This window comes from Mya arenaria, chromosome 8 (assembly GCF_026914265.1).
Source record: "Mya arenaria isolate MELC-2E11 chromosome 8, ASM2691426v1".
Taxonomy (NCBI): Eukaryota; Metazoa; Mollusca; class Bivalvia; order Myida; family Myidae; genus Mya; species Mya arenaria.
Window position 1 is genome coordinate 63,126,142 of NC_069129.1, and position 122,992 is coordinate 63,249,133.

Consider the following 122,992-nt stretch of genomic DNA (forward strand, 5'->3'; position numbering starts at 1 on the left):
ATACATGTAGATCGACTCAGCGTTCATGCATGAACGGAAGAAAAAATGTGTTAATTCTTTAATGGCCGTTAACTGAACTCGATGATGATGATGATGATGATGATGATGACGATGATGATGATAGGATCTTATTCTTAACAAGTGTGTGAATAATGTGATAAAGGAAAAAAAATCTTTATCGGTCATATCTGCATATGTTTTGAATTAACTCCAATACCAAATATCTCATCCATTAAACATAAGAGCGGCAAACGAATTCCAGTAAGTGTTCGAAACTGTATTTTGTCTAATGGAATGGAAGTATTTTCATATACTACATAGTATTACATTTTCTCATTAAACCGATTATTTTGGCACTTTTTAACTATTACATAAAGGTGTATCGGAGCGTTAAGTATGTTTAATATGGTAGTACCTAAAGTGGTTTTGCAGCTGAAAATTAAAACAAAAGCAGATTGCTTTCCATGATGTACAGTTAGGTTGTTATTTGAACCCAAGAAAATGGCTCGAACACACGTTTATTTTTGTGCTCTGTTCATCAGTACCTTTTCTTCTGTGGTACTAGCTTTGGAGCCGGTGTGTCCAGTATGCTCAAAGTATGATTACGAAGAGAAACTTTTAGAGAGGGTGATACGAATGGAGTTCACAGTGGAAAAAATTGTGAAAGACAACAAAGCCGCCGTCAGCGATCAAATTAATGAAGGATTGGACATTGTCAGGAGGGAAAACGCTCAACTGAGGGAGTTGATAAGTGAGATGTCAACTAATCATACCGATTATGAAAGGCAACAGTCCAACAAGGTCGAGGAGTCTCTAAGCAGCGCTCGTGCGTCCCTGGACGATGCGATTCAGCTGACCAAAGGTAAGATCAGTGATAGTGGTCATAGTTGTGCTTGTTGTAACCCTTGTATTTATTCTTTGGGTCGTATTTATAATGCTTCTTTGTGATAAATTCAGACATGGACTTAGAAATAATGATTTGATTTTAAGTAGGATTTAATAATAGCTAACAATGATTTTACACCAAAAATATGACAATAAGCAAGGAACATGTCCAAATAATAAAGGGACACGATTAAATTTAACATCAAATAAAGGATATTGAAAATATTCGTTGCTAAAAACTTAAACGTTTCACTTAGTTGATTTTTTTCTTTATGAAGCTTTATCAGTACGGCTCCTCGTCTTAATGGAAATTGTTAGTCGAGGTTCCTTTTACTAAACTAACGGCTACCGAAACCCCATTCAGATTATAAATGCATGATGTGGTATCACAAAACAATGCTTGTATTTAAAACAGAATCTTAACGACAAAGAAAACGATGCAAACTGGCAATTTCCACAAATGTAAAAATCCATCCAAGTGTGATTAAACTCTAAATATCCTTTGTTGGTTTTGCAGCCAAAGAAACACCGTTTGTGCTTTTCCACGCTAGTAATCCGAAAGACCGAAGTCCCGCCACAGGAGACACAATCGTGTTCTCGGACATTCAAACGAACGAAGGATTGGGGTACGATGACGTCACCGGGAAGTTTACCGCGCCTGTGTCTGGTCTCTACATGTTCTTCATGCAAGTCTGCGTTCAAAACAGTGTCTATGTTAACTTACAACTTGTGAAGGAAGCTAACGTGCTGATTGGTAGTAGTTACTTTCATACTCAAGGGTATCCGTGCTCCAGTGCCCAGGTGGTCACGCGGCTTGTGGAGAGTGAGAGCGTCTGGGTGTATTGTGTGTTAGGACGGGGCTCAGCCCAGCTGTATCACGATACTAACGTTCGCTGGACCAGTTTCGGGGGAGCTCTTGTTCATAAATAATTAAATGAGGACCTACTGCCCCCATGTTGGTGTTGTACACGCACCAGATGACCTGAAACATACCGGATTCAGTAACTGCGAATACTCGATTTTGAACATGTCTCACCTGAACTAACTACAAGACATGGTCGTTTGAAAATATATTCACTTAAGCTACCAAAAACACCCACGAAGCTCGAATGTGTTCTGTAAATGTAGAGTTATTTTGCTAAAAACAAAACATCTTACTCACATAGTTTTAGCCTGGCGCAGCCCTGCGTCTGCCAGTGAATCGTTAACTGAATATCAATCAGTGAACATTTTGCAGATTTTAGCAAACCGTTAACATTTAATCAAATTTATTGATATGCATAAATTGTTAAGATAATTCTGTTTCTTATATTTTGGTGTACAAACATTTGAGTTTCTTTAATTTCAAATAAAAAAAATAAAGTTTCCGCTTAGATGATTGTTTTACTTAGTTGCCTAACGTATACGCCTATACGGCCCTGCCGGTTCTCATCGATGACATTATATAAGATACAATATATAAGAGTTAACACCCTTTCTCATATTGTTTGATTTCTTTTCTTGGACACGTTTCTATCGAAAGGTTTGAGGTTGGCTTTGAGAATGGAAATGTGAAAATTGATACTGATAACAGTTGTTTTCTTTTTTTCTTTTTTCTGCATTATTACCGTTTGGCAGTAAAACTTAAAAAAAAATATTTGCCATCAGTGTTTTCAAATCGGTCCTATAGGATAACACACAATAGAGCAGATCTCAATTGTTTGGCAAACTGATGAAAATTTCATTTTTTTTTAAAGCGTTAGTAACGCTTTTAGCCATAACATATCAATTTTCGAGCGTAAATATTAGAAACTTGGATCTGATCTTTGACCAGTATTCTTATATCTCCAGCTTTCAGACATTTACGCAAAATTAGGCTCATTCCAAGACAAAAAATCAAAAAAGTTGTCAAAACGGTCAATCTGTGAGAAGCAGCTTTAAAACATAAGATTAAGATTACGTATGTATATTTTAAACTAGATTTATCAATCGCTTTCATCAGATCTTATCGAAAATACTGTCATATTGAATGTGAAATTATATTGTGTAAATATGAATTATTTCAACTCAAGGATATAAAGATGTATCTCACATACGAAATTGTAATGTTCACACCGTCAACACATAATACGTGCATACCCTTAAAATGAATGATTTAATTCCTAAAAATACGAAATATTGCTTGAAGACTTTTAAGATATAATTATCCTGTCTTTCAAGAAATTAAATCAATTACGCTTGATTGAATCTACGATTACAGGTTGAAAATAATGCATAATTGTAATTAACTCCATACAACCTTACACATTATAATAAGCCAAAAACACAACCAATGTATGCAATAGAAGAATACCAATTTGTAAATTAATCAGATAGTTTCACAATCGCTTAAATCATGGCCTGTAAACGCCAGCTCCACCACTTTACGGCGGTGCAAAGAAAAAGAGCTGTCGACACTTCCGTGGTGGAGCTGTGCCCTATATTTACATAAACAAACGTGAGTATGATTTATATCTTATTTGATAATTTCATTTAGCGGACATGTTTCGAAAATCGGAGAATGTGGTACCGTGTAAGAACACTTATACTGTAGGCTGGTTACTATTTCGTTTCAATATTATGCAAACTGTGGTGTCAGGAGCTTTTCTCCCGAATCGAACTGATGCATATTTTGTGATCTGATTGCATAGCAAGTACATTTCGATGCTTACACACCCCGTAAGAACATTCTTACGCATGCAAACATAACTGTTATGTATAGTACTTATGCCGGAACACAACAAAACTGATAAGCACTTCTTAAAAAGGAAAAATGCACATATTTATAAAAGTGGTGGCGCTGTTGCCCTAGTGGTGCCCTATGTTTTGCGCTTGAAGTAATATAAAATGTAAACGCTTTTGGAATGAATACAAAAGTTGCTATGTTTATTATTCATTGCACATTATGCTGGTTATGCATACTACTTGCGGAAGCAAAACTCTACGCGAACTACTTTACGCGAACTACCTTAACCTTACTGAAAACTATTTCGAAAATAAATGGCTAGGTGCTGTTAATTTTACCATATAACTATAAGTATCTATCATGTGGGTCCGGTTATGAGAGAGGTATTCTTGCATACCGGACGTGTGTTCCCGGTCATTTGACCAGTGCTGGAAAAACGCATCTTACACCACCATGTAAGATGAGTTATGCGCCACAACGCGCTACTTCTTATTTCTTTTATTGTATGGTTTATGAAAAGTACATTATTTCATTTCAATAAAGCGCAATCAATTATAAGTATGCAATTAATTTAAAAAGATAATGAACAATCGTAATAACGCGATTTAAATAGTTACTATTTGACATCAATAGTGATTTAAAATTACTGCGCTTTATGACGTCAGTAAACAACGTTTCACGCGCTTTTTGGTAAAATGTACAAAAGTGCGTTTTTTACCTCAATTCTTCCACAAATTGATAATTTTATATATGCAAGAAAAAAATGTCAATCATGTTTTTCCGGTACTGAAAGAAAAATTGGTCCTTCGGTCACGCTACGTGGCCGGTAACTCGGTAAACCTCTTTACCGGCTTACGCGCGTGCACTCGGGTCGTATTTTCTATCCGTACCGGACACACATGATAGATACTTATATTTATATGGTAAAATTAACAGCACCTAGCCGTTTGTTTTCGAAATAGTTTTCAGTAAGGTTAAGGTAGTTCGCGTAGAAGTTTGTTTCCGCAAGTAGTATGCATAACCAGCATAATGTTCAATGAATGATAAACATAGCAACTGTTGTATTCATTCCAAAAGCGTTAATTTTTTATATTACTTCGAGTGCAAAACATACTCGATAGCGCCACCACTAGAGCAACAGCGCCACCACTTTTATAAATATGTGCATTTTTCCTTTTTAAGAAGTGCTTATCAGTTTTTGTTATAAATATTTTTTAAACAAAATAATGATACACTGTTATTTTCATTAAATAGTTCACTATTAGATTCTACTCAAATGTGAGACTGTACGACAATCAGTTTTGGTACATAAATTTTTCATTCGGAAATGCTTGCATTACAATTATTTAAGACACAGAAGCTTAATTTTCTTAATGTGAAATTTAATTTGAGAATGTTCAGTATTTCTCTAGTTATTTATTCAGTCTTATCCGGCAACTACCCAGGTACTGTTTACAAAGCGCTATGCTACGCCTACTTATTTAACTCATTCGCATATACGGAGTCAGTGGTATAGGGGTTTCGTTTGTATTTCCCTATTATACATTCCCTACATACATTTCATTTTAAAAAGTACCGTGTGGACCTCGGGATTTTATCATTCATTATCTGAGACTCTCTCGTAGTTCTACACTCACTTTTTTCCTCTTATAATTTGATCCTAAGTGGCACTTGGCCTTTAAGATGCCTTTTTCGATGTCGTCTGTGTGGAACAATTTTAACCTTGATCAGTAATTACAAATTATCAAGACTCGTTATCACGTGTCATTCGCTTGAACGCTGTTCTATTGTTAGTTTTTTTCTAAACGACTGGAGAGTTGACGAGACATTTCTTAAACGCCTTTGTAATTGTCATTAAGTTTGTCGTTATTATGATTGTATATTTACGATAATGGCATACAGTCAAACCTGTATTAAGTGGCCACCCTTGGGTAATGATCAAAGTGGCTGCTTAAGACAGGTGGCCACTTAATCCAGGTTTGACATTTCCGCCTTGAGCTTTATTCAGAGATGGAGTATGTATCTTAACCACCACCTCACACCACAATCAGTAACATCTGTATCAGTATTATTGAAGAAGGTTGAATACAAATACATTTGTATAGATAAAATAAATTTATTTCAAATTTATAAATACAATACAATAGATAAATGTTGATACAAGGCATAAACAAAACACACCACATATCAGTCTACACATTTCACGCTTACGCTTAAGTAAGAAATTGATTTGAGTCCTTCCACAGTTAAATTCCATGGCAACACTACTTGCACTACGGCCGTTTTCTAATAACTTTATAAACTCGACACGTTCTTTTAGAGTCAAACACTTTCGATTAGTCTAAGTTTCAGTCATATTCAAAGGTAAAAAAATATCAAGAACAATGCATTGTAAACATCCGTTCGTAGAAATATAAATCCGTGCACTTTGAAAAATAATATTGAAGTGTATAAAAATCGTAACTCGTTTCACGCTTTCGAATGACAATGCAAACTGTGAATTTATAAAAACCGGTGTTTTTGTCGGTATTTAATAATTATCTTCGTAATTATTTTATTATCTTATTAATTGTGTCAATTTTGATCAAAACATTCGCCGACGTGTAATAAACATGATTTCTCGATGAGTAAACACGCATGGCAATCGTGTGATGCAATATTCATTTTCATTGGATGACGGAGATACCCGAGGCCATCATTCTTTTCCGTAAACTTCTATACGCAATTAAAGCTGTGTATTGGAAAAATTCATAAGCGGAAGTGTCAGTGACAAGGGATTAGTGGCCGCTAATTAGTGTTTATATGGCTTCATGGGGACAAAAATTAGTGGCCGTGGCCGCGTTAGACAGTTGGCCGCTTAATGCGCGTACATTATATAGTAAAAACGTACGGGGGGAATTTGGAGTGGCCCGTTTAGGCAGGTGGCCATTTAAAGCAGGTGACCGTTCAACCAGGTAAAAATGCTATGAAACGCACTCCTGCATTCGACATGTTGTCACAAGGGCAAATCCTTCTCTGGCATGCGCGACGGAATGCGAAAGTACGATGATGAAAACTCGACAGTACGATGATGAAAACGCGACAGCACGATGATGGAAACGCGACAGCACGATGATGAAAACGCGACAGTACGAAGATGAAAACACGACAGTACGATGATGAAAACGCGATAGAACGATGATGAAAACACGACAGTACGATGATGAAAACGCGACAGCACGATGATGAAAACGCGTTACTACGATGATGAAAACACGAAAGTACGATGATGAAAACGCGATAAAACGATGATGAAAACACGACAGTACGATGATGAAAACGCCACAGTACAATGATGAAAAGGCGAAATCACGATGTTACGATGGTGAAAACGCGAAAGTACGATGGTGAAAACACGATAGATTATCGCATTATCATGATCGTACTGTCGTATTATCGCGTTTTCATCATCGTACTGTCGCGTTTTCATCATCGTACTATCGAGTATCGCGTTTCAGATCAACACATTCATAGGCGATGGCCCTAACGGCATTCCATAGAAAATGCCCTTTTACGGAAAGTCCGCATGTGAAATCCTCAGAAGGAAAAAGAGTAGGTAGCAAACTAGGCTCCGTGGAGGAGGTTAATAAGTTTCCAGTCCATTTTGCAGGTCACATGTAAGGGGGTACAGCAGCCACTCCCAGGTCAGCCCTGCGTCATCACCTCAAGATCAAACATAAGCCATCCATTATCCTTTTTTGGCGCGCCGTGAACGGTCAAGGATTTTATGCAGGTAGAAGGGTATCGGGGATTTCTGACGATGATTTTTTTGTGAGGTTTTTAAGCTTGGACAAGGTCAAAAGGTTCAAGCAATCACTGTTCACTGAATTTCGGTATCAAAAAGTAAAATAATTATTATATTTTAAGTATTTTAGATGCATTACCGGGAAAACGCAAACATCAGCGATCCAACATGTGGCCGTTGTTGTTCAAAGTATTATGTGCCGTCTTTTACTTAAGATAGTCATACTGTTTTTGTCATTATAATGGAAAATCATGTCAAGACAAAGCTTTTATAATTGTTCAACTAGTGGGAATGGGCGAATAGGGTGGCGCTATTACGCTGAACCCCTCTAAAACTGTCTTATGAAATAAAACGTTCCGTTGCAATTCTGAGAGAATTCTAACATTTAAGCATATAACACTGTTTATACATGACGTTTTAGTAAAAAAAATGTACTTGAAGTAGCAAATAATCGCAAGCCACTTAACCTATTACTATTAGGCCCCCTCCCCAGGTACGCACGAGATCAGGCAGGTCAGATCACAGACGCCGAGATGAAACCTTCACAAGACGTCATGATTCCGACCGTATTTCATATCGCCATGAGCATCAGTCGTCACGTGACTGACACGAGACGCGCCATCGCGACCATGCACGTGATACAAGCCGCCGCCACCAGGGATATCATGACGGTGAGGACCGAAGAAATTACACCCACGGTAACCAAGGTTACCAAGGTCGTCACAGAAATAATAACCGTCAATACTAGGTTTCATGCGGGTTTTGGAACACAAACGGTTTCAGTCGGAATGAAATGTCGGAAAATTATCAAATACGCAAAAATTGTATTGATCAATTAAATATTGACATTGTATGTATAGCAGAAACACATTTAAAGAACGATGGAATTTTAAACGTTAAAGGAGTACGATCGACCAGTTATCAACTTTAACTAGTATAATCGACGCTAGAAAAAAAGACAAAGAAGGATACCTTTGTTGCATACGTCGATCTTTCCAATGCCTATGACCGGATTAATAGAAGTAAGCTATGGGCTAAATTGGAAGGGAACTTAAGAATACACTGCAAAATGTTGACTGCTCTGAAGTCGCTTTACATATCGGTCAAATGTGCCGTGCGCGTGAACAATTATACAACCGATTGGTTTGACGTATCCACTGGCCCGAAACAGGGCTGTCTGGTTTCCAAGACAATGTTCAACCTTTTTTTAAATGACTGCAGCGAACTATTTGAGCATTCAAATAAAGGTGTTTTATTTAACGGCAAGATAATAAGTCACCTATTTTATGCGGATGATTTAGTGTTAATTGCCGAAAATGAAAACGTTTTTCAACATTTGCTAGACATACTATCGCGATGGTGTTGCACAAACGACATGACCGTTATTATTGAGAAGAGCAAGGTTATGCACTTTAGAAATCCGTCTAGACAGAATACACAGTTAAAGTTCAAATGTAGTAATAATGAATTGGAATGCGTAGAAAAATATCGTTACCTAGGACTATTACTAAACGACACTCTCGATTATAACATCACTGCAAAATACGTTGCCCAGTCAGCTACACGAGCCCTTGGACTTATTATATCAAAATTTAAAGCCATGGGAGGCATGCCATTTAACGTATTTACGAAACTTTACGACACAGTAGTCTGGCCACAAAATGGAGGCAACAAACTGCGGCTATACAGAACTTTTAAGCAAACATATAAAACAGAATACTATGTTCAGAGCCCATCTATTACCCGCCTTTACAGAAGTGCGTTAGCTAAATTTAGATGTGGAGTGGCGCCATTAAAACGGGCCGCTATGAATCACTCAACGTTGAACAAAGAACCTGTTTTAACTTTCATAACATAGTAGAGGATCAATGTCATGTTTTATTACATTGTCCTTCATATAATAATCTACGACATTTACTGTTGTTAAAAGTTATTGATATTAATGATAATTTCAATTAATTATCGGATAACGAAAAACTTTCATTCCTTCTTTCAAATGAAACTACATGTATTGTTAAACACAGTGCCAAAACCTGTCATGATATCCTAAAACTCCGACGTCAGTATCTGTATAACAAGTAATTAGTGTTTATATGTTTTATTGCATGTTTTGTACAATAATGATTATTCCCTTATTTTTATTTCTGAATATTTTAAGTTATATTGCATGTTTTAAAGTTGATATATTTTATTGTTTTTTATTGAGCAAATAGTCTCTCATAACTCCATGAGGAGTGGTTTTATACATTATTATTGCATGATTTATCTGTATTTATTCCATGAATGTATAAAAGTGAGATTTGAATAATTTTTCTGTCTTTCTGCCTGTCTGTATTATTTTTGACCTTCAATATTCACCCCATAAACTTCAATTTAGCCAAATTCTCCAACCACCAAGTGTTGTAAGCATAAAGCGTGATGGGGTTTAATGCATAACCGTTTATTTTTGGCGTTGACTATGATTTGTTCTCACGAAAGACATTGGGTCTACAGTATGTGGTACACACAATACTTTAGATAAGGTACATATGTAATAAGAACACAACATAAATGAAATGCTACAGTAATTTCGAAACAATAATTATGCCTCCTTTTGTAATAAATTGTTCTTCAGTGTAAAGATGTGATTTTAGTCAGTTCCTTAGTACTTCATATGGTACATCCTGGTATAGTTTACAAGCAGCACATAATGCCGACACAGGCCTGAATAATCACAAAGATGACTAACACTCCGACGTCAACAAACAAACCAACGACGATCACACAGCGTCCACTATTCCCGTCCAGCGATGTCACACGAATGACGACGCTCACGGAAGCCCAACCGACCACACAGAAGATCACACAGCGTCACGGGCTCCGCAGTTCACGTCTTCCGACGGTAATCGATGTTAACGTCCAATATTTACACCTCAACTTCCGTTCCTTAAATGAACTGCCTTTCGGCAATTGCGTTCATCAATCGATGAACGCAACATCTTCGAATATGTTCGGATCGTAATTCATTGCATAACAATATACATGAAAGCTATTGATCTTGTTATTGGTTGTATTGTGTCTGCAGGTTCCGTAAAATATAGATCAACATTTTTAAAAGTGTAAGTTTATTATATTTTAAATATATTGGTACCAGAATTGTTTTAATTTTACGTTTTAAAGTGATTTCAAGTGGTTGATCTTTTCCCGCGTTATTGTGACGTCATTTGAAAAAAATGTTTCCGGTTATAGTCGGGTCGTTCTATTTACAGAATGGGTAAGAACGGATTACTGAAAGGTTTTCTTAAATGAAATGAAGTATTTTTTTAACAATTCTTGAATGAAATAATGAACTATTGGTGTAAATATAAGGAATGAATTGCGGGGTTGATGTCATTATCGGGGATATAAACGCAATTGGGTTGGTCAAAGTACGCGTGGAGTTCGAAGAGTCCTTCGGACTCCACACACATTGACCAACCCAATTGCGTTCATACCCCGATAATGACATCAACCCCGCAATTCATTCCTTAAATAAATGGCATTTAAATAAAAATAAAGTATTGAATTACTTTTGAAAAATATTGCATACATTACATATTACCTCACTCAGCAATGAGAACTAAAAAAAATAAAAATAAATGTAATAAAACATTGTACTTACCCTGGTGTCAGGTAACATTTTAAATCATTACCTCACAGCCCATTCCACTTAACAATGACATGCGCTTTACAAGCCGCCCGCCAACTTGTCCGTTCAACGGAAAGCGTAGTTCTCTCTCTAAAACCTGTTCTCCGTCTCCTGATTGAAATACAAAATTTGTGACAGTTATTTCATTCGGCGAGAGGAATGACATTCCAAGAAATAGTTTCACAAGAAACAACGTTCCAGCGTGCCGTGGGAAGCTCGTGACATAAAGAGACTGTTGTTTTAGGCATAATAAGTAAATACACATGTTGTGTATTACCGTACAACTTCAAACACACGTGAGGGTTCTTTGGTCAATGGCCCGAGTGTTGCATTATGGGCGTCGTAATTCAAGTAAGCTTAAACGCTGATGCCGTGTATAGTTACGACCATGTTCATATGGCCTAATAACAACTCAATAAACTGTTGTAGATATGTCTACGAAAATAAACACTACTGCCTGGCTGTCTGTCTGTCTGTATGTCTGTCTGTTTTAAAAGAAATAACAAAATGTCGAGGCATTAACATACATGTAGATCGACTCAGCGTTCATGCATGAACGGAAGAAAAAATGTGTTAATTCTTTAATGGCCGTTAACTGAACTCGATGATGATGATGATGATAGGATCTTATTCTTAACAAGTGTGTGAATAATGTGATAAAGGAAAAAAAATCTTTATCGGTCATATCTGCATATGTTTTGAATTAACTCCAATACCAAATATCTCATCCATTAAACATAAGAGCGGCAAACGAATTCCAGTAAGTGTTCGAAACTGTATTTTGTCTAATGGAATGGAAGTATTTTCATATACTACATAGTATTACATTTTCTCATTAAACCGATTATTTTGGCACTTTTTAACTATTACATAAAGGTGTATCGGAGCGTTAAGTATGTTTAATATGGTAGTACCTAAAGTGGTTTTGCAGCTGAAAATTAAAACAAAAGCAGATTGCTTTCCATGATGTACAGTTAGGTTGTTATTTGAACCCAAGAAAATGGCTCGAACACACGTTTATTTTTGTGCTCTGTTCATCAGTACCTTTTCTTCTGTGGTACTAGCTTTGGAGCCGGTGTGTCCAGTATGCTCAAAGTATGATTACGAAGAGAAACTTTTAGAGAGGGTGATACGAATGGAGTTCACAGTGGAAAAAATTGTGAAAGACAACAAAGCCGCCGTCAGCGATCAAATTAATGAAGGATTGGACATTGTCAGGAGGGAAAACGCTCAACTGAGGGAGTTGATAAGTGAGATGTCAACTAATCATACCGATTATGAAAGGCAACAGTCCAACAAGGTCGAGGAGTCTCTAAGCAGCGCTCGTGCGTCCCTGGATGATGCGATTCAGCTGACCAAAGGTAAGATCAGTGATAGTGGTCATAACTGTGCTTGTTGTAACCCTTGTATTTATTCTTTGGGTCGTATTTATAATGCTTCTTGGTGATAAATTCAGGCATGGACTTAGAAATAATGATTTGATTTTAAGTAGGATTTAATAATAGCTAACAATGATTTTACACCAAAAATATGACAATAAGCAAGGAACATGTCCAAATAATAAAGGGACACGATTAAATTTAACATCAAATAAAGGATATTGAAAATATTCGTTGCTAAAAACTTAAACGTTTCACTTAGTTGATTTTTTTCTTTATGAAGCTTTATCAGTACGGCTCCTCGTCTTTATGGAAAATTGTTAGTCGAGGTTCCTTTTACTAAACTAACGGCTACCGAAACCCCATTCAGATTATAAATGCATAATGTGGTATCACAACACAGTGCTTGTATTTAAAACAGAATCTTAACGACAAAGAAAACGATGCAAACTGGCAATTTCCACAAATGTAAAATCCATCCAAGTGTGATTAAACTCTAAATATCCTTTGTTGGTTTTGCAGCCAAAGAAACACCGTTTGTGCTTTTCCACGCTAGTAATCCGAAAGACACAAGTCCCGCCACAGGAGACACAATCGTGTTCTCGGACATTCAAACGAACGAAGGATTGGGGTACGATGACGTCACCGGGAAGTTTACCGCGCCTGTGTCTGGTCTCTACATGTTCTTCATACAAGTCTGCGTTTATGACAAAGTCTATGTTAACTTACAACTAGTGAAGGAAGCTAACGTGCTGATTGGTAGCAGTTACTATCATACTCAAGGGCATCCGTGCTCCAGTGCCCAGGTTTTCACGCGGCTTGTAGAGAGTGAGAGCGTCTGGGTGTATTGTGTGTCAGGACGGGACCAAGCCCAGCTGTATCATACAACCAGCGCTCGATGGACTAGTTTCGGGGGAGCTCTTGTTCATATTTAATTACATGAGGACCCTATAAGGAGGCCACACCTGTCCCCCATTCTTCACACACACTATTCAAGTTATAACCATTTTGTTGTGTAAATATAGTCATGTTGAAAACGCACCAGATGACCTGAAACATACCGGATTAAGTGACTGTGGGCGGTAAGACACGGTTTTGAACATGTGTCACCTAAACGAACCACAGGACGTTTGAGCATTCATTATCATGTAACATAGTGGCCTATCTTAGATTTATATTTGTGTATCTAATTGTTTTGACAAAGTGAAGTTAATAATGTATTCTATTTTTGATTGATGATTATTATATGTTATGGTCTTCAAATGTCTCGGCTGGGTTTTCATGTATTTTTCTATGAAGACAACAATTTTAGTCAAATACATGAATGTTTACTCTTATTCAAATCGCAAGTCTAATATGCCGAATAATAGGACAGAGTTTCTGCATCGTCGGCAACCACGATACATTTTCCGTTACATCATAATGATACACATAGCTATAGTAGTGTATCGGGGGTGTCCAACGATGGAGTTTCTGGTGCAGTTGTTCAACATAACTTCTTAAGTAAACACCACGTGTTCAGTAATGAAGAGTTGACAGGTAATTTGGAAACTTTGGGTACTTATTGATACGAATTGTCACTCTCAGGGTACATTATACTAAATAACTGTAAATTAAACTTTGAGATTTCTAAACTATAATCTATTAAAAGGAACTTGATTGTCATTTTGTACAAACAAAGTTAGAAGCTGAAACAAATGTCGTCCCAGCTGAGATGTCGGCTGACATTAATGATTTGTATATAAAGTGAGTGTTCCAGAGCAGAGTAGAGGAGGAGAGAGGAGTTGAAAGCATTGTATAGCACATAAAAATATTTTAAGATTTAGTTCTAATAAAACTATTAATAGTTTGGTATTGCGCATTTTAGTCACTCCATTACAATCATGTAGACTACCCACTAAAGAGATATCTCAAATATGACTGAATTTAGTGCTATTTTTGCTAAACACAAAATATATTACTGATATAGCTTTAGTCTGGCGCAGCCCTGCGACTGCCAGTGAATCGTTGATCATACAACTTTTTTAGGATATGACCGTAATTCTATATGTTTGCTTTTCACTAGATGTATTAAATTCACATCACATAGTACATTACTGAATAAATTTCGTCATTCGTTTTCGCCAAATACTTTTTACATGCATAATATCAAATGCAGCAAATTTTACTTCAGGTTAACCCATTTATTATTGTATTCACCCCGCGTTAATACACGGTTAAAATGTTACGCATGCCTTTGTTTCTAGTGGGTACACGCCTCCTGCATTTTTATTGAATATTCAGGGAATTGTTTAAAATGAAGGAGAGGTCACGTTGAATTTTGGATTGCATTGCCTTTTCACTGAGTCATGATGGAAATGTTTAATATGAAGGGCAAATACTCATGTTGTAGTTTTGAATCGCATACGCATTGATCTCCCCTAACAAACACAGGGAGAACAGAAAATTGAAATAACACATTCGGAACTTCTCGGCCATTTTTATCGAAAACAAACTCAGATTCATGTCGGTACATCAGTTGAAGTAGTTCGTAAATATTTTAATTATATCATTAATAAAATGCAGTGTTTTAGCTTGTGTTTATTGATCTCAGTTTAAATTGATTGCCAGTGAAGTGTACTTTTGCAAACATAATTAAAATTCCCAAGAGTTAAGTCATTAAGTTTAACTTCTAAATTAAATTACTACGCGATCTACTTGCAGCGGACTTAAACATACCGATTTCTGAGTATGTAAACCGTCCAAATACATCCGAGGTTGTTTTCGATAAAAAATGCTGAGGAGTTCCGAGTTATTGCCCTAGACTATATAATGCTATATGGGAATAATTACGTGTAGCTTTAATTGGGAAGAGATGCGAACTTTAAACTTTGAGGGCCGTAATAAAAACGAATCTTAGTTAATATTTTCAACTTAGTGAACAATTTTGCAAATTTTACATATTGTCTACATTTCATCAAATTTATTGATATGCATAAATTGCTGAGACACTTTTCGTGCTTATTTTCATAAATTTGGTGTACAAACATTGTTTATTTCCTTTAAATTCAACTTTGAAAAGGCGATTTTTCACTTATATGAACATTTTCACCAAGATGCCTGACGAACACGACCACTGTTTTAAGCATAAAACGTGATGGGGTTTAAAGCTGCACTCTCACAGATTGTCAGTATTGACACTTTTAAATCTTTTTCTTTCAGAATCGGCTGATTTAGGTATCAATGCCTTCAACTTAGTCGTGTTAGATAACTCACAAAAGAACAGATCTCAATTGTTTGGTAACATGCCGGACATTACATTTTTCTTAAAGCGTTAGTAACACTTAAGCCATAAAACATCAATTTTCGAACGTGAATATGATAACCTGCGACCTCATCTTTTGTCAGCAGTCTTATATCACTGGTGTTCAGACATTTATGCAAAAAATGGCTCATTCAAAGACAAAAACTAAAACAGTTGTCAAAACAATTCATTACATAACCGTTTTTATTTTTGGTGTTGATTTGTTCTCACGAAAGACATTGGGTCTACATTATGTGGTACACACAATAGTTTAGATGTTCAATTTAAGTATTTTCAATGGAAATCTGAACATTCCAAAATGTGTTTTTACATTCAGCGAGACGGATGGCATTCCAAAAAAAATAATTCTCAAGAAACAACGTACTTACTCGAAATGGAAGGGGGTCGTGGGAAGCTAGTGGCGTAAACAAAACTGTTGTTTAATGCAAAATTAAATACATATGTTGCGTATTACCGTAAATTTCTAAACAAAAGTCAAGGTACTTTTGACAATGGCCTAAGCGTTGCATTATGTGCGTAGCATATGCCATGTTTCGTTATGGACATGTTCATATGACCCTTTCTTTGTTAAGAATCTGTTTTATACATGCCATACAGTACTGCATGGACGGATGAAGAAAGGAATCAATCTTTTAATGGCCATAAACTGAACTCCATATTATATTATTAATTGTCAGGTTCGTTTTTCACACATATTCACTATCTGTGTGTAGCATCGTATAAAACAAGTACAAAGTACATAAATATTCATCGAATTATGCCATTTTATTGACCGAGAAAAATACGGTTTATAATCGGTTCAAGGTCAAGACACTTTGGCACGTATTGATAAAGCATCTTTTTGATGATGATGATGATGATGATGATGATGATGATAATGATGATGATAATGACGACGATGACGACGATGATGATGATGATGATGTTGATGATAATGATGATGATGTTGATGTGTGAATTTGTGATATAGGAAAAATGTTTTATCTGTCATATCTGCTATAAATCAATGCACAGCGTGTTGACGAATTGTTGTCTGTTGCAACATAGAACTGAGATTAATACATAAATGCGTTCGACTACTAAAGGTTATTTAATTGTGTACATAACACATAAAGTGCATTGTGGGTATTGTCCGTATAAAACAATATTCATCTTTTTGTTAATAAATCTGTACACTGTCAATAATTTGGATGATGTTTAATTTCTAATCCATATATTAATGTCTGAGTGTTCCTCTCATGTTTTGCATACTTGTATTCATGTTTAATAATCATCAAATATTGGTCGAAATAAAGAATATTGAATTGAAATTGATTTGAACAGAATTGGTATTAAAGTATTCAAAACATATGCTGATGGCCAAACAAGTTCAGTCAGATATTGTTTATACATTTTCATCACAAAATGAAGGGATATTCTCATAATAATCCGAGTGTAGTCTTCTTTCCATGATACGTTTACAAGAAGCACCAAGTAAGGTGAGGTAAAACCTCTCTGCGTCCATTAACAGCAGCTCTTCTGTAATATGTAATTCCATTTCTGCTACCTTACAGAGGAACTTCCACCTGATTCGCTCGGTAGTTATGCAACCATACACGAGTTGCACTTCTTCACAATGCACACAAATTTGTGAAAAGTAAGTGCACTGGTAAGCTATAACCTAGTCCATAGTTTTGCGACACAAGGCTAAATGTTCGAGTCTCAGGCTATTTTTGTCGAACACTTCATAAATGACAGCGGGTGCTATTATGGGATGCAGCATTCGAAAGTAACAAAAGTCATTTAGCGATAGTGCTCTCCTATACCACAGTTCTGTTTCTCTCGTGTAAACAGGACGTTTCACAAGACCTTTCCACTGATGCTTAGACGGTAGGTCATTTGGATCAATTGCACATTTGCACGTTTATGAAAGTCTGCTTCCCAAATGTGCATAGTAATTTGAAATGTCTGGAATAAACCCTAACTTTACACTATTTTTGTCGAAGGTTAATGGAATTTTACGTTTTATGAACCGATTTCTGCTAGTGCAATTACTGTTTAATGACAGAAGTTTCATAAAACTCATTACTAATTAAACCATTCATTTTGGTACATTTTAACCATTTCTTAAAGGCGTATCAGAGCGTCAAGTATGTACATTACGGTAGTATCTAAAGTTGTTTTGCAGCTGAAAATTAAAACAAAAGCATGTTGCTTAACATGATGTACAGTTAGTTTGTAATTTGAACGCAAGAAAATGGCTCGAACACACGTTTATGTTTGTGCTCTGTTCATCTGCACCGTTTCTTCTGTGGTACTAGCATTGGAGCCGCTGTGTCCAGTATGCTCAAAGTATGATTACGAAGGGAGACTTCTGGAGAGGATGATACGAACGGAGTTCACAGTGGACAAAATTGTGAATGAAAACAAAGCCGCCGTCAGCGATCAAATTAATGAAGGATTGGACATTGTCAGGAGAAAAAAAAGCTCAACTGAGGGAGTTGATCAGCGAGATGTCAACCAATCATACCGTTTATGAAAGGCAACACTCTAGCAAGGTCGAGGAGTTTCTCAGCAGCGCTCGTGCGTCCCTGGATGAAGCGATCCAACTGACCAAAGGTCAGATCGCTGAAAGTTGTCATTTTTTGTAACTCTTGTATTTATTCTTGGGCGTATTCATAATGGTTGTTGGTGATAAATTCCAACTTAGTGAAACCATGCTTTTATTCTAAGTAGAATTGCATTATGTGGTATAACAAAAAAAGGATACTGTCTAGTATATTATATTAATTCTTAACTAATTAGAAAACAGAACGAACTGGCAATTTTCACAAACGCAAAATTCATTCAAGTGTTATTAAACTCTAAACATCGTTCGTTGTTTTTTTGTTTCAGGCAAGGAAACACCGTTTGTGCTTTTCCATGCTAGTAATCCGAAAGACATAAGTCCCGCCACAGGAGACACAATCGTGTTCTTGGACATTCAAACGAACGAAGGATTGGGGTACGATGACGTCACCGGGAAGTTTACCGCCCCTGTGTCTGGTCTCTACATGTTCTTCATGCAAGTCTGCGTTTATGACAAAGTCTATGTTAACTTACAACTAGTGAAGGAAGCTAACGTGCTGATTGGTAGTACTTACTATCATACTCAAGGGGGTCCGTGTTCTAGTGCCCAGGTGGTCACGCGGCTTGTGGAGAGTGAGAGCGTCTGGGTGTATTGTCCAATTGGACGGGACTCAGACCAGCTGTTTCAAAATCAATTTCGCTGGACTAGTTTCGGAGGAGCTCTGGTTCATAAATAAATAAATGAGGACCTAATGCCCCCATGTTGGTGTTGTACACGCACCAGATGACCTGAAACATACCGGATTTAGGAACTGCGAATACTCGGTTTTGAACATGTCTCACCTGAACTAACTACAAGACATGGTCGGTCGTTTGAAAATATATTCACTTAAGCTACCAAAACACCCACGAAGCTCGAATGTGTTCTGTTAATGTAGAGTTATTTTTGCTAAATACAAAACATCTTACTCACAGAGTTTTAGCCTGGCGCAGCCCTGCGTCTGCCAGTGAATCGTTAATCAACCTGAATATCTATAAGTGAACATTTTGCAGATTTTAGCAAACCGTTAACATTTAATCAAATTTATTGATATGCATAAATTGTTAAAATAATTCTGTTTCTTATATTTTGATGTACAAACATTTTAGTTTCTTTAATTTCAACTAAAAAATAAAGTGTCCGCTTAGGTGATTGTTTTACTTAGATGCCTAACGTATACGGCCCTGCCGGTTCCCACCGATGAGATTATATTAGATACTGAGTTAACACCCTTTCTCATATTGTTTGATTTCTTTTCTTGGACACGTTTCTATCGGAAAGTTTGAGGTTGGCTTTGAGAATGGAAATGTGAACATTGATACTGATAACAGTTGTTTTCTTTTTCTCTTTTTTGCTGCATTATTATCGTTTGGCAGTAAAACTTAAAAATATTTGCCATCAGTGTTTTCAAATCGGTCCTATAGGATAACACACAATAGAACAGATCTCAATTGTTTGGCAAACTGCTGAAAATTTCATTTTTTTAAAGCGTTAGTAACGCTTTTAGCCATAAAACATCAGTTTTCGAGCGTAAATATTAGAAACTCTGATCTGATCTTTGATCAGTATTCTTATATCTCCAGCTTTCAGACATTTACGCAAAATTAGGCTCATTCCAAGACAAAAAAATCAAAAAAGTTGTCAAAACGGTGAATCTGTGAGATGTAGCTTTAAAACATAAGATTAAGATTACGTATATATTAAACTAGGTTTATCAGTCGCTTTAATCAGTACTTATCGAATATACTGTCATATTGAATGTGAAATTATATTGTGTAAATATGAATTATTTCAACTCAAGGATATAAAGATGTATCTCACATACGAAATTGTAATGTTCACACCGTCAACACATAATACGTGCATACCCTTAAAATGAATGATTTAATTCCTAAAAATACGGAATATTGCTTGAAGACTTTTAAGTTATAATTATCATGTCTTTAAGGAAATTAAATCAATTACGCTTGATTGAATCTACGATTACAGATTGAAAATAATGCATAACTGTAATTAACTCCATACAATCTTACACCTTATAATAAGCCCAAAACACAACTATTGTATGCAATAGAAGAATACCAATTTGTAAATAAATCAGATAGTTTCACAATCGCTTAAATATAAAGGTATCGAAGGTTGAATCTTTTTTTACCTCTTTTCTGCAGCCAAACAATATCGAAGACGATCCTGTGCAAACATTCAACAGTTCGAAAATACCTCATTGAAATAGTAATTTATACCTTATACAGCACTAAACTTGGATTTAATTAAATGGCTTCTTTTTCATTTAATCTAAATTGGAAAGAGGTGCAATTTGTGTGGGATTTCAATTATCTAAATGCATTGTAAATACAGTAACTTGATACCACATTCTGATAGTATCTAGATGCATGTAACAGTGGTTGTCAAATAGTTCAGAAAAAAATGCATTTCTAATGATTTATGTCAGTTTTCAATAATATGATTAACGATTAGTTATTCATTTGGTTATGCTAAATTAGGAAATGTCGTTATTTGAATCGCATTGAATAATTATATATTGTATTTGGCGCGTTATTGTATATGGCTCATCTCCCGTGAGGTTTGGATTTTTTAATCAAGAATTCTTTTTCTATCTTCCAGTTTAAGGCTGTAGGCCGCTAGACCGGCATACTTTTATAATCGTAAATCGGCAGATCGACATACCATGTTTAACATTTGATGAATTAATGTGCACACCGTCGCCGTTTGAACTGTGTTTTTCGTCAAGTACGTTTTACACGCATGTTATCAAATGTAACACAACTCCATGTTCACCCACTTTCTATTCTATTCGCTACGTTTAAAGACATGGTTATGCATGCGTTTGTTTCATGTGGGTACACGCCTCCTGCAACTTGTTTTGAATGTTCTAAGATGCCTTACGAACACGGCCACTAGTTCTGTTTGTATTCAGTTCACCTACTTTCGGTCCTTAGATTATATTATACACACAGTTCTCGAACACTTTTCCAGCGAAATGTTTTAGGAGGGCTTAGAAATTGGTAATTTGAACATTGATACTGATAATGATAAAAGTTTGTTTTAATCTCCTTTTCACCGCATTATTGTCGCTTGGCAATGCTATGTTCATGTACTTTTGATTTTAAACCTCGGAGGCATCACGGTATTTTAGGTTTTCCAAATTTTCTTTTTAACCTAATTTTATATATATTATGTTTGAGTAAAAAGTCGGTAGGTCTTTCTCGCAGAGTGTAACGGCAACAACGCCCAAAACCGATCTACCAACCCCCCCCCTCCCCACCCCGCCCACCAATCGACCCAAGTGAGTGTAGACTGCCAGAACTATGTGACCAGAACTTGTCCTCTAGCAAGAATGCTTATACGGCAGCAACAACGAAATATAGATTTTATGTAGTACACAGTGTCCGGTTAGTGCAGTTGTTAGCGCACTCGCCTTTCACCAAGGCTTCCTGAGTTCGATTCCCGGCCTAGGTGCAGTTGGGTTTAGTTTGTGGTCATTATGCCGGACCAGCTATATATAAGTAATGGTTAACCATTTTTAACGATCAAGAAAATGTAAAATTAGTTCTTCACCAAAATATCAGAAGTATTCGATCAAAGTTAGATTACATCAAAGATGAGCTTATAGACTTTGACATTTTGTGTTTCACGGAGACACATCTTTCTCCTGATATTAATGATGATTTCCTACAACTTGATGATCACGAATTCCTGTTCCGAAAAGACAATTCTTCCCATTCGGGCGGTTTCTTAATTTATGTTTCGGCCTCCTTTAGACCTATGCGTAGGCTAGACTTAAAATTATATCTTCCCGAATCGCTTTGGGTAGAAATTAGATACAAGACTGAATGTTTCCTTATATGCTTATTATATCGCAATCCTCATCTTAGAATTGAATTTTGGGACCGTGTTAATATTTGCCTTGAAAAGGCTTCTGACTTGTGTGAAAATATTATTCTTCTGGGTGACATTAACGAAGACCAGCTGAACCCCTCAAACCACAAATTTAAAGATACTATGCTACTTAATAATCTACATAATGTCATAAACACGCCGACTAGCGTAACGAATACTTCTCGTACTTTATTAGACCCTATCGCGGTATCAGAACATATAAGTGTCCTAAATTCAGGAGTTTCTGAAACTATTTCACACATAAGTGATCATTTTTCGACATACGCATTCATCAAAAGTAATTTCGTATCAAATTCTTCAATTAAAGAAAGGTATGGAAGTATAAAAAAGCGGATTTTAACCAAATGAACGCTCTCATTTCAAGCACTGATTGGCGCATATTGAACGAAGGAAGTATTGACGAAGCCGCAAATGAATTAATAACTAATATTTTCATCAGAATAGCTGAAAGATGCATCCCAACTTACTTTGCAACTATACAAAATTTAGATAAGCCTTGGTACAGCTCAGAAATTAGGAAAACCAACAAACTCGCGTGATAAGCTAAAGAAAAAAGCCACTTTCTCGAACAAACCAGGCGATTGGTCCGAATATAAGAACATAAGAAACAAAGTTACTAATATGATTAAACATGCAAAGGAATTATTTAACAGTAACTTGGAAAATACAATGGTTGAGTTTAATAGTTCAAATCCGCGTTTATATTGGAAAACTGTTCGAATGCTTCTAAAAAAGAATGCAAGCAATGGAAATAGTATACCTCCGTTACACAACCCAGATAATTCGTATTCGTTTACTGACTTGGAAAAAGCAGATTCCCTGAACGATTATTTTGTTTCTATCTCTAGTGTTGACGATCTCAATGTTATTTTGCCGACGTTTAACCTTAAAACACGGAGCGAACTCAGTAATATATCTGTTACCGAAACCGAAATAAAAGATGTTATTGATAACCTCGATTCTAACAAAGCTAGTGGTCCAGACGAAATAAGCCACAAAATGCTAAAAGCAACCTAATCATCAGTATGCACTCCTCTCTGTATTCTCTTCAATAGATCTCTAACTGAATGTTCTTACCCCACAAAATGGAAACTCGCAAACGTTATGCCTCTATTCAAAAAAGGCGATAGTACCTGTTTATCCAATTATAGACCTATATCTCTGATTAGTTGCGTAGGAACGATATTGGAACATATCGTTTTCAAACACGCATACAACTATATGCATCATAACATGACAATCTTATTTTCAAAAATCAGTCAGGATTTATACCTGGCCATTCTACAACATATCAGCTTATTGATATCTACAATCAAATAAGCAAGTCATTCGATGATAAACTAGCAACTACCTTAGTTTTCTGTGACATATCCAAGGCATTTGATAGAGTTTGGCACCGCGGACTAATTTTCAAACTTAAAGAGTATGGAATTACCGGTAATTTAATCAACTGGATATCCCATTACTTACAAAATCGAAGTCAACGAGTGTTCATTGGCACATCCTTTTCCCAGTTCAAACCCATTACAGCAGGTGTACCACAGGGCTCAGTATTGGGCCCTCTGCTCTTTCTCATATACGTTAATGACATAGCGGACGCACAACAAAGTACAACTAGACTTTTTGCAGATGATAGTTCCCTTGCTGTCTCGTCAGCTAGCTCAGAATATATGGAGAATACTATAAATGCTGACATGCAAACCATTTCTGACTGGTCAAAACAATGGCTTGTTCAATTCAACCCATCAAAAACTCAAGCAATGTTTTGCGCACTGTCAAATAAACCGCGCCCACATCTTGTATTTAATTCAACAACACTCACTTATTACGACACACACAAACACTTAGGGGTCACTCTAAGTTCTGACGGAACCTGGCATCAACATATTGAAAACATAATTGCTTCTACAAAAAAGGTTCTTGGTTCAATGCAAGCTCTCAAATTTAAACTTCGTCGAAAATCTCTCAATCAAATTTATCTTTCCTACTTAAGACCAATCCTTGAATATGCTTCAGTAGTATGGTATAATTGAACTGAATATGAAAAAGAAACACTCGAGAAACTTCAATATGAGGCAGCTAGAATTGTTACAGGTCTTACACGGTCTGTGTCAATTGCAAACTTGATTAAAGAAATTGGTTGGATTTCCTTATCGGATAGAAGAACAATGCAAAAACTCATCCTAGTCTATAAATATAAAAGTGGAGAACTACCATCTTATCTATCGCAGCTCTTCCCAATGACCGTAAATGACGCTAACCCTTATAGTCTACGAAGCAGTGAAAATTTAGTAACACTTAATAGGAGATTAGAAATCTACAGTCGTTCAACAATTCCTTCTGCCATCTCATTGTGGAATAAACTCGATGTAGACACAAGACACTCGCCTTCACTCTCGTCTTTCAAGCACAATTTACAACAAAGGTTTAAAGGGCCTGATGTTCCATCGTTATTTGTCTGTGGAGAACGCCGCTGGTCGGTCTATCATGCACGCATAAGAAATAACTGCAGTGATCTCAATTCAGACTTGTTTAATAATCACATTAGAGACTCTCCGTTAAGTGGTCACTGTAATACTGAAGAAAATGCCGAACATTACTTCTTTAACTGCTCACTATTTATAGTCGAAAGGCAGATACTTTTTCGTAGCACTAGACAATTTCATCCTTTGAGCACTAACAAACTACTTAACGGATCTTCTAACCTCTCTAATGATGATAATGTTGTAATATTTACGGAAGTGCACCACTATATAAAGTACAGTAATCGCTTCTTAGACACTCCACAGTAAGCACAAGGAGCATTCCACCTCTCTCATCTTTCACTTTTTCTCTCTTGATATCTCTAGCTCTTCTCTTCAATCTTTTTTTTTACACTTAGCTAAACTTCTACTTTATCTGTTATTATTTATTGCATTATACGATTTATTAATTAGAAATATTTTGTATCGTAGTTATTTGACACATTATTCTTATTCCTATGTATATGAACATTACATAAATGCATGAATTGGTTTCATAGTTTATGTGACAACGTAATCATTTTTGCTTTTCATGTTTCATGTGACATTTTGTGAATTTTACCGTAACTGATGTTGGTAAAACTCGTGGCCCAATCCCTTTGCATGTCCTTTTTATTTGTATGTAAGCTTTGTTACATTGCACTGTTTCTGTTCCTTTGTTGTTATCATCATCATATGATGTGTAAATGTATCGTCATGCAATAAAATATGTTTAAACTAAACTAAAATTAGTGAAATGACTATTCCTTCTTTTGTTATTTATCAAAGAGATTGTCTATTTTTATATTAATTGAATTGATTATCGATTACCATTAAGGTTAATTTTGTTGACTCAAACAATGCGCTAATTGACTTCAACGTCATTCGGGCGTGTGTGTTTTTGCTTTTTAAAACATGTGCAGTTTATCGTAATAAGCCTTGTCGGCAGTATATTACGTATCGTAACTTTATACAATGTGAAAGTGCGTATCATGACTAATATATTTATTGTTTTCTGCAACACCATTCGTCTGGCGGAACTATAGTTTTAATTCCAGGATATGTATGTGGTTATTTTCATTCCGAATTAAATACTATTTTAATTCAAAAATATAATTATAAAATGTCGGACTCGAGTACAGAGTTAGGTGATATGCTGCCGGAAACCAACGGGAAAGGACCGGAAGTGGGTGCAGACTCCTCAGAGGAGAGCAGTAGCGCGGACTCGGGGGACCGGAAGCCACAGTTTTCCGGCCCTTGCAGCTTCCTGGTGTCACTGGTAGGCTACTCCATGGGAACATCCGATTTCTGGCGGTTTCCCTACCTCGTGTTTAGAAACGGCGGAGGTAGGCGATGTGTTTGCTTCAAGAGTAGTTATACATAATTATGTAATAATACTAATACTAATACTAACACTAATAATAATAATAATAATAATAATAATAATAATAATAATAAATAATTATATTAATCATAATAATAAAAATTATAAAATAATAATAATAATAATAATAATAATAATAATAATAATAATAATAGTAATAATACTAAGAAGAATTATATTGAGTTACTTTCGCTCAAGGGCGGGTCCAGGATATGGCAGTCTCGCTATCAATACTGGGTTTTCCGCATGTCTAAAACATAAGGCTACATTTAGTTACAGGAATACATATTTGGCAGTCATCTTTACACACAAATTGTAATACCGGCGCCGTGACGTTACACTTATGGTGGTTGTTTGGATGCCCGTTCCTTGATGAGAATTATATGTCAAGCTCGTACTTAGTATATCTATATATAGTTCTGACATTTAATACATGTCCTTGTCACTCACAGCGGTTTATCATTCACATGCTAGCCTCTCCTTATTCCGGAGCAATAGCAATATGAAGCATTTGTCTACACGAGCCTCATTTGCATTACCGAATGCCCCTTCTGATAGGGTTGAAACGTGATTATGTGCTCCTCCTTCAGCTCCCTCACACAGAAATGTTTTGGCTATTTTTACTCTGAAATGGCGCATGCTGTTGTATTCTATTCATATTGACATACAAAAAGCTTCATTTGACAATAGCAAATAGCAATACAATGCCCTTGTATAACGCCATACTTCCCTTAATACCATTCTATAATCTCCTATAGAAAACATCAAACTCAATACTTTTCAATGGTATTATTTTGGAATTCTCAGTAAAGCCTTTGGGAAACCGATTAACACAAGCAGCACAAACTTGCAACATGAGCAAAGTATGTCTCGTTAACAACGTGCTTGCAAAATATGAAGCTTACAGACGTGGTCGATTGGCCGAGAAAAAACTGAGATAAAACCCTCCTTCCGGGAAAAACTCAGAAACCTCTACCCGTTTGTCATCCAGATTTAGAGGAATTGTCTCGTATCACTAGATGTCGGGCCTCATCACCCGTAAGCTCCTTAATAATTTAAATTATGTATAAAAAACATATCATTTATATGATTCACGTATACGTACTATATCAAGTTATACAATTGTCAAATACAACGCTTTGTGTACAAGTGAGAAAAAATAGATCATTTATATGATGAAATTGCATAATAACAGAAAACATTCGCCTTAAACATTTGCTTGTAAAATTTAACAATCAATTGTATCGATTTGAACGTATCGAGCGCTGAATGCCTTTACATTCATACACGCCCGAAATACGCATGCATATAAATGACTCGTGTCTATAAAACGCCACCTGTGGTTATTCCATTACAAACAAGGGAAAATATTTTTTCTTCTAATTCGTTTTACTCAAACGCAGAAAATAATATTTCTGTATCGCAAAATGTGTTCATTGTCGCTCGTAATCTGGGGGTCCAACGTTGATTTTTATTTATGAATTTTAAGCCAGTGCGGAACAAAATGACGGATGATTTCAGTATTTTTTTATTTTTGAAGGATAATTTGACCTGGAATGTAGTGTTATATCACTGTTATCGTAATATAAATACGCCTAACCGGAAGCCAGACGCGTGAGCTCCTCTTTTTTAGCTTTGTTTCTATGGGTCTTATTATTATGTATAAGCTGAAAGATGTCGTTATTTATATAGGTAAATGTTTAAATCATATTTATATTACTACTTTTTACGCCGCCGAGTATATTTTCATGTTATTTTTCTTTTGTCTTACCTGCACTGTGCCCTAAACAAGACACTCCTTGTTTTAAGTCGGTTTAATCCGTATATATATTCCAATAAACAGCTCGTGGAGCTCACGATCTGTCGACATTTGTGCAACAATATATGACAAAAATTGTTGGCCTGTATATATTATATAAACAGATTAAACAAAATAAAAAATATCAAGGCCTTAAAGCTGCACTCTCACAGATTGAACGTTTTGACAACTTTATGGTTTGTCTTGGAACGAGCCAATTGATGCGAAAATGCATGGAAACCAATGATATAAGACCGCAGATTTTCATATTTTTACGATGTTAAAGCATTTTTATTAAACCGTTAGTAACGCTTCTGCGATCTGATCTTTTGTCAGCAGTTTTATATCACTGGTTTGCAGATATTTTCATAAAATTGGCTCATTCGAAGACAAAAAATAAAACAGTTGTCAAAACAGTGAATCTGTTACAGTGATGCTTTAAACGATTAACTTAAGATTGATCAAACATTTTGTTACTTAACTAATATCATATATGACATCATATATCAAAAGTGAATCTAAAATTTAAACAATATGACCATTAAATGTAAATATATTTACATATTATATCAAATACCTTATACTGTTTGAACACCTGAATCGTCTCAGGGTTATTTGGTCTGCAAACACCTAACTTGTACAACTTCTTTAATGTCATACAGGTGCGTTCCTCATCCCGTTCCTGTTATTCATGATGATATGCGGCCTGCCCATGATGTTTCTTGAAGTGACTACTGCCCAGTTCTCGGGGAAAGGACCCATGGGCGTTTGGGACCTCGCTCCATTCTTTCGGGGTCAGTAGTGAATGATGTCCTTAAAAGTAACATAATCCGTCGATAATGTAACATAACTATGGTGTTTATTACTAACAATCCTCATGTATTTGGTTAAGACTCTTTAACTAGCACAACTTACATCGTCCCCACCACAAGTCCTACCAGTGTCTGCATGCGTTTATGTTTTGTAAACACAGCAAGTCCTACCAGTGTCTGCATGCGTTTATGTTGTGTAAAACACAACAAGTATAATCAATGTCTGCATGCGTTTATTTTGTGTAAACACAACAAGTCCTACCAGTGTCTGCATGCGTTTATGTTGTGTAAAACACAACAAGTATAATCAATGTCTGCATGCGTTTATGTTGTGTAAACACAACAAGTCCTACCAGTGTCTGCATGCGTTTATGTTGTGTAAACACAACAAGTCCTACCAGTGTCTGCATGCGTTTATGTTGTGTAAAACACAACAAGTATATTCAATGTCTGCATGCGTTTATGTTGTGTAAACACAACAAATCCTACCAGTGTCTGCATGCGTTTATCTTATGTAAAGCAGCACAAGTCCTACCAATGTCTGCATGTATACGTTTATGTTGTGTTTAGCAGCACAAGTCCTACCAGTGTCTGCATGCGTTTGTATATGTTGTGTAAACACAACAAGTCTTACCCATGTATGCATTCGTTTATGTTGTGTAAATATTATTAGTCGTGCCAGTGTATGCATGCGTTTATGTTGTGTAAAATACAACAAGTCTTACCAGTGTCCACATGCGTTTATAGTGGTTGCATGCGTTTATGTTGCGTATTCAGGAATCGGCTACACTCTGTTTGTCATCAACATCGTAAATAGCATCTACTACAACGTGCTTCGCGCGTGGATCCTCGAGTACTTCGTGCGCAGTTTCCGGTCTGAGCTGCCCTGGGCCTCATGTAACAACGATTGGAACAGGGACGGCTGTATCCCGGCCACAAAGATCGTCAACGACACGGTTGCAGTGGGTGTCGCCGGGGAGCATACCACTGTGAACTATAATATGACGTCATACACACATTCTGACGACAATAATCGAACTATGATGACGTCAGCAGAACAGTTCTGGCAGTGAGTAACCATTGTTAATATTGATTGATGATTTGCAGTAGACACGTTCAGGGAATATTCGGTACCTTTATATGGCTTTTCATAGTATCGTCATGTTTAGGTTTTAGAGAATTCATTCTATAAGTTTGATTAAATATATGCTGATTTGATGGATTCGGAGTAACCTCTTACTGATACTAAGCTACTAAAATACTTGTCTTAACACAATATCAGTCAAAATGCTGAGATAGTCAGTAAATGAATTATTATTTGGGGGAAACCATGTTCACTCATGATCTCTTGTGTTTCGTACTATGGACCATTGATTTAATTACTCGAATTACCAGACAGCGAAGGACAAAGACAACCAAGGTATTGACAATTGTTATTGCAAGGTTTGCAATTATAGTTCTAACTGAGAACATATAAGCTTTGTTCATAAGACTTCGGTCGTGTTGTGCCTTTTGGACACGCTCTACATACTTCGACAAAATATTTTTTTTTATCTTGCAAGTACACATGCTGACTTGCGATTTAAAAAACATACTACTCTATCAAACGTCATAATGAGAGATGTCTGTGTCCGCTACTTAAGAGGTGATTAGTCGTGAGTATTTGACATGTCTTCACAATCGAACAGAAACTAATCATTAGTTTTAACATAAAACCACTTTCGACTTTGGTTGGGTGTGCATGAGTGGTTGATTGGTGCGTCATTACTGATTCATGACAGCCATTGAGCGTTATCAGATTTCAAAAACGTCTTTATCAATCTCTAGATAATGTCTAAACAATGGTGTAGAATGAAGAAGAATCATAGGTCATAGGTTTTCTCTCTTTTGCATGTCACTTAAATTAGTACTTATTGTAAAGATCTATACGAATGTCTATGTGTCAATACCATTGAAGTAAGAACAGAGGTAAAACAATGACGGAATGACAACGGGGGTTTGGAGGTGTCTTAAAGGTGAACTGATCTGTTCCGTAATACTTTAACATTAGACTTCGATTTCAGCAAACTCATCAAATAGCATCACATTCTTTATGGATCGATAGTTACAATGTCGGATTGCCTTGTTGTCCCTGTGATTGGTTCAATTAAAAGGCCAGGGGTGGGGGAGGGCGTGGACAGGTATCATTATATGAAAGAGGCTCAACAAACTTTTCATCGAGCTTTACTGAAATATATAGACTGTCCTTGTTGGTCTGAAGTTTACCCGGGACATGCGCCGGAACATTGAAGAGCCAGCGCTAAATGTGTCCATCTACGCATAACTTGACGTTTCAGATACGAGGTTCTGCAGTTGTCTCCGGGATTGGGTCACATGGACGGCATGCTATGGAACTTTGTCCTGTACGTGTTCATCTGGCGGTTTCTCGTCACCCTCTGCATGCTCAAGAGCATCAAGTCAATTGAAAAGGTTTAAATGATCATTTGTCAGTTGCTGTTTGATCTTTGCCCACAGACGTAAGTAGTAAAATAAGTCAAATTGGTTGCCAATTTTTGCGAAGTGTTTATGACATGCTAGCGTACTACTCTGTTTCATTAAAATATGTACCGTAGACCAACTCATTGCATATGTGCAGGTGATGTACGTGACAGTGTTTTTGCCGCTGGTTCTAATGCTGGCCATCTGGATCCGCGCGCTCATGTTGGAGGGGTCCGTTATGGGAATGCTGTACTACCTCACTCCAACCTTCGACAGGATCACGGACGTCAAGGTCGGTGAAGAGTGCGGGAAATAAGCAGTACAATACAGGTCATGTTCTAAAAGTTGTTTAAGCTAATGCTTAGCAGTTTATTTTAGAATGACACACTTGGGTTGCCACCCAAACAATACCAGTTACAGACTTGTTGACACCTTAAATACAAGTGTAAACCCTTAATCAGGGGCGGTTCAGGATTATATGGGGCGCGATATGGGTTTGCAACCATGGACATGTGCCCCCTCCCCCTGGACCGAATTATATATTGTTCTATTTTGTGTAAGGGTTTGGCTATGTTTTGTCTGTATTGGTGCATTTTGTAGTCTTATTTTGTAGTCTTTTATTCTACGATAGTGTATATGTATTGACATAAAAGTGTTAACTTGGTCAAGTTTAGGGGATGGCCTCCGTAACCCCCCCCCCCCATCGAATCTGCTGATTGTAATGCATAAATGCAAAGCCGTTCGTCAAATGTCTCCAAGTACTTCATGAGCTTTGTATATTCAACTCTTTAACAGCCACAATGTCAGCGAAGATCTGTCGCGAGTGAAATCTATTTGAAATAACGTTGTGTTTTAACTGTATAATACTATATAGGCGATACCAGATGATTGAAATTATCTAAATGAACATAATTGATGTTACCAAATATATTCCCATGGTTCCAAAGGTTTGGGTGGAGGCGGCGATGATGGCGGCGTACACGCTGGGCCCGGGCTGGGGAACCATACCCATGATCGCTAGCCACAACAGCTTCAGGGGAAACACAGTCAGGTACCACACGCAATCCTAACCATACGTGTTCAAAGGCATCTCTTAATATACATAATCCCTGTATCATTTATAAATTACATTACAGTTTTGCTGAACACATACACTGAGTATCCTAAGTGATGATTTTCTTTAAGCAACGCCAGATGCAAGAAATCCGTGACGAATGAAAACTTACACTTATTATTATTAACAGAGTTTTAAAATATGTGTGTACTTTTATCCAGGTATTCTGTCGTATCCACCGTATTGGACTTTTTCTCCGCTGTTTTCAACGGGCTGATCTGTTTCGCCGTCCTCGGCGTGATGGCGCACGACAGCGGCCTTGACCTTGAAAAAACAGTCACCTCCGGTAGGCGGCCAAAGTTTCTTATTTTATGTTGATTTAAAAGTCTAATGTGATACCTTTGCTAAATAAAAAAACTAGCTTAGGGCCGGTCGTCAGTTTGTAAGACCGCCGAATATCCTAGATCGAAGATTTTTACGCAAATGGATCACGTGGAGATCTGCTTGATGTATTATATTATATTGCATTGCATTGTATTTTATTTTATTTTATTGTATTGTATTGTATTGTATTGTATTGTATTGCATTGCATTGCATTGTTTTGTATTGTATTGTATTGTATTGTATTGTATTGCATTGCATTGCATTGCATTGTTTTGTATTGTATTGTATTGTATTGTATTGTATTGTATTGCATTGCATTGCATTGTATTGTATTGTATTGTATTGTATTGTATTGTATTGTATTGTATTGATTCAAAAGAAATCCCACGATCAAATGCAAGGAGATGCGTTACAGAAATCCATGAACAAAACAAATAAGAAAGTCTACCCATATGTATATAATACCCCAGGTCTGTCGCTGGGTTTCACCGTCTACCCGACGGCATTCACTTACTTCCCGCTAGGCCAACTGTGGTCGGCACTGTTTTTCATCAACCTAATCTTCGTTGGTCTGGATTCCCAGGTAAGGCGGGTTACAACTCCTCTAGTATTGCAGACTGAACTATTTTAGTCACCGCCCATTTCACTTAACTAACAAATCGCACCGCCAATGCCATAGTTAGATAGATATATAGTTTCTGTGGTTATTTTTAAGATGCGATTATATGTGTTGTTATGCCTCCTTCGAGGAACATGTATAGGTATGTAAACAGATAGGTCAGTTGGTTGGTCTGACGGCCGGTCGGTTATGTTTGACGATAGACCATCTCTTGTCCACATTATACATTTAGAATAGTTTGGCATATGATCAGGGAACTTCAGTGGTATGGTTGCACTCCTTTAGGAGATACTCTGATTTGTTTGGAGAGTCAGTGTCATTCTCAAAAAATGTAAACTGTCCGCACAATAACTCAAGAACTGTATGACCTAGAACTATCTGGTCTTTAAATATTTGATTCACTTGAATGTATGTTATGTCTTTGAATCCTCAATTTGAGCCTCTGAAATGTATTGTCTTTATCAATTACCTTAATTTTTTCATGTTGTGCATGAATTTGTGTGAATAAATGTGTTGACTTGACTTGACTAGAACAATGAAACTTGAATTTTCTCTGGAGGTTGCCCTAGACCAATTGATGAACCCAATGGGAAAGATTTCTAGGTGGGACTGGCTTCCTTATACCGTTATGTGACCCGTGGACTTGTCTTACCTGTATCATTATGTGACCCGTGGACTTGGCTTATCTGTATCATTATATGACACGTTGACCAGGCTTTCCTGTATCAAAACGTGACACGTGAACTTGGTTTTTCTGTATTATTATGTGACAGGTGGGACTGGCTTCCCTGTACCGGTAATTTGACTTTTATGACTAGCTTCCCATTCTGTTTTGTTTCTCGCTCATACTGCTTGTGCCGCATAAATTTACGCTTCATTGGGAAGTTTTGCTTCATATTCAAATAATTAAAATCGCAATTCGAAAGATTTGGAAATGGGTCTCAGTGTTTAAGCGCTTTCGGTGTTAAACTCCGGATGAAAGGTATCCGCGTAAATGGGACTGTTTGTTTTCAATGTGGCAATGGTTGTATGCACTATGTTCACGCATCTTTTATCACTTTTAGCACTTTGATTTCATTACCTTGGCATATCTGTTGACAGGTGTTGTCCACGGAGACGTTAATGAGCTGTTTGGAGTATCTGGTTCCTCGTTGGTTGAGAGGAAAGAGGCGGCTTTGCGCAGTGGTCGTCATCAATATAATCGCCTTCATTCTCACTTTGCCCTTCTGTACCAGGGTAAGTGGGATCCAAATGCCCGTGTCATAGTGATTGCAGCTGCAGCTCGAGTTGAAATTGAAATTACAAGCGAGCGCTTCAGCACGTATGTTTAATTTTCAATCATGGTAATGGGGATGAGGTAACTTTTTGGTACCATGCTCTCTAGGCCAATGTTAAATAACTAGCGTGCATGTAAGTGAAAGGCGTTTTGATTTATTCATATCATAGTTATAGAACGATTGATGTCCGCCTACATGTTACTGTTCCGATATGGGCGTTAAAGTATAGAGAAAACTCTCTACCATGGTACAAACGTTCGATGTATCACTCAGCTTGCCCTAAGGTTTTTATAAAAACAGTCGCGGCATTATTGATAGTCGTTGTATTTTCCCTGTATCTATTGTCCTGACTCGACGGCGGTAGTAACGGCGTGACGAGTGATGACGCCTTTAAAAATGGCACTAAAGACGCCAATATCACAAATTAAGTTTTTTTTTAACTGAATCTGAAGCAGTACTACCTTCGGAGAATTTCAGTGGAAAGAAAATCAGAAATATCTCATTGTTTGGCGTTGCTATGGCATTTTGCTAAATAAAGGTACATGCAAAATAAAATGAAATTGCTTGCAAAATTAAGGTATTTATAAACAAAAATTCAAATGATGTTTCTTTATTGATTTAATACTAATACTTTAAAAACACACTTGATGGAAAACAATAGATTAATTGTGTCATGACAACAACAAAAACAATCATCAATCAAAATATGTTGCTATGGCAACTGGTGTCTAAATCCATCTTTAAATAACTAAAAGCATTTTACTTCCAAAACAATTTCAGATAAAATTGTGTTATTTTAGTTTAATATCATATCATTTTATGGCAACATAGCGTCTACGAAAAACAGTATCAAAAAGATGTTTTGTATTTCATTATCGAATGAATACAAAATATTATCATTAGCAACAATAACTGTTATTCCAAACAAACAATTTAAAATCAAAATGATTACTTGTGTGGTCCATACCCAAATTACTACAAACTGTTCAAGATTTTAAAAAAGATTGCCGTGGTTTATAATTTAAAGTCCCAATGCCACTTAGGGCTTCAATAATTAGTTAAAAAAATAAAGTGCGTATATAACTATAATAAAGACTCATATAATGTCTGTTAAAACCCCGAGGCCACACGATGCTTTATTAATCAGAAATGGATGGGAAATACAAAGGGATCCTCTGACTCGACCACTGACTCAATATATACTTATGAGGTATATACATTTAAAGAGAATAACGCTTTGCACAAACGATATCAAGGAAGTTGCCTTTTTGATGCTTTAGACTGAAGAAATAACTGGAGATATACTGTCATTGAACATTTCCAAATGAACATTACCATGAAGAAAAAAGCTCCTGTTTCTAAAATAAATGTGATATTTTTTCGAATGAAAAATTATCAATGTTGTTCAGTGAAAAAATGGCCGATAAATGTGTCTATACTAATTGTCTTAATATATCATTTTTCTTCATTTGAATATGATTAAGCTTTCGATTGAAATAGTTTATGAAAATAACACTGCAAGTATGGTTACCTTTAAAAATATGAATACACAGTTTTACCAATAACTTTTTCGTTAAGATATGGCAAGCATTTGTATATACAACCACATTTTTTGTATAAAGGAAATCACGTGAAAAGCAAATTTCGTAATGACGTTGTGCGCGCTTAATTTAGATTATGCATTCGGTTTTGTTGCATTTTTTAATTGCGATAATTGCACTTTTTTTATCAATCTTAAGGTTAAGAAAGGTTAAAAAGGTAAAGATAAGTCATTACGATATACAAAAAAATGCATCACTAAAACATACTGTGATTTTAAGAAAATGTTGTTTTGTTCTACATTTAGATAATATTTTATGCTATAGCATGCTTAAGGAATGTTTGTTTTAGTAGATATGTATTAAAGAATGTGTTTAATTTATAAAGTTTTAACTTCCAAAAACGTAAGACATATATGATAATCTATAGCATTTCATTTTATATAGGCAGATATACATTCGGAACTCCTCGGCCATTTTTTTCAAAAACAACCTCGGATGTATGCAGGTACATCAGTTGAAGTAGTTCGTAAAATTTTGAATTATATCATTAATTAAATGTAATGTTCTAGAGTTGTATTTATTGATCTAAGTTTAAATTGATTGCCATTGAATTGTATTATTGCAACCATAATTAAGAATCCCAAGAGTTAAGTCACAAAGTTTATTTGCTAAATAAAATTACTACGCGATCTACTTGCAGCGGACTTAAACGTACCACTTTTTGAGTATGTAAACCGTCCAAATACATCCGAGGTTGTTTTCGATAAAATGGCCGAGGAGCTCCGAATGGGCAGATATATAAGCAGAACGGTGCACATGTTGCTTTCTATTAGTGCTACCAAAAAGGACAGGGTGCATGATCCCTCTATAACTCTGTGGTTAAAACCCTTCCTTATACACACTTAATATTTACATTTGAGCTCAGGAGAACAAACAAATATTAGTGATGAAGTTTTTACATTATGTTGTTTGTTTCAGAGCCATGACGATACAGTGTTGCGTGTTATGTTAGTTTTAAGATTGATTATAACCCCAAAATGGGACGATAAAATAGTTTACTGCTGTGCAACTGAAGAAAGTTGTTTGATTGCTCCTTCACAAAGTAAACTACTCTTATCATCAATATTAAATCCTTGCAAAATAAATGATGTATGAAACATTGTATGTAGCGAAAGCATGTTTGATGTATTATGGTAAACACCAAAACAGGTCCCAGGTACATATACATGTTCTGTCCCAGTTGTACAGTGAGTTATAAGATTGATGTGCCTAGCTACATGTAGACTGATATGTGGTGTGTTTTGTTTATTTCTTGTATCAACATTTATCTAACGTATTTTATTTATAAATTTGAAATAAAGTTATTTTATCTATACAAATGCATTTGTATTCAACCTTCTTCAATAATTTTGATACATATGTTACTGATTGTGGTGTGAGGTGGTGGTTAAGATACATACTGAATAAAGCTAAAGTGGCGGAAATGTCAAACCTGGATTAAGTGGCCACCTGTCTTAAGCAGTCACTTTCATCATTTCCCAAGGGTGGCCGCTTAATACAGGTTTGACTGTATTGTCAAATCATCTAATTCAAAACCCAAATGAATCACACTCTTCAGAAACTATATATACAATATTTCTTTATCATATTTCTAATTATATTTTAAATATAACTTTTTCACAGCTTACCTTACAATTAGTTTAAAAGAAAACTGATTCTTGATTCGTCTGAAACATGTTTTGCAGATTTCACACACTTTATTATGTAGTCGTGGTGTCGTACTTGTAGAACGCCGTGCAATACCATAGCACGTCAGCCCTTCTTGAGAAAGGTGCAAGCTCGTGTCCGACAGTTCATATTCCACACAGGGATGCAATATCAATCATTGCAGTTATTATCCTCCCTGTTTGGTCACTGTACTGTGTTTTATAGGGCGGGATGTACATCTTCCAGTGGTTGGATTGGTACGCCGCAGCGTGGACCATCCTGTTTGTGTGCCTCACTGAGTGTGTCGTCATCACCTGGGTCTACGGTAAGTTGACGTCATTACCATACTCTTGTTTTGGTGAACTACATGCACTCTAATTAAAATCATATTATGCTTCATTACATTACGCTGTAATTTTACGTAGATTGTGAACTATATGTATTTTTCTTAAACGTTTTAAGAAAGAAGGAACGACTAGCGTCCTGTTTTTGCATACTTCAGTACACAGTATACCATATGTACTCGTGATGGTATTTGCAGAGGCTTGTGCAAGACCATTATCAGTAACTGGTGTGTTAAAGGCCTGATCATTCCTCCAGAATGTTTTCGGTTGTCTCTTCGAACAGCAGAGCTCTGCTGAACAGAGATTAATGTGTCCCGTTCTCCTGAGGTCCGCGGTCTGAAGCAGTCTACAAACCCGTAATGTTGTAGCAAGCCGATTTCATAAAATTTGCTTTAAGTATAACAGCTTTTTATGTATTACAGGTTTGCCACGTCTGAGCCGGGACGTTGAACTAATGACCGGGAGTCCAATCCCGGCTATCCTCAGGTGCAATGCATCGGTTGTAGCGCCAATACTCATTCTGGTAATTACAGCAAGTATGCGACAGATCAGAGTTACGTTTATGTATGCTGGTAACTGTGCGACAGATCAGAGTTACGTTTATGTATGCTGGTAACTGTGCGACAGATCAGAGTTACGTTTATGTATGCTGGTAACTCTAAGACAGATCAGAGTTACGTTTATGTATGCTGGTAACTCTAAGACAGATCAGAGTTACGTTTATGTATGCTGGTAACTCTAAGACAGATCAGAGTTACGTTTATGTATGCTGGCAACTCTAAGACAGATCAGAGTTACGTTTATGTATGCTGGCAACTCTAAGACAGATCAGAGTTACGTTTATGTTTGCTGGCAACTCTTAGACAGATCAGAGTTACGTTTATGTATGCTGGTAACTCTAAGACAGATCAGAGTTACGTTTATGTATGCTGGCAAGTATGCTGGTAACTACGCGACAGATCAGAGATACGTGTGTTTATGCCGGTAACTATGCGACAGATCAGAGATACGTGTGTTTATGCTGGTAACTATGCGACAGATCAGAGTTACGTTTATGTATGCTGGTAACTATGCGACAGATTATAGTTACATGCTCAGATCAGAGTTACGTTTATGTGTGCTGGCAACAGTGCGACAGATCAGAGTCACGTTTATGTGTGCTGGCAACTGTGCGACAAATCAGAGTTACATTTATGAATGCTGGCACGTTTGCGAGAAACCCATATACACGTTAAATAGGTATATTGTATGAGTCAAAGGAAGTTTTGAGAACACTTGTCCTTATTTGCAGGTGCTGATCGTGGTCTCGTTTTCCCGGTATTCACCCCCTACCTACGGGTCGTACACGTATCCCCCGTGGGCGGAGGCTCTTGGCTGGGCACTCGCACTCGCCATCATCTCACCAATTGTTATATGTTTCGTGTTCAGATTTGGGAGGTCTAGGGGTTCATGTGGCAAGGTAGGTTTTAAAGTATCAAGCAAAAAAATCAGCAATAGTTTTGCTCGAAAATCGACCCAAGTCGAATTCCTAGTAACACACAATATAAATATTTATTAATAAGTTTAACCATCTAATATATTTATATTTTATAAATATATGATATATATTAATTTGGCGCCTGTGAATTTACATTTAAAACAACTATTATTGAATTAAGATTTGCGACGTGCATTGTTTTAGGTTTATTCTATGATGGTCAAGATGAGCGACATCAATTATTTGCCCCCAATCTTGAAGTATTTGAAGTATATAGCCTTTAGATATTAGTACATTCTATAAAGTGTTTTTAATTTGTTTCAGCGTGTCGAGGACATGACCACTCCCGCGCCCGAATGGAAGCCGAACGACACGTCAAAAGTTTCATATGGTGACGTTCACATTCCGTGGACGTTTACGTCAACGTTGATTTTTAACATCACTGGACGTCAACGCAAACATTACGATAATGCTCAAAATCAAGAAGCCTCCAAACACGAGTTGTCTCCCCTTTACAAGACTGATCAGCCAATAGCATGATCAAACTTTCGCATATAAATTCTAAATTTTGTATTAAATTTTCTGTGTCGATAGATGCTCATATGTGTACAATGTATTTACTATTGTTTCAAGACATGTTGAATAGTTATTTACCGGATCCGGAAATACTCATAGACAATAGTAAGCCCATATATTTTACCATACCGCATTGCACACTGGTAGACTGATGATCGTGCTGTCATTACAGTGTCTGTTTTAGCCTACTTCCTTCATTTTAAAATGAGTATATCATAGTAAGTGTCACAACTGGTGATCTGCCCAGAATAAAGTTTATTTCATTGTTATACAGGTTATACCAGTATGTTACATACCGGCTGGCATCATTGTTGTTAATTTGATCTTAATCTATTGTAATTCATTGAAATAGTTTTTGTAGAACGTCCACACATGAAAATAATGTAATAGTTTGAATGCGTCTGTTTTATCTTTCGTTTGAAATGCTCAACTACCTTTTTAGTATTAAAAATAGAAAATAAATACACAAGTTTTCTATTAAATGATTGATCTTAATCTTGTTAATACATTTGTGGCGAGTGCGTCACACAATACTACAAAGCGTCGGAGTTTTCATTACCGGCAAGCATACATTAGTTCAGTATGTATGCATTATATTGACAAACATGTATTATATCGATATGCATGCATTATGTCGCAAGCATATAATTATTATGTCGGTAAGCATGCGTTATATCGACAAGCATGCATCATGTCGACAAGCATGCATCATGTCGGCAAGCATGCATTATACCGGCAAGCATGCATTATATCATCAAGCATGCATTATATCGGAAAGCATGCATTATATCGACAAGCATAAGTTACATCAACAAGCATGCATTATGTCGGCAAGCATGCATTATACCGAAAAGAATGCATTATGTCGGCATTATGACAAGCATGCATTACCTCGTAAAGCATGCATAATGTCGGCAAAGATGCATTATGTCTGCAAGCATGCATTATATCGACAAACATGCATTATGTCTGCAAGCATGCATTATATCGACAAACATGCATTATGTCGGCAAACATGCATTATGTCGGCAAGTATGCATTACATCGACAAACATTTGTCGGCAAGCATTCTTTATGTCGGCAAGTATGCATTATGTCAGCAAGCATGCGTTACATCGACAAGTATGCGTTATGTCGGCAAGCATGCATTATGTCGGCAAATATGCATTATTTCGGCAAGTATGCATTATTTCGGTAAGCATGCATAACATCGACAAGCATGCATTTTGTCGGCAAGTATGCATTATGTCGGCAAGCATGCGTTACATCGACAAGCATGCATTATGTCGGCAAGCATGCATTATGTCGGTAAACATGCATTATGTCGGCAAGTATGCATTATGTCGGCAAGCATGCATTATGTCGGCAAATATTCATTATTTCGGCAAGCATGCATTACATCGGCAAGCATGCATTATATCAGCAAGCATGCATTATATCGGCAAGCATGCATTACATCGAAAACCATGCATTATGTCAGCAAGCATGCATTATGTCTGCACGCATGAATTATGTTGGCAATCATGTATTATGTCGGCAAGTATGCATTATTTCGGTTAGCATGCATTACATCGACAAGCATGCATTATATCGGCAAGTATGGATTGTGTCGGCAAGTATGGATAATGTCGGCAAGCATGCGTTTCATCGACAAGCATGCATTATGTCGGCAAGTATGCATTATTACGGTAAGCATGCATTACATCGACAAGCATGCATTATGTCGGCAAATATGCATTCTGTCGGCAAGTATGCATTATGTCGGCAATCATGCGTTACATCGACAAGATTGCATTATGTCGGCAAGCATGCATTATGTCGGCAAATATGTATTATGTCGGCAAGCATGCATTACATCGGCAATCATGCATTATATCATGCGTTACATCGACAAGCATACATTATGTCAGCAAGCATGCATTATGTCTGCACGCATGCATTATGTTGGCAAGCATGTATTATGTCGGCAAGTATGCATTTTTTCGGTTAGCATGCATTACATCGACAATAATGCATTAGATCGGCAAGCATGCATTATGTCGGCAAATTTGCATTATTTCGGTAAGCATGCATTATGTCAGCAAGCATGCATTATGTCTGCACGCATGCATTATGTTGGCAAGCATGTATTATGTCGGCAAGTATGCATTTTTTCGGTTAGCATGCATTACATCGACAATAATGCATTAGATCGGCAAGCATGCATTATGTCGGCAAGTTTGCATTATTTCGGTAAGCATGCATTACATCGACAAGCATGCATTATATCGGCAAGTATGGATTATGTCGGCAAGTATGGATAATGTCGGCAACCATGCGTTTCATCGACAAGCATGCATTATGTCGGCAAGTTTGCATTATTTCGGTAAGCATGCATTACATCGACAAGCATGCATTATGTCGGCAAGTATGCCTTATGTCGGCAAGTATAGATTATGTCGGCAAGCATGCGTTTGATCGACAAGCATGCCTTTTGCCGGCAAGCATGTTTTATGTCTGCAAGTATGGATTATGTCGGCAAGCATGCGTTTCATCGACAAGCATGCCTTTTGCCGGCAAGCATGTTTTATGTCGGCAAATATGCATTACTTTCGGTAAGAATGCATTACATCGACAATAATGCATTAGGTCGGCAAGCATGCATTTTGTTGGCAAGTTTGCATTATGTCGGCAAGCATGCATTATGTCGGCAAGCATGCATTTTATCGGCAAGCACGCATTATGTCGACAAGCATGCATTTTATCGGCAAGCATGCATTATGTCGAGAAGCATGCATAATGTCGGCAAACATGCAATATGTCGTCATAAATGCATTATATCGGCAGGCATGCATTACGTCGGCATTTCGGCAAGCATGTATTACAATCGACAATCATGCACTATGTTGGCAAGCATGCATTTTATCGGCAAGTATGCATTATATCGATAAGCATGCATAATGTCGGCAAACATGCATTATGTCGTCATAAATGCATTATATCGGCAAGCATGCATTACGTCGGCATTTCGGCAAGCATGTATTACAATCGACAATCATGCACTATGTTGGCAAGCATGCATTTTATCGGCAAGTATGCATTGTATCGATAAGCATGCATAATGTCGGCAAACATGCATTATGTCGTCATAAATGCATTATATCGGCAAGCATGCATTACGTCGGCATTTCGGCAAGCATGTATTACAATCGACAATCATGCACTATGTTGGCATGCATGCATTTTGCCAGCAAGCATGCATTATATCGGCAAGCATGCATTATGTTAACAAGCATGTATTATGTCGGCAAGTATCTCACATCGGCAAGCATTCATAATGTCGGCAAGCATGCTTTATATCGGCAACAATGCAATATGGCGTCATAAATGCATTATATCGACAATCATGCATTACATCGGCATTTCGGCAACCATGCATTACAATCGACAATCATGCACTATGTTGGCTAGCATGCATTTTGCCAGCAAGCATGTATTATATCGGCAAGTATGTATCACATCGGCAAGCATGCATTTTGTCGACAAGCATGCATTATGTCGGCAAGCATGCACTGTGTCGGAAAGCATGCATTATTACGGCAAGCATGTATTTTGTCGGCATGCATGCTTTTTGTCGGCAAGCATGCATTATGTCGACAAGCATGCATAATACCGGCAAGCCTGTTTTATGTCGGCAAGCATGTATTATGTCGGCAAGCATATGTTTATTGAGTAAGGATGCATTATCACGGTAAGCATGCATTTTATCAGCAAGCATGCATTAAGTCGGAAAGCATGTATTATATTGGCATGAATGCATCCACAGCCAAGTATGTATTTTATCCGCAAGCAAGCCTTATGTAGGCAAACATGTATTTTATCAGCAAGAATGCATAAAATCGGCAAACATGCATAATGTCAACAAGCATGCATTATGTCGGCAAGCATACATTATATCGACAAGCATGCATTATGTCAGTAAGCATGCACTGTGTCGGAAAGCATGCATTATTTCGGTTACCATGCATTATATCGGCTAGCATGCAATATGTCGTCAAGCATGCATTATGTCGGTAAGCATGCATTTTGTCGGCAAGCATGCTTTGTGTCGGCAAGCATGCATTATGTCGACAAGCATGTTTCATGTCAGCATTTTGGAAAACATTCCATACATCAACAAACATGCATTTTGTCGGCAAGCATGCATTGTGTCGGCAAGTATGCATTATATCGGCAAGTATGTTTTATGTCGGCAAGCATGTATTCTGTTGGCAAGCATGCGTTATATCGGCTAGCATGCATTTTATCAGCAAGCATGCATTATATCGGCATGCATGCATTATATCGGCAAGCATGCGTTATATCGGCAAGCATGCATTATATCAGCAAGCATGCATTATATCGGCAAGCATGCATTATATCGGCAAGCATGCGTTATATCGGCAAGCATGCATTTTATCAGCAAGCATGCATTATATCGGCAAGCATGAATAATGTCGGCAAGCATGCATTATGTCGGAAAGCATGTATTATATTGGCATAAATGCATCCACCGCCAAGCATGTATTTTATCTGCAAGCAAGCATTGTGTCAGCAAACATGCATTTTTTCAGTAAGCATGCATAATATCGGCAAACATACATTTTATCGGCAAGCACGCATAATGTCGACCAGCATGGAGTATGTCGGCAAGCATGTATCTGGACTACATTGCACAATGCCAAGGCTACATGAATGCCAGTATCTGGATTACATTGCACAATGCCCAGGCTACATGTATGCCAGTATCTGGACTACATTGCACAATGCCCAGGCTACATGTATGCCAGTATCTGGACTACATTGCACAATGCCCAGGCTGCATGTATGCCAGTATCCGGACTACATTACACAATGCCCAGGCTACATGTATGTCAGTATCTGGACTACATTACACAATGCCCAGGCTACGTTTATGCCAGTATCTGGACTACATTGCACAATGCCCAGGCTACGTTTATTCCAGTATCTGGACTACATTGCACAATGCCAAGGCTACATGAATGCCAGTATCTGGACTACATTGCACAATGCCCAGGCTACATGTATGACAGTATCTAGACTACATTACACACTGTCTAGGCTTCATGTATGGCAGTATCTGGACTACATTACACAATGCCCAGTCAACATGTATGCCAGTATCTGGACTACATTGCACAATGCCCAGGCTACATGTATGACATTATCTGGACTACATTGCACGATGTCCAGGCTGCATGTACGACAGTACCTGGACTACATTGCACGATGTCCAGGCTACATGTATGACAGTATCTAGACTACATTGCACGATGTCCAGGCTACATGTACGACAGTATCTGGACTACATTGCACGATGTCCAGGCTACATATACGACAGTATCTGAACTACATTGCACGATGCCCAGGCTACATGTATGACAGTATCTAGACTACATTACACGATGCCCAAGCTACATGTATGCCAGTATCTAGACTACATTACACGATGCCCAGGCTGCATGTTTAACAATATCTGGACTACATTGCACGACTACATTGCACAATGCCCAGGCTACATATATGCCAGTATCTGGACTACATTACACAATGCCCAGGCTACATATATGCCAGTATCTGGACTACATTACACAATGCCCAGGCTACATATATGCCAGTATCTGGACTACATTGCACAATGCCCAGGCTACATATATGCCAGTATCTGGACTACATTTCACAATGCCCAGGCTACATATATGCCAGTATCTAGACTACATTACACAATGCCCAGGCTGCATGTACAACAGTATCTGGACTACATTACACAATGCCCAGGCTGCATGTACAACAGTATCTGGACTACATTACACAATGCCCAGGCTGCATGTACAACAGTATCTGGACTACATTACACAATGCCCAGCCTGCATGTACAACAGTATCTGGACTACATTACACAATGCCCAGCCTGCATGTACAACAGTATCTGGACTACATTACACGATGCCCAGGCTGCATGTATAACAGTATCTGGACTACATTACACAATGCCCAGGCTGCATGTACAACAGTATCTGGACTACATTGCACGACTACATTACACAATGCCCAGGCTACATATATGCCAGTATCTGGACTACATTGCACAATGCCCAGGCTACATATATGCCAGTATCTGGACTACATTGCACAATGCCCAGGCTACATATATGCCAGTATCTTGACTACATTGCACAATGCCCAGGCTACATATATGCCAGTATCTGGACTACATTGCACAATGCCCAGGCTACATATATGCCAGTATCTTGACTACATTGCACAATGCCCAGGCTACATATATGCCAGTATCTGGACTACATTGCACAATGCCCAGGCTACATATATGCCAGTATCTTGACTACATTGCACAATGCCCAGGCTACATATATGCCAGTATCTGGACTACATTGCACAATGCCCAGGCTACATATATGCCAGTATCTTGACTACATTGCACAATGCCCAGGCTACATATATGCCAGTATCTGGACTACATTGCACAATGCCCAGGCTACATATATGCCAGTATCTTGACTACATTGCACAATGCCCAGGCTACATATATGCCAGTATCTTGACTACATTGCACAATGCCCAGGCTACATATATGCCAGTATCTTGACTACATTGCACAATGCCCAGGCTACATATATGCCAGTATCTTGACTACATTGCACAATGCCCAGGCTACATATATGCCAGTATCTTGACTACATTGCACAATGCCCAGGCTACATATATGCCAGTATCTGGACTACATTGCACAATGCCCAGGCTACATATATGCCAGTATCTGGACTACATTAAAACTGTCTAGGCTACATGTATGGCTGTATCTTCACTATTATTCTTGAGAAAAAGAATGCAAAATATAAGTCGTCTGTTACGTGATTAAAACTTTTGTATACAAACAAAGACATAATTACAGTTCACGTTTATTTGTACAATACTTTTGTTTCTCAATAACATACACAAATATTTTTAGAAACCAAAATGTTGTTTCTTAATCGCTCAACACAAGTCGATAAACAAGTACATTGACGTTAAAGGATAATAACGGTATTGCACTCTTACTACATATAAAGCAACATTTCCATTTCAATATGTTTTGCTTTGCTCTAAGCCAATTTACATGTACAAACACAGTGGGAGATCTACAGTGCACATCATTAAAAGCTGCCTTGCTGCTGGAAAAAGTTCAAAACATTTGTGAATCCATAATAGCATAATCATTTCCTGCTCATCAGGTTCACAAAGGCTGGTTGCTTTAACCCCGAAACATAACACTCAAGTCAGTTTACCTCAAAGATGATATGCCCAGTGCCTGTCTTAAAAAAGTGCCTTCTGGAAAGGCCTTAAATAAAGTATTCAATAAACATTGACAAACACCTTTTCACACTTATTTTCTCAGAAACATGATACCAAAACATGAAACACATAGTGCCTGTGGGGTAAAGGCACCTGGAAATTATGTACTAGTATTCTGACAGTCAAAATCAGCACACTCCTCTTCACACTTTTTACTATTCCAAAAAAATTAGAACACTTCTGTTCCAAATGGGTCCCACATGCATACTAGCGAAATAAAATCTGTGCAAGTAAAAATAACCTTTAAATGACCCCAAAATTTTGAATTCTAGAGGTAACATTAATTATGAAAATCAACACACGCTCTGAGTAATTACCTCCCTTTATCACAATTATGTGTGTCAAATAATTGAATTAAACAACACAACATAAAAGGACTTGACTTGATTCTTGACACATTTCATTACATGAACATTTTCTTTTTTTCTGCTAGTACAGTTTGGCAAACTGGGCTTGAATGCTTGAGCACAGTACATCCATTTGCAGTCTGCGGTCCGGTTATGTAAGCTAGAACAGTGGCCGTTATTTTGTGAAGGACCTCTGGTGTCGTCCAGGATCGCCGTGACCGCGGAACCCTCCCATATTGTTTCCTCCAAACCTGCAATATAAAAGTATTAACACCGATATAACAGTGCTCTAAACATGAAACACCAGAACACCTAAATGACTCCTTCATATGAAATTTCATCCAAATTTGTGAATAATATAAGTTTAAAAATTCATTGAAGAATGCTTCTGACATCATCTCACTTATACATTTAAAAGTGCACTATTACTCCCAAATAAAATTTACCATATTTAATACAATTGTTTCACTTTACCAAAAAGGATTAATAAATGTCGAAAACAATGGTTCTTATGAATGATACTGCGTTTAATTTGAAAGAATGGTGCAAAAAACTCTGTATTTCTACCTTATAGTAGATCACAGTAAATCTTTTAGCATTCACCAATCATTTAATATTTTTGGGCTTTCTGCTATTAAATACACAGTAACAATCTTGTTATCAGTAATTAAGATTTTCCATAAATGCATTATTTAGTAAGTAGTTGAAGGTTCATCAGTCAAAATTTATGTTTGTTATACATGTGTATGTATTGATTTTGAAAAAGAGTGTCAATTTACGTTTTTTGCCGTGTAAATTAATTATTATTAAGCACAATATCAGTCAGGCTAGCTTAAGTAGTACTTACATAATTCCTAAATGAGGTTATTTACTCCCCCAAAGTTGTCAAGGATGGATTATCAAAATCATCATGAATGCATTAAATTACTGCTGGCATTGATTTTGTTCATTGGTAAAATTAGGTATGAAATAAATCCTAGGAATTTTGGTGAAAAAGCAATCAAATTTATATAAATTTCATTCTTAATAAAATAATCAAAGCTAATAAGAAGATTTATGGTGCTTGTACCTGTCATCTTTAAACCTGGAACCAGTCCAGTTCCCTCCTCTCCATGAACTCCGGCCCCTGGGCTCAAACCTGCCCCCACCCCGACTGTCTCTTCTCTCACCAGACATAGGCCGGTCATGGCTGCAACAACAGTGAAATTTCATAACAATGAGATACCATACTAGTATTTTAGTCCCCCCGGGCTGAAAATCGGGCTCAACCCTACTGTCAAGCCTCTCTCTCAACATTGGCTGGTCATAGCTGCAACAACAGTGAAATTTCATCACAGTAATAAACCATATTAATATTGCAGTCCTAGACGTGAAGCCAGGGCTCAAATCTGCCCCTACCTGCAACACAAATTCCTCGACTCACTCATGACATTAACTGGTAATTGGAGAAACCATCATTACCTTAAAAATTAAAATTGTTACATTATCAATTTTCCCTGAAAGTTTTGACTATAACATTATATCTTCACACCAAAACAGATGACATTTCCAAAAAGGATGGATAGCTAATGATAATTTTAAATTCACATATTCCAGTGACATGGTACAGGAGCATCCAAAAAAACATTTTTTTCATTAGCAGCATTTACATAAGAACTGAATGCAAGACTGACTCACCCATTGTTACCGAATCGGGGGCTGGAACCAAATGGAGCTTTAGATCTGTACATGGAGCTTTCTCCCTCTTGACCACCTCGTGTGTTAACTGAAACACAGATGGGGAATACTGGATATAACAGACGGTAAATTCAAATATTGAGAAAATATACGATATAAACATTCAACCTTTTAATTGAAACTTCTATTGTTTTTCTTGAACAAAGTTGACATTTGAAATGTTATACACCATACAAGTAAGTAATTAGTTAATAGATGAATATTAAGTTTATACCATTTCATTTTTACAACATCTCCTCATAACTAACCAATCACATAAGACCGTTAATTATACACTCACCATCTCTGCGGAAGCTTCCTGGTGGTGTAAAGAATCTTCCTCCCCGACCCCGATCAAAACTGCCCCGCCCCCTCTCAAACCCACCTCGACCTCTGTTGTGTATAAAGTTCTGCAAAATAAAAGCAAAACATGGTAATAAAAAATGTATTAAATAAACATTACTCCACAATTCTTCACTAAACAGACACTGTTGGATTGTTAGAAATAAGAGCAGCATTATGAAAAAAAAATCACTCTTAAAAATCAGCCCAAGCTGCCAGACTGGAGCTACATGTACTTATTTTCATTATTTTTCAAATCTACTTTAACAATATACAACCACAGTTTTTGTGTATCCTATCAGGATAGCAAATTTCAGGTCTTAATTTGTACATTAAAGTCCAGAGGGACAAAAACATCACCTTGGTGATCTTGGCTTAGCTTCACTCAAGCATTCCTAATGAATTAAAATTGTCTCCCCATTAGAAGAAACATCTGTACTCACATTATCTCTGTTGTCAGGCCCAGAGGTGTTCTGTTCACTCTTCTGTTCTAGCTTCATAAAGTCGTCCACGTGCATGGAAGGTGGGCGGCTCGTGTTTGGAGGGCGGTTCCGGAAATTGTCATGGCGATTTGCCTGGGCTGCTAGACCTCGGGCGATACCCCTTCCGCGCATGGGTGCAACTGAAGGAATAGATGGTACTTGTGATATACCTTTTACCTAGAATGTGTGTGTATGGTTGTGTTGCTGAGAAATGACTTAATCCATGCCTTACTGGGTTTACGATAATCAAGTTTTAATTACATTACATGAATTGTTATTGAGATATATAAATATGCATGAAAGTGACTGGCATGCAAGACTTGAGCAACAGCAATGCCAATGTATAAAAGACTTTATTAGTCTTTTTTATTCTTTGGATAGTCATACAACAATGTTACAGCTAATAAAGCAGAAGTATTCAATACACTAGTAATGTTAACAATTGTTACTACCATTCAATCACAATATATTTTGCACTTCAAGGTTCTTAGTAACACCTTTTTTCGTCAATGGATACATATTCGTATTGTAACATAGTAGATGGAATATGATTCAGAATAATTTACAATCATTGTTCTAGTTACCTTATATGACTGCTGAAATACCCCGGTACAGAGTATTATTCTTTCAAATTGCAATTGTATAAAAAAAAACAAGAGCTATCACAGTAACTTGAACAAGAGCTGTCACAGAGACTGTTAGATAAGATTTCAATTCAATACATGATGTGCTGAGATATTAACATAAATGTGGTTTCATGCAAAATTTTAACCAGAATTTCTATGTCGAATAAAAAAGGGGCCATTATTTGAATTTAATGCAAACTAGAGTTATCTAAATTGGTTATTTAAGTAGATTTGATGGTTGAGTACCATTGTATAAAGTCTCAATGAATACATCAAGTAGTTGCTGAGATATTACCCTATGTGTGCTTACATGCAAAACCTTAACCAGAATTTTTAAGTCAAATAATAAAGGCCCATAATGTGCATTATATTCAAAAAGTGTTATCTTACTTCATTAATTTAGTAGGTAAGATAGTTGGAAATACATATATAAAGTTTTAATGCAATACATGACATATTTGCTGAGATATTGACTTAAATGTGGCTCCATGCAAAACCTTAACCAGAATTTCTAAGTCGAATAATAAAGGGCAATTATTTTGCATTAAATGCAAACTAGATATATCTTACTTGGTTAATTAAGTAGGTTGGATGGTTAAGTTACATTGTATAAAGTCTCAATGCAATACCTCAAGTAGTTGCTGAGATATTAACCTTTGTGTGCTTACACCCAAAACCTTAACCAGAAATTCTAAGTCAAATAATAAAGGGCAATTATTTGCATTAAATGCAAACTAGAGTTATGTAACTTGGTTAAATTAAGTAGGTTGGATGGTTGAGTACCTTTGTATAAAGTCTTAATGCAATACCTCAAGAAGTTGCTGAGATATTAACCTATCTGTGCTTGCACGCAAAACCTTAACCAAGGTGTGACACCAACGCCGACGCCGATGCTTGGGTGAGTAGTATAGCTCTACTTATTCTTCGAATAGTTGACATAAAAATGCCTCCAAAAGGCATCATTAGACAATTAGCCATAAGTATTTGGGCCTGAATGGACAGTTAGCCATAAGTATTTGGGCCTGTATGGACAGATAGCCATAAGTAGATGGGCCTGTAAGGAAAGTTAGCCATAAGAATTTGGGCCAGTATGGACAGATAGCCATAAGTAGATGGGCCTGTAAGGACAGTTAGCCATAAGAATTTGGGCCTGTATGGACAGTTAGCCATAAGTATTTGGGCCTGTATGGACAGACAGCCATAAGTAGATGGGCCTGTCAGGACAGTTAGCCATAAGTATTTGGGCCAGTATGGACAGATAGCCATAAGTAGATGGGCCTGTAAGGACAGTTAGCCATAAGTATTTGGGCCTGTATGGACAGATAACCATAAGTAATTGGGCCTGTAAGGACAGTTAGCCATAAGTATTTGGGCCTGTATGGACAGATAGCCATAAGCAGATGGGCCTCTAAGGACAGTTAGCCATAAGTATTTGGGCCTGTATGGACAGATAACCATAAGTAGATGGGCCTGTAAGGACAGTTAGCCATAAGTATTTGGGCCTGTATGGACAGTTAGCCATAAGTATTTGGGCCTGTATGGACAGTAAGCCATAAGTAGATGGGCCTGTAAGGACAGTTAGCCATAAGTAGATGGGCCTGTAAGGACAGATAGCCATAAGTATATTTGGGCCTGTATGGACAGTTAGCCATAAGTATTTGGGCCAGTATGGACAGATAGCCATAGGTTTTTGGGCTTGTATGGACAGATAGCCATAAGTAGATGGGCCTGTATGGACAGTTAGCCATAAGTAGATAGGCCTGTAAGGACAGATAGCCATAAGTATTTGGGCATGTATGGACAGTTAGCCATAAGTATTTGGGCCTGTATGGACAGATAGCCATAAGTAGATGGGCCTGTAAGGACAGACAACCATAAGTAGATGGGCCTGTAAGGACAGATAGCCATAAGTATTTGGACCAGTATGGACAGTTAGCCATAAGTATTTGGTCCTGTATGGACAGTTAGCCATAAGTAGATGGGCCTGTTAGGACAGTTAGCCATAAGTATCTGGGCCTGTATGGACAGATAGCCATAAGTAGATGGGCCTGTATGGACAGTTAGCCATAAGTAGATGGGCCTGTAAGGACAGATAGCCATAAGTATTTGGGCCTGTATGGACAGTTAGCCATAAGTATTTGGGCCAGTATGGACAGATAGCAATAAGTTGATGGGCCTGTATGAGCAGATAGCCATAAGTTTTTGGGCCTGTATGGACAGATAGCCATAAGTAGATGGGCATGTATGGACATATGCCATAAGTAAATGGGCCTGTATGGACAGTTAGCCATAAGTATTTGGGCCTGTATGGACAGTTAGCCATAAGTAGATGGGCCTGTATGGACAGTTAGCCATAAGTAATGGGCCTGCAAGGACAGATAGCCATAAGTATTTGGGCCTGTATGGACAGTTAGCCATAAGTATTTGGGCCAGTATGGACAGATAGCAATAAGTAGATGGGCCTGTATGAGCAGATAGCCATAGGTTTTTGGGCCTGTATGGACAGATAGCCATAAGTAGATGGGCCTGTAAAGACATACAGCCATAAGTATTTGGGCCTGTATGGACAGATAGCCATAAGTAGATGGGCCTGTATGGACAGTTAGCCATAAGTATATGGGCCTGTATGGACAGTTATCCATAAGTATTTGGGCCTGTATGGACAGTTAGCCATAAGTATTTGGGCCTGTATGGCAGATAGACATAAGTAGATGGGCCTGTATGAACAGATAGCCATAGGTTTTTGGGCTTGTATGGACATATAGCCATAGGTTTTTGGGCTTGTATGGACAGTTAGCCATAAGTAGATGGGCCTGTAAGGACAGATAGCCATAAGTATTTGGGCCTGTATGGACAGTTATCCCTAAGTATTTGGGCCAGTATGGACAGATAGCCATAAGTAGATGGGCCTGTATGAGCAGATAGCCATAGGTTTTTGGGCCTGTATGGACAGATAGCCATAAGTAGATGGGCCTGAAAGGACAGACAGCCATAAGTATTTGGGCCGGTATGGACAGATAGCCATAAGCAGATGGGCCTGTATGGACAGTTAGCCATAAGTAGATGGGCCTGTAAGGACAGTTAGCCATAAGTATTTGGGCCTGTTTGGACAGTTAGCCATAAGTATTTGGGCCTGTATGGATAGTTAGCCATAAGTATTTGGGCCTGTATGGACAGTTAGCCATAAGTAGATGGGCCTGTAAGGACAGTTAGCCATAAGTATTTGGGCCTGTATGGACAGATAACATTAAGAAGATGGGCCTGTAAGGACAGTTAGCCATAAGTATTTGGGCTTGTATGGACATATAGCCATAAGTAGATGGGCCTGTAAGGACAGTTAGCCATAAGTATTTGGGCCTGTATGGACAGATAACCATAAGTAGATGGGCCTGTAAGGACAGTTAGCCATAAGTATTTGGGCCTGTATGAACAGAGAGCCATAGGTTTTTGGGCTTGTAGGGACAGATAGCCATAAGTATTTAGGCCTGTATGGACAGATTTGAGAATGAAACATATTTTCATGATTACCTTACTTACCTTCCCTTGAATTTTGGATATATATATATCATCTTTGGGCCAAAGCATTCTTCAGTTATTGATTGGAAATGGACCCACTGACCTCAAAATCGATCTGCTGGTCATAACCAACCTTCCTTCCATGTTTGAGGGCTCTGGATCTTAGCATTCTTTTTATTGATTTGAAACTGATTTTCAGCATGCAGTCACCAACACACCAACTTTGACCCACTGACCTCAAAATCATAAGTGTTCATCTGCTGGTCATTACAAACCTGCCTACCAGGTTTAAGGATGATGGGTTATATGAGTTTCATGAAATAAGCCCTGATTTTGGCCTGTAACTAAAATCTCCTATCAGTACAACACTCACCAAAAGGTCTTCTCACTCCTCTGCCCCTCCACGTCACAAACTCCTGTGACTTTCTCCTGTCCCTGAAAGTGTAGGAGAGTCAAACATTTTGTTTTGTTTATACTAATTCAATTTAGCTCGATCATGATGAAGATATGAATCAGTTTTGAGTCCATTTTCTGGGTAGAAACCAGTACTGGTTTTCTTTCAGAATGTGCCTCTGAGGCTCAAACCTTTGGTGAGACAGAGAGGCATCACCTTAACCACTAGGTACCCTTTTCACTTATTGAAAACCTCTTTGAAAAACAGAACACACATTTCATACATATCTTTTGCTTCAACTTAAAATGTATGTGTTACGGTGCAAGCAGCAGCAGCCAGTCAGATAGAGGGCGACTTCGAGGATGAAGATTCCCTAAAGTTTCAAACCTCACCTTAGTTTGAACAGTAGGGGATAATTTTTCTCTTTTTAGCTTAGGACTAAAAAAGAAAACCTGATTTGAAATAAAAATTCTCAGTTTTGTGAGAAACTTTCCTGTTTATCTAAAATTCTAGCTTGATCCCTGTGCAAACTGTTTTAATAAGTCTTTCAAGAGAAGTGAGGTAAAATTGTTGTAGTTGTAAACTGAAGTTTTCTTCAATTTAGCAAGGTCCCTTTTTTAATCTAGAATTTTTAGTTTTGGCCAACAGCCCCTTGTTTTAACATTTATGATGCCATTATCAAGTTAAAAAAAACAACACAAGAATGCCGCAATGCAACGAAACCAGGTTTTTAATGATTGACAGAAGAATTTCAGCCTGTGTCTGTTTTTCTATTTTTAGTAACAGTGACCTTGACCCTAGGGACCCCAAATGCAATTCATTGAAAGGTATCCATAAACTATTCCTTTATACCAAGTTGTGTCAGGATATGTAAACCCTAACTTAAGTTATTCAGTTTCAACCATTTTTCTATTATTAGTAACAGTGACCTTGACTTTGAATCCAGGGACCCCAAACGCAATCCCATGAAAGGTATCCATAAACTCTTCCTTTACACCTGATTTGGTCAAGATATGTACACCCTGACTAAAATTATTCAGTTTCAACTGTTTTTCTATTTTAGTAACAGTGACCTTGACCTTAAATCTAGGGACCCCAAACGCAATCCCATGAAGGGCGTCTATAAACTCTTCCTGTACACCAAGTTTAGTCAAGATATGTCATCCCTAACTAAAGTTATTTAGTTTCAACCATTTTTCTATTTTTAGTAACAGTGATCTTGACCTTGACCCTAGGGACCCCAAACGCAATCCCATGAAAGGTATCCATAAACTCTTTCTATTGACCAAGTTTAGTCAAGATATGTCATCACTAACTAAAGTTATTCAGTTTCAACCGTTTTTCTATTTTTAGTAACAGTGACCTTGACCCTGACCCTAGGGACCCCAAACGCAATCCCATGAAAGGTACCCATAAACTCTTTCTATAGACCAAGTTTGGTCAAGATATGTCAACCCTTACTAAAGTTATTCAGTTTCATAGGCGAGTTTGACGCAGCCCGGCCGCCCACCCGCCCGCCCGAACAACAACTTTCGCCATTCTAATAACCAGGTTTCACTATGTGAAAACCTGGTTAACAAATGTAAATCAAATCATTCACTAGTTTGTAAATTGATGCTTGATCGATTAAGAGGGATATAAATATTAAACCCCTACAAAATAAATATTAACAAAAGTGGTTTGCCTCCAACGCAAAAGGTCATGTGTTTTATCAGGGGTAATTTCTCATGGCCCCTAAAAATGAGCCTCAGTATAAAGGCTTCCTTTCAGAAACGGACTTGCAAGTTGTTATAGCAGTTTTCTCAATGATGGTAGAATTAATAGGTGGTAAATAAATGGAGATTAAACAATCTTCTGCAATAATCCAAATTGTATTGAGAATAAACTTAAAACTTTAACAACTTGCAGACTTAAACAGACACTGTTTTGTTTTATCTGTCAAAGTTTGGGATTATGTGACTTTCACACATTATAGATGTTATTTTATGGTAAAGTGTTTAGTGTTTACTTACTTGAGCTTTTTAGGTTTCGTGAGCTCCTCGTCTGAAGGGAGCCCCGTATCTCTCTTCAGTTCTTCCTCGATGTTGAAGTCCCTGCAGTACTTTAGGCATATGGCCTCAAGGTCATACGGCACCTGGATACAACAGACCTTACAACATTAGTAGACTAATTTTATTTATTAGAATGGTTGTGAATCACACATGTGTGGGTAGCTACATATATGTATAAAAGTTAGGTATGTGTTAAAAGCTGCTTCTAAAATTGAAACTTTTACTTGTAAGCCCCCTGTTACTTGCATAAATCATACACCTGGATGACCAAGTACACAACATGTAGCCCACAAGTATGCATACAAAAGTAAAATTCTCCATACTTGATTTTTCATTGCATCTAGGCAGAGATTCAACAGTCAGTAGATGGGCAATGAACTAAAGACACTGTCATTCCATCAGACAGAACTGAGAACTAAGAAATCAGTACAGTAACAAGCAGGACATTACACACATTCAAAGCGAAATACAACTGAACTTCATGTATTCATATTTAAATCATTACATCAACAATACAACAAGCAATTTTCTTATTCACTATTATTCGAGGTTACATGACCAGGCATAAAAAACTTGTATTTTCATAGTATGATCACATCTACTCCAGTTTAAGCTTGAATTCTCATTGATGCATTGTTCAAAATAAACATAAAATGAATTTTAACATAAAGACTCCCATACTCACCAGATCAGGGACGTCAGCCTCAAATGTGGTCTGCCAGAAGGTTGTGGTCAGTCGGTCATCGTCAGCATCAGTCACTGTGTACACTGACCGGGTGTTGAACAAAGTGTGCAGGGACAAGGGCTCGGGAACCACTGGCGGGCTCACATCTGATAAACAATGTACATATAGAAGTATTGTAATAACTGTTGCTGCAAAAGGGGATAGAGAGAACTTACAAAACCAGTGCTAAAATACACCATAGCTTATCTAGATTAAATGGCTGAATTATCTGTAAAATTGTACATATAGATTGAAGCCAAGAATAAGGTCTTGCTTTATCATAGCTTACAAGTTCAACTGTCATCCAGCAAAGATTATTTTTGAAACACATCAGTGTCCAAGCAATGGTGTATTTCACATATTCTCATTCAAAAAACACTAACAAACCTATGGCACAAACTATAATATTACCAGGCTTTTGTTTCTGAGGGGACTCTGCCCTCAGCACGGCCAGTAGGCTGTTCACACTCTCCAACAGGCTGTCCAGGGCTTCCTCCTCCTTTAAACTCTCCTACAGAATACACACAAGCGAATGTTACATAAGAAATTAAACAGTGTATGCTTGGGCTATACCCAAGGAAATATAGCTATGCGAAATATAATCTAACCATCATTTGTTTGAGTTATATCCACAAAACCTACAAAATTCATACAGAAAGGAAAAGGTTTATTCTATTACAGTGGTCGAACACAAAATAAGGATCTAGCAGCTACTGTCTAAATAATTTAGTAAATGAAGGATTTTAAACATTGAGATGATGAAATGTTTACTCATGGCACTAATACACTTACATCAAGCAACTTCTGCAAGTCAATAAGGGGATGGTTAGTGACATCTTTATTCCAGCCAACAACCTCACGCAGTTCCTGATTGGTCAGAGTGATGGAGCGTGTGTCTGGCATGTCCGTACACACGAGCAGGCGGAGAAATTCAAGGGTGGTTGAGAATGTGGATAGTGTATCAGAACTGTCCTTGCTAAACTTGATCTTTATTCGCTGCAGGAGACGGTACACCGCTGACTTGTGCTTTTCAAATGTGCTAAAAAGATTGTCGTTAGCATATTAGAATGCAAAAGAGTATTAAAATTAAACTATTAAACCATATACTTTCACACACGTCCAGGATTATGAAAGTAATAACAAGTCTATGCTAAACAGCATATAATGGTATCAAATGGTTTTATATTTCCATTCTGAACAGGATATCATTATTGTACATTTTTGGGGGTATGGAATTAACATAACAATAAACAAAAGCAGCATATGAGGATGCAAAATATTTATCAGAAAAGGGGCATTACATTACAACTATTCGAATCAGAGATACATGCCTTGCTACACATGCCGTGCGTATTCAATACTTGTAGTTATAAGTAAAAAATGTTCCAATATTTGAATACTGCTTCTGAGACGCCGTATAAATTCAAATATTGGAACATTTTTTACCTTTAACTACAGTTAAAGTATTTGCAAGAGTGGCATGCGACTATAAACCCAACATTTAACTGGCTACTCACATTTTAAGTATGTAGAAGCTGTAGTTATATTCTGTAAGCATGACGAGGGCCCGTATACACGGAAGCACTGACTCATACTTGTGGCTTGGGTGGGCGATATGCACAAATAGGGCCTCAATGATCTGGGTCAGCTGGGGAACACAGGGCAGAGCATTCACCACCTGCAGAGAATATTGATATACAAGTTACATGGCAGTACAGTCTCATACATATGGTTAAGATGGGGGATATGCACAAATAGGGCTTCCATGATCTGGGTCAGCTGGGGAACACAGGGCAGGGCATTCACCACCTGCAGAGAATATTGATATACAAGTTACATGGCAACACAGTCTCATACATATGGTTAAGATGGGGGATATGCACAAATAGGGCTTCCATGATCTGGGTCAGCTGGGGAACACAGGGCAGGGCATTCACCACCTGCAGAGAATATTGATATACAAGTTACATGGCAACACAGTCTCATACATATGGTTAAGATGGGGGATATGCACAAATAGGGCTTCCATGATCTGGGTCAGCTGGGGAAAACAGGGCAGGGCATTCACCACCTGCAGAGAATATTGATATACAAGTTACATGGCAACACAGTCTCATACATATGGTTAAGATGGGGGATATGCACAAATAGGGCTTCCATGATCTGGGTCAGCTGGGGAAAACAGGGCAGGGCATTCACCACCTAGATAAAAAAAATATATGAAAAAGCTACAAGGTGAGGAATCACGTGACTTAAAGGAGTTCTCACATGGGTCACCACTCATGTAAACAAACAATTAAGTGACATTAATTTCTAAATAACTTTTTGAAAGAAAAGATATGAATATATTTCTTAGCCTCTTAAAGACTTTGCTATTTTCTGCTTCTACATAAAGTGCGCAATATTTAGATTGGCTTGTTTTTTAATGATGCAATCATTGGCCAAAATTTCAGCATTGAATGGTTCTACAAAATTCTGTGAAGTTGAAATTTGGCCAAGAATATATGCATGTGTTCATATTTTTTTGCTTATTGTTCTTGTCTAATATTCATTTGTCAATTTTCCAAGAATAATCTAAATACTTGTAAGAACAAGACCCCCCCCCCACCCCCAAATGATACCCGTAAGTGTTGGTGAAATGTCTTGCAAACACCTGACAGGTGTGTCTTCCACCACCCATCTTTGCTGAGATTGCTGAAATAATACAAAATGAAGGAAACCAAAGCCTGATGTTAAGTCACTAACCTGTTCAGGGATGGAGACATTGGAGTCTCCTGCCAGCAAGGTCACCTCAAGGTCACACAGGCTCTGTAGAATCGACTAAAATACAAACAAAATAGAGTTATCAATAATGGTTCAGAGGATTTAAGTCAAGTTAATCTAAAAATATTCCCAAAAATATTTCATTTAAAAATGAAAAACATCTTGTGTACATTGTATAATTCCACTTTTAGTGCGAGTACATGCATTTCAAAGTTGGTGAAAAGGAACCAGTACAGATATTTTGCCAGTGCTGGGCCTTACCAATACTGTCACTGGTAACATTTGACTTATTATAAGTTTCATAAGAATATGCTGAACTTTTTTGAGTTGATGGACACAAGGTTAAAAATTATGCTAGACTCTATGCCATCAACAAGACCAGAACCATGAAAACTTTTTTTCTTTCAATAAAAACCCAACAAATAAATATGTGATAATAAGTGAAGAATGTGCAAAAATAAGGATATTGACTTATAGCATGTAATGGTTACATACCACTATGGACTCCTGGTCCTGGATGTGTTCAGGCCGGTCACACACAGTGTTGAGGATGTCCAACATCCGTGGTAGCACACTCTGGTATTTGTCCTCCCCATCACTCCTGCGATAATGAGAAAGTAAAATCGTTCAAATTTTTAATGCCACTTAAAATTTGTTTACCTTCGTCCATATAAGACAGTTGGTTTGACCTCAGTAAAGATGTTTCTTTTCAGTTTAGAGAGTGTTATTATTGCAGATACGAAGCATGAAAAAATTTCATTGTTCAAATGAATTTACATCACTAACGAAGAGAAGTGATCAAATATATTCACGGACAATTCATTTATATCAGCCAAATCAGCAAGTCCCAATATGAAAGTACAGTATTAATATTTAGTATATACTTAATACGTCAAACATCACTGACGTTATTCACTCAGTCCTCACCCTATGATTCTCAGCATGGTACACTTGATGGCTGGCTGTGAGAGGAGGTAGGCCAGAAGGTTGAGGAACCGGCCCAGTGTAGCCAGCACAACCTTGTAATCCTCCGGGCTGGGAGCCGGCCGCGGCTCCTGGGGCTTATCAGCAGCAGACTGGGCACCAGGCCTGTCTCCACCCTTCTCCAGGTTCCCTATACTTTCTATGTGTTCCAGGAGGATGTCCAGTATACACCTGAGATAAATGAAACCACAGGATGCTACAAAACTGTTGTGTTAATACAGGCAATAAAACAGCAGGTGAAGCCAATGCTTATACACTTTTATCAGTTGTTTACATGAAATAATTAAACAATATTAAAGTCAGTACTATAGACCTTGCTAATCATAATATGTGCATTGTATAGTTATTATAAGCATGTGTATAGGGACAAGTCCAATTGAATAACATAAACATTTTGTATTGGTTATAGTTTTTGCACACCTCAGCCTCCATCACAAACCAATGAGCTTATGATTGTGTATGAATTCAATTCTTTTGCAAAGGAAACCTCACCATGCATTTTCCCTATTTGCATATTAATATGAAAGTAGCATGGGATGTATGCAATTCAAATTTTGAATAATTCTTTCCTTCATTATAAGCAGAAAGGGAATAGCACATACTGTGTGATCATGGATGCCGTGGGAGATGCCAAGTCTGACATCTGGAAGCAGATCTTCCGAAGTATCTGTTGGAGAGGTTGACAGGAAGTTGTAGCCAGGGTGCGGACGATGCCATGGAGTGTCGTGTGGAGGGGAAGAAGGTGGGCACTCCACAACTTCCTTGTGTTGATAGCCAGCTGAACCTCCTCAGTGGTTAATGGCTGGAAACACAATATATAGTTTAGATAACCTTTCAAAAAGTATTATTTCATATCATGCCAGTCCACTGTCCCTACCTCCATAATCTGAAGAGGCAAGGGCAGAAACTCTGAGAGCATCTGCAGGCCAGTGAGATAGGTCAATGGTGAACATAGGATATTTTTACATTTTTCAACTATTTCTTATCAAATAGAAAATCAACCACCTATTGAGTATTCTGAATCTATATGGTTCTCACCTCCTTTGTTTGCAGGGGTAGTGGCAGGGGCAGTAACTCTGAGAGCATCTGCAGGCCACTCAGGTAGGTGTAGGGGGCCTTCATGGTAAACTTGAGCAAGTCCCGGATAGCCAGCGTCCATAGACTCTCACTTATCTCTGAAGATAAGTTATAAACAATAATTAAAGGGATTCAGATTTTCATAAAAAATATTGTTTTGTTTTTTTAAACTCTGGACAAGAATAATGATCTCAAACAATACTAACACAGTTGATTGAATCAATACCACTATTAGGATTTGAGATATGCTGGTTTTACATGTCTTCACATATACCTGTCCATACAACAAAATACAATGTAGCTTTCCTGTGACAGAAGCCAAAAGCTGCTTGTATGAGGAATAATGATGCCTTTGGCAGGTCTTAAACTGAAGACCCCTTAAGTGAAAGGTGGACACCTAGTCATCCTAGTACCCTAAAATAAGCCTGTTTAAGCCTCATTTTCAATCGACAAAGGATATTTGAACTGTAGACACAGCTGTGACTGCATGTATGAAAGCTGTCTTACTGTCTTTCTCCTGACTGGGCTGTGACAGTGGCTGGGTGTAGGATGCTATTGTGTCAACTATCTCTCTCTGGATCTGAAAGAAACAAATACATCCATTACACAAAATCTGTATCAGAAGCCCAAGTACATGTACCTAGAATATTGTTGAAGAATGATGTGTGATAGTTTGAACATGTTTATTGTAGCAAATTATGAATTAGAAATGCAGCAGTAATGATTTAATGATATTAGAAACTATATTGTGGTGCAATACAACTTACACTGTTGATTTCTGGAGCAAAGATGCTGATGGTGGGAACAGAACATAGCACTGTATGCAGCTCAAACATAGTGGCCAGTCCTGTCAGGTCTCGGAACTGCAAATATACATGTTCTTCCTGGGGTAGGGCCATGACAATCATAGGTCATAAAATTTGCAAGAACAACACACATTTCTATAGAAATTGCTGCAGTCAATATTAAGACAGAATATCTCACTAAATACCCCACCAACTGATTATGCTAGGAAAGCTTGGAAAAATAACAAACATTCGAGAAAGTACTTAATTTTCCATGTCAAGGCCATCATGACTGACATGTGTGTAGCATAACTTGTATAAATGACAAGTACTTAGCTAGGTTAAATATCCATCGAAGTATGCCAAGAAAGTACGGTATTCATACGGTATAATGTCACCAAGCTAGGTTTGTATTGATAGATCATCTATTTGATGATGATGATGATGATGATGAGGCGGAAGAGGTGGAGGAGAAGGAGGAGGAGTTAGAAGTGGCTTTTGTACAATTGCCAATCACAGTGAGATACACAAGGTCAACTGACCATGACCAATGTGCAAACTTGTTTGAAGACTCAACACCAAATCATTTAAAAGTCATTGATAGAAACAAAAATATGTGACACCAAAGAGACCAGAAAAAGCAGACCCTATCAATATGTGTCTGCCATGCTTCTTAGGAATCACTAGCCACAATAAAAACTTGAACTTAATAAGTTTATTCCAAGTTTTACTAGAGCTACTGTTACATTCATTGTAAATCACTATCATGGAAAATAAGTAATAACAGTCATATATCACCAAATATTATCAAACATTTTTGCATAAACAACACAATCCCTTTGTTGCACTATTCTAATAATCCCATGCCCCACCCACCTCTGTGCCCCTCGCCATGATGAGGTACTGTGTGATAGCCTTGGCCATCTCTAGGCAGGGCTTCATGATGAATAGGTACAGGGACAGGGTCTCACTGCTCTTTGGTACTCCCTTCTGCCATGGCCGCAACATCAACTCACTCAGTTTCTAGAAAAGAAGAAAGATACTCATTGCTGTATACAATAAAGTTTATATCCCACAAGATAGAGTCACTGTCAAATGCCTTCTGCCATCGCTGCAACATCTGATCTTCTTGTTTCTCAAATAAATGAAAGTGCATTTGATGTACCAGTACATAAATAATTCAATAATGGAACAAGTCTTTTATTTCTTAACCACATCTTCCACCGATGCCAAAACAGTAAATGCAGATGAATGGGAATATTAAATCAAGCATATATTATATCATTCAATAACTGTTGAGCCTAGTCACAAAAGTTACAGAATGTTTCACTTATTCTACACTATAACCCTTTCTTCATCATTTCATTTCATTAACCTAAATAAACAGATATTTTCAATACAGTAATTTTAGTTGGACCAAAGTGGTAAGCATTATTTAAATAGATCACCTCGTGTAGCAAAGTTAAAAACATTCTATTTGTACATATTCTATTTCTATTTCTGGTTACATGCATGACATGTCCTTCTATGTAGAAATCAATAATTAAAGTATAAATGGAGAAAGCCTGGAATTTAGGTTCGCTAACCTGGAGTATGGTGACAAAAACGGGCAGACAGTCGGCACTGAACAGCTCCACAAGCACATACTTGTATTTCATCTCTTCGTTCTTGTCTGAAAATACACGGGAGAAACAGTAGGAGTCGCATGAGAAACAAAAGGATTAGTTGGAGAAACAGCATGAGTCGCGCGAGAAAAAGCATTCGCGTGAGAAACAGTACGAGTCGCGTGAGAAACAAAAGGATAAGTTGGAGAAAAAGTAGGAGTCCCTCGAGAAACAGTTGGAGTCGCGCAAGAAACAGTAGGAGTAGTGGGAGAAACAGTGGGAGTAGTGGGATAAACAGTGGGAGTAGTGGGAGAAACAGTAAGAGTAGCGGGAGAAACAATAGGAGTAGTCGGAGAAACAGAAGGAGTAGTGGGAGAAACAGTATTAGTAGTGGGAGAAACAATAGGAGTAGTGGAAGAAACAGTAGGAGAAGAGGGAGGAACAGTAGGAGTAGTGGGAGAAACAATAGGAGTAGTGGGATAAACAATTGGAGCAGTGGGAGAAACAGAAGGAGTAGTGTGAGAAACAATAGGAGTAGTGGGAGAAACGATAGGAATAGTGGGAGAAACAATAGGAGTAGTGGGATAAACAGTAGGAGTAGTGTGGGAAACAATAGGAGTAGTGGGAGAAACAATAGGAATAGTGGGAGAAACAATAGGAGTAGTTGGAGGAACAGAAGGAGTAGTGGGAGAAACAATAGGAGTAGTGGGAGAAACAATAGGAGTAGTGGGAGAAACAATAGGAGTAGTGGGAGAAACAATAGGAGTAGTGGGAGAAACAATAGGAGTAGTGGGAGAAACAATAGGAGTAGTGGGAGAAACAATAGGAGTAGTGGGAGAAACAATAGTAGTAGTGGAAAAAACAATAGGAGTAGTGGGAGAAACAGAAGGAGTAGTGGGAGAAACAATAGGTGTGGTTTGAAACCGTTTGAGCAGTAGGTGGGAAAAGTATAAGTTGAGGGCGGAACAGTGAGAGTAGTGGGAGAACCAGTATTTGGAAAACCAGAAGAGGAAGTGGGGAAAAAACAATAGAAGAAGTTGGAGAAACAGTAAGAGTAGGGGGAAAACCTGAAGGAGTAGTGGGAAAAATATCAAGAGTAGCTGAAGAACCTGTAGCAGTAGTGAGCTTAACATGAGTAAACATGTGCATGTTTAGAGAGCTTGTGATTAGCAAAATATACGACTGATGGGTGTCATAGTTGAAACTGAAACCAAATATATATGGAACATTTCATTCCTTGGCACCAATTTTTGTTATTATGAAAAGAAAAGAATCATGTTGATATCATCTCTTGATTATTGCATACAGTACATAAACAACATTAGTTTAAACAATCACTGAATTACAGAGAACAAGAGCTGTAACAGAATGTGATGAATGCCCTCAATGTGACATTGACATTTGAACAATATCAAGTCTAAAAAAGCAAAGAAAATAGCAATAAAATGTATGGATAAAGCAAGGACCTGTTATGAACTAGTGGTCATAGAGGTAGGGACACAGGTCTTGCATGCGACATGTCGTCGAAAACATTGGCAAGTTATATTTAAATCTGTCCTTACAAGAGAATGTTACAGCCAGGATACAACCACCTATACTCTATGTCCTTATATGCAGCATTCCATAGTATTCAAACACTCATTCAAAGTGTGACCTTCACCTTAGAGGTAAGGACACAGGTCTTGCATGCAACACATCGTCTTGGTATCTCAAACACATGTGGCAAAATTTAAAAAAAAAAATATCCGTATACAGGAGACATTTACGATTCAAATATGCCAACCTTCAGGGGCATAAAAACATCTGATACCATTAATTCTCTTTTAGCCATTAATTATACCCAAACAAGGTGATTCTATTAACTAGACTGTTCAGTCTTACCTTCTGGAAAGTCATTTTGCGGAGCCACTGCAAGGTTCTTCAAAATCCTCAACACAGTGATGAGACCCCGAGGCAGTTTGAGAACATCATTCTTCAGCACCATCAACTGTTCAATGATTGCTGGCAGACCATTGTGAGAGAAGATGGTGAGAGATTTCAAAGGTAACAGCCATTCCTTCAGTCGGGCGAGCTTACTGCTGAATTCTGGAGGTAAAACCTTTAGGATCAGTACAATAGGAAAAACTGCACCTACTATTGGTATTGGCTGAAGGTTACAATTACCTATTAAAACAGAGTTTGATATTTTTTTACAACATTAAGAGCTGATGTTGAATAAAATTAACATCACTTAATTCACAACCTTTGTGCATGATTTGTACAGCTGCAGCTGTGGAAGAATTACATTTCACCAGTGTGTCATGTTTGGTTATAAGTGGTACTAAGAGAACAGGATCATTCACTTGATGATCTTTATCCGTTTTTAAAAACCAAACGCTTAATTCAGTATGACTACATGATTACCTTGCTCCTCTACAGTGAGCAGGTCTTTGCCATAACTCTGGTCAAAGTCCACACAGTCGGAGTAGTGAACCGTGAAATTTTTCTACATATATCATTCTTACAACAATACAAATATTACTGAATTTGTTCCCCTACAGTGAGTAGGTTATTGCCACACTTCAGGGGAAAGTTTGATCTGTTGGAGTAGTGAACCATGATCTTTCTCCATACAATATTACAACAAGTACATGATTTACCTTGCTCCCCAATAGCGAGCAGGTGTTTGCTGTGTCTCTGGAGGAACTCCACACTGTCAGAGTAGTGGACAACGATGTTCAGCAGTTCTGTAGAGTAGCCTGCGCTCACTGACTTGCGCAGCTTGGCATCTTCTCTGTCATCACCTGTGCAGAAATAGTACAACCTAAATGCATATACATGAACATGTACTTGTAAGTTAGTAATCTGCCAGAAGACATGTACTATATGCATAGCTGAATACTTGGTCTATATGTGAAGTTTTCAACCTGTCTATATGTCAATGTGTACTTTTCAACCTAAATACAAGATCTATAAGTGAATTTCTTAACTGAATAAATGGTCTATAAGTATAATTATCAACCTGAACACATGCCATGTATGTGTAGTTTTCAACCTGAACACCTGTACTATCTTTGTATTTTTTCATGAAAATATTTCAGTACTATTAATATAAGTATGTTATGCCAAAACTGAAATTAAAAGCATCTCTAGATTAAATTTCTACTTTCTGAAAGCTTTTAATGTACATATGTATGACAACAAATTCAGCTAGCACTTACCTGACAGTTTCACAAAGGGCATAAGCACTGAGATGTTATCAGCCTGTGTGAGAGTATGGACGACTGCTGCATGGCCAAGAGGGGTGAAGGTCATGGTAAACATCATATGGAGCAGGGTCACAGGCTCGGCATCTTCAGCTAGGTTCTTCTCTATTGGGATGTAACAAAAAATATAAGATATATTGGTAGATGATTGTTTCAGTGTCAAGATAAATATATTTCCCAGTGTAAGCATTAAAAGGTAAATTTCACAACTGCAATATTTACGCTTTGTGTTCACTCCTTAAAACACCATTTCTCTTTCTCTCATGCCTGGCATTCATGATATTTTATTGATATTAAATTGGTTCAGCTAAATAAGTTAATACTATGATGTTATTGATTTTTCTTACCAGAACATTATATTTGCTGCTTACAGTAACAGGTAAAAATGTCAGAAACTTGAAATTCTACTTTGATAAACATTATAACATAAAGTTTAACATGTGATATTTTTCAATAAACCACTTAAAAACATGAAAAAAAGATTGCCATTCAACTGAAAATAACAGATATGTATTATTTTCTTTGACACTCTTCATCACTTCTTTATGAAACTGAAACTCAATATTTTGGTGTTTAAACTTGGATGTACATAACGTGAATAACCAAAAGTACAACAGATTAAACAAAGATCTACTACAAGTCTTCCATCCCCTACATCCTGGTAGCTGGCTGAGGAGGCAGTCAGTTTTTCTCTGGGGCCCAGCGCCAAGTAATAAATCATCCCCACAACCAGTCAAATATACAGTACATGAGTCACAGATTCCCGCCCCATTACCTGGAAGCTAATGGTAGGCGGCCAGTTTGTCTATGAGGCCCAGCACCTGTATAGAATATTCAGTACATGAACCACAGATTACTGCCCTGTTACCTGGAAGCTGATAGTAGGCGGCCAGTTTGTCTATGTGACCCAGGGCCTGTAGGAAATAGATCATCCCCACCCCCAGCTGTATAGAAAATACAGTACATGAACCACAGATCCCTCCCCCCTATTACCTAGTAGCTGATGGTAGGTGGCCAGTTTGTCTATGAGGCTCAGGGCCTGTATAGAATATACAGTACATGAACACAGATTACCGCCCTATTACCTGGAAGCTGATGGTAGGCGGCCAGTTTGTCTATGAGGCCCAGAGCCTGTAAGTAATAGATCATCCCCACCCCCAGCTGTATAGAATATACAGTACATGAACCACAGATCCCTCCCCCCTATTACCTGGTAGCTGATGGTAGGTGGCCAGTTTGTCTATGAGGCTCAGGGCCTGTATAGAATATACAGTACATGAACACAGATTACCGCCCTATTACCTGGAAGCTGATGGTAGGCGGCCAGTTTGTCTATGAGGCCCAGAGCCTGTAAGTAATAGATCATCCCCACCCCCAGCTGTATAGAATATACAGTACATGAACCACAGATCCCCCCCCCATTACCTGCAAGCTGATGGTAGGTGGCCAGTTTGTCTATGAGGCTCAGGGCCTGTAAGTAATAGATCATCCCCACCCCCAGCTGTATAGAATATACAGTACATGAACCACAGATCCCCCCCCCCCCATTACCTGGAAGCTGATGGTAGGCGGCCAGTTTGTCTATGAGGCCCAGAGCCTGTAAGTAATAGATCATCCCCACCCCCAGCTGTATAGAATATACAGTACATGAACCACAGATCCCTCCCCCCTATTACCTGGTAGCTGATGGTAGGTGGCCAGTTTGTCTATGAGGCCCAGAGCCTGTAAGTAATAGATCATCCCCACCCCCAGCTGTATAGAATATACAGTACATGAACCACAGATCCCCCCCCCCATTACCTGCAAGCTGATGGTAGGTGGCCAGTTTGTCTATGAGGCTCAGGGCCTGTAAGTAATAGATCATCCCCACCCCCAGCTGTATAGAATATACAGTACATGAACCACAGACCCCCCCCCCCCCCATTACCTGGAAGCTGATGGTAGGCGGCCAGTTTGTCTATGAGGCCCAGAGCCTGTAAGTAATAGATCATCCCCACCCCCAGCTGTATAGAATATACAGTACATGAACCACAGATCCCTCCCCCCTATTACCTGGTAGCTGATGGTAGGTGGCCAGTTTGTCTATGAGGCTCAGGGCCTGTATAGAATATACAGTACATGAACACAGATTACCGCCCTATTACCTGGAAGCTGATGGTAGGTGGCCAGTTTGTCTATGAGGCTCAGGGCCTGTATAGAATATATAGTACATGAACCACAGATCCCCCCCCCCCCCATTACCTGGTAGCTGATGGTAGGTGGCCAGTTTGTCTATGTGGCTCAGGGCCTGTATAGAATATACAGTACATGAACACAGATTACCGCCCTATTACCTGGAAGCTGATGGTAGGTGGCCAGTTTGTCTATGAGGCTCAGGGCCTGTATAGAATATATAGTACATGAACCACAGATCCCCCCCCCATTACCTGGTAGCTGATGGTAGGTGGCCAGTTTGTCTATGAGGCTCAGGGCCTGTATAGAATATACAGTACATGAACACAGATTACCGCCCTATTACCTGGAAGCTGATGGTAGGTGGCCAGTTTGTCTATGAGGCTCAGGGCCTGTATAGAATATACAGTACATGAACACAGATTACCGCCCTATTACCTGGAAGCTGATGGTAGGCGGCCAGTTTGTCTATGAGGCCCAGGGCCTGTAAGTAATAGATCATCCCCACCCCCAGCTGTATAGAATATATAGTACATGAACCACAGATCCCCCCCATTACCTGGAAGCTGATGGTAGGTGGCCAGTTTGTCTATGAGGCTCAGGGCCTGTATAGAATATACAGTACATGAACACAGATTACCGCCCTATTACCTGGAAGCTGATGGTAGGCGGCCAGTTTGTCTATGAGGCCCAGGGCCTGTAAGTAATAGATCATCCCCACCCCCAGCTGTATAGAATATACAGTACATGAACACAAATTACCGCCCTTTTACCTGGAAGTTAATGATAGGTGGCCAGTTTGTCTGTGAGGCCCAGGGCCTGTAGGTAATAGATCATCCCCACCCCCAGCTGTATAGAATATACAGTACATGAACACAAATTACCGCCCTGTTTCCTGGAAGCTGATGGTAGGCGGCCAGTTTGTCTATGAGGTCCAGGGCCTGTAGGTAATAGATCATCCCCACCCCCAGCTGTATAGAATATACAGTACATGAACCACAGATCCCCCCCATTACCTGGTAGCTGATGATAGGTGGCCAGTTTGTCTATGAGGCTCAGGGCCTGTATAGAATATATAGTACATGAACACAGATTCCCACCCTATTACCTGGTAGCTGATGATAGGCGGCCAGTTTGTCTATAAGGCCCAGGGCCTGTAAGTAATAGATCATCTCCACACCCAGCTGTTGAGCAACGTTCTCTTCTGATACATCCTCAGAGTCCTGGATAAATGGAATATTCAGGTTCAACAATATCCATACCTGAATGATATTTTTAAAATGTAAATAACGAATTTAAAAAACTATTGCTTGGATTGCTAGTAAATAAGAATGAACTCTTAGTTCTTCATGAACGAACAGATTATTTTCCATTTAAAACCGCTACTTCTAGTGAGGAAAAAATACAATGCATTGTACTGTCAAACCTGTATTTAGTGGCCACCTGTGGCGAAAAGGTTATATTGGCTGCTTTAGACAGGTGGCCTCTTAATCCAGGTGGGAAATTGCTGCCAACTTTTGCACTATGTTTTCTATACTTTTATTACACTCAACAAGTTCTTTCAGAGTAAACCACATGCAATTTGTCTTACTATCACCCATGATTAGAATTGAGAAAAAAATCACACACAATGCAAAGCAAATGTTCCTTCATAAAAATAGAAATCTGTGCACTTTGAAAATTAAAATTGAGTTGCATATAAATCACAACTTGTTTTGTTGCTTCAAGTGAAAAACTGTTTAATGTCTGTACTTGATCATTATCTTCCTAATTAATAATGTTTATTCAAGTATCTCTGTTCATTAATTGTGTTAATTCTAATCACAGCATTTGTCTATATGTTATAAACATAATTTAACGATCAGTAAACATGTGGGGAAACTCCCAATTTCGTGTGATGTGATACGCATTTTGATTGAAGGAAATTTCAATACATTTTGGAATATAATTATAGCCTGTATTGGTAAAACTGATGAAAATTGATGATCTCAGCATGATAATTTATAAGCAAAAGTGTCAGTGACCTGTGATTAGTGGCTGTTTATTAGTGTTTATTAGTCATGGGATCAAAGGTTACCGTAAATGACTGGGTATTAGACGCCCTTTTTTCCCTCAGATTTCGATGCAAAAAAATGACTGCTTTTAACCTGTGTAAATCCTTCATCAAGTTAATTAAAACACCATTTTATACATGCATTGATTTGAATAAACACATTCTATCGGCTTTAGATCAAAGAGTCACACTGTGTGACGTCACATAACTTACAGTTATACCCATGAAGATCTCGTGGAGAGCATGGACATTGCTATGCAGGATTAATGTATAACTGTACGATTATTGCTTCTTACAGTCTATATGGTAGGGTGACTTTCAGCACTTTTGAAAACAGGGACCCGGACCCCCCTTTGCTACATTTCATGTTATATACCAAAATAACCGGGAAGGTCTGAAGTTTATCAGACTGCCGGCATAAATTGGCATTAATGGCGGCGAGCCGAGAAAATCCAAGATGGCCGACAAAGATGGCCGCCAAAATCTGAAAATCAGCTATACTCTTTTTTGCCTTGTTAATAGAACTTTTTATCTTATTTTTACATATTTTTCCATCTCATTTGCAAGAATATAGATGGTTTATGTATTTTCAGGATGTTACTTGGTAAAAATATAAAAGATTTACATTTTTTTCATAATAAATAGTGAAAATTTTGTCAGAATTTTGCATATGAGGGTACTATTTTAATTTGTATCTTTTTATTTATTGCACCCATTATCTATTTCTTAGATTAAAAGATAACTATAAACATTTATACATAATTTACAAATTTGTTTCCATCTATCACCAAGTCATAAATTGTCAAAAGCTGTTTTTGGGTGGGTGGGGTAAATTGAAGTGGTTTAAAATTCGGACCAGGTCAGGATTTAGTTCAGAATATACTAGAGAGAACAGACTGTTAAGTTGCAATACTGCCATCTAAAATTATGTTTAATCAAAGCATATCAATTTAAGGATTTTATAAATTAAAAGCCATTAATACATGTAGGATCATTTTCAGGGGATAAAATTTACATCAGCACCGTGGAAGTTTTTTCGGCGAGAAAATTTAAAAACATGTAAACAAAGGCATTTTTTTCAACATTTGACCCCAAAGTGAGTATAATTATAATGAATATTAAACATTTATTCCTTCTTTAACATAATAAGTGTGTTTTTTCATGTATAAAATGTTAAAATATTTAAGAGATGGATGGATTGTTTATTTATGTGATCAGAAACTTGAAAAGTTGAATTGAGAGTGTCCTAGACTATTTGTTTTGATAATTTGCAATAATGTTATGAGTGAAAATGGTTCAAAAACATGTGTTTACATGTATGTTCACGATAAGACAGCTGAAGAAGTGTAAATATTACAATATATGCTTAAAATGCAAATAAATCTGTTCTATATATGAAAAACGGTGCAACTGTAAATTATATCCCTTCAAATATATCCACTGTATTTTCAGTATGAAAGTTTGATAATGGACGTTTCTGAGGCGGTCCCATGTACTACAAAAAAGAGAAAATTAATATTCAGCCCAGAAACATGTTGTTTTTGTAAGAAAGGTTTCCAGAGCAATAGAATTACACTTAATCCAAAGAAGTTTGATTCATTGCTTACAACTTGTAAAGGCAGAAATGATGAAATATCTGCAAATTTTGTAGAGTATGAGCCTATGATAAGGAACAATGAAATAGCAGTTCACTACCATAAGGCATGCAGACACATTGCCATACACAGAAGTTCGTCACTTCCTGACATCAGCAGCTCTACATACTATTTCCAGTCAGCAAAAGACTCCTTCAGGTATGGTTTCATCACCATTTTGACACGATAAACAAATAAGAAAGAACACCCAAAAAATATGACCACTGAAGGCCCGAACTTGCAACCGCGTGGTCTGTAGTCAGTCACTATAACCACTCGGCCATGCTGAGTTAGATAAACGTGATATATTACGTTATAATTATTATTAATAATAATAATAATAATAATAATAATAATAATAATAATAATAAGAATAAAATAATAAAAATAATAATAGAAATAATAAACATTCCATAAAATGTGAGATTGAGTATGTTAATTTTGCAGGTGGTGTAGTTCCCTGTAGTATGCTTATGGAAGATGGTCATTCTCGTCCTAGGGATGATCTGATAATAGCAGCCGCTGACAACTGGGATCACAATGAAAACACCCTAAGTGGCAAGCACTCAACACATGCTATGACAGGTATACTTGTACACACCACTCCTAGCATCCCACAGTCAGCTGATAGAATCAAAAGGGTACAAGAAAGAACCATTGATGTTGCAGCTCTTCCAGGTGTTTAACAGATACATTATGTAGTTCACACTTTGCGAGGATAATTGTTTGTTTCAGTGTATAATCGCGTTATATTTCACCGAGTAAGCACAAAAAAGATATATTCACTTTTTGTGTTCACGCGGTGAAACATAATCAATTTTACAGTGAAACAAACAATTTTTCTGTTTATTATATGCTTAAAACGGAAATAAAACGACATTTAATGCACAAATTATATGAAAGCGTGCAAATCTGAACGAAACATTTTCGGAAATGACGTCATTGATTTTTTGTCCCCGCCTTGAGCGCGATGACGTTATATTTAGACGTTTGAACGGGTCAGAGAGTTCAAAACAGTGAATTATAAAATCTATATTTTAATGTTTTGAAACAGTGAATTACCAATTTTATTTCACTGATAAATCTCTATAAACTACAGAAAAAACATACAATAAATATATACAATATTAAAATAATTTAGTTATAGTTTAGTGAAGCAAATTTAAGACTATAACACAAATCAATCAATTCAATCATTCGGGTTTAAAAGGCTGACCTGAAATAGTAAAAATACATATAATAGTATATGCTTTTATAAATAATGTATATTACAATGTTACAAAGAGTGTGAAAACGCAACATACAAGATCAATAAATTATTCTATTTCAGGAATGGGTCTTTGTCATACGTTGACCTACAAGAAACCACACAGTAGACCGTCTCCGCAGCTGAACCCACCAGTTGATGTAGCTGAATTAGGCCAACCAGAAAGCCAGTCTACACAGATAATTCGCTTGCAGGAAATTATGTACCACATGAGCAGGAGCAACCTGGTCCACATGTGTGATGACCAAGCTTTCAAACCACCACCATGGACTGTATTTCAGACAAATATCCAGGAGGACACATTAGTTCAAACATCAGACATTGTTTTTAACCCAATCATATTAGCTCCCCCTACTGATCTTAACACTGTGTATACCACATTAGTCCGTACAAAAGAACAGATGTTTGCTTTAGGACAAACTATTTGTCCAATTGTGTTTGATATGGGCTTATTGACAAAGGCCCTTGAAATTGTCTGGGACTACCCGAGTGAGTTTGAGGGCGTTATACCTATGGAAGGTGGCATGCATTTCATGATGAGTATTTTTGGTGGGATAGGGCACATTTATGGTGATGCGGGGTTAAAACAGTTGATGGTAGAGTCTGATGTTTTTGCAAAGTTGACAGCTGATCATATATTGTCTGGCAAAGACTTTGACCGAGCTTTGCGGGCTATTCTCATGATTGATGAGGTGTTGAACAACAGATTTCTCTTTCAGCTAAGAGCATGGGCTGAACAAAACAAGAAAGAGTTTCCTCACAATCTTTTTCAGAGGATTGCCTCTATGAAACAAAGTTCCGACTCTGATAGCAATGAATTTGATAGCATTTCAGGATTGATCGAGTCTGAGATGATTCCTCTTATTGAGTTATTCAGATCTGAGGGAAGATCAATGTCACCATTGTTCAAATTTTGGAATGACTATCTCACTAAGGTATCTTTGCCTATCAAAGTGTATCTATCTTCCTCGAGACATGGTATTTGGAGTGCTCACCAGGATGCCAAACGGATGCTTTTGCCTTTTTTGTTTGCCTCAAATAGATCTATCTATGCCAGGTTCATGACATACATGGTGTTGAAGATGAATCGAATTCCTGAACACCTGAGAGAGAATTTCGATCAAGGTCAGTTTGTTGCTAAACTCACAAAAGGCACGTTCAATGCAGTCTGGATAGATTATGTGCTTGAAGTCACAGAAAATAAGGCACTCAAATCCTCTGGTGGTATTATAGGGTTAACACACAATGACAGTGCATTAACACGGTGGTTTTTATCGAGACCGTTAACCGCAAAGTATGCCATAGCATTTGCAAACCGCAGACAGACCACATCAACAAAACATCACACAGACACTCCATTCCATACAAATGCATACAATAGTGCAGTTAGTCAGATGTTGTCCCTTTTTGAGAATGAATCATTTATAGATCCGTTTTCTCTTTCGTCTGCCCCTGAAAAGCTAGTAAACATTGCTACAGGAGTAGCAGCCCTGCTTGAGGTGGAGGAGAGCCTTTTAAATTGTCATGATACAGGCAAACGATTGCTGCAAACCTTTGTTAGTGAGAGGTTCATAGTTGAAGACCAGTCAACAAAAAAGTCATTCTTTGATCCAATGGCACGGGTTAAAATACAAACCATGGCTCTGTCTAAGTCTGTTGTTCGAACGGCCACAAAATCTGTTCAGATGAATGGTGAGGAGATGTATCTTCGGCTTTTAGCCATTAATACATTCAAAAAGGTGCCTTTGCGACGGGTTTTATCATTTGAAAATGCCCCAGTCCCTCTTAGTTTGTTCACTGATGAAGGTTCCATAACAATGACAAAGAAATCCGACTTCCTAGACAAAATTGAAGGTCTTGTTAAAGATGATGTTATTTACAGTATCCCAGCTGCTTCTGATTGTATTGTCTTTGATGGGATGGCTATTGTCCAAATGCTTCAACCTTCATCAAATAGACAAATCACTTACTCGGAAATGGCTTCAGAGTTTTGGAGATGTGTATTAGCCAGCAGTTATGGTATCAAACACATCCATGTGGTTTTCGATAGGTATATGACTAACAGTTTGAAGGCCCAAACGCGCCAAAAACGGGGTGAAACTCTTTCCCATGCGCCAGTTACAATTCAACCAAATATGCAGATCAGGGACTGGAAAAGTATACTGACCAGCACTAAGAGTAAAAGTGAGTTGACTAAACTTTATACAGAACACCTTGCATTGCATGCCCATGATATTCTTGTCAATGGGGAGACATTGTTTGTTGCTGGTGGTATGGGTACAAAGGCTTTAAAAGTCACCGGTCTGTCAGTAGCATTTGTTGGTGGCCTAACATCCGACCAGGAGGAAGCAGATGTTCGACTGATATTTCATGTTGCACATGCATCTGATTTAGGTGCAAATACAATTGTTGTTGCTAGTCCGGACACCGACGTGTTTGTTCTCCTTGTACATCATTTTGATCAGTTGAAAGTTGAAAAGATATTTTTCAAAACGGGTCGTAAAGTGGCGTATTCTGATCGAACAAGGTATATTCCAGTTCATTCCGCAGTTGAATCTCTTCAGCCAGAAGTTACACAAATATTGTTACCGGTATTTTGTATCACGGGCTGTGATACATGTTCTTCATTATTTGGTATTGGTAAAAAGAGAGCTTTCCAAGTCATGACCAAATCGGCGGAGCAAGTCAGTGATCTTGCAGACCTTGGGGCTCAGTCCACACTTTTACCTCAGACAAAGGCAGCAGCTGTTGTTTTTGTTGGTTTGTTGTATGGTCAAAACAATTGTAAATCACTGAATGTTTTAAGAACAAATCTTGTTCTTGCAAAAGCAAAAGAAAAACCAAGGAAACTTCCTCCAACCAATGACAGTTTCATGCTCCACTTGCTTCGATGTATGTACCAATTGTTGATCTGGAGAGGTGCATTATCCCCAACACCGTTGGCTGATCCAGTGGACTATGGTTATACTGTTGATCCACATTCAGGATTTTTTATTCCTCAGATGATGACACAGGCTGCAGCTGCCCCTGAATTGCTAAGTGATTTGGTATGTAGTTGCTGTAATTCATGCAAAGATGATTGTGTTTGTTGTTCGAATGAGCAACCTTGTACCGAAGCATGCGATTGTAAGGGGTGCTTGACAAACACAAATTCATGTCAGAACTTGTTTACTGAACTTGCAGATGTTGAGTTAGAAGATTGCTAAATTAGCTTTATGATTTTATTAGTTCCCAGAAGTGTTCTTAAGATGCACTTGTATATACTCCTATGCAAAATGGTAAAAATTATTTGTATGTGCCTACTGTTATTTTGTCAAAGATATCAAATATTAGCAACCATCTTGGAAGTCATTATGTTATCCATCATTGATTTAATGAAGTTAATTCATTTTGAAAAATGATATTATTGTTTAAATATCAGTATTTTGTTATTTGTTCATTAATAAACTTTCATATATTTTTACACCTTTTTAATACTATTATAAATATAATCATGAAAAATTGTCCATGATGCCAGGAATCCAACCTAAAGGTCAACCATCTTGGATATTTTTAGCTCGCCACTGTTTATGCAAATTTATCCTTTTACCCTGATAATCATGCTTTGATACAACGTAATTGCAGGTGTCAGTTGCATGCAACCTAGCAGTTTTTTCCTCACAATGAAACTTTTTTTTTGGTCCGGTTTACAGAACGGCTTCAATTTACCCCACCCACCTGAAACAGCTTTTGGTTGGATAAAAATTGGTTAAAACTCATATAAAAACATATTTATTTATGTATAAGTAATTAAAGTTATCTTATAATACAAGAAAAAGTTACTGGATGCAATTATTCAAAAGATATATGTTAGAATTCCACACTCCCTTGCAAAATTTGGGCATTTTTTATATATTTTTTTGTATAAAAGTTATATTTCCCCTTTTTCCCCCTATGTCATCACTAAAAAGCATAAACTATGAACATTCTTACAGTTTAGGTGAAAAATGGTGTTGAAACGAGATGAAAAGGTCGATTAACAAGGCAAAAAAGAGCAAATTTGATTTTCCGATTTTGGCGGCCATCTTTGTCGGCCATCTTGGATTTTCTCGGCTCGCCGCCATTTATGCCAATTTATGCCGGCAGTCTGATAAACTTCAGACCTTCCCGGTCATTTTGGTATATAACATGAAATGTAGCAAAGGGGGGTCCGGGTTACCCCTTTTAATAGCGGCCTTTTGAGCTAATAGTCACCCTACCAATAAGTGTGGTACAAGTTTGAAAGTTTATTGGCAGGACGTTTTACAAACATGTCATGTTTATGTTTTCTTAATCCCTTGATTGCCCTTGTTGTATCTTTAATCCTTCAATAAATATATCACGCTTCCTTTTCAACAGGCAATAAGTCGTTTAGGATGGGGTAGTAACTAATTATAACTTGTCACAGTGGTGTATACAGTTAGGTAATCTAGCCAGGCATTGTAAAGATAAAAATCAATAATCTTCGTCTGTGAAACTTGGTAACTGTGAAAGTTGTGATTGATGTCCTTTGGGTGTCCGAAAATTAGGTACGCAAAATAAATTATTCTGGAAAACAATTATGGGTGTCCAAACTCTTAGGTGAATTACGGTACTTTATTCTTTTCTGTAGGTGTTGACATTTTGAGAACAAACTCGTACAATATAAGGTTTTTACATAACTTAACTTTTCATTCTCAACAGTTTATCATTGTATGGTTTTAAAGATAACCGTCGCCATTTTCACGAAAAAAATTTTTTGTCACTGTCAACAAACATGGTGGCCAAAAATGCCAGACGATTTGACATCTTTTCTATGCGTCTTTTAACCAAAAACATAGATTAAAAGTTTTTTTCTTTGACTTTTCACAGATTTTTTTCCCTGCGTCTAATACCCACTATCGTCTTATACCCAGTCATTTACGGTAGTGACTACGGCTGCATTTGACATTTGGCCGCTATATGCATGTACTCTATATAGTAAAAACATATGGGAGGAATTTGGAGTGGCTGGATAATAAAGATGGGCATATAAAACAGGTGGCCTTACGACCAGGTTTAGCTGTGTGGCATAATTAGGTAAGTATTTGGGTGTTTAGATTCTTGCGTTAATTTAAAGAACCAAATCTAAGCGCACAAAATGGTTTTGTTACCGTGATCTGTATAAGTGCCTGTATGATCTTGTTGGTGGTGTCGGGGCGTGACGCCAGGTAAACGAGGCCATGTTGCTCTCCCATGATCCTCTGCACAAGCGAGCGGACAGCTCCGAACAATGTGGGCATGCAGCACATAGTTGGGGATGACACAATCACCAACAAGGACTCCAACAACTGACTGTAAAAGTGAAAAATATGCTATGAAATTCAATCCACTGTGAAATACATATTTAAATGATGTTTATCTAGGTTTGTTTAAACAAATTAATAATAGGTTGATTATAAATGGTTAAAATCAGTATAAATCTTGCAGATCTCCATTTTGAAGGGTTAAACAGGTTATGTTTGGGCTTGAACCCACAACCACTTCACTGAAGGAAAGGTATCTACATTTTCAGACCATTTCAGCTTCATTAATTGTATGTAGGTAAGAACAAAAATCAACGAACATTATTTTTTATGAGTATAGAGAATTGTACAAATCCAAAAAATATTGCTAATTGGAACGTATGCTGATAAAGTAATTGACCTGAAATAACAAAAAATGCAAGTGCTCATGTGTCCATTGGATCAAAACAGTGTCTAGGGATTCACTTTTCTTAACTACAACATGATGGTCTGAAGCAAGAATATGTAGTTACCAAGCATTGGCCATGTGATAAAAGCCCGGGTAGGGGTCCTCAGGGCTCTGTTTGATCTCCACCATCTTCTGTCCAGGCAGTGTCCTAGGGGGCTGGGCCTGAATAAATAGGAGTGCACAAAAGGTGATACAATGCTTGCATGTGGAAAAATGTTCTTGGCCATGTCTGTTATATGGTTTATGTAAACAAATGAGCCACGTAATATACTTGTATATAAACAACATATATGGTATAAAATACAGAGATGTACATATAATGTCTATTCATACAAAGATGTTAAAGACAGAGCTGCTTGAGTAGGAATATTTTTATGCTTGCTTTTGTCTTCCAACGACTCTTCCATATTGTTATAAGCATATATCAAAACTTTGAGTGAATTGTTTCAATTAACTTACAATGAGTGTGTTGGCCAGAGTGTAGACTTTAGTGACCTCTTCGACACATGTGGAGATGGCTTCAAGGTCAGACTCCCCAAGACAGACGTCTACCTGTTCTACAGTGTCTCCTTGGTTACCATCTCCTTGGCTACCTTCCACCTGACTACTGTCTCCTTGGGCACTGTCTCCCTGGTTACTTTCACTCTGACTCTCCCCTCCAACTTGGGTCCCAGACAAAGACTCTATGGCACTGTGGGGAAATATCATTATATACTTTTATTTTGCAAGTGCTGAAATCAAACTGGGGCACAGACTCAACTGGCAACACCGCAAATCTTTATTTCATTGTAATTTTCATTCTAGTTCAGTAGATATGATGAAATTTGCTGAATGTTATTACCGGTACTATTTGAAGCTGTCATTTATTTATATAAAAGTAATGATATAAAGATCGTTATTTGTGATTTTGTCGAGTCTGAACTCAGACTTGAATCTATTTGTAATCACGGCAAAAAATCATACACTTAATGATCTGTGGCCATCCTTGTATATGCCAAGATATGCTGTCTAAGGTTTGGATAAAAACATTATATCATGCAACCATTTGCTGTTGTTTCCTTACCAAAATGAATACTTTCCTATGATTTCTGGTGCCTTATTTTTACAGAAATGAATAACTTTAAACCTCAAATAAAGTTTCTTATTTTAAATACATGTAGCTTACAGAACCAATGATATACAGTTGATTTGCAGCATGGCATAATTAAGACATAAGTTGATAACATATATACTAACTTTTCCAGCGGCAAAGCGAGTTTATTCATGACCTCATACAGATGCACTTTCTTTATAAGCGTTGTCATGGCAACAATCACCCTGACAACCTGTTTCTTCTGTAGCAACACCATGACAGTCCTCTGATAGTTGCTAAGCGAACGTTGACCAGATTGTTCTCCCTGCAGTTTGTGCGTACCAAGAAACCACTCCAGGCCATCCTGTAAACACATATATCAAAAGTTTTAACTGCAAACTAATTGAAATATTAAAAAAAGTTTTGTCCTATTTAATTGCTAACTAAGTGTGAGGAAAAATAAAGCTGTTTGTCACTTCAGTCAATACAAAGGCTTAATGCATCTTTCAAGTGAACACATATGCTGATTGTTAAACTTTCTGTCTACTGAAGATAAACTTACCATTTTAATATACAATATACACACTTTTGCTCCCCAAAATCTACTTCATAGTATAAAATATGAAAATACTGTACTGTAGTGAGTTTTATCTAAGTCTATATAGACAAATTTTAGCCCTGCCACTGGCTGTGAATGTCTGTCATAGGTCCATTTAAAGTGGGAGATTGCTTAATATCCACTATTTTATCCCGTTACCTGAAGCCTAGTGCTGTGGTGAAGGGCAGCCGCTATCTGGAGCTTCAAGGAGAACGACATGAATTTGGATTCGAAGTTGTCCAGCAGCCGCTCCTGGACACCACGCTCCTTCAATAAATAAATGCACTTGTTAAGGGAGTAAATGTAGTGTTTTGTGAGTATCAAATTTCAAAATATAAACAAGATTATTGCAATTTGTATATAAAGAGTTTTACCATTATTTAAGTTACAAATGTATGTTTTGGAATTGTCCGTACAAGATTACAAATCATAAAAGTCTAAAATTAAACAAGAGCTGTCACAGAGACAGCGCGCTTGACTATTCCGCCGCTTTTCAGTGTAAGGATTGAAAAGTTTTGGCGAAACATGCATGGATCACTGTTAGATTAGATTTCAATGCAATTCATGATGTGCTGAGATATTAATATAAATGTGGTTACATGGAAAATTTCAACCAGAATTTTTAAGTCTAATTATAAAGGGCAATCATTTGCAAAAAACAGTTATATATCGTGGTTTTACAATTACGTTGAGTGGTTGAATACCATTGTATAAAGTCTCGAGTACATCTAGTAGTTGCTGAGAAATTAACCTATGTGTGCTTACACGCAAAACCTTAACCAGAATTTCTAAGTCGAATAATAAAGGGCAATTATTTGCATTAAATGCAAAAAAAAGTTATCTTACTTGGTTAATTAAGTAGGTTTGATGGTTGAGTACCAATGTATCAAGTCTCAATGCAATACCTCAAGCAGTTGCTGAGATATTAACTTATGTGTGCTTGCACACAAAACCTTAACCAGAATTTCTAAGTGGAATAATAAAGGCCTATTATTTGAATTAAATGCAAACTAGAGTTATCTAACTTAGTTAATTAAGTAGGTTGGATGAGTACCATTGTATCAAATCTCAATGCAATACCTCAAGTAGTTGCTGAGATATTAACCTATGTGTGCTTGCACACAAAACCTTAACCAGAATTTCTAAGTCAAATTATAAAGGCCTATTTTTTGCATTAAATGCAAAGTAAAGTTATCTAACTTGGTTAATTAAGTAGGTTTGATGGTTGAGTACCATTGTATCAAGTCTCAATGCAATACCTCATGTAGTTGCTGAGATATTAATCTATGTGTGCTTGCACGCAAAACCTTAACCAGAATTTCTAAGTCAAATAATAAAGGCCTATTTTTTTAATTAAATGCAAACTAGAGTTATCTAACTTGGTAAATTAAGTAGGTTGGATGGTTAAGTATCAAAACCTTTACTAAGGTGTGACGCCGACGCAGACGCAGACTCTGACGCTTGGGTGAGTAGTATAGCTCTCCATATTCTTCGAATAGTCGAGCTAAAAAAATATAGATTTAGTTTTTCATCTATAAGATTTTTTGTAGCTTTGACACAACATAACAACCACTTATTTACATTTAAATCATGACAAATTATTTTTCCTCTCTCTAACACTCCTTACCAGACATTTGACAGCTACATTAGAGTCACAGCAACAGAGAGCCCCGGCCAGTTTGAAGCCCATCTTCAGGTGTCTGACCTTGTACGTGGACTCGGGCTGGGCCATGGCACGGGCCTCATTCAGTCCCTCCATTGCCCAGTCCAGCAAGTAGTCGAGAGCCCCAGGGTTAGGCTCCACATACAGCAGGTAGGACAGGCCCTTGGGGAGCAGTGAGGGGACACTCTCCATGGCCTCCACCCAGCTAGGGAGGGGACAGTTAGATTTTGATACATTGACAAATTTAGTAAATTACCTCACTATGCTAGGAATTTATAGAACATTATAACTAAACGTTATAGCTAGAAAATTAATGTCCTACAAATATATATGATTTCACAATAAAAAACAGGAAAAAAAAACTCAACTAAAGAAATTTATTCCAAGTCCATTTATAAGACATATAGTGCACTGGCAAATGTTATAGTCATCTTTTTACAGAATAACTGCATACTATCTACAGAAAAATTCAGTTATTCAAATCTTAAAGCAAGACATGTCTCACCTATCATGAAGAGGCCCTTCCTTGAATCTGTCGACAATATCCAGCAGTTGTTGGGCCTCCTTTGGACACTTGTCAGGCCTCACATAGTCCGGGTGTAACAGGCTTGCCTTCTCTTGCTCAAACTTGGTCTGTGATATGTCTTTGAATGTCTGGGGAAGAGAATGTACAACACCGTATGCATACTTATTGATGCTACATTTGTGCTACATTCTTGAATATTTGTGCTACATTTTTGCTTATGTTGTGCTACATTCTTGCTTGTCTATGCTACATTTCTGCTTATTTGTGCTACATTCTTGCTTATTTATGCTACATTCTTGCTTATTTGTGCTATAAACTTGCTTATTTGTGTCACATTCTTGCTTATTTGTGCTTATGTTCTTGCTTATTTGTGCTACATTCTTGCTTATTTGTGCTACATTTTTGCTTATTTTGCTTATTTGTGCTACTTTTATCCTTATTAGTGCTACAAACTTGCTCATTTGCGCTACATTCTTGCTTATTTGTGCTTACGTTCTTGCTTATTTGTTCTACATTCTTGCTTATTTGTGCTACAATTTTGCTTATTTGTGCTATTTTTATCCTTATTAAGTGCTACAAACTTGATTATTTGTGCTATATTCTTGCTTATTTTTGCAACAAACTTTATTATTTGTGCTACATTCTTGCTTATTTGTGCTACATGTTTGCTTATTTGTGCTTCATGTTTGCTTATTTGTGATACTCAATTTGCAAGCTTTAGCTTGTGTAGCAGTTCAATTTATTGGAGAGAAATATTTTGTGTGGTTTAATACATCTTAATTTAAGCAATATTGATACCTTTGTTTTCTACATCAGTAATTGCAACTGCATATCTTGAAAGATAATGATTTTGATTCACAAAACATGAAAGATTTAACATATTTGATTGATCTATCATATGATCATTGATAATGCAGATCAACAAACTTCAAAGCCTAACACACACACACACACACACACACACACACACACACAAACATACACACAAATGTTGGTGTGCTGCTGATAGATGATCCTGTTTTTTGTCATGACATGTCATCTATTGTCAACATTGAGTATTGGCTATGTTTTTATTGAATATGCAAGTCTGACTTTGACTTACGGTCAGGGAGGTTGCTTCAAACTGGTAGGGGTTGAAAGGTGAGGTGATGTAGCTGAACGCCTCTTCTTCCATCTCATAGTCGATACCCTACAAACATACAAACACATGGGTCAAATGCATTTCGGATGAACTTCATATGAGGAGCTTTTGCATGCTGAGGAATTTACACTAAACACTTATAGTAGAGCACCACAGACTCATCTGTTGTTTATGTGGTGAAAAGGGTCATAACTCAACAATAGTTCCAGCCAGAGTGATGGCCCTGGCTGTACAAGTGCCTATTGTCTCTGGTTGGTTACATGTGTATCAAGTTCGTCTCTGGTAAAAGTTGATCAAGTTTCATGTAAATACTTAAACATTTTTTTTTAATTATGGCAAAGGTTAAGTTTTTATATGCTGACCCCAATGCCATGGACAGCAATGACTCAAGGACTAGTACAATACATCAACCTTTATCTTTGAAACTCATACAAGCTAAAACTATACAGAAGATGAAAGGACACATTTTAAAAAAGAAAAATGAATAATACAAAGGGAACAATGTTACTTAAATCATCAAAGCCCTTCTATTTATAAGAATGTTTTTATTTCACAATTAAATACATGGTAAAATTAGGATTCAGCCCATTTATTACACACTTATACATGTAGAAAATCTCCTTCAGGTGAACATGTAGGACAAAGGCTGATATCTAATGAATTGTAATTCAGCATGTATGTGCTATTCTCTCTATATATAACCCTCAGGGGAAGGCATTTTTAAATATCACTTAAAAATTATACCACCCCTCCTACAGAAGCAAAATTACCTTTTTTGGTGTCCAAATAAGTGAAAAAAGACACCTAGCTATATACTAAGAAATAATTGACTTCCCTCCATGGGTTATATGCTTTGCTGGAATAGCCCTGAGATGATATGCAGCGAAAAAGTAATGATTTTTTTCTGAATAATGTCTGTTTACAGAGTGGAAACTAGAATCGTGTCCTTATTGGGAAGCCAAGAGAAAGTATGCCTTGCAAGGATCTGGTTGGGATCGCACCCACATCTTCTTGGGTAAGAGGCAGACACCTTGACCATTCTCACCCCGGTGGGGATTGCGCCCACATCTTCTTGGGTAAGTGGCAGACACCTTGACCATTCTCACCCCGGTGGGGATTGCGCCCACATCTTCTTGGGTAAGTGGCAGACACCTTGACCATTCTCACCCCGGTGAGGATTGCGCCCACATCTTCTTGGGCAAGAGGCAGACACCTATACCATTAGACCACTCTCACCCTGGTGGGGATCACACCCACATCTTCTTTGGTAAGAGGCAGACACCTATACCACTCTCACCCTGGTGGGGATCGCACCAACATCTTTGGTAAAAGGCAGACACCTATACCACTAGACCACATTTACTTCTAATGTTCAATTCATCAATTGAACTCAAACTTTGATATAACAACAAGAAAACAATTCACAATGACTTGCATTGATAACAAGTAATATAGGATGTGTGCAAATACTTAACCAATCGTGGCTTTTAAACAAACACTGCACTACATGGCATGTGCTTAATGATTTTTGACTATCCACAATATACATTGCAACATGTAATGCAAACACTGTAATTAAGTGACATGTATTCAAAAGCCAAGATTGATTTTAAGGAACTTGATGCAGTAACAGGGGAACATAAGACAGGATAACTCACACAGCTACGTTTACGCCATGGTATTAGTCTAAAACCGAACCGCTGCTAGATAGAAAATATACAGTGGGGTTACAAAACACTAAAAGCAGTTAAGTATAATATACAAGGTATATAGTACAAGAGAAGTTCTGCTTGCCTATTCAGAGTGCTGTGTAAGGGGATTTGTTTCAATCAAAACTAAATTTTTTAACTCAAAAAAAGGCCTTCAGTTGCACATTATTCAACAAGGGGCAACTTGATGTCCTTGACATTCTTGATTTGAATCAAATGCTTGGCATGTTAGTGTTGACTGGGATATATGCATTCAACCAAGCTGTCATAGCAATGGTTAACATGACTTAATATTAAATTGTTGAATAGACAAGCTTTGAATACTTTGCAGTTAGAACAGAAAAGTTGTATTAAAAATTCCATCAAAATTTGAGACAGTTTAAGCATATATTAGCAAGAACTTAATCCAAATATTTTATTAACAGCTCTTCCAAGTTAGTATGATACATGTACAGTATGATACATGTAGGTTAGGATGTACATTACGATACATGTCTACTCAGATCATAGGTTATGTGTAGTTGTCTTATGATAATCGTACATGCACATGTATGTGTATGCTTTCAATAAAATTTGAGAAGTTATGAACATGGAACACAAAGAGTAAAGATGATAGCATGCCAAACTTTAAATATCAAGTAATGAAGTCACCAAAGGTTTTCTATAAACCCTACCCTCCTTTCAAAGTCTATATCATCAGCTACACGTACCAACTCTGTATCAATATCAATGAGCTCGTCCTCTGATGAGATGGCCTCGTAGTCTCCGTCCGACATGTACCCCTGCTCTACAGGACTTCCCACCTGCTCCACAGATAGCTGTTCAAATGTCTCGGCTTCTCGCTCCTCTGGAAATGATACAGCGCTCAAAGTAATAACATTGTACCATAACAACATGTATATCTGTAATGGGCTCCCTACCTGAATCAAACATACAGTTTGTCAAATGCCCTGGCTTCTTGCTCATCCAGAAATGACACAACACTCAAAGGAATTTCATATATTAATATTATATTTAAATTCTATTCCATAACAGCTGGTCCGATTCCTCACTCATCTAGAAATGATTAAAATATCATACTAATTACACAAATGAATTAAGTGCACATTGTACTAGGATTATTATTGTTTCCAGATAAAGGTATATATATATAAAGCCCTTACACATATAGTAAAATGCTTATCAGCAGTGCTTATATTGCAGAAAGACTGTTTGTGTAACAAACTAAACACAAGACGCCAATGGGGCAACGCCGCATTAAAGCCGGATTTTTTATTTGACGATGCAATTTTGCAAACCTAGGATTTGAGGTAGTGACCTAGTATTTTTAACCAAAAACACCCATATTTATACTTATCGGAGATATTATTCATACAAATAACCTGATCAACAGAAACTATTCCATTTGTGTGAGGAAAATGAACATTTTATAAATACATCAGCTTTTCCAATAAGATCTGTCCCAGAGACCTAGTTTTTGACCCTAGATGACACACTTTATCATCTAAGATTTCATGTAGACAAATATTTTTAAAGTTAATTAAAATTTAAGTTTTTAAAAAAATATGGATAGATATGAAATTCATGATTGGGATGCATGTTTATAAAATAGCAATTGAATATAGTTGTTGACTGATATTGATAGGTTAGGTAAGCATTGTGTAGGCATGATTATATGAAATGGTAACCCTTAAAGATAATGGTAAACACTTAAAAGGCAATCCAGACAGCTTTGTGGTCAGTCGAGAAGGTTTCCATGACATCTGTTTTGTGAGGCATATCTGAGATATATATATGGTCAAAGCCAGAGTGGTAGTCTGAAGTTTCACATGTAGGTGAAGGCTTTAGATTGATAGAGTCCATGTGCTCCTGAAGATTGTGACGGTCTGCACTGGGCTTCAGTTGGTCAATGTTGAAGTCCCCAAGGGCTATCAGTGTATTGTCATTGGCTGGAAGTTGTGTGAGGAGATCTAGGAGACCAGTAACCTAACATTTGGTTTACGGTAAACAGTTTAGTGAAAAACGCTTTGACGACCTTAATTCCAGATGAACAACTTGACCATGTTTAGCATGCAGATTGGTAACACTCTGAAGTTCAATATGTGGTTTGAGGTTAATGAATATGCCATCATGTGGTCTTGTCTAGGTGTTTTTGTTAGTATGTATGTAAGGTGACAAAATGTCATGAAAATTGGAGAAAAAAAAATTCAATAGCCTGCAGGAAAAAAACTGTAATTTTTGCTAAAATTCTATTATACTTTAATGTGACTAAGATATCCTGGAGAAAAAAAATCTGTAAAAGTTTCCTCAATTTTTTTTAAATGACATCGGGAAAATATTTCCTAAGATTTGATCTAGTGACCTAGTTTTTTATCTGAGGTGACCCATATTCACAAATGTTTGAGACAACATGTAGACAAATATTCTGACCAAGTTTCATAAAGATTTGACAAAAATTAATGAATTTTTATGACCGTGCAATTCTTTCTCCTAAGATTTGACCATGTGACCTAGATTTTGACCGGGGATGACCCATATTAAAGAACTTTCAAGATATTACGCAGACCAATATTCTGACCAAGTTTCATAAAGATTTGACAAAAATTGTTGAATTTATGACATGTAAAGATTTTCCTAAGGTTTGACCTAGTGACCTAGAATTTAACCCAAGATGACCGATAAAAAATAATAAGCAAGACAAATTATGCAGACAAATATTCTGACAAAGTTTCATCAAGATATGAAAAAATGTTGAATTTATGACGTGGAAATATTTTTCCTAAGATTTGACCTAGTGACCTAGATTTTGACCCGGGTTGACCCATATTAAAAAATATGCAAGATATAATGCAGACAAGCATTCTGACCATGTTTCATCAAGATTTTATAAAAATTGTTGAATTTATTACCATGAAATATTTCTTCTAAAGATTTGACCTAGTTTTTGACCCAAGATGACCCATATTCACATATATTCAAGATAACATGCTGACAAATTGTCTGACAAAGTTTGATAACCATTGGATAAAAACTCCATAAATTACATAAATGTCAAGTTTTTTAAAAATTGTTAACGCACGCCCGTGCGTAAGCCCACCCGCTCAACCACCTGCCGGACGGTTTTCGCCATTCTATAACCCGTAATTTTTCGATGAAAAAATGCTATGTGCATCTGGTGGGAATGAAACCCACAGCTTTTTCTTTCGTGGAGAAACACTCTTTATAACGTCACTACAGCAGCAAGCTCAGTAGCAAGACAATATAACTGCTAGTATACATTGAATATGGAATACCAAATTGCTCTTCAAGTTGAATGTATAGCGTTCACGGAGAAGCAATATAATGTACCATTAATATCCTGGTCTGGTGATGGTGAAAGTGGCTGTTCAGGAAGGCTGTCTTTCACTCTGTATATCTCCCGACCGGCTGACACATGATCAACCCTGCAGACATTCATAATATCAGTCATTGAAATAAGACTTTTGGATGAACAAGCACAAATCCTTAAACTTATGCTTGCCTTAAGCAAATTTCAACAAGCCTTGCTATATAAAATCAAGATTTTTTTAGCAAGCTGGAAGAGCAACCTACAGTACAGGGTTACAGGATTGAGATAATTTTGACAACTGGCATATAGTATGGCACATTAAGGTAGTATGTTTAAACACTATAAACAGCATACTCTTTCTCACACATTTGTATTTATCTGAGTAGGAACAACAAGCCAAGTTTTATTAATGTCTCAGATGATTACAATTATGAATCAAATAAACTAGAGATAACAAGTAGTAGATATTGATATGCAAGTATTTGGACAACCTTCAGATTGACTTTCAATCCTTGAAACTTTATAAACGAAATCTGTTGTGTAAATAAACAGTTTGATCCGTTGTGAAAAAAACTGATTAAAAAATATGAAATTGTGCAACCAGTCTGCTCCAGTGAATACGAGTTTTAAAATGTGAAATCAATGAATGATATTTTTAGACGTGATTACAGCAATATATGTGGATATAGAATTGTCCAAGATATTATGCCAATTTTCATTCTGACCAAGTTTGGTGATGATTAGATAGAGGCTTCTACAGCTATTAACTTATTGAGCAGACAACATACTGGAAGCAGCCCGCCTGCAGAAATATGGGGTGTTTAAAGTATGCACATTTTATGCAGATTGAAAAAAAATATAATTAAAAATAACACTAGTCAAGCTTTGGCAATATCATTTGCCAACAAAAAATCAGCACCATTAAATTTGATAGCATCAATAATCTTTTGTTTGTTACGAGTATGCATATTTTTTAATGTTGGCAACATGCCAGTACTTCTGATCACCTGTTTATCTCATTTTAAAACAAGTTAATTGAAATAAATCTTCATTAAAAATCATCTTTAAATCATCTGTTTACTCTGAGCACCCTGGTTATGAATCTAGTACCTAATCTGTGATTAATCCATCTCATAATCTGATGCTCAAGTACTCATTTTCATTCCTTTAAACAACAATTGAATATTTGTTCATTTTTTTCTGTTGCAGAAGTATTAACAAGTGGCAAGGGCCCAATCATAGTAAAAATATACCATATATTACATACCTATCTGGTGAAATGGACCTTGATCTTGCCTTGTTTGGAGATGCTGATCTTGACCTTGAACTAAACCTGTCCCCACTAAATGACCTTGACCTTGACCTGAACATAAAGTTTACTGAATGAAATTATCATATTTGTAAATGTTTTGGAATTCCAAATGAACCAGAAATCAAAACCTCAGAAATATTTATGAATGATTTCATAAACTACTGTCAATATACACATGTAATACATAAAGACAAAATCCCACTTATACAGCTGAGCTTACCAAGATGTTAATACTAACAAAGAGACCAATATAATTGGCATCCTGGCCAAACATAGCATCCATGATGATCACTTACCCTATGGAAGGGCTCCTTGGTGCTTCCGTCTCCATAAACACGTCTCTCGACATGTCCCTAAAGTCATCACGTGTCCTGTCTCTGAAACCTGCCTCACGGATGTCCCGCCCTATCACACGTATGGTCTGTGGTTCAAGCTCTAGCTCCCTCTCCCTTTCCCCTTCTCTGTAGCCTTCCTCCCTACCTTGGTCACGATCATAGTCTCGCCCCCTTTCTCTTTCTATATTCATCTCTCGATCTCTCTGATCCCTTTCAAAGTTCCGATCCCTATTAGAATCCCTATCTCTATCACCCCTATCAAAGTCCCGATCCCTCCTCTCATCGTAACCCCGTCCCCTGTCCCCCCGATCATCGTATCTCTCCTTACTGTCCCTGTCTCTACTTCCCCTATCTCTCTTGTCCCGATCCCAATCTCTCTCGCGGTCACGATCATCACGGTAATCGCCACGGTATTCCCGGTCACGGTCACGAGATCCCTCTCTGGAAATTAATGACTCCCATGTTGATAAAAATACAATATTACAAAGAGACTAATTGAGAGTTTTAACATTTCCTCTAAGTTTGTTCTGCAAAGTTGGTTAAGATAAATTAACTTAAAATCTGAACTTGTAGAAAAAATCTTAACATTAAAATTAGAATAAGCCTGTTTTCACTGAAAGTACAATCCAAGCATATTGACGAATGATGTATTATGAACTTGTATTTCACAAGTGCTAATAAAGGATTTAATATTTCTCTTGGGACTGTCCTTTTCTAAGCATTAATAGTTTATTTCATTAGTAAAAAGTGAAGAAGCGGTGTATACCTTGAGGTTGGGTAGTCCCTGGAGCGCCTGTCCTGATCATGGTAGTTCCAGGAATCTGTTCTCTCTCGTCCGTCATCATACCTCTCTCGTCCTCCATGCCCATCTGACAGGACCAGAGGTATGAAATAAATGGTCCAAAAACACATACATTTAAAATGTTGATACAAAGTTGGCATTCAAAACCTGGTCATAATTTTATTTTTTATTTTACTTGAATGCAGAAAGCTGCTTGTATGCTATGGATCTTTTTCGTGATGTAACATAACTAACCTGGGGAGAATCTGTCGGTGTCAGCGGGATGTCTAGGGAACTCCCCGGGGCGGGGATAGTCCTGTATGGGTTGGGCCAACCCTAGTGACATCTGTCCTGGGGGTAAGCCAGTGGGAGCAACCAGCACTATGGGGTGGGGCTGCAGACTGGGAGTGATTGTCATTGTTGAAGACTGTAAAGTATGATGAAGCTTACAGTTTGTACTAATTTCTTTCAGCTTCATTGTGACAAAAGTTAAACAGTGTAATGAGTTAAACATGAAGAAATCACAATCAATTTCAAGACTCCTGTCTGTTTCAAAAAGAGCCAAACAAGATAAAGAATGCCTGAACAACTTGACTTCCGAATTCCAACATTCTTTCAGGTAGTTGAAATAAGAACCAGCGTGCAAGTCATCCTCTGGTGAAATATTTGCAAGACGCTTTAAAATAATACTTTTACACAGCAGGGCTTCCTTAATACTTAGGATGCAAAGGAATATTCAAATATTAGATTAAACATTTGGTACAAATGTCAAAATCGGTATATGAATATTCGTTGTAATGTTTATGTTATGCTGAATAAATAAGATAATTAATCTTTGCCAGCAACTGTGTTGTGTATAAGGTTCTTTTGTCTTATTTTTACAATTTGCCCCTAGTACCAGAGGCATTATCGTGATTACAATACCCTGCACACAATCTTATGTCAATAACATTTAAATGTACTATAAAACAGTCCCCGTACTTTTACGATAGCAGACTATAAAACAAGTTCCAAATATTTTTGGTACATAAAATGACCATGCAAATTAAGATTCACACCGATGTGTTTTCTTGGCTGCCAATTAAGCTGTGCAATATAGCTCATGTTGCCGTGATGACATGTTCTAGTTAATTGCCATAAACTGTTTTCCTTGTTTCGATATATCGTTAATGCTTTGAAATCTAACTGTATAATATAGATATTTATGATATATTTCCTGTATTGTTGTACAATATATGAATCAAAATCCACCTCCATTTTCATTTTATTATTTTACTAGTTCGAGAGTTTGTTCGGCTTTTCATAGTTATATTTAGTAAAGGTCAATCCCGATTGAGGCTACAATTTGATTGTCCTACAGATATTAATGACCCTCTGTTGGTACCTAACATCATTAAACAGGGAATTTATGATCTTCACAAATCTATTTGCCTTCAAATGTTTGTTGAAAATGCAGTTTTTTGTTGGGATTTTTTTTTGAAAATGGGTAATGTACTTTATACCATAATGTCAATTAGAAGAATAAGTATTCTTTCAAAGTCACTACTCTTTGTTCTCCTACCTGGAGGTTAGCCTGGTTCAGCTGTTCCTGTATGTAGTCCAGAGGGTGTTGTGTGGTGTGGGGCGTGGCAATCACCACCGGGGGCTGGGCCAACATCTGTGATGTGGCATCCCATTCCTTGGGCTCGACCTTTGGCTCGATCTTTATGCTCAGGGGGGTGGAGCTGGTAGGCTCTATTTTTACACCGGGTGTCTGACTTCCTTGTGGTACTGATGCAACTGAAGCAAGGTTAAGAAAGCCAATAAATTGTAGCAAAAAGTAATAAAGGGTCATATGTTAATACACAGATTTTTGATCTCTAGAAACTAGTTCACAACATAATTTCTAAATCGATTGAATGATTTCTACTTCCTACCATTTCTCTGGAATATTTTTCCCAATATTGGGAAAAAAACAATTCCAAAGACATAAAAGAAAAAATTCTGGTATATGCACAGTTTCTAAATGCTCTAATTGTGTGCTTATATACTTCTTGAATTAATTTAAGGAAAAGTGAGGTTACCAAGTTTCTTTGGCTGTGGTGGTGGAGGTGGAGGGAGGGACTCGGTCTGGACACTGACACTGGTCAGTTCACCGTAGATGGCAATAGTAAGTGTGTTGTACCAGCCCTTCAGAATCAGCCCATCAGTTGGTATCTGTAAGAAAATATACCGTATGCAAATTGGTCAATGATGGTTGGCTTATTATAACAATGATATAAATGTAGGTGTTGATTACCTTTCTTGGCACTACTTACCAGTGAGGACTTCATGGAATTTATCCCAAATTAGAAGGCAAATGTGGAGGGAAAAGGTCACTCGTAGCATTGTCCAGTGCAACCGTTTCTCATTAATCCCACCCAGGTTTTCCAGCCCATGCATATACTTAACAAACCCTTATAATATTGTCCTTTGAATATTTGAAATACATAATTACCCTTCCTCAGATGATATTTTTGGATTAAAATATATTCTAAAATTGACTTACAATTATATCATACATCTTATAAATGCTCACAACTGTAACAAACATGAACAAGTCTTTATATGATGTCCTCAGCTGTATATTCTATACCAAGACATTTGTCCTCAACTGAATATTTCATACATGAATATTTGTACTATTAAAGCTGTATATTTTATACTTGAATATAGAGTTGAACATCAAAATTTTCGCTTTTTCAAAATTGACATTGAAGACGAGTATGTTACAACCCTTGATGTCAGAAAATGAGCGATTCATTTGGGTGATGTAGTGTGTATATAATTGCTGGTTAACACAACCCGAATATCATTCGAAAATGTCTATCTCAATAAATTTGATAGCCGCATTGCTCACCCTACACGCTACCGAACAATATGGAGAAAAGCTCTTTATAAACTGTGCTATGTTCCGAATGCATACATGTGCTGTCATTTTGTTTAATTATTTATTCTTGTTTTTATAAAGAAGTATAATAGCAAATTATTTGTCTTTCTTTTAACAATAATTCAACAAACATCCGAAAGATCACTCAAGCTAAATGAATCGTATTGGTAACGTGTAACCCACATTGCAATCTTCACGACTAAATATTTCAAGTCATCTATAATTTTCGCGATCGTTGTCATTTTATGAAAATTGTTAATCTGAAATATCGTTATTTCGAAATTATTTTTTGGGTCCCTCTGATTTCATATTAACGGTGTTCAACTGAATATCCTCAGATGAATATTTCATACCTGAACATTTGTCCTCAGCTGGATGTCTTCATTTGCTTTGTATTCCATTCTGCAGACAAAATAGAGAGAATAAACACATGTGTGAGATCACAGGGGCCAATTGTATAAAACAGATGAATTCTTCAGGTTGGTCAAAGTTGGCCAAAATGTTTATTGATTGGCAACTATTTATTAATAATTACTACTAACCAATCAAATAATTTAACTATGTAAACTAACCAAAAAATAAACAAGTTAGCCAGGCTTTAAACCATTGCCCGCAGTGACGGACCCTTGTCCTAGTGGTAAAACACTTAACTGTCAATTCAGGGGTTGCATGTTCGATTTCCCAGCTGCACCACTTAAACAAGAGGGCCATGATGGCCCTATAACGCTCACCTAAGCAAAGGGCCACAACTCAGAGGAGATGTTTTTTAAAGCAAAACAGGAAGTTGGCCAGATGGTTGTTGTTGTTGATCAATGTGACCCCTTGTTGTATTTTTGTAGAGGGTTACCCAAGGAAGCTTCCTGTAAAGCTTCATTGAATTTGGACTGGTAGTTTCAGAGGAGATGTTTTTTGAAGAAAAACAGGAAGTCGGCCATTTTGTTGTTGTTGTTGTTGATCAATCGTGACCCCTTGTTGTATTTTTGCAGAGGGTCACCCAAGGAAGCTTCCTGTAAAGTTTCATTGAATTTAAACTGGTAGTTTCAGAGGAGATGTTTTTTTAAAGGAAAACCGGAAGTCGGCAATTTTGTTGTTGTTGTTGTTGTTGATCAATCGTGACCCCTTGTCGTTGTTTTTTGTAGAGGGTTACCCAAGGAAGCTTCCTGTAAACTTTCATTGAATTTGGACTGGTAGTTTCAGAGGAGATGTTTTTTAAAGCAAAACCGTAAATCAGCCATTTTGTTGTTGTTGTTGTTGATTAATCGTGACCCCTTGTTGTATTTTTGTAGAGGGTCACCCAAGGAAGCTTCCTGTGAAGTTTGATTGAATTTGGCCTGGTAGTTTCAGAGGAGATCTTTTTTTAAGCAATTGTTGACGGACGGACTGACTGACTGACGGATGCAGGACAAAGACTGATCACAATAGCTCACCTTGAGCACTTCGTGCTCTGGTGAGCTAAAAATACTCAACGATTTCCAGGAGGGTTCCTGTTAGACAGTGCTATACACTGGTACTCCTTAAAGAACCAGGGTAGCTCTAACCAGTTAACATTCTGTCTGAGCACTATGCTCCAAAACTGACAATCTTATCGGAGCACTTGCCAAATGGGTAAGGTGTGAATGCAAGTAACAATATAAATAAGCTTACACACCACCACCATTGCCTGCAGCAGGATTAGTTTGATGATTTAGTAGCTACATATTACTAATATGACTTATAAAACTATAGGGGCCATATTCATTAAGCTTGAAAATGTTCAACTTAATCAAATTTTCTACTAGAAATTTAAGAAGACCCCATTTAAACACTTATCTAGTGTCAAGGAAACATACATGCATTTTATGGACACGATTATTTTCATAACAATTCTTGGGATTTAAATTCAATAAAACAACAGTCTTCATTTATTTTTGGGGCTCTTTATGACATTTGCAACTTTCAAGCTAAAACATTGAATGCCTGTTTTACGTAGTTCATTTCATTGCTGTTAACATACTGTAAAGAATATACTTACAATCCTAGTTTTTCAAAAGTTGAAGCATTTGGTTTACTCAAGTTGTTCACAAACAGCTCAAGCTTGAAGTTTGCTGGGTTTGTGGCTCTGAAAAGAGTCAGAACAAATTTGCATGTTGATATCTGACTGCCGCCTTTTTTATTTGGAATAATGCATTGTTTTTACTTAATTTGAGAATTTTGTTAGAAATAAACAGTATTGCTAGATTAGGAAAGTGAAAGATTTGCTCAAATTTGCTTTTAATAATGAAAACATTAACCCCTTCTCACAAAACAATTCAAACTGGTGTCAAATTTCTTTCCAAAATCCTTTTTACAATGATTACCTCAAAATAAATATACAAAAGGGAAATAGGAATTTTTAATTTTATTTTTTGGGAAAAAGTATGTTCTTGCTAGGGTTGTATACCGGTACCAACAAATTAATAAGCAGGGCTGTCATTCCGCTGTAGGGGAATGTGGCCAGGGCTTGCAAGCAATTTTACTTATTCATAGGATAATATCTATCAGTGTGCGACATTAACGGTAGCCCGATCACCCTTGGCAACAGAAAAATGTCCCAGACTTCCAAAAAGTTCTTTTGGATGACCCGACTGGCAATGAAATCATCGGGCTTGTTGGTTAAAAAAATCAAATTTCAGACTGTCAATACTTTTTGAGATAGTGAGAAATTGAAATTTGGATTTTTTTTGTTCTTTTTTTCAAATAAACTTATTATTATTCACAGGCGGCAGTTAAATGTATACCAAAAAATCAAAGGAAAAGAGATCTCAAAAAATACTTATATTCTAATTAGAATATTAGTATTTTTATGAAAAAATGCTTTGAATTTTTGGTTGATCTATAGTTTTTTGATAGATGATCATGTTCCAAATAATTTTTGTGTTGAAAAAAATAAGTTTTACTGATCTTTTTTTCGTAAGGGTATGTGGCCATAGAGTGGGTCCAACTGCCTTGACAGAACCAGCCCCCCCCCCACCATTGAACCACCACCACCACCACCACCAGCCTAATGTTAGAAATTGTACAGTTGTCACATATCATTCCTTGTTTTTAACCATATAAGGTTTTTATTCTGTTAACCGGTGGGCTATGGAAATCTAGCTCGGGCTACAGAAATCTCAGAGTCTGTAGCCCCATTGGCTATCAGATAAAAAAGGTTAATTTCACACACTGATCTATTTCATGTATTGTTATTACATACATATTTTGGGTCACGGACATTATCGATTATGGACATTACGGACCAGACATAACAGACCAGATTTGGGGACATTACAGAACATATTTCGGGAAATTACAGACCATCTCAAGAAACATAACGGACCATAATCTATAATGTTATTAACATTTTTTTCAATTTATTCACCCCATTGTCTTCATTCTTTAATGCCCTCAAATATGGTATGTTATAACGTTAAAACAAACTGTGAATAAATTATAATTCATGGTCCATTATGTCTCGTAATACGCTACATTATTAGTAAAAAATAACAACTGTGAGTTAAATTATAAATCATTGTCCGCAAATATGGTCTGTTATAAAGTTAAAACAAACTATGAGTAAAATTATAATTCATGGTCCGTAATGCCCAAAATATGGTACATTCTAAAGTTAAAACAAACTGTGAGTTAAATTATAAATCATTGTCTGCAAAAATGGTATAACGTTTTAAACAAAATGTGAGTAAAATTATATATCATGGTCCATAATGTATGTTTTGTCTGGTCCGTATTGTCCATGGTCCGTTATGTCTGTAATTCCATAATTTAGACTCCCATTCATACAAATTGATTCAAACATGTGACAGCATAATAAAAATGCCTCTATCATGTCAATTCTTATCCAGGCAAGAGGAGAAAGTAAGGCTGAAATTGGTACAAAACGAGACAATTCTTGGGACTAGGTACCAAGTGTTCTGCCTTAGTTTTGGCATTGGGAATGGTGCCAAACTTCAGCCCAAATTGCACAAAAAAAAAATTGAAATTGTCATTCAAATTATATGAAAAATTGAACTTATTAGGCTAATGAAATAAGCTCTACCCAAGCCTAACTCCACCCGGCACATCTGCCTGAACACGGGTCTGCAGTGGTATCACTCGAACTTCCTCTATCACAACTGGCCGAGGGAACTGAACTAAGTCCAGATTCAGCTCCTGAATGAAATGAGAATAATTTGGAAGTTAGTAAAAATAAAGTATTGATATAAAGTACCGGGATGCGGTGATAATATTTCTGTTTGGTGTGGGTTGTAATAAACAAACTCCTATTACTAAGTCAAAATTAAACTTTCAGTTATTGAATTAGACTAAATCTGCAAATGCATCAATATTTTTTCCAGTATAAAGATTAGGCTCATTTTATAAACATTAAAGTATTATTAAACAATCAATATAACTTTAGCAAACCTCTGCACTTTCATGAGAAAAGGTTTCGAAAAACAAAAGTTCCATTTCTTGCCGGTTTTCTACCATTTTGTTTGTTGTTGTATCATAAAAATGCGTTGCCGTATAATAATACAATCAAGACAAAACGTCTTACAGTCAAACATGTCATGAAATAAATCCAATACGTGAAGTTTAAAGGCCTAGTTTAAGGAATGTCTGGCATGACAATCCCCTGCTGTGCATCTCCTGCTAATTGCACTGATGTCACAGTAGGGGCCAATTTTCTGTTTATTTGTTTATTGGCTCAGGGCCATTTAGGGTCCATTTCTAAAATAAAACCTCCAAAACTGCACAGCAGGATATTTAGATCGGAGATTTGATAAGAAAATTACGGCTTACATTAAGATCAATACACAGAAATTGTGTACAATAATACACGGTTGTTATTTTTATTTTATTTTTTCTTAGTTTGTTTGTGAGTTTTTGCAGAAGGGGGCACTTATAGAAGGATTAAACTAGGCCTTTAAGGCGAACGTTTACAGTATTGTTCCCAGCTTGCAGTGTGTCCGTTGAGTTGAGACAGGGATAAAAAAGAACAGCATTACTGAACGCACTTAATGTAGTACAGCACCAAACTTTAATTAATCAAAGGTAACTCATTTATCATGATAAGGCTCTGCAACTCGGATGACTCCTGGCATCAAGGAATTTGTGTAGTAAAGAAACCGTCTCCATAACACAAAGCAGAAAGCCAACGACCCACCTCACAAAACTAAATATAAATCCAACAAACAACTTCTCCAGATGAGACTTCGTCATGCATGCTTGTCATACATTGACAACTTAATTACTACGCAGCCAACCGATACCGACACGAGCCATTCCAAACGTTTCTGGAGTTTCATCAAACACAAGAAAAAAGATTTCTTTTTCAGGACTGATGGGTCATGGTCAACTTTATTAAGACCCAAAAGCTAAATCCAACATCCTCAACCTCTAATTCAAGTCTTTCTTATCTGAAAGTAGTCTTGGCTCCAATCATCAATTCACGTATTAGTGAATGGGGAATATCTTCCACCCCACAAACATCCAGTTTCCCCAAATATCTCCGTCACATACAGTGGGGTAGAACATTTACTCATCAACCTGAGCCCTTAAAACAGGTGCTGGTGGAATAACTCCTCGAGTATTGATGGAAATAACTTTTCTTCTAGCCCCACTCCTTACCACGTACCATCTGTAGATATATATACTCGCTCACTACCGGCAATATATATATATATATATATATATATATATATATATATATATATATATATATATATATATATATATATATATATATATATATATATATATATATATATATATATATATATCAGATGACTTGCGAAAAGCCAAGTACCTTCAATATATAAGGAAGGGACCAAGTACAACCCTGAGAACAACCGCCCGATCTCACCTACATGTATTTGCTGTAAGCTACTCAAACACATTGTTACCAGTCACATTATGTTTTATGGGGAAATCAATATAACATATTGTACCCACTAACATATGGCTTCCGTAAAGGAGACACAGCTCTTTGAATTCACAGACAACATATCCTCAAACCCGGAAAAGGGTTAGTAGACAGACGTTTTTTTTCATGGATTTCTCCAGGGTGTTTAATAAAGTTTCCCACAGTCTTCTCCTCCACAAATTGAACCATTATGGCATTCTAGAAACAACCAACCATGCATGCATTGGGTTAGGGCCTTCCTGAGTGGCCGCTCTTAGTCAGTAGTCCTTGAAGGGGAATCCTCTGACACAGTGAAGGTAAAATCTGGCGTTTCCCAAGGTTCCATGCCTGGCCAATGCCTCTTTCTATACTATATCAACGATATTCCACAAAGTTTTGACGCCACAAGACGCCTCTTCGCGGACGACACAATCGCCTTCCTTAGAGTTGCCAACAACCCTGACGATGCAAGCCGGCAAAAAGACCTTAAGGTCAGTGAAAGGGTGGTATTCAATATCGAACTTATTCTTATGGTCATACTAAATTGAATGCATTAATTGTTTATGATGGTTATTCATACCACACAATCCGATTAGCAAAATCAATCTTTTGATCATTTAACTAACCCATCTGTAGGCCGATTGTTGTCTTCAACATTTATACCCAAATTGTCGCATGCAAGTTATGCACCAGTCAATTGTAACCAGGTCCGGGGAATAGCGGGGATTATAAGTAAAACACTTTTAGTGTAACGCATACAAAAAGATGGAAATACCTTGTTTTACTCGCGAAAGAAGCAGTGGTACAAAAATAGCCAGTTGGCTTGCGGAAATCACTGGAAGTTGTTTTTCTTCTACACACAGTCGATCTGTGACATTTTTTTTTCTTTTATTTTATGAACCATTGAACAATGACCCAATAAGTGATCAAAATTGAACACTTATCAGCTGTGTGAATCAAATTTGAAATGTTGTAAGGGTCAATTTCCAACGGGTGGATCCTTGTGGTAGATTTTAACGGGATCAAAATTGAATGTTTTCCTAGCAGAATGAGAAGGTTTCAAATTAACCACTGATATGAATATAATTCTGAACAAAAGTAAAGACAAACAATCAAGCTAACAAATGTTTTGCTCAATAACATGAAACGTTCTTGTACACGTTATCATAATTGTGTAATTTCCGGTTACTGTTATAACATTCTTAAAAGAGGGGGAGGCTTCGGAAGTAAAAATTACCATGGTACATACAACGAATGATTTCAAAAGCGCGAGTCCCCGATTGATTGAAATTGTTCATTGGTAACAAAAACAACCCAAGGCAATTCAAATCAAGAACAAAAAGTTTAAGACAAAAGATATAAAAACAATCGCAAACAGTCGGGGTTAGAGCGTGTGAAAACACGATGTACTGGATTTTTGGTATTACTCGATTTTTTCTCTCTCACTATGTTATGGTGGTGTCTAACCTTACAAAGCGTTTAGATCTCGTTTTCATGATATAGAATTATTCCAAAAAGCGAAACAAAGATGGACGTCGAAAAAAATGAATATTTTCAGATCATATCCAGGTACCCCCAATGATTAAATCAATATATACCTTGTTTTAAATGAATATACAGGCATTCTTAAAAATGGATCTGATAGAATGTAGATTTCATTTATTATCAAAGAGAAAATAATCATTTAAATGTTGGTATGTATTTTCGCGACTTTATTTAGCGAGGCAGGCATTGTTTCATATTTGTTATCGTGTATTTTATAGATATTATCAGTTCCAATTTAAGGTAGTTTTGTGAAGGACACTCCTTTGTATAGGAATTCGAAATCATAACAATTTTCCTTAATATTTCTGGCAACGGTTCAATGTGACTAGGTCTGAAATTAATGTTGTTCTGCCTAGTTTAGTGTTATGTGACATGTCCGCTTTGAATGCCTCACCTTAATGATAATGATGTGGCACACTTTTAGGGAGAACCAGAAACAAGGCTATAAAAGCAAAAAAATGAGATGAGTTTGAAAGTTAAATTTTGGGAAACTGGTCAACACTTGAATTGTAGTTATGGCTTCCACAACTTTAATGTTGATATTTATTTTTTTGATGTTTACAACACATTAAAGTTTTGGCGTAACCCCCATAGTAAAGTCAACCAGAATCAATTGAGTGTGATGATGCAATGCAATCACATGACCATGATGACGTCGATGGATTCTATTTATAGCATCGGATTCACATTGTTCATTTAGTTGAATCCAATTGCAGTAAGGCTGTAAATACCTTTTGATAAGTAAAAACAATTTATTTATTCCAAATTTGTTATTAGTTTTTCATTAATTATTCGAAATAGAAAAAATAACAGCAAACTAAACATTAGGTCACATGGGTATTTTCTGAAAATCTTGGTGTCACGTGATTAAAATTGAACACAACTATGACCTAGATAAGGAATGCTTGTAATAGGATTTATTAAAATGCTAAATCAACTATCTTTAAAGCGTTTTTTGGTTTTGAAAATGAGTTTGTGAACTACATTTTACTTCATTAACCTAAGGATACAGCTATTTTGTCTGTACAATGCATACAAGTGAAATAACAGCGTGACATAAAAATGTCACGAATTCTGGTAGGGTTTGGATACGGCGTTCTCTTCAGCGAACACATCCAAAAAGGTAATATATAACGTGTTCGCTGAAGTTCTTTAGCTATTGAATTGGGAACATTTAACCCTTTTACCTTGGCAGACATTGCCAATTACCAGATGTAAACACATATGGCACACTCTAATTATCTACTGGATGTGAACAAGTTGAGAGCATCTCAAATGTTTCATTTTATTATTGAATTTGTCCAAGTTTCTCGTATACCAGTGCTCCAGATAGCCCCTTTTTGAGGGCGGTCAGCCCCTACCCTTTTTTAGCTCGACTATTCGAAGTATAGGTGGGCTATACTACTCGCCCCGGCTTCGGTGTTCGGTTAAAGTTTTAGGGCAAGTTGGGATTTTCACTTATAAGTCCAATACCTTTCATTCAATTGAGTTAATACTTCACACAGTTGTTCGGGGCCATCACATGATGAGGTTAGATAATTCCATATTATTCTTTAGACAGATTATGGCCCCTGATTGACTATGAAACTTAGGTTAAAGTTTAAGGGCAGGTTGGGATATTTATAAATAACTTATATACCCTTTGTTCAATTGACTTATTTCACACAATTGTTCAGGACCATCACAAAATGAGGTTACATAACTCCATATTATCCTTAATACAAGTTATGGCCCCGATTGACTTAGGTTAAAGTTTTAGGGCAAGTTGGGATTTTCACTTAAAACTCCAATAACATTCATTCAATTGACTGAATACTTCACACAGTTGTTCAGAGCCATCACATAATGAGGTTAGATAAATCCATATTATCTTTTATACAGATTATGGCCCCTGATTGACTATGGAACTTAGGTTAAAGTTTTAGTGCAGGTTGGGATATTTATTAATAACTTCTATACCCTTAATTCAATTGACTTAATACTTCACACAATTGTTCAGGACCATCAGCCAATGAGGTTACATAACTCCATATCCTTAATACAAGTTATGGCCCCTGATTGACTTAGGTTAAAGTTTTAGGCAAGTAAAAGTAAGGGCAAGTTGTGATTTTAATAAAAAAACTTCTATACCTTTCATTCAATGCACTTAATAAAATTCAAAATTATTCACGACCATCTTACAACAAGAAACATAACTCCATTTTAACCCTAAATACAAATTATGTCCCTTGATTTTTTTTGACAGGCACATTTTTACATTCTTAACCAGTTTTTTACCAAGGGAAAGAAGTAGGGCTAAACCATATGGCCCTTGAAATATTTTTTTTTAATTTTATTTTAATTTCTTTTGAAAGGCATATTTGTATATTCTTTTATACCACATTTTCATAATGGGAAATCAAGTTATTTGAATGACTTGCGTCATTTTTCGGGTGGTGGGAGGGCAGCATCAAAGTCACCTTATGTATTGAATAATTTTAGTTAGGTTTGACATAAATAGACCAAACTTGGTAATATTACATTGTTATTGCATTCACTTCTAAGTCAAAGCGGCGCAGTCGAGCGCCCTGTTTTACGACAGCTCTTGTTTACCTCCCTGCCCTCTTTTAGGGTAGTGCCTTTTTCACAAATGCTCTATTGGCGCCTAATATCCAGTTTGTGCCCTTTTTACAATTGAAATCACCATGAAAGATTGACAGCCCTTAATCCGCTGTCATAATTGAGACATATTATGCAATACTTGTGATATTGATAATAGTGTTCCCGCTAGGTGTCGCCATGCTGCCCCATTGACTGCTTAAAATATGCTGCTTTCATCTTCCCATGTGCCTTGTCTGTGTCATATGATATTTCAAAGTAATAGTACAAGTCCATCTTCGAACTGCATTTACAGATGAAATAATATAATTTAATATTTTATGATTCAATGACACCATTCATAAGTTAAATTGAAAGATTTAGCTACAATTAAAATAATAAATATTGCTCTTAAGGTCATACATGTATATGAATTTGCACTTTCCGATATACCTAAAACTAGCCTATACTTATAAGGACTGTTCATCTGGAAGTTGACTATTGAGTGTTCTTCTCAGCTATAGAAGAAGCATCCTGTGAACTTTTTTCAGGTAACCGGTGGGTGTGTGTGTGTGGGGGGGGGCGATTGTCCCTGGCCGCTATGTTCCTGCTTACATCATTTTAATAATACAGTGAAACTGCTTTCCCTCGAACAAGCGGTCGCTCGGGAACCGGCGTTCCCTCGAGGTCGGAGCTTGGTCCCGAACTTTTTTCCTTCTATTTTTATATAAAATATACCCACGCTGCCTCGAAACCTAATTATGTCGAGCAGTCGAGCAATATCCTCGGTCCCAAGTTTACAAATCGTGCACAAAACCTTATGGCTCCCTCGAGGTCATAATTTCACACTTTTTCCCGAACGCGTGTTCCAAAATAAACAAACAATTGCCAGGTGTTAAAATTTTCGCAAGTTGTAAAAATTGCAATGACAGTTAAAAGGCAATTTGAAAAGGTGTGAAAAACCGTTTATCACTGTTAACGCATGACCGATATTAGTTGATATGGGCATTTGAGATGATAATTATGACAAGTTAATAACGAGAAGTTAATTGTGAGAAATTTAAATGAGTAATAAAAATATGATTAAAACACTACCATATTGATCCAACATCGGAATCTCTGAAAATAATTCCTTCTTGTCACTTTGCTTTGCAATTTGGCAAATGAGAAAGAACTTACAAATTGTCGAACACCTGAGCAATCTAGTGAAGGACCCATGACTGGGGGGATAGCTAGATCGGGTTCCTTACTTTCAAAATGTCACACCCAAATGAAAGAAAATAATTGTCAAACACCTGAGAAATCTAATGAAGGACCCATTACTTATACCAAGACACCAACACGCCCACTCACGTCCTTTACAGGAAAGAATCGGTGTCTTAGTAAACAGTCTGTTTGACGACTTCAAACTTAAAATACACTGAAAGATATTTCATATCAAACTGGAAAATTGAAAATCGGGTCGCTCGAAACATCGGTTCCCTTGAGGTTTTGTCTCGGTCCCTGGCGACCTCGAGCGATCGCAGTTTTACTGTATATTTAAAAAGGGCTGTCACCATAAAATCGCCAAATTGAATAATTGTTGTCATTTTTGCGACTATGATGACCGCCCTGAAATCAAATTGAGAAACACTGAAAAAGATTTTGGCAGTAAGAAAGTGGAATTTAGCCAAGAAATGACTGTAAAAAGCCCTTGAGACATTTTCTATTGAGTTCATTGATTGGCAGACAATAGTCTCTTACACTTGATATTACCTTTTAACACTAGGTGGATTTGGATGGAATAGCGATCATTAATTTTAATCTCAACAAACTTTGATATTCCTAAACTTGAAAAAAAAACCATTTAATCATTTTTAGAAATAATGTAGGGCTTTCACTATACATTGGGAGATAGGGGCTGCAGCCCTTTGATATAAATGGGGATTTTTTTTAAGAAATGAATTCAGTAACTACTCTTCTGGATTACCTTTAATAAAATAAATTATGCATTCTGATACAAATTCATACCTCAGTCCTAAAAAAGGCAAATTTAGGGTCCTGACTTGATAAGTAAAAATTATAAAACTAACATAATTAACAACATTAATTCAGCTAAAGAGCAAAGACAAAATCATTAATTCATACTTCTGAATTTTACTGAAATTTGTAAAATGCACATCACTTTTGAGTGTCCTTGAAAACTCTTGATTATGTCATTAACCTGATTATTTTTTTTCAGTGATGATGGCGAACTTGAACCTAAAAACAGATCAGACAAAAAAGAAAAGAAACACAAGCACAAACACAAGCATAAACACAAGCACGACAAACATGCTGGAGACAAACATGCAGGTGACAAACACAAGCATAAACACAAAAGAAAAAAATCCAAGAATGTGTCAGATAACGAAGAGTCAGATGTAAGAGTCAGAAAAAGGGCTAGGATTGAAGCTTTGAACACTTACGACTCTGGAAGTGAGGGTTTGGATGAATCTGACTTGGATAAACTGGAAGCAGCGAGAGCTGCTCTAAGGGCGGAATTGAATGGTGAAAATGAAGATTCAAGAAATGATTATGCGGGTGAAGACCAATTTAATAATTATCACAATCAATATAATGACACTAACAATGGTGGAACCAATGATGCCTTCAGGCAAGGCATTGGTCTTGCAATCACTATTAAAGGGGATTCTCAGGATGACAGCAGGTTAGTTTCAGGCAAAGCCAAAAAGAGTAGAAAGTTTACAGAGGAGAAAGTTAAGGAGGCTGTTGGTAGGTCTGGTTCTATAGGTCTGATTGCAAGTTATGGTTCCAATGACAATAGTATTTCTGAGGAAGAAGGTGAAATTCAAAATGATCTCCACGATGAACTGCTAGAATATGCTATTAACGAAAACAAGAGTGACAGGAAATATCCAAAACCGGGTAGAAGAGAGCGCTCAAAAAGTAGTAAGGATGAGGCATTTAAAAGCTTTGAAAAGGAATATGAAGAAATAAAGAAAAGAAGAGAAAAAGAAAAAGAGCGCAAGAAAGAAAAGAAGGACAAGGAGAAGAAAACTGACAAAGAGAGAAAGAAAGAAAAGGAGAAGGAATTAAGGCGCAAGGAGAAAGAAGAGTCAAAAAGGAGTCGAGAGAAGAGAGGATCAGACAAGAGCAGTGAAAAAGAGAGGTCCAGGTAGGTTGCAATTTTAAATGGATTAAATAAGCATAAACCATGTAGCTTTCACCTTAAATTGTTCAAATCTGAAAATCATAGATTCATTACTGTAAGTGTATTAAATGTTTAATGGATACTGTTTATGATGAATATATCGAATATATGTACTGGCAGGATTCTTAACGTCATTAATTGAGATAATTATGAATTTATCATGTCATTACACTTACCGTAAGCTGTATTTTTTTGTAATGATTCTGTTTTGTAGGTCAAAATCCAGAGCAGAAGATGCCAAAGCAGCTGAATTGGACCGAGAACGCAGACGGGAGGAAGAACGCATCCGGGAAAGAACGCGGGAGCGGGAACGAGACAGGGAGAGGGAACGGGAAAAAGAGCGGGAACGTTTAAGGGAAAGAGAACTGGATCGGTCACGGGAAGTCAGGTATGGCATGAGTTATTTCGATGTGGGAGTTATTTAGTTAATTAGTTAGTTTGATTTCCAGACAATAACTTATTAAAAGTACAATGAATATGAAAAAATAATGGTGAATTTGTGCCCATGTTAACACTATAAATTAAAAATACAGATCAAGTTTGACTTTGGTTACAATCCACCGTTTTGACAGAGTAATGGCCCTCTTTTCAAAGAAATAGTTGACCAATCTTGTGTCAAGGCCGCATGTTTGGGTATCCAGTATTTGTTTTAGTGTTGAAGCAGGGAATCATAACATGTGACCCGTCACTATTGATAACACTCCTGTGACATCAGTTTTTAGTTGTATTGCAATGTCATTCCTATTCTATATTCTTAGGGACTAAAATTGTTTTTATTACCTATACTTCTTTTTAAAAATTGAACTTATCTATGAACAATTAATCTCCTTAATACAGAGAGCGGAGTCCACGAGGTAGAGAAAGAAGCCCCAGGGACCGGCCAATAAGCCAGAGTAGGGACAGAGATTTCTGGAGACAGTCGCGTGATCGTAGGAGCAGGTCCCGCGGGCGACGGAGCAGATCACGAGGAAGAAGAAGTCGGTCAAGGGATAGAAGAAGGGGTGAGAGAGATGAAGACAAATTTAAGGGCAGTCTGTCAGAGGGGCTTTTTGTGAAAAAGGATCAGTCAGATGATGATTTAGAAGTGTAAGTAAATATTTGTATACTTGATGTGCTTGTGTACTTGTTTGATTTGTGAGAAAAATTTTATGGTGGCTGTAATAACATTTTTATTGACATAAAGAAATGTTCTTCTTAAGCAGTTTGATTATTGTTTTAAAAGTATCCCTCAAAGACATTATTTTTAACATACATGCAGTGTTACATTAATACTTCATTGTATTATCTAAGCAAAAAAAAATGATTTATGAAGAAAAGGTTTTTTATCAGAGAATTCATGTTAAAAAATGCAAATTAGATATGATTTGTCATGAAATAAAAAATTGACAAAAATGTTGGTCATGCTACGCTATATGTACATAGCTGTAAGTACTTTAATACATTTTGTAAATATATGTAACAATTTCTCTGTTTTATGTTGTTGCAGGACAGACATAGACCCAGATGATGAGGAGGACGAGGAGACCTTGATTGAGAGAAGACGCCAGGAGAGGGAAGCCCTTCTTGCTGTACGTATAACATGCATACTTTCAGTTAAATTGTATAAAGTTATAAATATTTAATGTGTTTTCAGCAAGTCCGATTTTCAATGAAAAAAGTCAGGATATTGTCAGAGATTTAGTTTCGTTGAGGAAAAAGAGAGCATTTTAAAGTCTTCAAATGGAACTTTGTACACTTATTGCAAGGCACAAAACATGTTACTAATGTAAACAAATTTGGTATCAGGGCAGTTCCAATCATTCTGGCTAAAATATATGTTGGGTCATTGAGCTTGGTCGACTGAGAAAAATGCTGACTGCTCCTGCAATTGATTTGTAAATGCAAGAAATATTGAAAATAAACTCTCTTTTTTTTAAGTTGGTAAAATATAAAATGAACATTTTATTGATGCCATGTTAATTGTAATTATCTCAGTTCCTATCATCTCAGAACAGCCTTAGTTTGAAATATGTACTTTAAAGTCTTGTTTACCTATTTCAGAAACTGAAGGAGGCAGAGCCTGTCCCAGAACCTGAGCCAGCCGTCCCTGAAGAGCCTGATCCTGTTTTGGAGCCAACCCCTCCAGAACCAAGCCAGCATGGAATCAGTGTCGAGTTCCCTCCATTACCTCCTACTTCAGAACAAGGCACAGAAGCGCCAGGTGGGTGGGTTTATTTATCAAGGGTATCAACATGTAATTTTTGGCTTTCAGCACATGAACATACATACAAAATTCTATATAAGTCTCTAAATTCATATTGTCAAGTAAACAAGAAAGATTAAAAGATGTTATCAGCATTTATTTGACTGTTTTCAGAGTTTTATTTCTGAGTACTCTTGAATGGTGCCTGTTCAGATGTTCTTTTACTCTTTTTCTGCTAAAAAAAGTGCATAAAAAAACAGAAATATCCTGAAATAAATATACATGACTTTGGGAAATTCAGGTTATAGCGTATAGCGCCTTTTCCCTGCTTTGGACATGAATCCCTTGGGTATGTTTCATGATTGACAATTATCTGTTTTAACCCCTGGATAATAACTTTATTCTTTTTATTGTTACTTTCAGGTCTCCAACCATCAGAAGGGCCAGCCAGTCCAGAAGGTTCAGACAGCAATGATTCCTCCTCCTCTTCCTCCTCCAGTGACTCAGACTCTTCCTCGGACAGTGACGATGATGAGGTCAAGCAATCAAAGGAGGCAAAACGCATACAGGCGATGGATCGAGCAATCAGAGAAAGCGTGAAGGGAAGTGAACACATCCTAGATGAGGATGAGAGAAGTTTGTCCCAAGCCAGGGATAGAGAGGGAATCTCCCAGGCTAGTGATAGCGAGAGAATGTCCCAGGCTAGGGATAGAGAGAGGAGTAAAAGTAAAGGCGGTCAGAGAGACAGTGCTGAGAGATTAGAAGAGAAGAAATCGAGAAAAAGTAGGAAAGAAGAAGTGATTTGGGTGGAGAAGGTTAAGACTGAGGAGGATAAAAGTAGGAGAAGAGGGAAGGAAAAAGATGTTGATAGTGATGATGATGAGAGGTATGAAAAAAGTAAGTCAAAGAGAAAATACAGTGATAGTGAGAATGAAGCTAGAAAGAAGAAAGATAAGGATCGGAAAAGTAGGGGGGATAGTGAGGAATTGGAGAGAAGATATCAAAAGAATGACAGAAAATATGAAGAGAGAAGAAAGGATGATGAGACAGATAAAAAAAGTAAGTCGAGACATCATAACTCTGAAAGTGATGATGAACAATCTAGAAAAGATGGTAGAAGGTCTGGTAGAGATAAAGACAGAGATAGGAGACCTAAGCGAGATGATGACAGAGGGAAGGAAAGATCAAGAAGAGATGAAAAAGGAGATGGTGACAGGAAAAGAGATGATAAGATCGGGAGGGAAAGTCGGGATGGAAGGCGGAGGGATGATAAAAAGAGTTCAAGATATGATAGTGACGGAGATGATAGAAGAGATAGGAGAAAACCTTCAAGAAGACATAGTAGCAGTGACTCTGATACAGAAAGAAGGGAAAGACGCAGTAAAAAGGATAAGAGAGACGATAAAGATAGAAAGAAAGATAAGAAGGATAAGAAGAGTGAAGTAGAAAAGGTTAAGTCAGAAGAAGATAAAAGTATGAGTATTTACGATGAAGGAGAAAACACCACCGACTTTGAGGAAACAGTAAAGCAGAAAAGAATGTCCTTGGAAGGATTCAGCCAAGGGGAAAATGGAGGTTTGTATTGTTTTGTGTTTGTAATTTGTTTAAATGTTAAGATCTATTTAACTTTAGTGGAACCGATGGATTAAAAAAAGGGACTATTTACGTTCAAAGATAGATCAATATCATTGTCACAACATTTGGATAATTTAGGAGTAGATTTAACATCATATTGTTTTTAATACTAAAGCTGCAGTAAAGATATTGAAATTTTCTTATTCTGCTACAGATACAACAGAAAAGAAAGAAGATGGGAAGAGTAGAGGTGTGGACATGTTTTCCGAGGATGCTGACATGTTCGCTGAGGACTACTGTGTAAGTGAAATGTTGGCTTTTTTTGAAAAACGCATTATTTTAGCTATTGGAAAGTGTCTGGCCTAAGGGATAGGAAATGGGCCTGTAGACGATTGGAAACAGGCCAAATTACCAGACTTGTCTAATCAAAGAGAATAACAGTTGACTGATTGGTCAAAATCATTTGTATTTTGTCTTGCCCAAGCCGTATTTTGGCCCCACTACTAGCTGTACTGTATAACTATTTAGTATTCCAGTTTTACAGACTTATAGCTTTCTGACAAACTACGTGTATATAAATAAAAACAAAAAACTATTTAGTGTATACTATGTGTTAGCATTTTCATCAAGATGTGTAATTTCCTTCAGAGCCCGAACCTGTCGGCCTTGAAGACGGGGAAGAATGAGAACCCAAACCTGATGGACAACTGGGACGATGCCGAGGGATATTACAGTATGTCAAGTTGTTTTTGTAGCTCTGAGTAAATGTTCACATAATTCATAAACATTCCACTGGAGAAATGTTCACTATTTAACGTAGATATCTCGTCCAAATTTGGTGAGTCATTGTTTGGCTTGTTCAAAGTTTATATAGCCAGGTATAGTACAATCTTTTTTAACCAAAAAAAAGTATGGATTCAGGCTTTTGCTTAAAGTAATGATTTTAGTGACTGGCACACATTAGTGAACATTAAGTGGATCGCATGTCCTTTGATATAAAGGCATCTGTTCTTTTCGCTTTGAACAAGTGTGAAAAAATATATTCCAGGAAAAGGTTTATTTGTGTGATAACCAACTTGAAGCATAAATGGAATAGAATACACTTTAAAGACATAAATGCATACATATGTTTTAATATCTGAAGTAACAGAGAATTCAAATTAATATGGTGATTTGCTTCATGCAGGGGTGCGTATTGGAGAGGTCCTGGACAAGCGCTACTCTGTGTACGGCTACACTGGCCAGGGTGTGTTCAGTAATGTGGTTCGAGCCCGCGACCAGTCACGCAGCAACACAGAGATCGCCATCAAGATTATCAGAAACAACGAGATGATGTGAGTTCATGCTAATTTTAAATATAATTATCATCTTCCTATTGTAACCAAATTTATATTATTGATAATAAGCTTTTTATTCTACTATCTAAATTGATTGGCAAACCAAATTTTTAATGAGTTGTTTTATCAGCTACTTTATAAGAAATTTAACAGTAACATGTTTGAAAGTCAGAGTTCTCATGTAGTCCACACAAATTCAAGAGAAAATAGATTGATCAAAGGCATAAAATACACTCAAAGTTTGAAAAATTATTAATTGTTTCAATCTGGAAATATAATTTATCCACGCCATACGATTCAGGCACAAGACGGGTCTGAAGGAACTAGAGTTTCTCCGTAAGCTGAATGATGCTGACCCGGACGACAAGTTCCACTGTCTACGACTCTTCAGACATTTCTTCCATAAAAATCACCTCTGTCTTGTCTTTGAATCCCTCAGGTAGGGGCTATTGTCTTGTTAAAGGAATATTTTCTCAGTTTGTGAAAAGTGAAATAGAAATAGATTAATAAAGATTTGATTTTTTGGTTTAATTTAAAATCGTTTTGAACATACAACTCCTATGCGCAAAAGAAACAAAAGTTTATATTTTAAACAATTGTACTCAGATTTTCTAACCACCCAACATGTATTAATGAACAATCATGTTTTAGCACCTTGATAAAACAAAACACTCCAATATAGTTTCAGCATAAAACAGTGCATATGTAGATCTTAGGACAAGACTAGTATTATCTCTCAAAACTGTATGTACCTGTGTCGGGTAATGACGAAACATAGAAAGAAGATTGGGCTGCACACTAAGGTCGTACACAGCTACAGTCAGCAGCTCCGCTGTTCCCTGAAGCATATCTGAACGATTTAAAGATTCACTCTAATAGTAAACCGTGTTCTTCCTGTAGTATGAACCTGCGTGAGGTAATGAAGAAGTATGGTAAAAACATTGGCCTGCACATCAAGGCTGTACGCAGCTACAGTCAGCAGCTCCTGTGTGCCATCAAGTTATTACAGAAGTGTAGTCTCCTCCATGCTGACATCAAACCGGACAACATACTGGTAAGGGACAAAGCATTATCTTTAACAAATTATCATCTTCATATGAATATTTACCTTTGACTTACAAGGCTGTATCTGCATTTGAAGAAAAAATTGGTTGTTTGATATATATATATATACAAACAAATTTCACAAACCAGCAAGCCCTATACTGGTAAAATGTAATTTGGCTTGGTATACTTCTGGATTTGAAATAACAGGGCTTGTAGAAATGATGTTGAACACTTGTGAAGGATTTAGGCTTGTTTACTCAAAAGTCTTATTTTGATAACTGTATAAAATTACACAATGTCTTTGTGATAATGTGAGATACATGCAACTTTCATTACTGATCCAATAATGATCAGTATCAAAAAAAAATCCATGCATGTATCATCAATAGAGTAAGTTGTAGATATATAAAGTTAATGTTAAAACTTATTTGAAAAAAATATTAAAACTAATTTGAAAAAAATGTTTTACTTTCGATAGTTTGTTTTAAATTGATTTTAAAACTGTTATTTTTCAATATTTGCTCTCTTTATGTTGTTATCCAAAGATGAACAAATACCTTTCTAACACTTTCCTTATTAGCTAGTCTGTCTTTCCAAGGAAAACAGTTGATGCATTGTTATAGCATTGTTGTCCTTATCATGCTTTTTTTAACCTAGGCTGTAACTCAAAAACTGTTCCAAGATTTTCCTCCAGCTTTCATAATTGTTAAGCTATGCCCTTTGTTTGACAAGGAAAAAACATGTTAGCATTGGCGTTTGCTTTGTGGCACTCTTGCTAATGAAAATATTACCTTCAAATAAATCACTTACTGTGCTCTGCTCCCACAATGCTAAAACGTTATTATTGTAATATTGCTTTTCTGCAGGTGAACGAGTCCAAGATGGTGTTGAAGCTGTGTGACTTTGGCTCGGCATCCCACGTGTCAGAGAATGACATCACCCCGTACCTTGTCAGCAGGTTCTACAGAGCTCCAGAAATCAGTGAGTACATTTCTTGGCTGTCTCATACAATATTGACCTCAAGTTGCAGTTGCAAGCCAGGCAGAGAGTGCCTGAAGGTCTATTGATATATTGATCATCGTATTAAGGATTCAAAATAATCTTGTTATGATATTCTTTATACAATAATTAAAGTTTGAGACTTATGGACTTTTAGCATATCAGTTTCCATCAAGATATTATTCTGATATTGCACACTGTTGCATGTGAGTTGTCCAAACCAGGATAGGAAAGACCTAGATTTCCAGGCATGGTAATAAAATACAGAAACACAGAAGAACTCAGTAAGTAAGAGAGCTCTTACAAACATGTGTGAAACATTAATGTTTGTAACCTGTTCTCCGTTTATTTCAGTAATTGGGATAGGCTATGACCATGCCATAGACTTGTTCTCAGTGGGGTGTACCATCTATGAGCTGTACACAGGGAAGATACTGTTTGCGGGAAGTTCCAACAATGAAATGCTCAAGTTCATGATGGATGTTAAGGGGAAGATCCCTAACAAGGTGATCAGGAAGGGTATGTTTAGGGACCAGCATTTTGACAGCAACAACAACTTCATGTACCATGAGGTGGATAAAGTCACGCATAGGGTGAGTACAGCCACTTTTATTTTTTTTTGTAAATACTTTTTTCAGAAGAGGTATTGTTTAAAACACTCAGCCTTGGTGTTTGCTGTGCAGCGCAGGGATCATGGTAGTGCAAAAACTTTAACTTTGGCCATACCGGAAATATATTTAAATAAAACTTGGTACACATGTTGCATGAGACAATATGCACATATATACCAAAGTCCAGAACTCTGACTTTGATAACTGTCTAGTTGACCCTTTTCCTTGCTGCCAAAATCAGCAGAGAAGTGTTGGCATTCTTTCTGGGTGCTCTTCTATTTCGAATGAGCTTAATTGTTTTCACAGAAAAAAGTGAGGTATTATCATAGCCTTTGTGTCTTATCGTTTTTGGTAACATTTTCATCCACATACATTGAAGTCGATTATGATTAAGAAGCCTAGTAACAAGATATCAGTAGGAATTTTAATTCACATGTTCCCAATGGCAAAACCACAATGACAAGTTACACATGTTCACAATGGCGTATTAGTTTTACCTGCTGCATATAAGAGGGCGGGCAGTGTCCAGTATGTTGTACGCTCGACCTCTTTAGAAGCCTTTGTCCAGTTATTACCACATTTGGTCAGAAGATGTATTGGCAGTCACTTATGAGTTATTACCCTTTAATTAAAGAAATTACCTAAAATATGGGCAGAATATCTCAGTCAGATTCGATAACCAGCCATGTCACCTCAGTATATCCAGAGTTAGACCTTTGTATTGGCAAAAACTGTCTTTTCAGGGCTCGCTCTCTTAATTTGGCTTAACATACTACTACTTAACACCTAACTTGGTGTCCTTACATTAGGACAGGCGTATTTTGTGACAGTTGTGCTCTTGATTGCAAAATCAGCCACTTTGCATGTATTTCTGGAAAGGAGCACATTTTTTTTTGACGTTGAGTAATATCTAATACTAAAAAATTGTTCATACTTAGTTAAGATTATTGTTTGTTTAGTAAATAGCCTCAAAATACATATAAATAAAGTATGGGGTAGTAAAATATGTCTTCACATGCACCAGTAGCATGCTATGAAACATATTCATTAAAATAAAACCAAATTATTAAAAAAAGTTGTATACTTATTTGGCAATCTTGCCAAAAAAATCATTTATAAATAGCACATTTAAAACTTGAATGTGAATTATAGGAGAAGATAACGGTGTTGTCAACCATTGCACCATCGCGAGACCTGTTGGCGGAGCTGATTGGCTACCAGCGCCTTCCAGAGGACCAGCTTCGCAAGGTTAAACAGCTCAAGGACCTACTGGAAAACATTCTCATGCTCGACCCGGCCAAACGCATCCCTATCAAGGGAGCACTCACGCACCCTTTCATTACAGAAAAGATTTGAAGAGTGTGATCATGGATTTAAGAGATATTCATGAAGAAACTTAGGGTAGGAGGCTTGTGTGATTATTGAGTAATGTAAAGTACATAAGTTATATCTGCGATGTTACATGTGTGGTTTTTTATAGCTAGTTGGAAATATTCTTAGAAAGGATTATGAAAGGTAGAGTATTAATATTTCTTGTTTTGAAATAGTTTGAAAAAAAACTGCTTTGTGATGGAAAAAAGAATGAACAGTTTAACATGAATATCAGACAATTTTCATGTAAATATCACAATCAGATATTTGTCTTTTTTTAACATGGGTGAAAGTTTTTCGGTTTATTCTGGATTTCTGCTTTTTGAATGGCTCCAGGGGTCCCTTTTCCAAATATTGTAAATCTTGTAAATCCTATTTTTATTTTTGTTTACCGATTAGAAACAAAACTCATCCAATCACTGATATGACGGAATAATCATATTTACTCAGCTAGCTCCAGCAAGCTTCTTTGGATATTTGCTGAGTGGGTTCTGGAAAATTTCTACAAGGTTTCCTCCAGCATTTAACAGGGTGTTCTTGTTACAGAATTCTAGTTTATTACAGTAGACCTGCACTATTTTTAGGGTTATTAAATTTGCCAGCTTTCACCCATGAATGACTCATCAAAGTTGAGTTTAAAGGTAGTTTCCTGTTTAATTACACATGAATTATGAATGCCATTAAATGTAATTAGTTAATTTACCAATCTATGGAAGACTACTATGGAGTAGATATATGTTTTTTCTATCAATGGATGTATTTTGTTGTTTATGAATATTCATAATAATGTAACCTAATTTGTAATTATGATTTTAATTGTTTTTGGATCTTCTGTTTTACAGAAGAAAGTACTGCAAAGAAACTGTCAGAACATCAGTCAGTTCAGTTCATAATTGCTGAGGAGTTGATAATACAAAGATAAGTGGCTGACTGTATGTGATACACACTGACTGTGACAGAATTAACATATTCAATTTTATCATTAAGCTTGGACATTGTATAAATGAATTAAAAGGAAGATAGTTTTGAAGAGATTAAGTGTGCGATTGTTATTCCAGTTGTTTTATATCAGCCTGTATACTGTAGATTGCTTTACTTTTACGGGGAGTCTTATGTTGGCTTCTATCTGCAATTCCTTGATGGTGCGAATTCAAGGGGTCACTAAATTATTATTTTTTAAATTGCCATATACATGGAAGCGATTCACACAAAATATTGAATTTTTCGCAAATGATCAGAGGAAAAGATTGCTGAAAAAGATAACTCGCTTATTTAAAGCAATTTATAGCATACATGCATACATGGTTAGATATGGAGTTCCATGTATTGTTTGCTATTTTTGTATGACATTTGATGCATTGTTCATGTTTATGAAATTTCTAGCTTTCTTATGCAGGAACCCAGCACTGAGGTGCTTCAAAAACACTAGAGTACAGAATGGTTAATGCTTTGGGTAATCTTATTTTCTATTGGTGTTTTAACTGTAAAATTTTCTATTAAGATTAAAATATAAATTGTTATGTAATCCCAACATTCTCCTATACTTTTTCGTTGCCATACATATTAAGAAATGCAGAATGCTGAATTTAAAGTCCTAGTTAGGTTTAGATCATACCATACAAGTTTGGTCTGCAAAGCTCATCCCTGCATCAGCATTATAACCATCCTATTTTGTAAAAGTCAACTTTGAATGCGAATAAAGTCTCTCATACATTTGCTTTTTCTTTACCACCAATCGGAGGAAGAGCCATAGATCGATGGTTGAAAGTCAGCTGCAAAGGGCATAAACTCCCAAGGTTTCAGCGCGTGACCTGTAGCTGACATCGATAGAGACACGATTACCATTCATGGTTCACGTAAATGTAAACAAATGTAATGTGATAGGGCTTCGACAATTGAACATTACCACAAATGTCCAGTATTTACAAATACATGTCAGTCTGTTTAAAAAATTGCATTTTGTTCTGTTTTATTCTGTCAGATATTCAAAATCAAAACGTTTGTGGTTTTCGTTCATTGAAAGAATTTAGATGGCAATTTTTTAGTCAATTCTTGTTTGGAAAACATGGACCTCTGACCTCATGATCAGTAGTTCCTTTTGGTAAAAGTATTTGCATACCACAAAAATTGCAGGAAAGCATATTTCTATGCATTTAGTTGTTGGTTTACAGTAATAAAAGAAAAATCAACTGTGGATTTCAAACGAAAACAAAACAAATGAGAAGAAAGCAAAAAAAGAGAGAAATTGCTGTGGTTAACTCTGAGGTTTAAATGGTTTTATCTTCTTTAGGGAGGCAGCCCTGGCCGAGTATCAAGGAGCTGATGTGGTAATCTTTCATATGTTCTTCAAATAGGTACACACACCCTGAGTATTCTGGTTTTACATGTATATTTGTTATTTGTTCCTGAATGATGTTATCCCCAAATCTGGATTGCTGGAATAGTTTTGCACAAGTGTTTGTATTGACAGAGTGTGCCATTCTCTAGAATCGGAAAATCCATGAGTTATCCAAGTTTATTTTGAGAAAATATATGGAAATATTTTTCAAACAAATGGCCGACTTGAAACTGAATTTGTATTGTCTTTTACAAAACTACTAAAAGAAACAGGTTTCAATACTATAACAAGGTCTGTGAAATTTTACATAATCTCCTTTATTATTTTTATGTTGTATCTTTTTAAAACATATTTAATATATTTTGCTTTATAATAAATCTTTAATCATAAAACCTTTCACTGTAAAAAAATGTAAATCAGGATATAATGCTTTAAAACACACTAATGTTGTATTAAAGTAAAATGTATTTAGATTTGATAAGTTGGCAATTAATTAACATTATTTTTTCCTATTCGTTCCTCTTATATCTTTTATTCTTATTTCAGGGGAGAGGCGATCTCAGTCGAATTAAGGTTGTTACCAGCAGATACTGATATTCAAAACCTATAATTATTGTTTAGAGTTTTTAAAGATTTGGGATTTATTATCAATTTTTTACCTCAACAGCTATTAAAATTTTATCAACAAAAATTAGTTTTAGCATAGATTATTAATGAAGTACTGCTGGTTCAATTGAAAAAGAAGGTAAGTATTCCAATGTGTTAATAAAATAATTAAAACATTTCCCTTCTCTTTACAGGTAAGACCTATTATAATCCATATGAAGAAATCTGATGTACTCCGATAGAGAACCTGTGAGAACCTGTGTTCAACAGCATATAAACCTCAATGTTGCTTCGATACTGAACCTGTCTTCAACGGCAAATGGAACTCTGTCTTGCTCCAGAACACTTGTGTTTAACAGCGTTCTGAGTGAAACTGTGGTTAGCAGCAGCTTTATTGCGGAAAAAAGAGTTGCATATACTGTAATAAAAAAAGTTATTGAAATGAACTTCATCTGAAGAATATTACAAGTTTTACAAGACATTATCAATTGTTCATGTACTAACATTACATCTTATAACAAGTGCATTATGAACTGTACAATATTTATATGTTTTTCATTCACTTACATATAATGAAGGTATTAATATATTAAGGGAGTAATATATTCTGAAACTTTTTAAAAGTTTTTGTTGATATTTATGAAAACAATTATAAAGGGCAATACATGACTTGCTATTTGCAAAATTAAGGCTTTAAAAAAGGTGTTTGTTTCTGGTTATATGCCATGTTATATATGTTAATTTTTAGCTCACCAGAGCACAAAGTGCTCAAGGTGAGCTATTGTGATCGGTCTTTGTCCGTCGTCAGGCAGTCGGTCCGTCCGTCAACAATTGCTTTAAAAACATCTCTGAAACTACCTCTGAAACTACCTGGCCAACTTCAATGAAACTTCACAGGAAGCTTCCTTGGGTGTCCCTCTACAAAAATACAACAAGGGGTCACGATTGATCAACAACAACAACAGCAACAACAAAATGGCCGACTTCCTGTTTTGCTTTAAAAAACCCCATCTCCTCTGAAACTTAACTACCTGTCCAAATTCAATGATAGGAAGCTTCCTTGGGTGACCCTCTACAAATATACAACCAGGGGTTACGATTGATCAACAACAACAAAAAGGCCAACTTCCTGTTTTGCTTTAAAAAAAACCCCATCTCCTCTAAAACTACCAGTCCAAATTTAATGAAACTTTACAGGAAGCTTCCTTGGGTAACCTTCTACAAAAATACAAGGGGTCACAATTTGTTTTG

General features: G+C 37.0%; 6 protein-coding genes across 8 annotated transcripts; 5 read left to right on the plus strand and 1 right to left on the minus strand.

The window, feature by feature from the left end:
- Nucleotides 1-461: 461 nt before the first annotated feature.
- On the plus strand, nt 462-2,248 carry LOC128243468 (uncharacterized). Its single transcript, XM_052961264.1, has 2 exons — nt 462-862; nt 1,403-2,248. Exons 1-2 carry the CDS (start codon nt 502-504, stop codon nt 1,813-1,815), a joined length of 774 nt encoding a protein of 257 aa, XP_052817224.1. The 5' UTR covers nt 462-501; the 3' UTR covers nt 1,816-2,248.
- Nucleotides 2,249-12,000: 9,752 nt separating this feature from the next.
- On the plus strand, nt 12,001-14,271 carry LOC128243470 (uncharacterized). Its single transcript, XM_052961265.1, has 2 exons — nt 12,001-12,401; nt 12,942-14,271. The coding sequence occupies exons 1-2, from the start codon at nt 12,041-12,043 to the stop codon at nt 13,352-13,354; spliced, it is 774 nt and encodes a 257-aa protein (XP_052817225.1). The 5' UTR covers nt 12,001-12,040; the 3' UTR covers nt 13,355-14,271.
- Nucleotides 14,272-17,969: 3,698 nt separating this feature from the next.
- LOC128243476 (complement C1q tumor necrosis factor-related protein 3-like) lies at nt 17,970-19,324 on the plus strand. The gene is made up of 2 exons (XM_052961272.1): nt 17,970-18,321; nt 18,598-19,324. The coding sequence occupies exons 1-2, from the start codon at nt 18,123-18,125 to the stop codon at nt 19,005-19,007; spliced, it is 609 nt and encodes a 202-aa protein (XP_052817232.1). The 5' UTR covers nt 17,970-18,122; the 3' UTR covers nt 19,008-19,324.
- A 6,322-nt stretch (nt 19,325-25,646) lies between these two features.
- On the plus strand, nt 25,647-40,632 carry LOC128243463 (sodium- and chloride-dependent glycine transporter 2-like). 2 transcript variants are annotated; one of them, XM_052961253.1, is made up of 13 exons: nt 25,647-26,078; nt 28,577-28,708; nt 29,504-29,795; nt 31,063-31,195; nt 31,362-31,496; nt 32,152-32,255; nt 32,480-32,604; nt 33,114-33,226; nt 34,364-34,498; nt 38,013-38,112; nt 38,554-38,654; nt 39,423-39,590; nt 39,933-40,632. In XM_052961253.1, exons 1-13 carry the CDS (start codon nt 25,856-25,858, stop codon nt 40,146-40,148), a joined length of 1,977 nt encoding a protein of 658 aa, XP_052817213.1. In that variant the 5' UTR covers nt 25,647-25,855; the 3' UTR covers nt 40,149-40,632. The 2 variants fall into 2 exon arrangements, with proteins under 2 accessions (XP_052817213.1, XP_052817214.1); XM_052961254.1 differs by having other exon boundaries at nt 25,905-26,011.
- A 6,498-nt stretch (nt 40,633-47,130) lies between these two features.
- Nucleotides 47,131-100,960, minus strand: LOC128243456 (protein virilizer homolog). Its single transcript, XM_052961246.1, has 44 exons — nt 100,881-100,960; nt 100,516-100,628; nt 98,473-98,559; nt 96,815-96,863; nt 95,617-95,749; nt 95,115-95,332; nt 93,809-93,980; nt 93,539-93,641; nt 92,734-93,213; nt 92,393-92,488; nt 91,146-91,240; nt 88,508-88,644; nt 86,050-86,136; nt 84,927-85,075; nt 84,386-84,626; nt 82,918-83,025; nt 82,325-82,524; nt 81,548-81,779; nt 81,153-81,250; nt 80,509-80,689; nt 71,513-71,627; nt 68,188-68,337; nt 67,627-67,770; nt 66,869-67,072; nt 64,970-65,055; nt 64,260-64,406; nt 63,366-63,461; nt 63,106-63,178; nt 62,560-62,696; nt 62,124-62,323; nt 61,465-61,692; nt 61,033-61,138; nt 60,520-60,594; nt 59,292-59,452; nt 58,567-58,813; nt 58,186-58,285; nt 57,736-57,881; nt 57,012-57,133; nt 54,979-55,040; nt 50,425-50,603; nt 49,941-50,049; nt 49,601-49,688; nt 48,993-49,112; nt 47,131-48,174 (listed from the first exon to the last, which is right to left on the minus strand). Exons 1-44 carry the CDS (start codon nt 100,944-100,946, stop codon nt 48,099-48,101), a joined length of 6,216 nt encoding a protein of 2,071 aa, XP_052817206.1. The 5' UTR covers nt 100,947-100,960; the 3' UTR covers nt 47,131-48,098.
- Nucleotides 100,961-103,870: 2,910 nt separating this feature from the next.
- LOC128243458 (serine/threonine-protein kinase PRP4 homolog) lies at nt 103,871-120,510 on the plus strand. 2 transcript variants are annotated; one of them, XM_052961249.1, is made up of 16 exons: nt 103,871-103,929; nt 108,704-109,639; nt 109,890-110,063; nt 110,513-110,761; nt 111,162-111,243; nt 111,716-111,875; nt 112,281-113,432; nt 113,647-113,732; nt 114,081-114,165; nt 114,619-114,766; nt 115,071-115,208; nt 115,670-115,823; nt 116,683-116,797; nt 117,170-117,408; nt 118,579-118,827; nt 119,640-120,510. In XM_052961249.1, the coding sequence occupies exons 1-15, from the start codon at nt 103,889-103,891 to the stop codon at nt 118,780-118,782; spliced, it is 3,963 nt and encodes a 1,320-aa protein (XP_052817209.1). In that variant the 5' UTR covers nt 103,871-103,888; the 3' UTR covers nt 118,783-118,827; nt 119,640-120,510. The 2 variants fall into 2 exon arrangements, with proteins under 2 accessions (XP_052817209.1, XP_052817208.1); XM_052961248.1 differs by having other exon boundaries at nt 118,579-120,510.
- Nucleotides 120,511-122,992: the final 2,482 nt, after the last annotated feature.

What these genes read in the sequence shown, in the direction of transcription:
- LOC128243458 (XM_052961248.1), top strand. Translation starts at nt 103,889, where the DNA reads ATGGACGTCGAAAAAAATGAATATTTTCAGATCATATCCAG. An exon ending in CGATGCCGAGGGATATTACA is followed by an intron (nt 114,166 to 114,618) that starts GTATGTCAAGTT and finishes TGCTTCATGCAG; the next exon opens with GGGTGCGTATTGGAGAGGTC. An exon ending in TCAAACCGGACAACATACTG is followed by an intron (nt 115,824 to 116,682) that starts GTAAGGGACAAA and finishes GCTTTTCTGCAG; the next exon opens with GTGAACGAGTCCAAGATGGT.
- LOC128243468 (XM_052961264.1), top strand. Translation starts at nt 502, where the DNA reads ATGGCTCGAACACACGTTTATTTTTGTGCTCTGTTCATCAGTACCTTT. An exon ending in TGCGATTCAGCTGACCAAAG is followed by an intron (nt 863 to 1,402) that starts GTAAGATCAGTG and finishes TTGGTTTTGCAG; the next exon opens with CCAAAGAAACACCGTTTGTG.
- LOC128243456 (XM_052961246.1), bottom strand. Translation starts at nt 100,946, where the DNA reads ATGGTAGAAAACCGGCAAGAAATGGAACTTTTGTTTTTCGAAACCTTT. An exon ending in TTGATATTGATACAGAGTTG is followed by an intron (nt 86,137 to 88,507) that starts GTACGTGTAGCT and finishes GTATGTTTGTAG; the next exon opens with GGTATCGACTATGAGATGGA. An exon ending in CTCGCTTTGCCGCTGGAAAA is followed by an intron (nt 81,780 to 82,324) that starts GTTAGTATATAT and finishes ATTTCCCCACAG; the next exon opens with TGCCATAGAGTCTTTGTCTG.
- LOC128243463 (XM_052961253.1), top strand. Translation starts at nt 25,856, where the DNA reads ATGTCGGACTCGAGTACAGAGTTAGGTGATATGCTGCCGGAAACCAAC. An exon ending in TCGTTGGTCTGGATTCCCAG is followed by an intron (nt 33,227 to 34,363) that starts GTAAGGCGGGTT and finishes ATCTGTTGACAG; the next exon opens with GTGTTGTCCACGGAGACGTT. An exon ending in TAGCGCCAATACTCATTCTG is followed by an intron (nt 38,655 to 39,422) that starts GTAATTACAGCA and finishes CCTTATTTGCAG; the next exon opens with GTGCTGATCGTGGTCTCGTT.
- LOC128243476 (XM_052961272.1), top strand. Translation starts at nt 18,123, where the DNA reads ATGAAAACAAAGCCGCCGTCAGCGATCAAATTAATGAAGGATTGGACA. An exon ending in AGCGATCCAACTGACCAAAG is followed by an intron (nt 18,322 to 18,597) that starts GTCAGATCGCTG and finishes TTTTTGTTTCAG; the next exon opens with GCAAGGAAACACCGTTTGTG.
- LOC128243470 (XM_052961265.1), top strand. Translation starts at nt 12,041, where the DNA reads ATGGCTCGAACACACGTTTATTTTTGTGCTCTGTTCATCAGTACCTTT. An exon ending in TGCGATTCAGCTGACCAAAG is followed by an intron (nt 12,402 to 12,941) that starts GTAAGATCAGTG and finishes TTGGTTTTGCAG; the next exon opens with CCAAAGAAACACCGTTTGTG.